Below are 138,777 nucleotides of genomic sequence, written 5' to 3' on the forward strand. Positions count from 1 at the left end.
TTAATGTACCCACATAAATATTGAACAACTTTTTTTGTTTTATTTTATAATATTGTGCAATAAAATATGAGCATGTTGTTATACCTAATTTAAGTCATAAAATTCATTATATTCACACTTAAACACATAAAAACTATTATTTTCATAGTTTGGTATTAAATTTATTGGATAAAATACCATTCTATTGGTTTAATTTGTATACTAAAATTGTAACAACAATGTTACAACCCTTCATGAATGACTAACACTGTAAGTCAATAAAATGAGACCTGTCTCAGATTTAACAGTAAATTAACTGTAAATCCTACTCATATAAACTAACCTATAAAGTCACCTAAGTCTGAGTAAACTTTAAATACTGACCTTATTTAAGTTCTCAATTAATTATGTTGAATCCTGTGTAGGTAAGTAGTTAATATTCGGATCATAGATCAACCTCAAAGATAAGGTCATATTTTACTGTTCTCAACTAATTTAACACGATATAGATAGATAGCTAGGATGTACGCATAATATTAATTACTATTATTAAAAACACTATACAAACATAAAAGCACCTAGTGGACAGTGGAATGGTAGTAGGTAGCGGTAGCCCAATATAAACCAATGTCTTTATTAACATTATTAAGAATGCTAAATGAGATAGCCGAATTTCAGTGTCACCAGTCAACCTGGCTTAAAATTATCTACAAAATAAATGTATAATATTTGTACTTATGAAAATTGACTTCGGTATTCATTTTTACCCATTCACCAGTAATTTATCATTATAATAAGTTAATGATAAAACTCATTTTTAAATAATATTATCATAGTTACTATACAGGAACAGGATACCTACTCCCTGAAATGTTCAGGAAGAATTAATTTCTTAGAAGATCTATTTTTTACCTTCTAAAATTTACATTTGAACATTTTGAAATTAAAATTAAAATTAATATTTTTATGTTCATATGAAATTTAAAATCCTGATTCACCAAATTTTTATTTAAAAAATAAAATATAATTACCCATCCAAAAATAAAAATTAAGTGTGTAAAGTAATCAGGATTATGAAATGGAAGGGATGGGAGTTTTAACACCAAAAACTCCCCTGGCTACACCTATTCAATACCTATATAGGTTATCTATATGCCGATGATTGATTAGTTGATAGTTACTATAATTTAATAGTACCTATTAAACATAATAAGTATTTACTATTTATAACATACATTTGTTACTTAACAAATAAACTCGGGGTGTCACCAATAGGCAACTTCTCCCTCCTGTAAATCAATTCCCATCACATTTACTTATTGTATAACTTGTAAATACAGATTGTAAATATTATTTTTTGTTTAATAAAAATAAATAAATAAAATCAGCACAGAATGGCGACACCTCATATTTTTAACAAGTAAACCATATTATAATATAGGTACATATAACGAGTGGTAAGATATCGCTTTACAGCTCATCAAAGTCGGCTGATTTTAATAGGTACCTACTAAAGTAAAACATTTTCTTTTGTAGTTAGATGGGTAGGTAGGCATACATTCGTTCTATCAGACGGCACTGAAGCCACAGACAGGGTAACAAAATAACAAATAGGGTATTAGGGTACAATAGGCACGTACGCGATGAGAGTATAGGTACCTACTTAAAAATACGATTGGGTTAATCTGTCGACTTTTGTGGTAAAATGTGATTTATTTATTAATGGAGACAAAAATAAAAACAAACCATAGGTAAACGATTTACATAAGGTAAGCGGCATGTTTGTGATCATTTTTTATTCCACATATTATATTATAGTATATTTTGGTAAAGGGTTGAAATGTATGTCGAAAGAAGGGCAATGAAAGAGGAGATAAATATTTTCAGCAGTCGTAAATCTTTTTTAATTACTAGCCACCCTTCCTTAAATAATTTCCGTCGTCGTCTAGCCAAAATTACGCTTTCCGTTTGCTGTGTGTTTTTAATTGCAGCATTTTCCCTCCTTAACGAGTCAATTTCATAATAGCCAACGTGCCATTAAGCCTCTTAATTAGTTTCTTTTTTGAGTTCATTATTCATTTTTTTTTTTTTTTTTAGAAAATCCAAGGAAATATTTAGTAAAAATGTATTATAATATATAAAGATTAAAGAAAACTTACTTTTTTTAATATATAAGCACTTAGTCTTTAGAACTTGATCGATGGTATATCTATTGTAAATTGTTGTATTGCTGTGGTAAAGAAAAATCAAACCCAATCAAAATATTATTGAACAAAATTGAATTGAATTTAGATTCAGAGAGAAGCGACTGTCATACTAGGTAGGTACCTATTTATTTTACAGTGATGTATTTAATTATTTTTGTGTCTTCAACTTAAGATAACTGATTACTGTAATTGTAGAAAATGATCCGATCTTCAATGGGTACCTACCTATAAATTATAATATTAGGGCGTAGACCTCAAACTTACGTAACTCCTTATAAGTTATAAATATAGCAATTAATAATCATCAAAAACATATTCTTTAATTTCAAATGTTGACAAAATTCATTAAAATCAGTTAAATTTTCTAACTATTTCGCTGTTTAAATTTTTTTATTTTAATAGCTACCTTATATGGTTGGAAATGTATAATATTCCTCTTAAGTTGTATAAAAAAAAAATTGTTAACGTTAATTTAACATTTTTTATATTGCATTTGAAAATTCAAATTTAGATGATAGGTATTTAAAAATTAAAAGTACCTGCCTATGATAAAGATTTATCCTCAAACAATTTTTATTATTTTGATATTATTTATTCAAAAAGATAGAAACTCGGAACACACCGGTAACACCCTAACCTCACGTACCAGTTAGACTGACTTTAAGCTTATAGACATTATAATTTCTACGTTTTTCCATCTATCATTTATGATGATGACATTTTTTAATTTTTATTTGTAAGTAAAATATTTTGAAAACCTATAAAATATTAAGTAATTTAAAAACATTTCCTAGCGTTGTAAAAATATCATAACTACATAATAGGTATTATGCACATTTTTTTTTACATTTCTACATTACCTACTCATTTACAAAATTTGGTAGGTACCTACGTCATAATTACACATGAGCAAAATCTTAAGTAATATTATACAAGAAATACAAGAAATAAATTTGAACAAGGCTAAGAATTTTTTTTTAAATGATATACCTATGGGTATACCCAGGTGTTTAATCATTAAAGCAAGTCCTTACATAACAATGTTAAATGACAAAAAAAAAACAAGTGTAATTCACATTCCTTCCAGACTTTTTTTAAAATAGGTACCTAGGTACTTAAAGATTGAACTATAAAACATTAAGAATTCATATGTCGAATTGTCGACTGTGAAATTAATCAGTAGGATTTTTTGGGGACCTAGCGCCCAAGTTTCAACATATTCTACCTATGCTGTACAACACCCTCTACACCCGTTAAGACTAAGAATTTTATAAATTTAATAATATATATGTACAGAGTGCATCACAAAGTTCTGACATATGGCATGTATGTTAGAAATTCATGATACACCTATAAACCTATCTCACTATTTAGCTGATAGCCTAACTAAATCAACATCCACCGCCTACTTACCAGCTAATTTTGCATCAGAGTTCAAAAGAATTGTTCCCAATATCCATCTAAAAAAAACCTGGTTCAATAGCTTAAATCTATCTAGATATTCCAACATTCAGTTCAAGCAACTGCAAGTGAGCCATTCATTACAACAAGATCATGCCTACAAACTTGGACTAAACAACTCACCTCTCTGTACATTACAATATTAAATATCACTAAAAGTATAACTTCCAACATAATAATATACCTTCTGATGGTCTTTTGACTCTTAAATTACTAATTTTGCTATTCCCTTAGTAGGTACCTTCAATATCTATCTCGACCACTTCTCCATTCTAAATATACCTAATACTGAAAATGTCATAAAAAAAAAAAAATAATCACCTTCATATTACAAGCAGGTTTTGTCATTTACTTTTTGTGTTAATAATTTGACGAGCTGTAATAAAACTTTAATAAAAAAACCTCACTAATGTCATTTAATATCATATTAGTTATTTGGATAAGCTAAATAAACAGTTATTTTTTTCAGTTAACTTGCTCAGAACTGCTTGATTATAAATTATAATAAGAATACATTTTAATTAAAAATAAGAACTTGATAATGTTGAACCAAAGAGCCATTGCTAAAACCAACAATATTTGTTGTAATTTTTATTATTGAATCAAGCAGTGTATCCATATATAAATCAAACAGACCAACGGGAGGCTCCACCCCCTCCCTCACAAAAATTACCTGTACAATATACAACATAATATATTTAGAATTCTTATCTAAGCCCTTTTCCTACTTATATATTAATTTCACTACTATGATTCAACTGCAAAATACAAATGCCTAACACACTTATAATTATTAGGTAGTAGGTAATAATAAAATTAAAAAATTACAAACACTTAAAAAAAATTGATATATTATTTGCTTATAGTTGTAATTTATGATCATTTTTTACAAATTCTTTTGATGCTGAACTTATTTGGTATTGTGAGCGCTAATTGTACAAGTTTAAATAAATTTGGATAAACAACACAATTTACGACTTGTTTAAGACCATCAATATTGATTTCATTTTCCTCATTTAATCTTAATAGACTTTTTTTTGCTACCATCCTTCACATTTTATAGTATCAACATCAATGTTCAATAACTCCTAGAAATTATATAATAGTTTTAAAATATTTAATTTAATATAATATGAAAATACATTTTATTTTTTATAGTTTTTTTTATTTAAATGTTCAATAAAGCATGTATATCATTAAAATTAAGTTTAAGGAAATTGTCTACTCCAATTGCTATATTAAGGCTTTCTGATGAAAATATTTTTTCTAAGTTGGTAACTAGAGTGTCAATTATTTGAAAGTAAATTGTTCACCAAGGATCTTCCATGCCATTTACTGTTTGTTCAGTTTGCACATTTTCAGCGCTAGTGCATGGTAGTTAATAGATAAAAATCATTAAAATAACTGGATTCTTTTCTTTTTCTTTTACATCCTTAAAATTAATAAAAAAAATTATTATTATTAGTAAATAAAATTTTGCTATATAGTAAAAAAATCTTTTTGAAATCAAGTAGCATTCGACTATAACTACCTATTGAGTATAGTTGTATGTCATACAATTCGGCAAACAATTTTACACTAGACCACACATTAGAAAAATCAATGTTTATCTCTTAATATTTTTATGACACCGATAATAACAGAAACAGCTTTTCCTAGTGTAGAAGACTTTTGCTATAACTGAGTACTTATTTGTAATGTCTTCCAACACAAAAGTATGAAATATAAATGACCCTTGTACCCTAATAGTAATAAAAATAATAACAATTAAATTAACACAATGAATATTAAAAACTACTTTGGCATACACCATTTTACACATGTCTAGTACAACCAATTTTACTCTGTGTGTCATGCAATGGGTATAGATTGCAAACGGATGATTTAGTTTCACTTTTTGTAGCACCCCACTAAACTGTCCAGACGTGACATTGGCACCATCATACAGCTGTGCTACAATAGGTATATCTAACAATGAAATTGTGTCCAAATAGTTGAATATAAATGAGCATGAAGAACTTGCATCTTGCTTTTGTAATACATCAATAAAAGTTAAAAACCGTTCCACTACTTCAAAATTATTTGTATATCTTATACATAATGATAATTGTTGAGCTTTAAAAGACCTGTAAAACATGTTTTTGAAATATTTGATTTGTATTTATATTTTTCATATTACCTTGCTTCATCAACCATAATACTATGAAAGCCACACTCTTTGATTTCATCACAGACAAGTTTATTAATATGCTTAGCACAAAAGTTTATAATAGTATTCTGTACAGACCAACTAGTATAATTTGTCTTTGAATTAAAATGGCAAGCAAAATTGTCATTGAATTTGTTCATCAATACACAAGCTTCTTTGAAATTTTCTTAATGTAAAATAAATAAATAAGAAAGTATTTTGTATAAATGTAAGGTCTTAGGACTTACCTCTGTTTAAACTTAGTTCATCTTTTCTATGCCCCCTAAAAGATAAACTTTGTTTACCTAAATAAAATGCAATTTTAATTAATTGTTTGATATAAATTTTACAATCCAAAACTTTTGGTTTGTGTGCAGAATTAAGATGATTTTGAATCGAGCCAGTTTCTAGAGTCATTTTGAATGATGACCATTTTGACATAGCACTCAAGTGGTGTTCACTTATATTATGTAATTCAAGCTTAGAATGTCTGGAATTTGAATCTTTACTGCCACTCAACTAGTAACAAAGTCAATATTCTGATTAGATATATCAAATTCAGTAGACAAAAAACGTTTTAACAATTCATTCTATATATTGGTAAAAACAAATAAGACTTGCTTTTTTTCAGTATGTTTTTAGACCCAATAGTTGTAAATGTTTCTTTATAATGCCCAGATAAATTTGAGAATAGAGGACAAGCATAGCAGAATACAGCATCTTTCTCCAAACTATATTCAAGTCAATCATGATTTTAGTAATAAGCACTTGAAAAGGCACGTTTTTGCAATCCAAATTAAGTTTTTAGATAAGTCTAAGGTGCATGCAATAATCCATAGTAATATATATTTGGCATTATATTATATTTAAATACAAAATCAAACTAAGCTAAGCTAATAAACACTTGTCTGTGTAAATTTTGTTCACTTATATTAATTTGAACTGAATTACATGTATACTAAATAATTAAAACCATAATTTCTGCTCATAACTAATTATAATTTTAAATTATTATAAAAAAATGTTATAGGCATTAATTAAAAATTACATACCTTAATTATTGGTCTCATCAGTCCAGAATTTAAATCCCCAAGACATAAAGTAATTTTATTAAGATGGTTACGGTCAGGTAATTTAGCAAAAAGAGATTGTGATAAATTTATTTTGATTGTATTAACATCAGTAACCTTGTACTACTGACATCAGAAAAATCGTTGTTGACATTATTTGTATTATTTTCACTCTTATTCTTTCTGAAGTTAAAGATATTGAATACTTTTTTTCCCATCTAAAATCAATAAGAAGCTAAGTAGTAGTTAAATACCACGTATGATCTAGTAGACTATTAAATACTTCCTTAATTTAAAATCCAAACAAAAGCTTTGCACATTGAATCACGCCGACGCCAGAACAAAAGAAAATTACTGCAATGAGAAATCAGAAATGACAAGATAGAATAAATCAAATTTTTTTCAACTAATACCTCACATAAAACAAATTAAAAGAAAAACAAAACACCAGATAACTTGCATTTTGAACTTTGAAGCAAAAACACAAGATGAAATGAGACTTGTGAATTGTGATACGGTTAATATTAATAATATTAATAATATTGTAAATTGTTTCAATTTCAACGTTTACCCGCCGAATACCCGCGTGTCATAGAGTAATACTCTATGCCGCGTGTACGGTCATTTCAACATAATGAACATAGGAACAAGGAACGTGCTCAAGTGTTGCCGTGTTGGCAACTTCAATCACGATTCATGACCACAACCACGTTTATCCATACAGACTCTTAACACCTAAAAGAAAATAATACCTATAATATAGGTGTATAATATAGGCCTATGTAAATATATAATATAAATTAATCACGTTAAAGATATTGTATAATCCATAATCCTTGCATTAATGATTAGATGATTGTGAAAATTCTGATTTAAATTTTTAAGTTATGTTCAAAATTTTACAGAAAAAAAAACAAATTTTGTACTTGAAAATCACTTTTTGATTTTTTTATACGTTTTGTCTGAAATTTTTTTTTTGGGGTGGAGAGGCTAAGCCTCCCCCCCCCTATTTGCGCCTATACAGTAGTGCCAAATGAAATTATAACCGAGAGTTCAAATAGCTTGATTGATCCACCCACCAGTTCACACAACTGAGAAATGAGTTTAACTAATTATGTATAAATAATTTAATGGCATTCCTGTGTTAAATACAATTATAGGGGAAAGACTAGAAAATATAATCTATCATTTTACCAACCACCCTATTTTGATTTTTGAAGGTAGTTCAATTGAACTATCTGAAGTATATGTGTTCAGTGTCACTGATTGAATCCCTGATCAATTGGTTAGGTAATACTATAAGTCTATCACTCATTTTGATCATGCTAAAATTACTTAAATAGTTAAATCAATAATTAGGCACCAAAATATTAAATACAATTTAAAACAATCATACATCTTGTTATAATAATATATAGTTTGTTTATTGCTATATTTTCTGTTTAGTTCCTTTACACAATGTGATAATCTTAAACATATTTTTTACTAGTATAATGATACAAAATATGTCAGACTGTTTAACATAAATACATATTTAAATATTAAATATAACTCATTTAAGTCACTCTTAAGTTATAATTAAATTGATTATTTCCATTTTATAAGTACTTTAACACAATCAAATCAGCTCATTTTTTAAGACGAAAATTGAAAAATCTACAACTTAATGATACAAAATACTAAATTGTACAATGAATTATTGAACAAGTAAATAAAAATTTTTATCACACAGTTATTTTGTACGAAATTCTTAATCAAATATAATTTAATAATTATTACACTTTTTTGAATCATAGTAAAAAGTAAAATATTGATATTATTACGGCCAATACATTTAAAATATTATTTTTTGTCTGAAAATTTATCCATGCTAAATGTAAAATATAATAAATTAACAAATAACAAAATTGACACAACAAACGTAGAATATTAAATCATTTTCAACAAATTAAAAATGGAACTACTACATGAAAAAAAAATTATAATACTATTAATATTACTAGTCAATATTGTACTATAAATTGACTTATTTTACATGAATTATATTTGTTTTGTTTTTATACAAGATGTAACTTGCAGTTTATTAAATATTGTAGGTAATTACAATTAAAAAAATAACTATTATGGATGCAACATTTTATAAAAAAAATAATGGATACCTAAAAATACAAAAAATAGTTCTTGCCACTTGCACTTGTTTGCAGAAGAAGTTATTTGTACAATTTATCTGTAGTACAACCATAAATCTGATCATTGGTCAAATGTCGAGTTTTTGTAATAAACTCATCAACTTCTTGGTTGTATACCTCTTGAAATGTTTGTCCATCAAGTACAGTGAATAATGATATGCATTTATGTAATACCTTTTGAGCTTTACATCGAATTTGGCTTGCTTTATTAACATGTTCAACAGCTTCCTCATTGCTTAAGGACCAGTTATTCACATCCCCTACATACTTTGTTACTTTTGTAATTTTATCAACGACACATCTATGTTTTAATAACATAAGAGCATTAAATTGTAATTCACTTATCTGTTCTAATGACTTCAATGCCATTTCATAACTTAATTTGCTATAGTTAATTGATAATGCAGAGCATAATTTATTAACATAATCAAGTAAATTTACTTCTGTTAGTAGCAAATTAACTTGATCTGCTTTGTTTGATTCCATTTTTTTCCACTCAACATCTTCATTTGATAAAGAACCCATGACATTTTTAATTAAATTATTTGGTGGATTTCTCTCATGGCGGCTTTTTTTCACTGGACATACTTTTTTTGATACACTGTCAAGCGTACATGGTATTGACACGGGTATTGATACTACATTATTTTTCAAATTCTTCATTCCTTTTGTGCTTGAATCTGAAATCATATAAATAAGAAACATATCAGTTGTTTATAGTGAAAAAGTGCATAAAACATTTAAATGACATTAAAACGCAGTTGTCAGTCGGTGCATTCTTAATTGTACTGTTTTTTTTTACTGTTTATCAGTATGAAATAATGTTGTAATGCTGTCATAAATAGTAAATCAATATTACAGGATGCAGCAAAAGAAACAGAGTAGTTTTGAAAGGTTATTCCTTTGATAAGCCTATAGGGATTAAACTCTTTCAGTATTAAAGAGACCCACTTTAATTTCAGTAAAATGGTCAGTAAACAAAATGTTTGGTACTGAGCTAAAAATAATCCAAAACTACTTCACGAGAGACCTCTCACTCCCCAAAAGTAAGAGTGAAGAGTGTGATTTCCAAATCTGGAGTGATTTTGGGCCTAATTTTTTGGAGGAAAATGGACAAACCAACTTTCAACACTCAGTTATGCTTCCATTTTGAAATTTTTTTTTTCTTAAATATAATTGGCTCATACTTAGAAGAACTCTAAGATAGAATTCAGGAGGAAATAGCCACTATACTTGCTGATATGTGGCCATCTGTGGTCTAAAACTTCAGAAATTGCTTCATTAATTTTCTGATGTCATAAAGCATAAAACACCATGATGTACCGAGTAAAATATAATAGCCTCATTTCTGTAACCTGCACAGTTTTTTTAATAGCCTTTCAAAACTGCACTGTCTATTTCCTGCAAACTATAAATACAAATATTTAATAATAATTAATAGATTTATATGTTAACATGGTTTTTCAAATAATTATGAGACATTTTTTCTCTAACATTCAGCATAATATAGAATAGATATATAATAGAGCAATACATTCCCCTTGCATTAAAATGTAATTTTTAACTCTTAAAATCATAGATTGTTTTTGCATAAATATTATCAAACTGTTTTGCACTTAATAAAAAAAACCTTTAGAAGTTATGATGTATGATTTATAATTCTAATAATAACAGAAACTTTTGAGAAGAAGAAAATCCATTTTTTTCACACAGGAAAATTAATTTCTGTAAAGGTACCTAGATATTATATTTCATCTTACATGTGAGTTAACATAAACAAAAAAAAAAAACCAATATCTTACCTCTAGCTTTGACATTTTGTTTTAAAGAATCATCAGTATCATTATTGTCAAAATTATGAGTTTTTATAATTTTTGAATCTGCTTTCTTTAACTTGTTATTTTTTGGAAATTTGGTGACAAATTCATGGTCAGACATTCTGTTTGGCTTGATTTTACGACCAAAGCGTGATGTACGACCTAAATCTGATTGAACACTATCATTCATTTTTTTTGGTTCCGCAGTTTCACAGCAATTTAATGAAATGTCATTGGATTCAATTACAGATTTAGTAGTATTAAGGGGTTCAGAAATGTGTTCATTGACAGCAACATTTTTATCAGCAGTCTCAAAATTCTGTAAATTATAATATTATTAACATTTATTATTAACTATTAAGTTACTAATTCGACATTAAAACAACTTAAACATACGTATACTACAATAATACAATATTCTATAATATAAAACAAATAATAATTAAGTGTAATATGAGTTATAATATATTAGTGTTATGACTTATGACCTATAGTTTTTCAATACAAATTATAATGATATAATAATTCATAGTCAAGTTTTAAATTCAGAAAATTACATAGGTAACCCCAAACCAATGACTTTAAGAATAACTTAAATAGTTTTAATATGGTAAGATTAGTATTCTAGTTTAAAAAAATGGTATTTGAAGTAGATAAATCAATAAATCAATTATGTATAAACAATACGTTTCATTAACAAAAGTTACTTTGTTGTTAATTGAGATAGTATGATGGATAAATATGTTATGTTGTTAAATAACCAAATTGCTATAGAAAGGTAAATAATATAAAACAAATGAGAAATTTGGATTTTAAGTCAATACTACACGAATATCAGAACCTGTATAAATACTTTTTTCATTTATTTTTTATGATAAAATTGTATATTATTAATTTAATGCCAGGCACCTATTCTGGCACCTACATTCATGAATAATCAAAAACAGTTTTTATATTTGACTATTTTAGTATTTTATTTTCAATATTTATTTTATTATTTGTAGGTATAATATTAACAGTTTATATTTATGAACAATGAAAAAAAGTTGAGTGTAATATATTAAAATTATATTTGTTGAAAAAGTGAAAACTGTGGGTATCTGAGTTACATAAATGTTTTAAAACTATGTAGGTATGAAAAAAACAATTGCTTTTAAGCAAATAAAGTTATAATATGTATTACTTATAGAATATCTATGTTACCCCAGTTAAGACGTAAATTAAGTACTTAATGTTAATGATTAGGTAAAAACAATATTTTCTATTAAATTAGACAGTATACGTCAATATCAACTAGGAAATAACGATAATGTGCATTATTTTCAGTCAATGATGCATTTAGAAACTTTTGTTAGGTAATGGGGATAATCCATGGCTTATTTATACACAATTGATACAAATATTAATTCAATTATACTTTGTTTGTTAAATTAGAAACAGTCTTCTCGTAAAAAATCAATTTATCTATAATTGGTACTAACAATAACACACTTTCTGACTCAAATATTTCGATGGCCGTACGTTAAGTATCTATTAAGTAAAATATAGCTATCGACTACACTTGCCATCTATTAGTAGGTACCTAGGTATACAATTTAAATCACAATAATTTATTTGTTACATATAATAATTATTCATAATTATTTTATTAATAATATTAATTAAATTATAATGTTTGTAAATGCGCACACCTACTAGCACATTGCACAACATGAATCTAGTATCTACCCAATTTATGTATGTATATTATGTGATTTATCTCATATTATTAAAATTTTTATCCAATTTAAATATTTTGTTAAACAAATTTATCAACTTAGTGACTAGGCATTGATAATATCGAATACAAACGATATGAATTTATGAACCTATCCTAAACTATTAGGATAATTTACATTATTGGGGAGATTGTAAACTCCGCCATTTTTATTTTATTATTATTATTCTTTATTATTGATGTATTACCTAATCAATTATTAAGTACCTACCTAAAGTATTAACTTTAATCCTTCTAGGCCCTAGGGGCAGACATGTAATGACTCTTGATCAAACCCCCCAACCAGTGTCCATCTGCAAATATACATCATAAGATACAAATAACATGTAGAAATCTAAGGTTTTATTAAATATTCTATTTTTTTTTGAAAAATTCTTTTCAAATGATCACCGAAATTGTAGTTGTCTTAAGAAATGAGTTGTACTAAATATTTTGTTCCCACCAATTTCTAAATTTTTTATGTATCAGCGGTACAATTAGATAACTAGTTATTAAAATTTTTTTAATTTTTTTAAAAGTACTTATTCATTACAACTTTTGTGTCAAAATGTACACAAAAAATCATCATTTAAATGGTTTTCATGATTAGGGGTATCTATTACCTAATATCAAAAAGTCAATTCTATAATCAATGCTTATATCTATTTTGTTTTATTAAAAATATATTAATGCTTGAGATCGTACCTAAAACTAAATGGTTTTATATTTTTGTTACCTATGTACAAAAATAACCGAGTTGAATCAAATGAGTTTTGTAGTCCCTAGTTGCCTGATTATTTTAAGGAATCTGTTAAGGAATTTTAATATGAATAAATTAGTAGATAATGATTTTTTTGATAATTTAATGATCAATATGATTAGGGCTCGGGACTTCTAGGAATTTGCATGTTTTTAAATAATCATTAAAAACATAGCTAAGTAAAATAGAAATTTGTTTCATAGCATTACAAGTTTATATATAAAATTTATAGTTGCATATTTTGCATATTTGACCATTTTTCATTTTATTAGTGCATATTTGATAATATTATTTATACGAGGAGTAAGTTTTTAGTTTTATAAGAAAAATTGTATTTTAAATAGATAAATAGATTTCCTGGACCGGATATAAATATTTCAAATTAATGTTTGTGTTTTTCTTGCCTATCATTATAACTGTATTATTATTTATCGGTATACCACACTCGTGATTCCTGATAGGAAATAAGCTGATAATGATACCAAAAAAACATTTTATAGACTGGTTATGACTAGTTGTAGATAGAGGCCAGATGGTCCCTTGAATAGTAATAGTTGACAGTTGGTGTTGTGCGTTCTTCGTATTTTGGTTTCGTGAAGTGTTTATTCTTTTGAGTGAGCCCATGATAAAATAATTAAAAAATGCCTAGCTTAACAATTTTGTAAAAGAATATAATTTTTTTTAAATGCATATTTATTGATTCTTTAGGGCATAAATCCATGGATATTTTAAGGTTTTTAATGGCATGAAGTCCCTAGCCCTAATTATGATCAACAAAGGTATCATTAATAAGAATGGTACCTAGTACCAATGTTATCAGAATGTCAGCTGAAGCACCCTCAGTTCCGTAAATTGAACTTTTTTAATTCTAAATTACTTAAATATCATTTATCAGACATAACTAAACATAATAATTGTAAACTGTACTACTACAGAATAGGTTAAAATTATTTTTACCCTGAAGTTGTTCAAAATTACTACCTAAAGAGCATTATCAAAGTAGAATCCACTGTAAAAATCCTAGATCCCCACTGTAGATTATACTTAACAAAATTAAATTAAATTTTTTTTGAAAAATTGTATAGAAGAACCGATAAAAAAACAGAGTTTCTAAACACGGATACTTTTAATAAATAATTAACACTAGATAGGTATAACAGAAGAATAACAAGCATAAAGTAGTGAAGTACCTGTCATGTTTAATAAGATGAGGTCCAGAGTTAGAAGTCTAAAAGTATTTCTAAAAAGTTTTTAAGTAAATATTCAATGGAATACGATGGGATATTATAGGTGGACAAAATCTAAATGTTTAAGTAGGTATATTATTAATGCCTAAATTGTGATTGACATAGGGTCTATAATCGGAAGCACAAATAAAGATTTCTGGCCCACACAGACTGTAGTTTATGCACATTTTTGTAACCATTGGTTTTCAACATTTTACTTAAGAGCTGCCATTATGTTAAATTATATCACCATTTATTACAGAAATAAAGGTAGCCTTACAATATAAACAAATTAAAATTAAATAACACCTATAAGTATTATAAATAATTTAACATTCCAAAAATGTGTACACTTATGATTTAGATACCATCACCAAAAAAATGTTGCTTGGTTTATGACGGGCATATTTTGTGCCCCCAACTATAAACCTTATGTCTAATGGAAGTACCTACAATTATTCATGCAACAATAATATACCTACCCCTTTACCTACCTACATTAACATTTATATACCATGCATAATATGCCATTGAATATTTACTAAAATACTTTTTAAAAGTTAACTCTACAATTCTGCAATTTTTTTAGTATATCAATGAATGTAAGGTCACTAACCTGCTTTCTATTCAATCTTCTTTCTAAATCAGCAACTTTCAACGGTTCCAACAATACTATAGGTTGAACATTTATAAGGTTGAAACTTTTTGATTTTTTTAGCTTCTTCGGGACTTCTATAAGTGTGTTATCAGATTGTTTTCTTTTTGAAAATGCAGAATTAGATATCTTTTTTTTTGATAGAACTACTTTTAAACCTTTGGATAAACTTGACTCATTAATCAACTTTTTTTTTTCGTTTTCTTCACTTTGATTTTCAGTTTCACCCAAATTATTGGATTCATCATCTAAGGATAATTCTTCATTTATGTTTGTTGTAGAAATTGGTGGCATATATACTTCAACATTGTTGTCAGGGAAAAAATCATTTTTGACATCATTTTCTATTTGAACGAGAGCTTCAACTAGTTGTTTAAATTTCTTTTGTTTTCTTCGGGGCTTACCTAGTTTATACTTGTTTTCTTCATACAGACAGAGTACTTCTGGTTTACATTCTCCATACTTACCAGTTCCATAAAAATATACAGTATAAATTGGTTCCGATTCAGTGTTAGTTTTAATACCAATTATTAAAGCAGGCCAAGCAGGATATCCTCGTCGTTTTACAAAGACCTTGTCTTTGACAGAAAATAACTTTCTCGAAGCCATTGGATAAACCTAGGCAAAAGGTATAAAAATAAATTAATTGGTTGATTTAGTTCTATTTAAGTTATTGATTAAGCTTTAACAATATTCCTAGGTAGATATTCAACATTTAGATTGGACAACTTTGAATGTCAACTTAATTGAAAAAAATTAGTTAGCATACCTAAATGGCTATATAGATACTAGGTACTTAATATATTATAGAGGTACTCTGTTAAATAAAATAAGTATTATCATGGGCAAAATTGTTCATAAATATGTATATATAATATACAATAAAACACTCTCCGACGCTGAAATTGTATCAGTCATTCAGAAGTGTTTGTTATTCAAACGGTTCAGCTTGTAGAAAATGTGTAATTGGTCCCCAAGAAAATTTAAACTATTTGTAGGTGACTATTAGGGGAGGTTCACTGTATATTATATTAAAATTTCATTATATCCTCCCATAAACCGCGTTACACCTATAATTATATTGATTCGTACCATGTATCTGTCCATTGTAATATTGTACTGATAGGTAAGAACCAACTTACTTAGTGCTTTGGGCGCATGTGATCGGTTGCGAACAAATTCAGAATCAACGTTTTAAATAATTGAAGGGCGACGGACGGATAAAAAAAAATTATCGGTAAGAGCTTACTCGGCCAACAAATTCTTGCACACGAGTCACGACAACGATTTACGAGTATCTACTATCTATATAGCTCCTCGGGAAAAACGAATATTGGCGGATGTGAAAAATCGATCGATTACGAAATACGAAAACCGGTTGACGAGAATACATTAAACAAGATCGAAAGCAAAAACAAATTGTAAAAAATTAGTACAATTACTAAGTTAAGAATAACAGGTAAATGAAGAAAAACGACGTCAAACAGATGATAATAATAATAACAACAACAATGTTGACAGGACACAATGAGACGTCGCGACGCGTCGGGTGGACTTTGACCAACGCGTCCCCGAACGGTCTCCACCGAACGGTCTAATTTTATCCGTAAACCTAAAATAGTAATTCATAATTTCATAATGTATTATCACTCAAAACAGTACAACCACCGTGGGCTGCGGTGATACCCCAGTGTTGCCAAGTCATAAATAACCATTGGGAAAAGGAAGTGGAAGGATCATCAGCAACAAAGGGGATATCACCATTACCACAAGTGATTAGTACGAATACGATAATACACGATACACGTCCGCGTATGTCTTAGAATATTCTTAGATCATAATATACAATCATTACAATCTAATGTATATGATCTAAGGCGTATGTTAACTGTTAACACGAATATCATTAGCTTCGATTACGATTGCATCGATTACGACTACCACGAAATCCAAATAATATATTTTTCGATAGTCAGTAACTACGAAGTAGATACTATTATATTTAAACATTATTGCTTCAAAGTTCAAACGATATGGCGTAAATTATTGGAGGGGTCGGCTTGGACGTTAATAGGGGAGGAGGCTTAGGAGGGTTTACCCCACTTTTTATTAAAATCAATCATTTAATTTATGAGATAAAAAATGCACTATTATCATATTTACTCCAAGGGCTCAATGAATCCATCGGTACCTACCGGCTACCTCTAACTCTTACCTCAATCGATCAAATGGTTAAAAAATTACACGATTTAATAAGAATACGAGTACTTTCAAGAATTGAATTATATTATATAAAGAAGAAGATAATAAGATATGTTATACTATATTAAATTTTTTTATCAAAAAAAAAATAATGCTTCAACAGAGTATAGGTTATTGGCCAAGGGCTCGGAACTTAATGCACTTAAAAAGTACTAAATATGCATGCTCTTATGCGCTTAAAAAAGTACAAATATGCTCAAAAAATATGCACTTATATTTTATGTTCTTACACAAAATTTTAATTTGCAGAAATATTTTATAAAATTATAAATACGAAAAAAGTAAAGTAATAAAAATAATTTTGATTTTTAATTTTTAATCATAATTTAAACAACAAGAAAATTACATAAAAATGCCTCCAAAATGTTCCTTGAATAAAATAAATACCTACGTATAAGCACAGAATATAACCAAAATATAATAGTTTAATAATATATAATATATATATAATATTTATAATATAATTTAAGTCGGAACTGAGTACTGACAATATCTCGGCAGTAGGTCTATTATGCCATCAGCCCATTAACAATAATCATAGATTACGCTTTCCACGTACCCATCCGCCGCTACAGCCCGCTCCCTGATTGAATGTGTTTCATCAACTGTACAAGCTGCCAAATCACGATAAAATATGGATTGTGTTTTGTCATTGTCACGTACATATTATACTTCGCTTTTACAAAATATGTTCTTACCCAAAACATTCAAAACTATAGACTCGGTCGAATATTGTCAAGTCACCGTTATGGATCAATTCTAGTTTAGCAACATATCTATTTTTTTTATTTTTTTATTTTTTATAATGTTCGTTTTTGCATGCTTTATAAGAATGTAAAAAAAAGGTCAGACAAACTTCGTTTTGAAGTTATACGTGAAAAACTTCAAAAAGTACTGTTTTTCCGTAACACGTACCTATTCTTTTTAAAATACGCAGGATTGAATATTTTCAATTTTTTTTTTCAAATTGTGAAGTTTTCAACTCTCAATACATTGGTAAAATCAAAACTGTCCTATCCTACTTATTTTTGAAGTTTTTGCACTTATATGAATAATATACCAGGCTCAATTCAATCCTTTATAATCGCCAATAATGTGTCTTAGTCAAGTTTTTCTATGTCCACAAGAAAACAACGACCCGTATCTCTTTCAACACCGCCCAAACACCTATAGGTCTTCAACACGATGTCCCCTATGATATTTTCTCCTTCCAAATTTAGACTCATCTATTTCAACAATTGTCCTTTGACCACCTAAATACAAAGTATATTTAAGAGTAATGCACTTATAATTGTTTCCAAAATTATTTTTCTTGCTCAGTGATTGCGCGTGTATCGGCACTCCGCTCCTCAAATCGAAAATATCCCTCGACTTACTATGCAAAACCACCTCAAGTAGGTAACGGGGACAAAAGAAATGTGGTTATGTGAAAATTTAAAATAAAATTTTTTTTGTCTTGCGCAGTAATTACGTGTGTATCGTGGATCGTGGTACTCGTCGTTATACGCTCCGAGGCGTAACCTTTTTCAACGATAACTTCAAAACGAAGTTTATCCGGCCTTTTTTTTACATTCTTATAAAGCACACAAAAACACACATTATAAAAAAAAAATCAAAAAATCGATAGGTTGCTGAACTAGAATTATTATGCCACCGTTATTTGTGTAATTCGAATAATTCGATGTCACTATCGAATCTGGGTGGTAAAAAAAAGAACTCCCTCTATCTGAGTAGGTAACTTCGGGCGGTGACACGGTGGGCACAAAGTTACAAGATATGCCTGATCGCAAGGTAATTATAATTACCTTGCCTGCTCGTATGGTTCGAAATTAATAACAAATCGTAATTATTTTTAACTTATCTTGGATAACTGATATCGCTCGCTATATTCATGTAGACATTCCGCCATTCATTATCATTTGAAGCAAAGTCGTAGTGAGTATTTCACACTTCAATAAAATAAATCATGATATCATTCGTTAAGTTAGACATCATGGTACCGGTTTAAATGTATTTTGTTTATCTGTCCATGTAAGTTAAACTTTTACTCGAGCTTCGTTCTATTGCTGCAGCATTCAATGGCATAGCTTTCATTCATTAGCTTGGATTTCAACTCTCTTATTAACTGTGGTGGTATGGAGCACTGGGCAAAGTGTCTCGAAGCACTTTTACTGCAGGAAACCGTGATAACAGACCCCCCAAAAAAATAAAAATCACAAATCATTGTAAAACTAATACATCAGTCACTCCGCTCAGAATATAAAACAAATATTTAAAATGTCAATAAATACTAAACAGTATAAAAAGAGACACAATATTTTGAAATGTATATCATGTCTAATATAGAATTTTTAACTCTAATATAAATATTTGGTTGAATATTCAAGTCTCTAAAGTCTTTACAGATTCATTTTTGAATTACAACAAAAACGAAATCATTCTCATTTGTTTCTTCTTATTCTAAGAAAAATAGCGCCTATTTTCACCCTTCACTTCCCACATTAAATTATTTGAATCACAATAATATCATACAATTTAATTCAAGTAATATTATAGGCTGAACGACCGTCTTCGCTCAAAATCGTGTTGCGTACACAGTAACTCTCGTCTCTCTAGATACCTAACCAGCAGAGCGATCACTTACCCACTTCATTTTTAAAATTGTATTGTGTACCTATAGAAAATTCTAAATTATAATTTTAAGTTTTCAAATAATAGGTTAGATATAGGTAGTGCATCAGCAAAATCTGTCAAATCCCTATAATTTATATTTGTTTGGATTACTTATTAGGTACAACATAGTTACCATTATAATATGGAAAAATCGTTTAAATTCATAAATAAATCTTTAATATATGTCTGGGAAAAAATTAAACCCACGTATTATCAATAAATTAAAAATACGGTTTAAAATAATATGTTCAGCCAGTTGTAGATATATTTGCTTATTGTATTGCTATAAATACAGATTGTAAATAAACCTTCTTTCGTAATAATAAAAAAATAAGGTATAGCTGATTTGTGACAATCATAATGATTCATACATATACAAACACGTCAAATAAAATAGTTTATTCAAAAAAAAATCTTTTTAGTAAACAAAGTTGAACTATCAATAAAATATAAAAAGTCACTTGTCTGCGAAATTGAGATAGTCTCGTATCATAATAGTAAGGAGTAAGTACAATTTTGTACATTTGCTTCTGAATCAGAAATGAACATCTACAATGCAACACTCATTCTGTTAATTGTTATCCATATAGTTAATGGTTCGTATGACTTATAAGATATTGTATTATTTATTTATTGTTTAGAAGGATAATTTTAAAGATCAAATAACCACAAATATAATATTATATATTTATATCATAAATATTAATGTATGTATATTGCATGTACAGTGTGTTCATCAATTTAAGGAACACTGAATTTCCGGCTTGATTATATTATAATAAATCGATTTTATTTTACAAACTAGAGGTATATAAATGCACATTTTCAGGTAAATTAAAAATTGTTAACTCCCTCGAAAGCGCATGCGCATTACACTTTGCATTTTTTTAAACTGCGAACAGCATTTTAGATATCACATTCGGAAAGACTGGATTTTAAGTCATTTTGACCTATTAACTATGGGCCATGGCTCTAAAACCAAAATTGATTGAATAGGAGTCTTTAAAATTTTAATAAATAATACATTTTTACGATTCATTAAAATACTCAAAATCGTTTATAATTATATATTATTGGTTATATTCTGAATATTTTTACGTATTATAAACAAGATTAACATAGGATGGGTATACAATTATTTGGAAAATTAGTTTGGAACTTATGGACCCATTGAATGGCCAGCAAGCATCTCCAGATATTACTCCACTTGATTTTTTTTATGGAGACTTTTGAAAACAATAATTTAAGCAGATCTACCAGTTAATCTAAAATAAAATAAAATCATGGTTGCTTGTTATAACCTTGCTGAAAATCAAATAGTGTCAGCAACTGATAGAGGATGTCTACAACGTTTTCAATATTATGCATCGACAACCACGGAGCAAACTTTGAATAATTTATCTAATTCATTGTGTAATCATAAAACAACTGTTGTCTATTCTAATCGATTTTTAATAAATAATTGTATTTCAATACCAAGTTAATCTTGTTTATAATACGTAAGAATATTCAAAAAGTAACCAATAATACACAATTTAATTATTTAAAAATAAATAAATAAAATAAATAAATTATAAATGGTTTTATACATTTAAAAAATCATAAAAATGTATTATTTATTGAAATTTAAACAGCTCTTATTCAGTCAATTTTGGTTTTAAAGCCATGGTTAACTAGTCAAAATGACTTTAAAAAATTTAGTCTATTCGATACTAAAATATCGTACGCCGTTTAAGAAAATGCAAATTGTATTGAGCATGCGCTTACTGTGAGAGTTAACAATTTGAAATTTATTTGAAAATGCGTATTTATACACCACTAGTTTATAAAAAAAATTAATTTTGCCAACATAATCCGACTGAGGAATTCAGTGTTCCCTAAATTGGGGAGCACACTGTACCTACATATATAATGTATATTTAATATTATAATGTATATATAATGTATTATTCAAGGAAACAATTTTTAAATTTTAGTTCATATAGAAGCATTTAATCAAGAAAAAAAGATACTATGAAAAATCTCATTATTTCAGGTCAAGAAGATTTTAAACCACCACAGTCTATAGATGAAACCAGCTTGAAGTTTCTCTATTCCAATTCGTATGTAATATTATTAGTATTATTATTCTTATTAAGTCTATATATAGAGGGCAAACAAATAAACAAGTAAATTTTCATTTTTAGAAATCTGTATTATAATTTTCTATAGCATAAATAACAAATATAGTATGTATACCACAAAGAAAATGATTTTAATTTTTAGACAATGTTTTTTAATTTTTTTAAATAGAGATCTTGGAAATGATAGACGAATTCCAATAGGATGTGGTAATGAAACAAGTATACTTGAGCACTGGATACAAGATTTACCTTTAAAAGTTATAACTCATGGATGGCTTTCATCAGACTACAACTACACTGGAGTATTTACCATTAATACCGGTATAATAAAATAAGTAACAATTCTTGCAACTTCCTGAGTAAAATACCTATACAAGAATTTTCTTGATCTTAATGATTAATAATAATATTATATTCAACGTCAAATTATTAGCATATGTCGACATCGGTGGGTTCAATGTGATATCAGCAGATTGGAGTAGTATTGCAGATAATCCAAAGTATCCAGTTCCTGCATCCTTAACCAATGCCGTTGGTTCTGCATTAGCTGCATTTTTGGATCGTTTGGTTGATGCCACAGGAATAAAACCATCGGACATACATTTAATAGGCCACAGTCTTGGTGCTCACGTTGTAGGATCATGTGGTTCTAATTTGAAATCGGGAAAAATCGGTAGGATTACCGGTAAGAACTTATCAGGACGTATAATAAATTACACTGTACATGATTATTTTAAATCATAACTGTTTAAAAAAAAACCCTCAAAAATTAAATTACAGGCTTGCAATTCCGTAACAAAAATACTGTCTTTAACTAAACCTATGAAAAATATCGGTTAACCAAGTATTAATTTTTAAAGTAAATATAATTTTCATGTTTTTGGGTACCTATTTATTAATGTAATTTGATTTTTTCCATTTAATGTTAAATTTATGTTCTGTCTTATGTTTAACTTTAGGCATTTAAAATCATTTTTAATGTAAATTATATTTTGATTTATGAGACAATTAGCCACACCATGTAATGACACTGAAATTCGAAGACTTTGTTGGCTTATGGGCCATTTGATATAATATTCTTATAGTGTGAAGCTACCAAATTGTTAGAAAGTGTTAGTTAAGTTATTTACAACTTCGACAAGATAAAGCATAAAGTAATAAATAATTATTTATTAATTTATTACTCCGACTAAATTTTGAATATTAATACACTTTAATGCACTTAGTAAAATAAATACATAACCAATATTTAGTTGACAATAAATATTTTCTGAAGCATGATTTTATAGTGATAAAAAACAAGAACTATTCTTGACCCTCGAGGCCTTAAAGTTCGAATTGCTATTAAATTGTTCTAAATAATATGATATAATTATACAGTCAGATGACATTTTTGGTATTTTTTTGAAAGTTTTGTAAACTAATTCGAGTGAAATACCTTGATATGATTTTAAAATGTCGTACGTGATGGCTGGTGTCCTCTAACTACGTATAATATGCGGATCCAATATATTACGATGAGTATTTCATGAAAAATGGTACACAAAGTACATCTTATGTTAACATTGTAAACTTGTAGTATAGGATTCAAAATTGTCCTACACATTTTTTTGTAAACGATTTGATGTCATTGACTCATAACAGTCGTTATACGTACCCACTTACAATAATAGGTGAATAATAATAATTAAAAATATATACACCTATTTATATTATAATAGGTGACATTTAATAATAAGTTGTGTTATAATAATAATTAAATATAATGTCATTTCACATGTCATTTACCTTCTAGATGAAATTGTTACAATTAAAAAAATTAATAAAATAAAAAAACAAATGTCGGATAGTATATTACCTATCATAGAGCAATATTACTCTATGATACCTACACACCAAACTAGTAGGTAGGTACACTACACTACACTACATTAATGGACATAAACATGAAAATTGGTTAAACTTCAAAAGTAAATTAATAAATAGATACCTATACTCTGTTCAGCGAGAGAAGGCACAGCGGCCAGACTAAAATCGGTTCTTCTGCGCATCCCCGCCTGACGCATTGCCACAGGGTAACCAGGTTCGGTATCATAGAGCTCTAGTGTCTCAGAAAAAATATTTACTATTACTATTATTGATGCAGGTTTGACAACTTTGTATTGTTCATACTTATATACGAGTACTTATGTGTTTATAAGATTTAGGAAAATTAAAATTACATTTTTATTTCATGATAATGTACGTGAGAGGTACTTACAACATAAAAACTTAACCTTAAGTATATATTGTATTGATGTGTTCCATAGGTTTAGATCCAGCAGCACCCGGATACGAGACCGTATCCCTTAATTTACCACACTTGAGCAAAAAAGATGCTCAGTTTGTGGACATTATCCACACTTCAGGAGGGACTGTTGGCTTCTTAAAAAGTATCGGCCACGCTGACTTTTTTCCCAACACTGGATTAGCGCCTCAACCAGGATGCTATTCACTATTCAAATTACTAGATTTCAGTAAGTCTGAGTAAATCTGAAAAGATGATTTGAGTTACAATGTATAATTGCTGATATTGGAGGTAGACTCGGTACTTATTATGTCGTAATCCTTGAACCAATCAATATGTATCATTGTGTTATAAAATTTTATTACAGCACTTGTTTTGAGTTTGGAGAATTTGGGTTGTAGCTCAACCACATAATAAAAGTACTAAATCAACAAACATTTTATACATGTCATCTGTAGTTTATTTTATATAGTCTTATAAAGTTATAACTGATAATCCTTATATCCTAACAGAAACCAACAATTTTTTTTTTTTTTTTATTTTAGAACTTTTAGCTTAAAACTATTACAGTTCAACGATTACAACATTAAATAAAATATGAGTTATATAGATAATAACAAAGTATGTGGATAGTAATAACATAATACGAATAAAATAAAGTTAATATACCAATTAATAGATATTGGGAGTAAGTAGATAACATAATAGTTTAAGATTATACGTATAACATGACAACAATATAAAATCATAGGAGGTTATTAGTTTGCAAAACAGACAGTGTTATGTAATAAAATTATACAGTGTGATTAAATAATAAAGGTAATAGAGAGATAAGTATTAGATATATTTAAAATGAAAAATTTAGCTAAGGAGAGAGCTGTTTATGAACAACCTCGGTAAGGAGGGAAATTAGTGGGCTAATTAAGGAATTAAAATTAGATATAAATTGCGAAAGAATAGTAGCGAAGGCTTCAATGGAGGAATTATCGATTTTGACTGCTTCAGCAAAAGATTTTGTATGAGGCTGCCGAGCGTGATCTTCACAAACCACATCTGGCGATTTATAAGTTGACGTATTTGTGACAATATTTCGATTGAGTACCGGAAGACGGATAGATTTAGATAATTGAGATTTGCTGCGGTTATCATTTAGTTTTTTAAAAACTGGACATCCTCTATAGGAGGCTGTGTGTGATCCCAAACAAAGTGCACACTTGGCCGGTTCTGAAGGTGGTTTGGTACATTCTGAGGTGTAATGATTATCTCCACATTTGACGCATCGTGGGGATTGGTGACAGAAATTACTAGTATGATAAAAAGCCTGGCAATCATGACATTGTGGAGGGGAGCGTTTTTTCTTGGGCAACTCTACTTTGATTCTAGTGTGCAGGAGCAAATCTAATTTGAGGATATCGCAATTTTTTTCAGCAACTTTTAAATCGATTCTAAATAGAGGCAAAGGGCATTTTGTGATATGATGTTTAACATTATAAACCCGAATGACTTCGTGACCCATATCAATTAAACTAGCTTGTATATCTTCAACAGTGGTGGATGGGTGGAGGTGCCTTATATATACGACGTAAGGTTTCATGGGTTTAGGCAGATAAGTGTGGTACTTTATCATCTCATTAGCCACAAGATAAGATTGAACTGAATTATAGTTTACGGCACCGTCAGTGCGGATAATTAAATACTTTGGAGTATTTTTAAATATAATACCTGAAGGATTGACAAGGTCAAAAAGAGATTTTTTGAGCGTGTTGAAATCGTAGCCACTGCTTAGATAAAAGGGAGGTGCATAAGGAAAATCTTTTTTACTTGAAGATGGTTCCACATAACTAGGTGGCGTGCTGCACTGTTCTTTAGAAGGTAATGTATTATAATACATTAGTATTATCTATCTATATTGGTATTTGCCAAATGGTGATAGGTAAACAACAAATTAACCAAAACTATCGGAATTAACAATAGGTAGGTAACTTTATAATAACAATACAATTATTTGACCTAATCAAAACATAATATAGTACTATACATTATAATATGAATAAATTAACCCTATAGAACACTAACTATCCCACTGATTAATTACAACCATCGATTTATAATATCATAATATTGAATTTATTACAGTGCATTGTAGCCATTCAAGATCGTATGAACTTTATGTAGACTCAGTGTACAATCCTTTAGTCGCAGTAAACTGTCCCTCGTGGGATGATTATGAATCTAACAAGTGTGAAAATAACACTCTTGAGTTTATGGGACATGACACATCACCCAGGTGAGATTATACTTCAAATATTTGATATAAGCTTCTATTGGATGATCGATGATAAGTATTTAAATTTGTTATTGTTAACCACTTACGTTGCGATTTTTTATTCATAAAATTGTTAAGTAATACAAGTAGCTCTTAACAAAAAGTAAACTATTTTACACATTTTATAAAAACAGCTTGATTATTAACAGCATGTGGGGTACCAGATGCATAACCAAAGGCAACGTAAAAGACATTGTTAACAGTATTCATTTACATTTTATAATACACTTGTGACCATAACATTCAAATAGCACATTTGGGTAACAAATATTGGAAGAAGTTGAGAAAAATATTGTTTTAATTTATATCGGTGCACATTTAACTATATAATTAGTAGCCAAATAAATATGAACTTTACAAACATTTAATTTAATGTGATAAATAATTAACAATTTTTCCTATGCTTGTGTATTTATTATTTATTAATCTGCGTACCATCATCCATAATACCTGATACCTATCGTTTTTTATTTCTAGTGCTAGAGGTGTTTTTTTCTTGAAGACCGGAAGTACAACACCTTATAATAAGTACTAATGTGTAATATATTTAGTTGTATTCATGAGAAACTAATATTTGTAATATAAATGTTTTCATCCCTACACCAAGTATAAGCGTAATGTATAGATATATTATGTAATTTATGTAAACGTTTTTAATTTTAAATTTAAATAAATGTATATTAATTTAAAGTCCAATATTCTAGTGTTTTAGCTAGCTATAAAAAATGAATTAACATGTTTGTTATCATAATGTGTATTTTCGTATAGATAATTTGTATAGGTAGATACTTAAATTCATCGATTGTTGAAATCCATCAAATTTTAAATTTCATAAATCAGTATTGTAACACAGATATAAGTACGAAGTACCTGCAATATAAGGTATATACACTCAAAAATAAATTCATTAACACTAACTGGTTGATTATTTATTGTACACAACACACCTAGTAAAATATCTGGTACCTGCAGATTTTAATAATAACGATTAGGTATGTTATTGTTATTATAATATAAAAAAAAAAAATCCAAATCCTGAAGGTCGTGGAGGGTTTTCTTTTTTCCTGATTATTAGTCTTACTTAGCTTACAATATATAAATACATACAGTTCAGAAAATAGAAAATTCAGAAAATTCAGTGAAACACAATTATTTTACGTATAACATATACCTAATGACTAATAAGTAATGCTAGGTAGACATTTAAAATTATAACTGGAAAATGTACCGTTAGGTAACACCGTTTCACAGATGGCACGCTATTGATATTTAAATACATATTAGTTTAGATATTTTTAAAGAATCAGTAACGAATTATGTAACGAATTCAATTTAAAAACGCGAGTCTAAAAAAGTGAATTTACTCATCGAGCTAAATCAATACATAATCCATATTACTGAATGTATTTTATCCCACGCAATTTAAAATTTAAGTATTGATAAGTATTATTCGTGCAACTGTTTCAATATTATTTGTTTCGAATACGATATAAATATCTAATTTTTCAATAACACAAAAAAAAAGGAAAAGTAGAAAAATACTGGTATGGTTGTATAGTATGACATGTAAAAAAGAGAAACCCATTTGAATCAATATTGGCTTTATTGCAAACGCAGCTGACTTAAATAAATTCATCGTTTTGTTATTACGCTTCATGTCTTCATGTGTAACATTATTTGTCATTTTTAAAACCATGCAGTTATGATAACACTATATTATGATGGGTATATTAATACTATGCTTGCTAGTGTTACGGTAGTGTCATTGGCAATCGCAGTTAATACATAATAATAATGATCTATACGTAGGTACCTAGCTGTACCGAATGGCGAATAGGCGTATATGACTCAACTAATTACACTAGTTTCGTAGTTATGATTTTGTTCGGGAGAAAGGATATACAATTTTTGTAATAAACATAAAAAGGAGGAGCGCTTTGCCCGGTGATTAAGTTAGAGAACATCCCGCTTTTAGGGCTTTAATTTTTTTAAACGTAATTGTGTACACAATTCAATTTTACATACAAATGTAATTAACATTCATTGTTCAATTTATAAAACAAAATTCAATTTCCTATGTATGTTTGCTAGTTTGTTTATTATTTTCCCAATGTTAATTTGTATGTATTTATGGGCAGCTAATATAGTTAATTCGTTCAATCTATCCTGTTTTATGACAAAAATATGGTTATTAATTAATTATTATTAAAATGCTTGACAAGTTTTTAATCGCAATGAACAAAACATTAGAGTTTCTTATTCTTACTTCAGACATGGTATTTCTTAAATACATCTTTACTATTTTTAGAGAATAAAACATCCATTCAGGTGTGGCGGAGACCCTTGCGATATACATACAATTTTAAAAATTTTAAATTTAATAATAGGAAATATAGGTGTATCACACTCAATAAGAGCTTCAACAGCTGATTTTGGAACTTTATTAGTTCTGCTTAGTTTGCTCCCTCACAACTTTGGCTCGACCAATGAAATATCAAAGTTTTCTACATCTGGGTAGTAAAATTCAACAAATCTTTTAAAAGGAAATGCTCCATCTTCAGCTATAATTGTATTGTAAGAAAATTAATAGTAAAACCCTAGAAAGAGAAAACAATTTTAATATACACTTATAAATAATAATATTTGTTAATATTACTACATAAGTATATTAGACTACCTACGTCATAATATACATAATATAACATTGAACTATTTTACTAGCTTTAAAAATTTCCGAGTGCGACAAAAATTTAATTTCCATTTCATTCATGAAATAATCAGCATAATATGTTATAAAAACAGTTATTTTATAGTAGCTGGTTTCCTGGTTTAATTTTTTATCATACCATGAATTCGCTCGATTTGTTTGTTTTTTATTTTAATTTTAACTGTCAAGGTCAACAGAACACATAAGGCCAACTGTTCAACTACTGATGACGTATCAGTCACTAATGTGTTCTGAAGTCAAGCATCAGCTAGTGTCACTAGCTCCCGGATGGATGACCACCCTGATTTTTATCGACAAAACCTCGCCACATGACATATACACGTGTTCGTAGTGTTCTTACCAACCATGCCCTTCCTCACAGTTATAAACCTACTAAAATAACCTAGGGCAATGATCTCAGATGTTAAATCTTTAACTCAAAGATAAATATGGTCACAGAATTTTATTTTTTGCTATAGGCCTATATGGCTCCACGACGATTCGTTATTTTGATATGATCCATCAACGGTTTATTTGATGACTGCGTATGCGTTTGCCTTACTGAATGAGTGGCTATAGACTTGGGAGTTGTAACACGCCTCTCAAGTCTATAAAATCTTTTTATGACTAGATACGACGAATTAAAATATGTTGATTGTTAAAATGTCGCTAAAAATCAACACTAAGACACAAAGTCTCCTACAAATAGGTACCAAAATAACTTAAATATCATAATGTTGTATTACCACTATATATTGGAATCGCTTTTGGTATAGGTTATCTAATATTCTGGCGCTTACCTACATTTTTTGATTGCAATGTATAATAAAATATTAAAATGTATGTTTTGAATGGTGCAATGAGTAGGATCGATAATTTTTGACACACCGTTAAATCGTTGTTCACAATTTATTATCATGAGCAAAAAAAAAAATAGCGGGTAAGTGCATGTCATTCTGCTGTACATTACGTGTCTAAGATGTCTCTGTAATGGATGGTATTAAATTTGAATTCAATGATACCAAATCATTGTATACGAAAAACGATTCTGAGAGGAGACGGTATGTCAGTTCAGGATATTTTATATTGTTATTACCTATTATTAATATGGTAGCCGGTAAGTTGAATTAATATTATTCTTAAAGTATCAGTGATGCTGGAAAAAATTGAATATACCTATGTAAAATTGGGCTGTTTTGGAACCGAATTACAACAAAATGATAACCGTTATTCTTTATATTAACATGCAAATTTGTCCAAATTTGAAAATGTCTATAAAAAATAACTGCTACAAATAAAACTGCTTAAGTGGAACCTTGTTTTAAATTTTCAATTCTTAGCTATAAAAATTGAAAATTTTATACATTTTTAACCACAAAATCATTTTCAATTTGATAAATATTGTCAAAATTTGAACTTTAAGTGAATATAAAAAAAAAATCGTGCTTATATATTTTTAATATTTTTCAACTGCTATGACAACAAGTTATCAAGGGTCCAGCATTAAATTGTCATGCTTTTTGACCCAACCAATACAATTTTATTGACATTCAAAGAAAAAAAAATGAAAAAAAGGAAAATTGAAATGTCCATCAACAGCCTAAAACGAGCCAGAATATTTTTAAAATTTTAAAAATGATATGAATTGATGAAATAAACATTTTGTGTAAATTTCAAGTGTCTACAGTAATTTGTTTTTGAATTACAACAAAAAAAGAAAATCGCTACGAGAGAAATCGAGTGAATGTCCAATGTTGTAAAAATTTCAACTTCAAACGCTCATAAAAATTCATTTTGACTTTCTGGTAGAATTTTTTTTTGATAAAAGTATACAAATTTATAATGAATCTTGTATTAAATTTTTAAATCATAGATAACATAAAATGAAAATTTTATATGAGTTTCTAACTCAAAATAATTTGCTAATTTTCGTGATTTTTACGAAATCTAAATTCAAACACTTATAAAAAATTATTGTGGATATACGCTCAACTCTTTTCTTAATTTACACCAACAAAAACTTATGAAGAATCTTGAATTACATTTTGAAGTTATTTGACCGAGCAAAAAAATTTTATCGGCATTAGTTTAAAAACAAAACAAATAATAAACGAAAATTTCATATGCCTATAAATATTTCAACAAAATATTTTGAACATTTTATGGTGTATAGAAAGTGCTTACACAAATATCCAGTGAAAATTTCATGTATTTAAGGTCATTTTTGTTAGAGTTATGCTAAAAACCAAAATCGCTTTTCCGAAAAATAGTCTTGCGTAAAAATTCCAGTTTTTCCTTAATTTTTTCTTTTTCTTTCCTATTGCTTTTGAGAACTATTGGGAATATTATGACCTCCCGAATGCACCAACTTGATTCACTTTCCTACCAGAAAATCTGCTATTGAAGAAAATCGAAGCACTTTTACTGCAAGAAACCGCGATGACAGACACAACAAAAATAAAAAATAAAAAAAATAAATATAAGAACACACATCATTGTAAAATCAATACATTAATCGCTCTGCTCAGAATCTAAAATCTATTTTTAAAGTTCACTACGAATGACGACGATGTGCGTATTACGTATTTTATAATATACATTTGCAGTTTAAAGTACATAATCATGTATAAAACACATTTAATAAAATATAATCACGAAAGTCTGCAATGATTTAAACAAACACATACCACATGCTCAAAACATTGATCATTTAACTAGACTATATATAATATATATGTATAGGTTTCAAAATCGATCGATATACGTATTTCAAGAATCGGACGTTGTTAAATTTGTTTTGTTGGTCTGTTATGGCAACAGCCGTAGCGTACAGGTTGATTGCAATAACTAATGAGTCGATTCGGACGTACGTAAATATAGGTAAACACACGATCATTGCAGAGTAGATTGCCCTAGGTCCTCAAAAAAAAAAAACGAATAATAACATAATCACAAGATATGCAAACGTTTGTGAGTAAATCTAATTTAAATAATTAATAATATATAAACAAGCGCACTTGTCAGCTACAACGGGACCTTAACTCCCAAAATAGATATATATATATACAATATATATAATATATACATTATTTAAGTATAAATGTATAGTCACAGTATTCGGTGTCGAACATTTTCGTTTTGGTAATATGAACGTAATAACCGCTGCAACAGTCCTGTTTTTGGTGTTCCAGTTGATCCATTACGGTCTGTATATAACTATAATAACACACTCTTACTCGATTTCACTTCAAACACATAATATTATGTTGGTAAACAGTTGTGATAACCGTAATAATATATTACTGTAGATCATGAATTAATAATATATTCTTAATTCGTGTTGTCGATCACGATCTAAACGAAATTATAATATGATAATGCATACAATTATTATAGATAAATGAGACTCGTTTAACTCATGTTTATTGTTTATAGATCAAATAAATTGCTTGTGGTTCTTTTTCATCAATAGAAAATTCCTTATAATATTATATTATATTTGTCTTATTAGTGTAAAAAATAAAAAATAAAAATATTTTATGACATATTATAATATTATTCTCACATTCTAGCTCAGTTTCTAATATTCAGACGAAAAGATGACGATACTCCAAATGATCTCATTTACAGTTCCCGAAGAGATATCAAACAAAAATTATTTGTCAATGGACATGATTTGGATTTCCTCTATTGGAACTAGTACGTATGCACGAACTTCGGAGTAGTTGTGTTTTGTTTAAACACGTGATTATCATGTCAACAAAACAATCTGTACAATATATAACAATAATATCAAAATTAAAAAAATTAAAAAAGTCTACTACCTATAGTATAATATAGATAGGTCATTTACGTGCGAAACGACAAATATTACAACACGTAATCTATTCATATTTTATAATTCTGTTGTTTTGACTTTTTCTATTAAAAGTATAGCTACTAGACTTGCATACATAGTGCTTATAATTTTCATTGAATAGCATACAATAAGTAATAACCATAGAATATATTAAAATTGATTAACACACGTTTTAATTTTCATCATTTTGTTGGTTGTTATATACTACTATACGCGGTATAACACTCGAAAAACATTTGACTATTTTTGATCTAGTTGACATTTGTTGAATATGAAAATATAAGACATATGGTTAGTATTATAATATAATAATATCAGTTCTATTGTTATCGGTGCATTATACACATATTATAAATATATATACTTATAAATATGTATAGATAGGACTTGATCATTTTAACAAGTGAGATGCTAATCATAATAAATTAAATAAATCATAAACATTATATTACCCAGATGCTACCCTCGCGCACTATAAAAATATATTGTCGAGTATTTCAACTAGTTTGTCTGAAAAGCTCGAATTAAAAATTAGGTGTGATCATAATATTTGTTAAGACCAATCAACTTATGATACAATAATATAATATTTGGACAAAGTATATGAAATAAATAATATATCATTAATTCAATATTAAGATATTGATTTTTGTATAAAAGTCATCTATTTTAAAATTTTAAAATATTGATTTTTAAATGTAAAAATAATATTATCATCGTTTTATTTTTAAGTTTACACTTGACAATATTTTGAAAATAGACATTTATTTATCAAAATAGTATTCTTGGAAATGATAAGCCAATAGAAATTGAATTTGGTAATGAATCAAGTGTACTCGACTATTGGATTGATGATTTACCTTTAAAAGTCATTACTCACGGATGGCTTGCGTCAGACGACAATTGCACTGGAGTGTTTGTCATTAAAACCGGTACGTTGTATGTTAGCCGCTGATTGTTGTAATCGTGCCTGTAAGCACGATTTAGCATAATATCTTAAGGTCAACGATATAAATGATAAACCATATTTAAATATTTAATTAATTATGAATTGAATTGTTACCAAAAGTAAATAAAATATAATGTAGGTATAAAGCTAATAATCCTTGTCACCAAAGCTAAGGATCAATAAAAAAAAAAAAAAATATGAATTGCTCAGGTGACGGGTGTACGATCAAATAAACTAATACAAAATTATGTTGTCCATACAGCACTGCAGACTACATAAAAATGTTTGTGTAATCTGTGTTATAAGTAGGTACCTACTACCTACCTATAAAGTATAATATCCCAAATTCCCAAACCATGCGATGATGTTAGCCTCTGACAAATGACAATATGTTTACATAATATTTTCTAGCTTATGTCGATGTTGGAGGGTACAACGTGGTCACGGTGGATTGGAGCAAGATCGCAGAAGATATCATCTATCACAAGCCGGCTATTCTGACCGCACCCGTGGGTAAAGTGATCGCCGAATTTTTGGATCGTATGGTCGCATACACAGGGACACAAGCGTCTGACATACATTTATTAGGCCACAGTCTCGGTGCCCACGTCATGGGGTCGTGTGGTTCTAATTTTAAGTCGGGAAAAATCGGCAGGATCACCGGTGAGCAGTTTGGGTGAATTTAAGTTCCTAGCAAGTAAACAAAATACATACGTTGGTTTCTACATGGTGAAAAAAGCGACATGTGTAAGATCCTACTGTAGAAAAATATATTATTATAAGTTATCAAACTGATGATACTGTCTTAAAAAAAATCATAATAGGTATATATCATACATTTTATAATTTGGCCTACTTCACACTATTGTAATTATTAGTATATTCCAATAATCACAGATACAAGATCAGTGTAATTGTTTAAGATACGTGTACGATTGGTGTAGGAATTAACATATTATCTCATTTTTATATTCGTGTTGGGATTTACACATCTCATATCATGCAGGAATTAACGTGTGTAATTATTTACCTACAACAGGAACTTACGATTCCCCGGCAGACTAGATTATATACTAAATGTTAAATAATGATCAAGTAATTTATTATTGTAACCAAATGTTTGATTCCAAAACAACACTCAAAGTACATATTGACCAACGCTTAATTATTAACCGGACTAAAAAAAAAAAACATGACATTCGTGAGTCATGACAGTCGCGGTCGCTTTGATTAAAAATGAATATTTTGTGATCAGCTTGCCAATATAAATTAAATAGAAGGGTATAGTCACAAATATACATTAAACAATTTTCAAATGCATCATTTAACGTTTGACTATACGTAGGGTACTGTATATATATAATATATATATATACTATATAGTGAATATTACTTCTACACAACTATGGTTAAAATACAATTAAAAATAAAATAATGTTAAATAAGATTCTATAGTTGGAAAACGAGACATTCTTTTGAGCGCCTGATGATGTCAATGATGGTTATTAATTTGTTTTGGTAACATTTTTTTTATTTGTGAAATATCTATTGCGCCTATGAGCTGTTATACATTAAGTCGGGAGTGTTCATTGTTTATGCTTGTCTTATACATTTTTACCATAGTACTCAATCTTTTTTTTGCATAGGTTCCTTAATCATACCTTACGTATGTGTGTAACCAATGAATTAAGTTCATATTTACAGTTCACGCGAGAGCATAATATATAACACAGTATTTTATACCTCCGTGATTTAATAGGTTTGGATCCAGCCTCCCCGGGGTTTGAGAATATTCCTATCCAGAAAGAACGCTTGAGCAAAGACGATGCCGAGTTTGTGGACGTGATACACACTGCTGGAGGGACTCTTGGTTTTATGGATAGTATGGGCCACGTCGATTTCTATCCCAACGGTGGAGTAGCGCCACAACCAGGATATGATCTCTTGTTGTTCAAGATGGTAGATGCCAGTGAGTACCTACCTGTGCACTTTGTCGTTTAAAAAACAAGTTTAAATAATGATATTGTTTAGCAAAAATTAATAAATCGTTTTTGAAGCAAATGTTATCCACTTGTTCAGAAATATTTATTGGAGATAAAGTATTTATTATGAAACATTTATAAATATAAATTATTATTTTCTACATTTTTTTTGTAATAATGAATAAATTAGTTTCATATTTGATATTTGCAAATAAATGTATATCAAATATGAGAATTTATTCCAATATAAAATTTAATATTTTAATCTAACGCTAATTTGGTGAAAATTATGTACCTACGTATCTATAATCTATACACAGAATGTAAACACATTGTACCTCTCAAAGTCACGAAAATGTGCACGTATTAAAACTAATGTACCTGCCAATGTATCACGGCAATTTTAAATAACTCTATTAAATAATTAACCGTACTCAACCGTACATATCAATAACTTATACCATTATTGAATTGATTACAGTACTTGGCAGTCATTCGAGAGCCTATGATCTCTATGCCGACTCAGTGTATAATAGAGAATCTTTAGTCGCTACACGATGTAATGCGTGGTCGGCCTTTATGTCGAACAAGTGTGTAAACAACTCTAAAACACTGATGGGACACGACGCAACATACAGGTGAATATATTATATCCAAAAAGAGCTGGGCGGCTGGAATCAATATCCATAATGGTCAATAATTATTGCAAACGATTTAACTTTAATAGTTAATCCAATGTTCCTAAATCACATTTTTAGAGAAAAATGTAAACATTTGAAATCCATACCTACGTAGGGTAGGTATTTATCAAACTAATTACATAGTATGTCTGAGACCTTCATTGATTACATAATTAATATTTATTGTACTCAGTACTTGGATTAATAATCAATGATACTATTTTTCGTACAGAAATTTCAATTATTTTAGTATTTTGATCACGACTTTTATCGGACGATAATAATTACATAGGTGACATAAACCTACACATATTGTTTTATAAGCAAGAATGCATTTACCTACCTATTAGGTACATTGATTAATAATTCTGATTCTGAATAGTTTGGATTAAATAATAAAATCTCATGAGAATCGATTGTACAAATCGAAACAGTAACTAATAGACAGTTATTTGACGTGATTAGTTATTAAATCACTTTTTTATATTTTAATTTACACTTTGTGATTAGGTATCTGCGTCAATAAATCTAATCAATAATTAATGTTGCTATTTTCTAGTGATCTGGCTCTGGGTGATTTCTACTTGAAGACCAACCTATCGAGTCCTTTTGGTTTTTTTTAAGCTTATTTATACGACTATGTAATATTACAAATAGAATAATGAATACGTTCAAACTAAAAAACATGTCATATTATAATAATCAATTGTAGAGGTACAATACATGCTATGAATACAATTTTTTTTCGTTGTTTGTACATAGTCTTATTCACCAAAAGCAAATAAACAATATTTATCAATATTTGTTAATGTATTAAATTATGTATTGAAATCTTCAACACAAAACAATTGATTTTATAGTTGAAGTTGTAATCCTTAGGTATTATAGTATGTGCTACAGCTAAGCATGCTCCACTTGGTCAATAATTACTGTCAATAAGGGTTGAATAGGACCTCATCGTTTACGTATATTCATTATTCAAATATTGTTATCCACTTATTGCCCATAACCAACAAAAATTATATAATGTACAACAAATTTCTATTATCAAAAATAAAATCACTTATTACTGCTTTAGAAAACTTTTTTCTACGGTATTCAAGTGACCCTAAAACGCTAGCCATTATTAAGGGGTACTTAATTTGGTAATATTTATGTACTATAAGAATTACCTATATGTGATAAAACTGTACTACTTACGGCTACTTAATACTTATTAGACATTACTTTTACTATAATGTATACCACTATACCTATGCACTATGTAGTTAGGTTACACTGCAGAAATGTACGAGATGAATTCGTTTTTAAAATTTTAGAACGGTATGTTCGAGACATTAGTAAGAGATGCCGAAACCCAACTTACTATTTTTAAGAGGCTCTTATAACTTTGGTGAATGTGTGATTTTTATTCAGCAGTGATTTTAATCCCCCCCCCCCCTTTGTAAACAATTTCTTTCGATTTTTATGATCTTTCCTAATTACTATCTATTCCTACGTTTAAGAGTCTTAAAATACACATTTTTTTAATTCTAGGTTACATATTACTGAACATTAGGTATTTGATGATTAAGTACAACTAGTAGGTAATACGACAATATATATATTAATTATTATGACTTTTATTAAAAAATGATTGAAAAGGTCAACTATAAGGTTTCTCATAGGGTTTTCTCATAAAAATTTTAAAAAAAGTTTAAAGTAAGTATACATAAATATTTTATGATCATTTAGATTACATACTAAAAAATATCCCTGTATTATATGGATATTTACAGTCTCTACTGCGAATGGTTTTTCATCGTTTACAATAATTTATCATTGAACTTATATGTCATCTACTCAATGATATACGCCAAACACCTGCAACTATTATACAGCATAGCAACTTTTTTGATTCTCTTAAAAATGTTAGTGTTAATAAATTACTAATATTTATTTATACTACCTATAGCGTAATGGAACGCAAATAAACGAATAATGATTTATTCTTATTTCTTGGAACAGAATTTTCATTTATGCCCGGCTGTACTAAAAAAAACTGATTAATTTAATGATCCATTAAAATTTAATAAATTAATCGATTTATTGTGCACAAACTACTTACTAATCATATTTAATAATAAACTGTTTTATTAAATGCATTAATTTATGAAATGTTCAGTGGATGTTCGTCGTACTTGATATTATTACAGTAAAACTGTATTGGCTATATAGTTTGTCATTATTAAAATAATAATTTAATTGTAATACAATGATATGGTTAGTTAAAACTAGTTTATAGACAACAACATAATTATCTAATGATTTCTGACTAAAATAAATTGAAATGTTTACATTTTTTCCGAAATGAACATAGCTACCTAGATAGTAACCGCATATCGACGCGACAATTGGTTGGTTATCTAAATGTTTATACTGAACTTAGTGAACTTTAAATGTGCATTGTCAGCCGACCGTATTAATTTTATTCGGGCGTCAAAAAAATGTAATCATGGCTTTTCTTCACATTACACTTTGATTTCACGATATCGCAGCACAGACGTAGTGATGCCTAAAATCATCGTTTATTATTAAGGTCATCAAATGTATTAAAATCGCTCGGATGACTCATATATACAGGATGATTCTCTAAGCAGTAATCACGCTCGGCCACATTTTTGAAACATTCAATGACATTTTTTGAAAATTATACTATGTTACATTAATATATCAGTATTTATAATCTATTTAAATGATCCAAGCATAATAAATACCAGATCAGATATTAGGTGGACTTATTTTATATACCTAATTATAAAACAATTTTTAAGGACTACTATCCCATAGTACTTTAAACATTTGAACGCCTGAAAAATTATTCGTTTGAATTTTGAATAAGGTAAATTAAAATTTTGAAAAAAATTATGGACTAAATAATTTACAGTGAAAAAACGGGTTATTATTTTAAAAACAAAAGTTTGTATCACCACAGGTAGAAAAAAAAATCTCAACAATTGGTATATGTGGTATTTGAAAATTCCAAGTTTGAACAAATTCATTATTAAACGAAACAATGGGGGTGGACATGGTTGATGAATCAGTGAATCACCGTATAGATTAAACGCGCCTTTAAAAATTTAAACGATAATCACAGTAAGTATCGCACCGCTGTTTAATAAAAAATAATTACAATATGACTGTACCTATACGTACGCACATTGATTGCTGATTGTTGTAGCTGAAACGATTTGGATAATGAACGCACTACAACTGCTATCTCGAACTAAACAATTTATAATAATTTATATATTATTACTGCTGTAATTACGATGATTATGTTATAATTTTCTGTCGATAAACTGATATAATACAATTTTTAGACAGTTGGCGACCGCAGCGGGACCTTCGGGTGTTTCTACTTTTCGCAGTGCGTTATTATATCAATAGGTAAGACAATATCTACCTACTTTTTACCTAGGTAATTTTACTTAAGTTTTTCGGTGAAACGTCGAGTATGGTATTGGCTTAATATTATTATTATTATTTTTATTATAATTATTATCGATTACAACAATAATTATTATTACGATAAACGGACGCCGCTTACCGGAAAAAGAAAATTAGCCGAATATTTCGTTACTCCCAAATGTTATGCCACACGTCGGCGGTGTTCTATATAATATCATATTATCGAGTTAGTGTCGAGTTCAGCAAACGGCTCGGAATGATAATTAGTATTGTAGTAATTGTCATGTTATTATCAATCATTATCGTACTGCGCATCGCGGTAATGTGTGAAATATTATACTATTACGTTTCGTTCGTTACTAGCGTACACCGCAGACGTCACGCAAATGTGTCGTACCGTGTAAAATCCAAACGAGCTGTGCCCACACCGATCCCGCGGTAATGCGTTGCAATAATAAAAATTATAATAATAATGGAATAATAATAATAATAATAATAATAATATATCGTTCAAATGTGTTTCCGTCAATTATATCGCGTTCCATCGGGTTAAGTGACGACACCTATACCTATATAGGTAATTGTTGTCGTTGTGCAGTACGCCGAAGGGCGGCGGCGTAAGCGAACCGATTGTTATTAATAATAATAATAATAATAATACATTTTTTCGTAAAAATTTAACGCCGGAAACAATAGTAATAATATGTTCGAAATGACTATGACGAAACCGATCGAGTACAGCAGTCCGGGCCAGAGCCGTCGATTTTTGCAAACACATATTTCATAGATGGTGTGTACGGTATAAATTATCGTATCCGATTTTCGATCGCACTTGTTGATATCGCCTCGTCAAACGCGCCGAAGGATGCTGCTCAACTTCACGACGACAATTCTCGTGCTCGTGGTCCAACAGAACAACGGTAAATCGGTGTAAAAAAGGGTAGCAGAGAAAAAATTTACTTTCGTCATAATATTATTATATGCACAGACGACGATGGTCTCGTGATAATTGTATCGGAATGTCGTAATCACTACTCATAAAATTGTCGTCATATCGATTAGCTTTGGCCGCTTTGTATAATAGATAGGTGGTGATATCATTTTAGTTTTGATAGGGGGGGGGGGGGCAAAAGTTTTGACTATCCCACATATTGTAACTGAATAGAAAAACTGGTCGCATCGCTCGAAATTCCGTCTGACATAACTTTTTATAGTAGTCAAAAGAATATCATAGTTTGTAAGCAAAACAAACGTAGACGTCGGCCACTCACACTATGAGGGTTTGTCGGTTTGAACAACGGAGAGGCGATACGTACACATACCGCGTTTATGTGTCGATAGTGTGTCATATAGTCTCACGTATTCACCACCTGTTTACGTTTATAGGTAGGTATCTACCCTGTGAGTAGTTTCAAATCCCATTAAACTTCGGGTAGAGTGTACATCAGTATAACAACCCCTTATTAGTCCACTATGTTATATTATTATAGTCTAGTTTTTGATTTCAAAGTCTATTCACCCATAATATTGTATACACCCACCTCGCCGAGCTCTCTCCAATATCCACCAGCTAATATGCTCCACCACATTCTTAACGTCAAAAATCACGCAATTAATCAAACAACTGATCGATTATAAAAAAAAATATAAATAATAATAATAATATATTTCATAAACTCCCTCAATATAGTGTGCCAACATAGTGTTAAGATCAATATGTAACTTGTATAGGCTAATCGCTAATGACCTTAGATGTTGAAGCCTTATAACCCCCCCCCCCCCCCCAAAAAAGAAATTTAATATAAAAAAAATAATCATAAATACATTTTTTTTATGTAGGTATATTATGTAATTTACTAAATCCCCATTAATAAACGATACCTACATTTTTTCGTTTCTAGAAAAGTAGTGATTTTGACTTGTTCTCTTTTACCCACTCACCATTCATTATATATAAATTATTAATAATTATACCATTAAGTGACATTACAAAATCTTAAGAGCTGGCCCTCAACCTTGACGGAATCGAATATGTTAAGGATTTCACCATTTTACTGTGCGCAGTAATCGCGTCTAATACACGTATTCTTATTAATACTATAATATTTGGCATGATATTTTCTGAGTATTCTATGTGTGTTTGTCCTCTCTAGCATGTTTCGTGAGGAGTACTTTGCGTTTCGTACAAAAAGCGGTCGTCAGATGGGATGGGTTTGATGCAAAATACATACAAACGTTGTCTGTCAACGATAAAAACGTGGACATCAGATACTGGAATTCGTATGTAACACCATGATCTAATAATATTAATAATAATAATATTAGTAATAGTACAAGCCAGTGGTTCTTAAGCTTTCTAAGTACGTGGACCCTAAATATAAGAATTTTTCAAACCACAGATACCCTTCCAAATTTTCTTTCGATTATTTTTTTAAATAAAATTTTGTACGATAAATCTCATTCATAACACCAATCGTCCGTAGTCGGAACCACCGATAGCGTCACGGATTTATGGCATGAGTGGACCCCCGTGGTGAGATGGCTGCTGTCCATAGCTTAAGAACCACTGACATTGAGCAGTAAAATATATTCAGCCGGTTCAATATTGAACAGGAAAAAAATCACGAGGCGGGCAGATAAAACATATATCTATTATGTATACATACAATGTAGACAACATTAACTTGATTATTGTTATGTGCCAGCTATGCGTTTTTAAGTGGAACGTAATATTCTTTCGAAGTGTAAAATTGTGTGAGGTAAAATATTCTTCAGTGCTCCTGAACGTAAATTTTAAGCATATTATATTGTCGTTGTTAAGTAGTTAAGTACTCGCTAAAACGCTTTTTTATGATTTGTAATGACTTATAAGGGAGAAGTAGAAACGACAGCATAAACAATAAACCCATTTTATATACACACGGTCAAAATAAAAACAAAAAAAACAATAAATACAGTGATGCTAATTCAAGAGTTAAGTGGGCCATTGCATCGTGGGTGTGTGAGACTATTGTTCCGATACTATTAATTTTGAAAACAATAAATTAACATATAGCCATTCAGCCATATAGGTACCTTATGGCTAATACATAACTGCACAATCTATTTTGAGCTAAGGTTACTCAGACAAATGCTTCATGGTTTACATTCCATAGATGGATTATAAATATTTTAATATAATTGACCAACTTCAGCAACATTGAGATTCAAAAATAATAATCATGTTATCAATTTCGTTGACTACCAATGTCAAATCAATTATTTTTATTATTTTTAATTATGCTAAAATGCAATTATTGATTCACGCACGAACACGGTGATAGAGTGACGTAAAATTATAATTAGATTGTATAGGTATTAAGTATTACTAACCAAGATAAGCTTACTATATCAAAACTCATCAGTGCGATTTCAACAATCATTGAAGATCAACATTTAAGTTTAATATCGCGAATTGGAGGTTCGAATCTCCAGCTGGATAGGGTTTTCTTGGTCCATTATTCTAGACACATAAAATCTGAAAATGCACGTAGGTACACACCAACATTAAAATATATAGTTTGCCTGGTGTATTCGTTAATAATTATTTGGGTAATTAACTAATTTAAAATAAAATAAAAATAGAACATGAGATAATTTTTGATTTAGTTTGCTGATAATGTATGTATAGGTATTAATAAATATTATAATATTAAATCAAATCTGCAGATAATTAATATACCTAGGTAGTTTTTGAAGTACGTGCCTGCTTTTAATACAATACTACCTACTAATTACTATACAGTACAATTATACTACAAAAATATAATTCTTATATATGATAAGAGTGTTTGTATCGACATTGAAGTTAAGATTAATTGAGGCTTTCGATTTTAGGAAAATTGGTAACGATAAGTCGATAAAAATAAAATTCAATCACGAATACGAACTATCAAAACATTGGATTCCGGATTTGCCTTTAAAAGTGATCATACACGGATGGCTCGACTCCATCATACACGAGGATGGCGTGTCTTGTATCAAAACAGGTAAAATGTATAGCTGAAAAAAAGTGTATACGGTCGGGACCGCTGTGAGTTAAGCAGTTTTTTACACTGTTCCTTCAACTTCGAATGTCGAACTTCAAAATCTGTATATTTTATACCAGTTTTTTAAATTCAAATAATGTAAAGTAACGAAACAAATAAAATAAGTCTGTATTTATAATGTCTGTCTACTTAATGTTTAGATCACGATTCAATATTTATTGCATGTCTCATTATTTTAGAACTTGTTATCAGTGAACACTGAGCACTAAAAAAACCTATATTGCGCTAAAAACCCAAAATTAACATGATCTTAGCGGGTTATACCCATATAAAGGTATTTATTCAAGTCGATTTCGGAAATATTATTGTGACGCTCAGTTGTTCAAAGCATACTGTCATGCTCTCAGCGTTACACACATTTTTGGAGTAAAGAAGTTTCAATTCAAAAAATAAAATGTTTACCAATCGATTTGTTACGGACACACTTCATTATAAACTGACATTAATTTTTCTCTTGTTCATCTATAATACTATTAAGTAGAAATATAGTTGGCCAGGTGGATGACGCAGGATGAATATAATATGTATAAGTATATTTTGATATATTTTCAAGCAGCTTACGTAAAGGTCGGCGGATACAACGTGATAACCGTGGACTGGGGTGGCATAGCATCATTCCGGAATTACTTGTTGCCGGTATTGATGACGTCAAAAATAGGGGCCAGACTGTCCAGGGTGTTGAAAAATATCGTGGACCTCGGCGTCATCAAACCAGCGGACATACACCTGATAGGGCACAGCCTTGGTGCCCACATTGCTGGAGTGTGTGGGTCCCTTATGAAGTCGGGCAAGATAGGAAGGATAACGGGTGAGCAATGTGCAAGAATCGATGTTAGGACTGTGCAATGGTTGGTCTTCGAATGATGATTTAGAAAATAACATCTCACCTTAGGTCTTGATCCTGCGGGGCCGGGCTTTGAGTTTGCAAAGCTGCAGAAAAAAGGACTGAAAAAATCGGACGCTCTGTTCGTGGACGTTATCCACACGGCGGGTGGATCCACGGGCATTTATCACTCGGTGGGGCACGCAGACTTCTTCCCGAACGGCGGCAGTGTGCCTCAACCTGGCTGCTACGACGGTATGAAGCTCGAAAGGATATTCGGACTCGGTAAGTATAAAAGTCTATAAAATATGTAAGTTTGGGCTATATATGGTAACAACGTGTTTGGGATAAAGCTTACCGCGGTAATTACCGGAAGACGATTTAAAATTGTATTGGCTTAGTCTCCGGTCGACTCCCAAATAGTCATATTCAGTTAGGTACAGCGTTAAAAAATAAAACAGGAAATTAAGAACGTAAAATTCGTGACAAATACCATGAGGATATAATAATATCAAATAACAATGAAATTATACCACGTCCCTTCTTCACCCGCGAATAATGATCGTCTTTCTAACTCAGTCGGCTGCAGCCACTCGAGGGCGTATATACTGTACGAAGATTCGGTGTACCACCCCGATTCGATGATGGGGCATAAGTGCAAGTCCTGGAAAGATTATGTGGAGTACAACTGTGACAGTGACGTTTCAACGCCAATGGGACACAGCGCTTCGCCCAAGTTAGTGGAAAGCATGAGATGTTTAATAAAATATATATTTTTTAAATAACTTATGATCTATATGTTTATATAAGTATATACATTTATATTGGTTTGTCTGAAGGGGGGGGGGGGTGTGGGTGTCCTCCTCCCGAAAAAAATTTCGCCCGATTCTTACAAATATATTTTAATAAAATACTTATTACTTATGAACATAATAACAATGATTACTTTTATAATTTGCAATCGTGATTTGCTTTCTTAAAATTCTGAATATTTTATTTTTTGTGTAAACATTCTAAGACGAATACCAATCTTAACAATATTTGCTGATTTTAAGGGTTCGTTGTATCTGTCTCCAGTTTTTTGGTTTAACATTAAAATATTATATTATTATATAATGCGTATATAAAACGTAAAACGATGGAAAGATAGATTTATGTTAACCCAGACGATGTCAGACTATGCAGATATAGTATAGTATACATAATGTAGGTTACGCCTAGTCGCCTAGATTATAAAGTAATTGTTCAAAAACCCATCCTCTTAGATTTCAAAACTGCTAATAAATATAAATATATATATATAACTAAATATAACAAATATAACTAATATAATTAAATATCACTTTAAAAAGTTGGTTACCCAATCCGTAAAAAATTTTAACGGGAATCTCGAAATTCGTAATCAAAATCTTATAGTTATCCTAAATGTATTGTTTTTATACAACTGACGTAATACTCTAAGATAAATTACATAATAATATTTATTAATTTGAAGATTACATGCAGTTAAAAATATCGTGAAAGTCACCCTGATGTGTAATAATATAGGCTTTGAATTGGTCACTGATTTGGTTGTGTTGGATTTGAATTTTATTATAAACCATTCGTACAAAAACAATTCTGAGCAGAAACTGTTCGTCAATTTTTATTTCTAAAGATATTTTTCAGTGTATAATATATTATGTATTGTGATACCTACTATAAATATTTATATTTAAAAATAATTTGGAAGAATTTTTATCATAAACATTGAATATATTATATTCTTATAATATTTATATTATTATATTTTAAGCATATGGTTGTTATATTTACTTAAGTCAATACCACTGACACACTCTATTTAAACTGTAACTATATAAAAAGCTTAAAATAAGTTTTAATAGTATCTTGAACAAAATAAAAATAGACAAAAAACACATCATTGTAGAACAAATACATTCTACTCTCCGCTCAGAATCCTGTAATATTTTAGACATTTGATAGGTATATAGGTTATCAAATAATAAACACAGCATGAATGACATTTCTATTATTTTTAGGATGAGAGGTGATTTTTATCTGATAACCAAAAGTAGTGCTCCTTTCGATGAACCGGATGAAATGAAGGAAGACCTCTGAAGTTGTATCCTCTTCACATTACTGAAGAGGTTAAGTAACCGTGTACTGGCAGTGAAGACTCCATTTGTTGACATTTCAAGTTAAGATTAACAACCATATCTTAGCAATATTAATTTGTTATTAGCACCAAAAATAAACTATTAATATTTTTATGTCAAGTTTCAAGGGAACTAATATTTTAATCTTGTGATGGTAAACCGATTTGACTTATTCTTAATTGTGTTATTATTTATTATTTTTAATGTAATTTATTATGTTTATTGTTTAAATTAAATTATTTAAATTTCTGTTATTTTTGTTAAAAACATTTTGTGGATGTACACAAGTTGTTAACTTGTTAATAAATGCGAGTGTAACGAAACTTCGTTTGGTTTTTAATACATTCAGGAGACTTAGCACAATCGCATTTTATGTTCTGTAGCAGTACGTGACCAGAAAACTTGGGACACTACGCATTATAAAATAATTGGTGACGTGATCAATAAATTTATGAATGGATTATTTTCTTTCTCATAGATTACTATTTGCTGTTGTCCTTTGAGGAGATTCCTGGCACCTTTAACTATTATAGTACTTGAATATAGTGTTGCACTTAAATGTTTCGATTATGAAATTGTACAATCAAATCCGTTGTTCACTTCGATTGAGGTACTCTTAAAAGATTTCAAACGCTTCGTTATAATTTAATACTGCAGAATAATAATATAATATATGTATGCAGAAAAAACTTAACAATAACACGTCATAACAAATTATAAATTGTATATTGTAAAATATGACAAATAGTTTGGCGGGACAAAAAAGTGTTTAATACATAGCTCGCTCTGAACACTTTTAATAATAATATTAAAATAATTTAAAACACAGGTTTTTAGGAACACGATTACAATACTATGAATGTTAATCTACGGCGGAGCATCAACAGTTTGCAAACATCACAAGGGCAAACCAATTAGCTCATTTTATTTTTCATTTTTATTTCATTATGGTACTTACAATATATTCTGTAAAGAACAATGAGTAAAAATTGAAAAGTGTAAAATATATACAAATTAAATTTTTGATGGCAGAAGCCACCCATTGGTAATCACACCTATTTAACAGTTATTTAGTATTTTAACGCATTAGCTTTGTACAAACAATATTATTTTAGCTATTGAGAAGAATATCATGACACTAGTTGCTTTATAGGGTATTTTCCAGAATGGAAAGGGTTGATTGTTTTTTATTAAAAGATTGGGGTGGTAGGATAGATTATAGATTTTTTCGATATTTTAATTTTCATGAAAGATATGGATGCGTGAAATATCAAAAATTAAAAATGCTCATTTCTCGCTTGAAAATTAAAATATCGAAAAAATTGACAACGCTTAAGCACAGATGATGTTCTTACCTAAAAGTTTGATAGTAGGTCAATTTATAATAATATCAGAACTAACAGATTGTCAGCATAAGATGGCGATAACAAATGCATGGGTAGCGCCCTCTTAAGAGGGTTTTGTAAATTAATAATTTGATTTTCAAATTACGTTATATACATACATAATAATTTATGATCAAATAATTTATATTTTTGTGACATAATACAATAATTGCATTAAACATACTTCACACATAAATAACTATAACATATAATACCTAAATGGCTAAATATGATACATATCAGAAAAAAAACCACTTTGGTGATACATGTGAGGTCTCGTCAATCTTATTGCGGGTATGATGGTTTCGAGTGAGATCTAACGTTTGTTCAGCCTGTACCATATGACAGTTGTTGTTAGCACATAAGTGCATAAGAAAAAAGAGCATATGTAGACAAATTCAGGATAAATGTTAACTCGGGCGAATTCCATTTCGGTGAGAAACTTCACTGGATTCTTGTAATGGCAGTACATTTCGTCGGAGCACGGTAAAACGCCTCTGCCGAGCCCGTACAGTGAGTACAAAATACTCTGGAACGACGCCCTAATGAAACTGAAATGGTGAAGCCAGACATACATGGAGGGTATGTCTGGGAACCTTATAGCGAATCCGAAAACGGAAAGTAGCACCACAAACACTGGTCCAATGAACACAGACATCTGAAACAAAAATTCAGTATAAATATAGATAACCTACATAAAACTGATTTTTATTGCCGGCGTTTCATGTTTGATTGAACCCCGAATATACCAAATATATAGTTTTTATTTAAGCACCTGAACAATGTACCAAAATGTAATGTCTATTTTTATGCTTAAACTATGCATAAATACAAATTTTGATTTTTAGAATTTTTAAATACACTTGGTACCATATTTTAGAATACTTGAGATTTATTTTACTATGAATAATTCTGTGCAAATCGTGCAATACAAATTTCGGTTTTTCAAATAGGAACTGGAAGGGGGGTTTCATTTTTAATTATTTAGCTGATATTTTTTTGAAAATTTTAATGTACCTAAATACAATTTTGACGGAATAGTTTTTGAGTTATAAAATTTTGTATACTTAGGATTATATATTAATAAATCTATGGCAATATGTTTAATAGATATGTAAGCTTAGACGATTTTAAATATACATACGATTATATATGGTTTATATTTTTGTAAAACCATTTTTAGTACAGTTAAATATTTATATAAACATTCTAATTATTAACATTATAACTCTGCAAAAACTATTCATTAAAATTTAGATTTAGATACATCAACATTTTCATGAAAATCATTCGCTAAATAATTTGCAGTAAAAAAGGAGATATCATCAATTATACATCCATTTTTCTCATTTGAAAAATAGACGTTTGTATTGACACAAGACACTTTTTTAGTAGTACAAAAAAAATATTAAAAATTTTAAAATATGGTCTTCAGGTACAAACCTTCAGTGGCATAGTTGCTCCGCACAGGAATCCTGCGCTCTGTGACGTCAAGGAAGTGGCCACCAAGAAAACGGAGAAGTAACCGAATCGCATGAGTTCCAAAGGTTGGTCGGTAATCGCGTAAGCTGGAACGATGTAGACGAAACAACACAACATCTATGAAGAAAAAATAAAAACAAAATAATAATCCGAGGTAACTGACAAGCGTCTGAGCTTAGAGGGGGGTTTCTCCAACATTTGCGACCAATTTTGACAACCTCTAGAGGGGGGGAAGGGTTATATCGTGTTCGGTGATCTCACCTGCAGCGGGATTTCAACCAGCAATACGGATATGATGTACGGGAAAAGTGTGTACCAACCGTTGAAGTGTTCCCTCTTCAAGACCATATACTCTAATGGGACTGGAAATCGCATCCAATGATGTCAAACAAAAGGTAAAGTTAATAAGTATATAGATATATATGAGTATATAATATATTATATAAGTTTGCAGGCCGAAGAAATGTACCTAATATATAATACACGATACAATAATAATTGTATCGTATAACATTATTATATGCTCACAAGAAACGATGACGGCCATCAGACCGGTGTAGACCAAGAATAAATTGGAACCGTACACGAATTTCATGTTGGTGAGTACTCGAGCAGCGTCGTTGCCCACTCCACGGTACATGTAACTGACTATGAGGGCTACGACGAAGTGGACGGCAATTCGCAACAGCAAATTAGTCTGAAAAGTTTTTCAACCATGGTTATCGCATTGTGACCGCAGCGGTCGAGAGTAATCGTTTTATTATTTGTAGTTTAAACCAGCAGTCGCCAACCTTTTGGACCTTGCGGACCGCTAAAACTATATTCTAAATTCTATGGACCAAGTATAGCTTTTTACATAAATACCGTTCCACTACTGATCAATTTCACACCAAATCAATATAAAAAAATACATACGTAAAATAATAAAAAAAAGGTTTTATTTTTATTTATTTCGTGCAATTTTCGCTCCAATGTAGTCACTACAAGTCGTAGAGCTTTATTAATTTCTAGCTGATTTCTAGCTATTTTTCTGCGGACCACCTAAATTTTCTAGCAGACCACCGGTTGGCGACCGATGGTCTAAACCACGACATCGTAGATTTACTCAAAGTTTCAGATTTTGAGGTAGGCGACGAATGCCATTCGACTGGCCTTACGATGGGCTTTTTTTCTCTCGTAAGTACTCTTCACCGATTTTGAGTAAGCCTGATATTTAGTTTTAATAAACTAAAAAACTATTAAATACTGCATAGCTCGTGTAAACAATGGCCGATTGGCAGTTGAATCATAACGGCGGCCTTGACGGAGAAGTAAGTGTACCATTATACTCCTACGAGTGGGCCCAACAAATAAAGGTTTTGTAGAAAATTATACCACAAGGTTTGTTGACATGACACGTAGAGGCTATTTCATACCCCACTAATTTATGTTATTGTATGCATATTGTACCTAATATGCTCTACCTACTAATTGTTGTTCGGAATTAGTGGAAATGAAAATTCAATCGACCCCCGTCTATACGAGGCGCAGCGTTTGATCTATTTGCCAACAACAAACATAAAAAGCGAATAAATTGATGTCGCTCTGCTGAAGTATCCAGAGAGTTCATTTTCGATGTGTTGATTTTGAATTTAATGTTATAAAATCATTGTGTGCGAAAAACGATTCTGAGCAAAGACTATCTGTCAGCCTATAATATTACTAAACTAACTAACTTAATGATAGACACAAATAAAAAAACACACATCTTTATAAAATCAATACATTAATAGCTTTGCCCAGAATGTCAAATTAAGAAAACACTGTACGTTCGAGTTTAATAGGTTAAATTATACATATCATTGTGAAATTAATTAAATTTTGTTACAAAATTAAAATATATTTTATCCAATCAATAAAATATTAAATTATCTTTTAGCTATAATGGTTAATAAAATTGTTTTTAATTTTTATACGCACTATGAAATTTGTCGGTGAATGAGCAATAAAAAGTAAAAACAGTTTACAACCGTTAAACTATAACTTAACATAAATATATACAATATACATATTGTAACTATAGTATAAATTGAACTAACCATTAATATTATTATTTATTAACATTATCAACAATAGAACTCAATAACTGTTTTATAACAGTATACTCGTACACAATATTATATAGTTATAACTTATAATATAATGACTAATGAGCGTACGAAAAACAAATAATAATGCATATGTAGGTACCTAATTAATAAATAGCCAAATAGAGACAGTATGTAGATATTTTCTTAAACAGTAGCTAAACACTTTGTTATTGTAGCAATAAAGTGAAACATTTGACATAGGTACCTACTGACAAACGTCCTTATCAACCTATATCTCTGAAAATGTCTATAAATGATTTTAATCAAGCTCCGTGACTCATGGTAACTCGTCTCAGAGTTGTCAAGTATATATAATATGACAAACCAAACTCTATCAGAGTCACATAGAACTTTTGTCGAATATGCGACGGTACGACTAAATGTACCTATACATTTCATGAATGACAATAATAATAGTGCACCATTTAAATATCGTCGCCTATGTTGCTAACGGATAACAATTGGACACTCGCTGTCTTTATAAACACAATTTTTTTGCCTAGACTATGTAATAATGGTCTATGAATTGTGAGTCAATATTGTTTTATTAACACCCGATAATATATCCATTTAATAAGATTAATGTCTAATTGCATTACATATTTAAACGACAATATTTACCATTTTATTATACCACCAACGTTATTATTCTATTATTGTTTACTCACTTTGTTACGTTTGTGCATGGTTACGTTCCGCAGGTATAAATGATAGATCTGTACATAAAATGGAGGCTTATATAAAAGCTCTGTTTTATAAGGCCGTTCTTCATTTTTATTGTTGTCTTCCTGGCACGAGCCTACAAAACAAATTAGATTTGCATTGTAATTTATTAATATCATCGTGCCTATATTTTAGTGACATTATTATATTAATTGTGCTACAACATATTATAATAAGAAGAAAACGCACCAATTTCTAATTCTATTGCTTCGTGGTCTTCTCCAGAAATCGTATGACACTTATTGAGACCATATTTTGTGTTGTTGATTTTTGTTGTATCGAACAATTCGACGAGTACGTCATTACCATATTCACCTATGGCCACTTCGATCACTAAAAAAAAAAATATATATTAGATGATTTTTTTATGTAGTTACCTATACTATAAATTTTAAAATTATGATAAGAACATTTTTACGTGTTTTTGTATCACAAAATGTTATGAATTAAAATGGTCTGTTGACCAATACATAGTATTTAAACTTTGAAACTAATTAGTACCTAATATATGTTTAACGACTGTTAGGTATTATTGACATTTATTTTTCTCATAAGATTGGCAGTTGTTTTTCAACTTTTCCTCAGTATGTTCCAATTTTTAGTTAATTTAAGTAAACAAATAATAAATCATTAAATCATGATATTTTACTTACAAAAATCAGCTGGATTATGGTACGGTGGACATATGATGGCCCGTTCGGCAAAATAAGGAATAACAAAGTTGGGTGGTCCTTGGTAGATGCACTGGCCCGAGCTCAAAGCATAAACTTGGTCAAACTTTTCGAACAGTAAAGCACTAGGCTGGTGCAGTGTGCATACCATGGTACGGCTTTGGTTGTGGGCTAGGTCAGCCATCAGTGACACAAATTGGCTGCAAGATTGGCTGTCCAAACCACTATGGTAAAATATTTAGATTTAATACATTATCCTATCATACTGGTAATTAGTAAAAGGTCCCAAAAGGTGATGATATAGACACAAAAAAACGCACATAAATGGTAAAATCAATACATTCATCGCTCTGGTCAGAATCTAAAAAGTATGAACATTATTTTTGTTCATACGATATTTCAATTTCCGAAAGAGTCGTAATCATTTTAAAATTACAATATCTTAAAACTTATAACCTGAAAAATTAAAATAACCAACGAACAAACACAGATAATTTTCTCATCTATAATAGTTTGATAAAAGTTTAATTCACTATAACAATATGAAGCTAACTATTCATAAGATTGGTTCTTTTGATAACATTTTGCTATATTGTGTGTTTGTAAGACGAATACCAAACATGTAAGCGTGGTCCTACACTCCTACATGTTATATTTTATAGAAATACATTTTAGTGTAAATAAAAATTAAATTTACCTGAGTAACGTATTTTGATCACGTATGTGACTCGGGAGAAAATATTATATAGCTTAATAACTATTTAGTTTTCAAACAATTTCGATGAACTTAAAAAATTTTGAAAAATATAATAACTGTGTTTTGTAACTGTGTATTCCTATCCAAATACAGCAATCAAAATTCAAAAGAGCCTCTTGTCTTGTAGTTTGCTAAATACAATTGAACTAATCTCTATCACTTCGAAAGTAATATTTACAGTGATATTTAGGTACCCCAAGCAGGTGTCTTACAATTTAGTAAATAGTATTTATACTATTGTTTGGTACTCACGAGGTGGGCTCGTCTAGAAATAATATCGACGGGTTAGTTATGAGTTCTAAAGCGATAGACAGTCTCTTTTTCTGGCCTCCGGAGAGACTTTTGGTAACGGTGTCTCCGTGGACGGACAGACCCAAAGCGTCCAGCAGGTCCTCCACTTGGTTGGCCTTTGATATCGCAGACACGGTTGTAGGTAACTTGAGGTGGGCGGCCACCGTCATAGATTCCCTGACGGTCAACATGTCGCGCACGTAATCGTCCTGCTGTATGTAGCAGCTGATGTTCGCCATTTGTTTTTTATCTCGTAACGAGTCGTTCAAATACACTTGACCTGAACTTCCACTTATCCTGCAACGTACATTTAAATCTGGTCAGTGAAATACTAACGTATTCATTGCAGTGTTTCGAAAAAATGGCCCCCAAATATCGATGAGAAAAAGACTTATTCGTTAAAAAAAATGATGCTTACATTACCTGAACCAAACTGGATGATATGTCAAGTACGAAAGCGCTCGCTATACTAATCGTTATAATTAATTCTGAACGACATTTTTATTTATTTAGTTATTTATATCGTACGATAATCGGCATATTACCTGAAATCAGTTTGAGTGCAGACACTGTCCAATCTTTTTATATTCCTACATGATCATAACAATATTGAATACTACACCTACAATAAAATTTTGGATAGGTGAGATATACCCACTAAAATTCAAAGAAGTTTTATTTAAAAATAACTGTTCCAATTTCCAGATATTAAATATATTTAGTACAAATTTGTCAAATTAATTAATAGTTAATTATATTATGAATACCTAGTAATTACCTAGATAATTAATTTGATGATGCTTTGCAACAATAACGTAGGATCATCGGGCTGATTGTATTGAGTTATTGGTATTTATTTAATAATAATAATAGCAGTCAGTTTGTTTTTACATTTTAAAATATCTTAAATTCAAAATTAATATGATAAATATATTAAAAAATGTCTAAAATACATTGTACTAAAAAAGTTGAAAGACTATAGTATATCCCGATCTGGTGTGTGTGTGTGTGTGTGTGTGTGTGTGTGTGTGTGTGTGTGTGTGTGTGTAAGATATAAGATATCCTAGGTATAATTAAATACTAGTTTTTCTATTAATAAAAATTGTTAGTCTTTAAAAAAAAATAAAAAATGAATGTTTCAAGGTATCTCATTATATATCTAGTATCTTACAATAAAAATGGTTTTTTTCAATGCTGGAGTCACGATACTCATGAACTAAAAATGTATACCTATCACGATTTGATATACAAAATACTCAATACTATCCCATTATAAGATAAGATATCTCTATACAAGATACAAAATACAATAATTTTATCGATGAATCTAAGTATAAACTGGACCTGAATTCGTTCATTTTTTAACAACCGAACTTGAACTAAGTTGATGGTTGAGTAGTATCCTTGAATCTCGATATAAGTAACTTAAATATGTATTTCTATTCTCTATGTATAAATTACACAAAATGAACCCGTCCTTCCTAAACACTGCAGCTAAAATAGTATGAAATCTGTAGAAGAATTTAAAAGTGAGTGTTGTAATGCGATCGCCTTAGGAAATATATTTAACTTATTGAATTCATCACCAGGTTTGATTAATCATAATTATCAATTACATCAACCGTATAACTATATAAGTACAATATAGTCTGCAGACTGCAAGGGGCTGGTTTTTATGAATATGTAGTTTCAATGTATTCTCAACAGTCATCGGTAATATTACACATCGAGACACATGACTACGTTTATAAAAACTTTATTGTTTAATGTACTCACGAGTATCCGGCGAGGACGTTGAGTAATGTGCTCTTGCCACAGCCCGACGGTCCCATGATGGCCGTTAGTTGTCCAGACCGGAAACTGCCACCGATGCCGTGCAAAATCTCCTTTTTCACTGAAGAAACAATTACCAATGGTTAGACACTTGGGTAATTACGACCATTACGGGGCTTAGATAAGTAATCTTAAAATCAATATCGTTGTTCAAACCATTGGTAGGTACAATATTGTTTAATGATAAAAATAATTATATATTATTATTTATTAATTTATTATTATTACAATCATTATTATGCACACAACACTGCGACTGTCTGCGAGCGGCCATCAACGTGTATACTGTACATATATACCTATAGGAAGCATGATACTCATCGCTCCCACTACGATATGATCACATGATGCACATTGCACATTGCATAATATAACAGTATTATCAGAGAATTACAAAACAATAAGATACATTTTTTTTAACAAGTCGATGTATTACATTTAAAATAAGGCAAATTCGCTACAAATACAACTATATTATATTAGTGTTCCATGACGATATCGATACTATCTGGGACAATTATGTCATTGTTAAAAATGTACTACTTGTATGTGATATACAATATATTATATTATATTATTTATTAGGTAATATTTCGAAAAATAACGCATGTACTGTGTACGCCAAAATGTAAAAATCTAAATAGGTAACCATTTCCGCCATCGTCGTCTCCACTAATGTCAAAATGTTGATTCCTCTTCCCGAGAAGTATTTAAGTAAAGGTACCTACAGCATAATATGATTAAATATTATATAGGCTCCCAGCTCAAGCCTAATCATACTGAACAGTAAAAGCACCCGAACCACTAAATTCTCATATTAATTCTAGTTTCCATTCAACTCGCCAACTTATTTTATAACTTAATACTTATAGTGTTATAGATTTTAAAATTCTAGGACAAAAATTAATCGTACAATATTAAAAACATTAATAAATAAATATAAAATAGAATTTTATTAAGAAATATTTATAAAAAAAAAGTTAAGATATATAGGATACACTTGAGTTTTGAGTATATAAGAAAAATATAATAATGTATAGCAAAGTGAGTGCCAAATTATTTTTGAACAGAAAATTAACTCAAGTTATCAGTCAGCAATTTAAAATTATATATTTCATATTCTATATAAACATATTTTGTTTACAAACAGGATGCAGCTTACAATATCTCTGTAATAATAAGTATTGATTAATGTTCATTATGAAAATATATATTTACTTCCATTTATAGTTAAAGTTAACTATATAGTATTATAGTGTTACCACTTTATCCGATTAACTATTATATGAATAGGTAATATGTTTAAAAACAATTATTTAAGTTACAATAGGTTCATGTGTATTTTATTTTAAATTAAATATTCAAAAATAAGAAAAAATATTATTGATTGGAGCTATAAAATGTTAAGTTAGTTTGGTCAAAGTGCAAAATTAGTTAATAACAAAATATTGTTTACATTTTTGAATAAATAGAAACGTAAAATACACCTACACGAGTGTTATAACAATTAAATTCTTCTCTTAAATAAGTGTAAAAGTATAAAACAAATAATCACAATAACATTAATTGTATAATATATTATAGATAATAAACTTTTACTATGTTACAGTAAAGTACCTAACGCGGAAACTTGTGGAATTAGAGAGGACAACGAATCAGAGTGGTCCAGAAAGTACGTTTGACGCCTCAAAAGTATACAATATATCTATTGTGTTGTCTAATAAATATTATTTTTATGATAAACTGGTCGTCTATCTGGTTGCAACATTTTGTGCACCTATTATATTGAAACAATTACAGATAAGAAAATAATGGACTATTTATCGTATAAAACACATGTTTGCCTTGTTTCTTTCTTGTGTGAACGGCGTCAATTGAAGTATCTACTTATTTCATTGTCATAAATTGTTACTCTTATATTTTCTATTTTAATTTAAAAAAATTAATACTGTAATGGAAATTGATACTAAATTGTTCGAATTTTAAAACTGGTTTTTTTTTTAATTGTTTGTATTTCATTGTAGTGGATATAAAAAAATTATTGTTGATTTCGTGATTTAAAAAAGTTATAAATCGAAATTGCCCTATTTTGCTTTTCAACCATATTTTGTGGGTTTAAGTAGAAGTCCTCAGCTTTATAATCTTGTATAACTTTTCTGCCTTTAGACACCTCTGAGTGGATGGACGTTTTATTACAGTAATAGACAATTAATTACCTATTACATTATGAAATAGCTACTATAAAAATTCAAATGATTTAAAACCTATTCATTGACTTAATTATCGATTTAAAAATAACATATTATATTAATTAGGTATTATAAGAGTTTAATAAACAATAAACCTTAAATTCTTAATATTTTGAGATTTGGATGAATATTCCTGCTTCAGTTACCGTAGCACTTCTACTTCAAATAAAAATATTTATAAATGCGAAAAAACTATAACATCACTGACATATTATTTTAATTAGCCGAATAAAAATATTTTTTATTCAACGGGTTTATTGGTACCAATAAATAATCAAAGTGAGAGAACGGGCTAAGTTGGATCTTGGTTGTACTTTTTAAAATATCATATTGATTATTATAGTTTATAAACATTAGGCGTTAAGACTTATCAATATAATATTGGTTTTAAGTACTATACAACAATAACCTCACCTTCAATTATTTACAAAATGACAACAAGTTATCACTATTTTTAGGGTTATACAGAATCCATAAAATAATTTAACTTTTTTAGAATCTGAGCCGAGCGATGAAAGCATTGATTTTAACATGATCTTTTTTTAAGTATACTCAATAAGTATCTAGTAGAAAATTTGTTTTGATTTTCAACTTAAATATCTATTCTGGTATGAAAGTGAATATACTAATCGTTATTTTTAAGAGGTTAAAATTAAAAAAGTGGGTAAGTGGGCAACTCTCTGCTGTACATAAGGTGTCTAGAGGCTATATGTAGGAGTCACTGTAATGCAGGATGTAAATCATTGTATACAAACAACGATTCTGAGCGAGGACGGCATTTAATATTACTAAGTAAATTGTGTGATATTGTGATTAAAAAAATTGATTTTGCTATCAGGCATTATAGTACTACAGTAGTTTAAAAACATTTTTGCCAAAAATATAGCACTTGAAAATGTCTTTGTGCGTATACTGTATGCAATATAACAATGTACTCTGAAAGTCTCAAGTAGCTACGAAATTACAATAAATTAGAAATACCTAAAAATCTAAAAATCATGTATAAACACAATATTTATTTATAGACATTTTATACTCTAATTTGCAATAAATTAGATATCCATACAAAGAATAATATAAGATTTTCGATATTTCGTTGAAATTAAAAAAATATTTACAATGGGAATAAAACATTTTTACTTAGATATATTATAATAATAATATTTTGGAAAGTTGTACACACAATAACATTTTATAAAATATTTAATAACATATAAACTAATGTTGTGGTTTTACTTATACTACACATTTTTCAATTACTGGAAATTACTGACAATTTGATTTTAACTTACAACTTTATAAAAAAAAGGTCTCAAATTGAAATAATAATTAATAATTAATTCATTAGTTTATAATGAAATGAGGGTAAATAAAACAAAAATAATCAAACAAATAAATTCTTTTTTATCACGAACTTGAACCAAAAATCCTATCACTTCGATGCAAGTCCTTACAGAGATATTGTTTATTTTCATAAAGCTGGAGATCATTAAAAACTACGATTGAAGTTGAAATTTCATTTCACACAGTTTTTATTTTATTTTAATTTCCAGTAAATAAACTTATGAATAATAAATTATGGCTATGAGAAATCTTGTATCAAATTTTCAAAACTCAGTTTATGTAATTAAATATTTTACACATTTTATAAGAAAAAAAAATTTTCTAAAATATTCCTGGTTTTGATGAATTTTATGAAAATTTTAACTTTAAATGCTTCTAAAAAAAATTGTTACAATATGTAGCTTTGATATATTTTATTTTCTGTAAAAAAAACTTAAAAATAATCTCACATTAAAATGTCAAGGTTTGTACCTAGCAATCTAAAATCGTATTCTTCATTAACCAAAAAACCTAAAATTAGTAGAAAATTAAAAATTACAACACATGTAAAGTAATAAAAAATTAAAACTATATCATATCTAGTAAAAGCTAATGTAAATATTTTGGTGAACATTTCAAGTCTCACGCAATGTATTACATTTTGCCTCTGTATTCTGTTTAATTATAACTACCTATGTTTTAAATCAATTGTTAACCTTTGTGATTTTCAAAAATATTATTTTATTTTTATTATTTTAATATGACCTCATGTTTGACATTGAGCATTGCCAATTTATTTTTAAATTTTATTTGAACCACATGCATATATTCGTCCTTAAAAAAAATACAAACTATTTTTGTCATTTACAAAATATCATTGTTTGATTCACAGCAATACTGCATGTGCGGATGTATTAAGTACACGATATCAAAATTATATTGTGAAAATGATTTTAAAAATAAATTTGTTTTATAATACCGGTGGCTACTTCCTGTGAAAATAAAATATTTATACCTTTTTTCAACCTTTTGTAGGTATTCACGGTGTAGGTGAGACTTTCGAACGACAAGTGGACTTCGGGCCTTTTCGGGAACGATTGCAACGCTCGCCCGGTGGTCTGGAGCTGCATGTCTTCGTTGTTGTTCTCGGTCCGGTGGCACTTGTTGTCGTCGTCCATCTCTGGTCGGGAGAAAGAGGAACGACACTCTGAGACAGGAAAATTTTAGGGGAAAATCGAGATCTACAAGTATCGTTACAGCATCACACCAGCACACCGGCGCCACATGGTCTGGAGCAGATGAACTCGCGAATGACGACGACGATATTATTTTTATTTCAGAAACACGACGACTCAGGGCGCACCACCGGTGCCAATAAACTATGTGTGCCTCGCATACATCACGAGTCGGCCCGGGGGAGTCCGAGTATATTATTATATAATATTTAAATGGGTCCTTTGCGGGCTAGCAGGCAGGCGGGCAGGCAGGTGCACTCACAATTATTTTAATTATATATAAACGCGAAACGAGGACGGAACGACGACTACAACGAAAAAAAAAAAATCGATTTCCGCCAAAAACCTCGAACACGCGTGTTGTATATTATTATTATTATTATTATTATTATTATTATTATTATGACGTTTGTATAATGTTTTCGGTCGGTGTGCGCAAGTTTTCCTCGACAACGGGCAAGTTACCCGCGGGGAATATGTTATAACGAACTTTTCTGTCGAAAAAAAAAAACGAAAACGAAAACGCCAACGCGGTGATCGACCGTCCGCCGTCGTCACTCAACTGTACATTATTATTATGTTGTGTTCGGTGTCGATTGTGTATTGTACTATTAACTATTATTATACTGTACAGCAATGTTATCGCACATTTATATCGATACATTATTATTATTTTATTGTTACACTGTGCGTACTACTATTTTATAATAGCCGCACACCACGCTCCACGTTGTGAAGCCTACCTACGACGACGACGCCTAAATTAATAATAATATTATAATGATTATAATTATGCATGTAATCAATATGTCAATATAATACATAAATATAGTGTCCAAGCAGTTAAATTAATAATGATGATAATAATTGACGATTTATTATGTTTAACGATCCCTGCACCGAGTTTTCATCGACTTTCAGACGATTAAATTAGCAACTGACCAACCGTTGTTATATCGTTGTCACATTAATTTTCTAAACAAATATCGAAAATTTTTGGGGCCAAAAGAAGTAGCAAGTAGGTACCTATATCATTATTTAGGGGAGGGGAGAGTGACTATAGCTGGTGTACCACGTGATCTTCTCTTGCATTTTAGGTTTCTAAGCAAAAGTTTAGAATGCTTGTGTCTGTCCGTAATTAATTACCAGTAAATAGTTATGATGGCTGTGGGTGAGCTGCGGCCCACCGTGTTATTTCCGACGTTTAAGACCGGTGAATTCCGGTCCAACAACTCTTTATCTGTAGGTGAGTTTCGGCCCAAGTAATGGTCGATTAAATGATTAGGTAGGTACTATTTTAATCGTAAATGATTAAATTTACACATTTATCGCAGTCTTATAACAAATAAGGTTATTCCATAATTACAGGATATTTCGGACTTTTCATACTTTTATTCTACATATTTTACATTGTCATTCCATCAAATTGTAAGTGCTTTTTAAAATTATTTCTTTGAAATATGTTATACATGCTGCCTAGATAGACGGGTGCTTGTGAGTGATAAGAGAAAATGATAAGAACAGTAATACGGCGGTTACCTTGTGACCTTACTTGAGGTGGTGTTGCATAGCAATTAGCATTTTTTTGTCCGAGTGTAGTGCACGTTATAGTGCTACACCACATCTTATACACACTACCACCAGGGGCGTCATGTGGGGAGGAGCAGGGTGTGCAACGGTCTCACCAACTTAAAAAATGTTAAAATAAAATATATTTAAAAGTGAAATGACTTTAGCTGATTGCTTAAATTGCTTATAAACTTTTAATTCTTTGAATTGCTATTTAAAAGTTGCATTTGTCATTATGAGTTTCAATTAGAATTATAAAAAGAAGGAAAGAATATTTACATATGTCTGCATAGGTTACCTACATTTATATGTATAAATATATATTTGTCTTAATGGCCTGGTGAAATGTCAAAATTGGCCTGTCTAAAGTTTGCACACCCAGCAAATAAACTGAAATGACGCCCCTGACTACCACGAATCTAAAATATAGATTTTCGAACTTAAAAACTGTATCAATATATGAAATTCAGTTATTCCAAAAACGACGTAAGTCACCGGTCTTACGAAAATAACTTTTGGGCAAATTTCATAATTATAAAGGTGATTACTTTGTAAATTAAGAATAATATGTAGCTAATTCTGTCCTGTAACAAAAAAAGAAAAACCTACACTATATTATACATCCAAAAATTTGTAAAAATAATTGTTTTTTTAAAAAATACAACAGGCTGCTATTAAAATCAACAGTGCAGGAAATACAATCAAATGAATCTCAAAAAGTAAGTGGAAAGCCCCAAAAGTCATTTGCACTTATTCACATTAGTTAGATTATTAAAAAATGATTTTCATGTGGTCTCTCAAATAACTTATTAAAAATGTAAGCAAAAAAATCAAGTTAAATTAATGAACCAAAAAAAAAAGGGCGACCTGGGTACCCGCAAGCGAACGCACTTTAAAATGCAAAATAAAAATTTTAAAAAATATATATAGAGTAGAGTTGGAAACTGATGCATTATAGGTACTTTCTTCGGATTCCTAAATTGAAAAAAATTCTCACAATCAATAATTACTAATTAGGTTATTAACTTATGGTTAATCAATTATCCCTGATAAAATATGGTCAAAGATTAAAACATGTATAGAACAGAAGCACCTAGAACTAAATTAATCAAAAGAAAAAAAATTGGAAGGGAAACATGCTCGCTCACTGGCAAATCCATTTCAAAAAAAAAACAAAATTTAAAAAATTACATTAGGGACACACCCTAGCTAGAGACTACGGTAGTTTGCATTTTGCCGATTTTTATAAACCTATAACACGATTTACTATGGTTAATTTATCAATAAATGCTTAATGAGATGCGTCCCATCAAAAGCTAGTCAATGTTTAAAAAAAATGTGAATAAAAAAATCAACTAGAGTTATATTTTTAAAATAAAATGGGAAGGGATACACAGACGCCGGCAGTCAAATGCAATTTAAGAATCTAGAAAAAAACAATTTTAAGAATATAATATTATAGATGCACACATTGAAGACTGCAGTCTACAATCTCTAAATTCTTAAACCGAAAATGCTATTCAAAATAATTAGTTCATTAAACAATGATTATTCAGGGGGCTCCAGCTGATTATCAAAGTTTAAGAAATGTATACCTATAATAAAACCAACTAGAGTTAAATTAAAGAAAAAAATGGAGAGGGGAGACACCGACAGGCAAATGAATTTTAAGAATCAAAGAACCCATTTTTTTCAAAATTATTAATTAATTAAAATTTATTTTTAAAAGTTTTTGGTATTTTCATAGAAATTCATTAAAATGTATTATTACTTATAACACAAGGGTTAGGGCTCAGCTTTAGAACCATAATAATACATATATATTTTACTGATTTATTCATTACAAATATGGTATAGAGATTGGAGAAACTTTTGGGTTTTTGCTGAATTTGATCCATAGCACAGATTAAATTAACTATATGATAACGTTATTTTATGATAAGCCAACCAAATGCCTTACTCGGGGAAGCGCTCGTCTTAAAATGCCAGAGCTAAAGTTATTTATATTTACTAAATGCAACTTTATATTAATTTTTCAAATCGGAGTATTTTATCTTTCAACAAAATGCGGGAATAGGCACCTGTATTGCGCATAACGACGATAATCTCCATGGCCCAGTGCCCACTTTCTAAAGGTACTTAATCATAATTTACAATAATCATGATGTTCGATGTGTGGTGTCTGTGTCGTGTATGAGAAGTGCGTGTTATACGCGTAATAGTATAATATAGTTGACGGTTGTGTACTCGTGTATGTACCTATACATAATTATTAATTATTGTCATTTATTTATTAATTATTTCACTGAGTTTTAGTTGTTTTAAAGAAAAAATGAAAATTCCAAGAACAATTATTATTGTTCGTCAAAAAAATCGTGTAAATATTAATACTGTGACGCAGGCAATGAACTCTACTAATTCATTCATCGTAACGACTAATTGAATATATTACTATTTACTATATTCTACGAATTAGTACAATCGATCTTAGCGAAAAATAGAACATATTATACCGTATGAATAATATACTTACCTCACACAATTCATAAATTGAAATCCTATAAAATTGTAAGCAAGGAACTGTTGACCAGGTCACGAATTAGTTAAATATCAATTAGATAATCGTATACAGAAGGACATCTGTAGCACACCTGACCCGTCAAAATGAAAGGAGTCTACATTATTTATAAGGAAGTCCAGAGGACAGCCTGCAGCGAGTGAAATGAACCATAACCATTCATACCTGATCACTGATATCAACATGATAACACTTCATAATATTGCCTAAATTAATAGAAATAAACTATAACTTTGTTCACTGTTGAAAATTGCTTATCAACCATTTATTAAAAATCACTTGTATCTGGCAGCCATCAATCCTCATACAACAACTGATTGTCCTGAAAAATATTTCAGTAACTGCTAAGCAATTATATTCGTTGAATATTTTATTAATCAATTGAAGAACGTTTTACTGATCATAATAAAATTATATCATCGTTATATTTATTATTCCCAAATAAATGTATAAACAAGTCAATAGAGATAAGTAGACAAGTGATTTGGATTTGTACTCATTTTTTCTTAGATTTCGGTTGACTATTAATAAAGTTAATTCTTTGGAAAAGTAAGTGGTAGGGTAAATCCATATCAGAACAACCAATTGAGGTTCGTGAACATATTCTAACTGAATTTTACAGCTTTTTCCAAACATTGGGTGTGTATACTTAAAACTAATGAACAAGTAGGAAAAATAGATAATAAAATGGTAACAACGATTATTGGTGTTCGATTTGCCGTATTATTATACAGTTAATTTCAATAATACAAAATATATATAAATTCACAACCACACCAAGGTATACAAATATTACTATAATGTAATATGGCCCTTCTGGCCCAACAGCTATCTAATAATACTACTAATAATAAAATATATAAATAAAACTCACAATTTGGAAAATGAAGAATGGCCAGCCGCTACCAATGCCCGAATAATAATAATGGCACAAATTTAATAATATAATAAAAGGATGGTATTTAGCGCCTTCGACAATAATGATACACTAAAAAACAAAGCGGTGATTCGCGCCCACGATATCATAACAGTTAATATTATACAATTTAGTGGCGATTTGCGCCACGGCAACAACAATTAATATAATATAAAAACTGGTGATTTGAGCCACGGCAATTGAAACTTTCTTCAATTTTTATATTGAATCACGGTGGTTCGCAGACGTAATAATCATTTTTCTGTGCGTTCACTGCTTGTCGCGAACTACCGGATTCCGGCGCGGCGGCGTGAGATAGGCGCTTTATAATAATCTACATATATATTATATTATATTATATATTATATTATATAATAATTCACAAATAACATAATTAAATAGAAAAATAAAAACAATTCAAAAATATGGTAATTATGCTTGTGACTGAGTGAGTGTGTGCCGGTCAGCGGGATATACAATATACTAATAATTAATAGTAATATTGTTATGCCAGCACGACGGTGACATCGACGCGAACATGGCCTAAATGAAGAAAGAATCCCAAAAATGCTGCAATTTGCGCTTGTAGAAATTCATCTAACTGAGCACACCTGTATAGTGTATATGTCACCGTGTTATATTTATCAACTTAAAACGATCAACAGGACCATCTCCTTTAATCTATAATACTTGTATAAAGTATATATATAGTTGACAATTCGTCCACATCCTTGTTTACACTTGAAGTTTCGGGCCAATGCAACAGGTGAATTGTACTCACATATTACTGGGTCGATGATAATACAATGGATCTAAAGCCGTACATAGAAATTATACGCTCCGGAGCACTTCTTATGAACTTCTTATAACATTTTTGGTAGCTAGAAAGGGGGGGGGGATGTCCAGTGTTAAAATTAAAAATAAGAAATACCTATATAAAATGTTTTAATCTTTTTACTAAAAATGCAAAAAAATACCAACGGCACTTAGTAGTGTTCCCAAGCGGCCACACATCCCAGTACTAACTACGCCCGACGTTACTGAACTTCAATGATCGGACGACAACTGGTGCATTCAACGTGGTAAGGTTCTTATGAAGTATTTCTTTGAATAAAATAAAACAGACGTTCTATTTTAATTCTACAACAACACCATAATAAACTGTTATAGCTGCGGCCCTGTAGTTAAAGAAATCGGCCTTTAGGCTGTCGTTATCAGCTGTTGTCTAAGGAATTGTTCGTGTACTAATAGATTTGAGAGAATATCCTAAAAATTTTAATTTGGAGAAATCTTCACCAAATCATAATACATAAGAAAAAAAACATTTCACATAATTTTAAAGTTATAAATTTATAATGATGTTGGCTTATTACGTAAAAAAAAGTTCTTACAAATTTACTGCCCTGCAAGTTCCTCCAGGGAAGACAAAACCCACTCTTCCCTGCCTAAATACTAGCCTGAATGAATCGAGTGCTCATTGCCTGCAATTACACACATCATAATATCACGGTCATCGGGGATCGGTGCATAATAAGATTTTATACGATGTTGGATATACATAATATTCTGTGACCTATAGTTGGTGGAGAGGTGGATATTGAAGTTGTTCAAACTTCAGATCAGATCAGGGTGTCAGATATATAATATTCCATGTGGTCCAATAATATTAAAATAATGTATTGTACAAAATGAATGAGTAATATATATTATTATAATTATTAATTATATATTATGAATGTATTATTGTATTTGGTTTGATTATATGCACATTTTTCGATATTTTATCAATCGGGTCATGTACCTAAGTAGATTTAAATTTCTTAAAATTTTATATTAGATAGGAGTGAGTATCTCATTTTTATAGATTTTTGTTGAATAGACATAACACATAAAGTTGAATTTTGACAAAAATAAATGCTACTTAACTAAAAATTAGTCTTAAAAATAAATTGTTTTAGAATTATTAATTATTTTACTTACTAGATAGAGATAAACGACTTTACTAGAGAAGTATTTTTTGCAAATACTTTCGCCATTACCGGCCAACAGCTTGTATTGGTCTTATACCGACTCCAGACTGGTACCCACGATTTGTTAATTTAAAATTGTTTTTTATATGAATATAATCAAAGTTGAATATTCATTTAACTATTCACTTCGGTTAGGTTAGAGTTTTGTGTAGAGTGTACTTGCACACCCACGTATTAATCATAAATTGATTCAATAGCCCGAAAATAATTTAGAAAAATAGTACCTATAGGTAGCCAAGAAACATAATATTATAACAAAATATAAATAATATAGGCTATAGTAGATACGAGTGAGGATTTAACGCTGGGCATAAAGAGTTCTTCTGTCGCCTATGAAGTATTCACTTCAAAAAATTAAGGTTTCCGTATTGGGCCTTGGTTTTCCAGATTACAACTTAACCTTTTTTTAAGAACAATACAAACAAAGTTTAATTACTGCAGATTCAGTGCAGAGTACATAATACTATGATTGTTGGGCGTAGCATATACACCGCTAAAATCTAGCAGGTATACCATAATATTTCCATTCAACTAGTGGAAGGAACTACTACGAGATGTTACTATAATACGGCCATTAAATCGTTAAATTTTAACGATTCTAAAGTGATCATTTAAATTGCCTACACAATACCCCGTAAATATTGCAACTGTTCTTAGATACATCATAATAATAATTATGCTCATTTGCCACGAGAGGCGTTATAAATATGAAATACAACTAAAAGAAACAAAGGTAATTAATTATTTTTAGTAAATAAACAATTAAATATGATAGTATATGGAGAAAAAATGTATGAATTATTTCTAAATAAAATAAAAAAATATATCACTAAAAATTAATAAATCGACAGTACTCGACTAAATTCGGGGCCTATGATATTATTTGTCTTGTCGGTATAGGGTATTGAATTTGAAATTTCTTTATACACATCTTATAATGGAGTTAATGTTTTTGATTTTTATAAAAATATTATAGAATTAAGTATTTGTACATGTCTACTTATTAATAATAATAAGTAATAACTAATAATACTAGTGACACTTCGATAATTTTATAATTATAATATTATAATTTGAAATCAAACTATATTAAGTAACAATTAATATTAAATAATAAGTATAAAACATATAACGGTTTTTATTTGAGTTTTAAAATGTGTTGGGATATAATGAGTTATGCTTTAGTTTGTGGCCTATGACTGAGTTAAGGCTTATAACTATGAGCTAGATTACGTTGTAGAAACGTTTCAACTGTTTCACATAGTTTATAATACTATAAACGGTCCTTTCTACGTTGTATTTTAATTTTTTTAAATGTTCATTCCCCTTAACTAGACAATATTTTTAAATTTAATTTTAGATTTCTTTGTATTTTCATTACAAGAATGAATTAATATTTTCATTAAATTAAATTGCATGAAATCCTATTATCCCATTATCCCAATGTATTGGATAACCGAGACTCTACAACAGCACAACTGTTAAAGAATTTAAGGATGTATTTTCAGTGTATTGTACCCGGTTATAAAAAATACAAAAATAAACAGCATACAGTCTCCGCGTCGCCCTCGTGCAATTAGCGTGGCGTTAGTTTCTTTATACAAATAACAACTTGAAAATAAAATCGCAGCCCGTCAATCATATTGTACACGTAGCCCGGACGTTTCGAAAACATTCAAAACCGAAGGTTTTCTGTCGTCAAGTATCGTTTTTGCGAAATAATCATATTATAAGACGCGCACCTACTAAATTATACACGTGACCCACTACAAACCTCTTTACGTCTGGGCGCGGTCTCTAAGGCGAGAACTCGGCATGTGTTGCGATATCATTATAATAATAATATACTAAAATCGTCATGACAGCTGGCATTGTCATACAACCGAGGGAGCATTAGTTCTAACTTAAATATTGTTTATCTCTTTATTTAGAGTATAGCGAGTGATTTTTGTTTTTTTTTTTTAGGTACCTATGATAAAAGTTAAGTTAACCATCGACAAAATTACCAAAATATATTCACGCCATGACGAGTAGTTGTGCGTGTACCTAATATAAATTATGAAGTGTAAGCGTATGTGTAAACGTGGTATACAAGTTTTAAAACTTGATACAAAATACATATAATTGTGTTATGCTTATGACTTATGGCGATTTAGCATTGTGTCAAGTCTTTGAAATCGATTATCTCAACAAATACTGAAGTCGAATCGTCTACCTACATCTACAGGTAGATGTAACTTCGGTGGTTTTTTTTGTAAAAAGTAATGCATATAATTATAGCAATATTAATATCGAGTCGATCTGCTGGTTACATATTACTCGACGGACGGAATATCGATATAACGAGTACAGGCATTAACAAACGCTTTGATATAAAACGTAATAATATTGTGTATTACAAAAATAGACGGAGAGTAAAAAAATATTATAATTATATAAGCATATCAAACGGTATTGAAAGACTTAACGTATTTGTGACAAACAAAAAAACAAATGCCATAAGTACGTTCCTAAATAAAACATTTTTATAAGAAAACAAAATAAAACAATTTTCTAGGAACTTATAATTACGAGATGAGTGTTATTCCATATATCAAGTATATAGAGCAACGTCATTGTAACGAACATACCACGGGTAAACAATATAAACCTCACGTATTATCAGTTATCACAATAATTTATCTTTGTATTGTACATTACAATAATAATTATTATATCAATAGTAGCATCTCATGTAATATTACTATATATACATCTGTAGTTTATAAAATATGTATTATTACATATAAAAACATAAATAATATATTAATCATTATCGTACACTATATACACATTACACATACAAAATAAAACGTTTTGCTAGGCAATTAAAAATAATATACACATAGGTATAATAATTATCGGGGGCTTTAGGCTCATCAATCATATCGTTGGTTTTGGGTCAGATCTACCGCTTGTTCAGCCTGTACCATATGACCGTTGTCGTCAGTACGTAAGTGCACAGGAAAAAGAAGCATATGTAGAAAAATTCAGGATAGATGTTCACCTGGGCGAATTCCATTTCTGTGAGAAACTTTATCGGGTTCTTGTAGTGACAGTACATCTCGTCGGAGCACGGCAAGACACCTCTGCCGAAGCCGTACAGAGTGTACACGAGACTCTGGAACGACCCTCGTACAAAACTGAAATAGTGAAGCCACACATAAATGGCGGGTATGTCTGTAAATCGTATTGCGAAACCGAATACGGACAAGAGCACCACAAACACCGGTCCGATGAATACAGACACCTGAAACAAAAATTCATTAGTCATAACTCATCAGTCATTATCGACCATTTAAGCATTGCATTAATTGTACAGGTACATTTCTCGTACACGATTATATTTTTTTAATGGCCGCGTATTTATTGGCAATAATTTTGGATAAATATTACATTAGGTACCATATGCGAAATAATCGAAAAACATGAAATTAAGAAAAAATAGAAACATTTGAAAAAAAATTACACTTGAGACACTATTATTATCTTGTGATATGAATCCTATATCAATACGATCCATAGACCTTATACTAGTATAACTAAGGCTGTAGCCAGGGGGGGATTAGGGTTCAATCCAACCACCCTGAATTTTTTTTTAAATAAGATTTAATTATTTTTTAAATAAAGATTAATTTAATTTAAATTATATTTTTATAATTTGATATTTTATTATATAATATAACATATTTATACTCTAACCCCCCCTCCCCTTAATATTTGTCTGGCTACGGCCTTGAGTATAACTAGTATAAGGTCTATGATATGATCACGAGTTACTGATAAGAGTCTATTATGTATATAGTATACAATTAAGTGTTAAAAATAAATTAATAGGTACTTATATAATGTGAAACAATATTGTAGTAAAGCATTTTGATAATATTTGATTTACCTACATCAAGAAACACAGATATATAGAATAAATATTATCTCATAAACATAAGTGATAACGAACATTGGCCTCGATTAAAATGGGGGGCGGTAGCTTCAACCGATAACACAGTGCTGTATCGCAGTTAGCAATCTAGTTTATTCTATATATCTGTGCCAAGAAAAGACTATTTTTATTATAATAGTAGATAATACTATGTGATAAAAATAAATTGATTTAAATAATAATAATATTTTCTAATCTTACTTAATTTCATTAACTGTTCAAACAAGTCTAAGTGAATAGTATTTCGACTGGAGAGTGGCGAACGACCAGTATTTATTAATAGATAGTCAATAGAATTATGATATATAGAAGATATATCACAATAACTTACTTTGACTGGCATAGTAGCACCACACAAGAATCCGGTACTTTGTGATGTCAGGGAAGTTACTACCAGAAATATAGTGAAGTAACTAAATCGCATCAATTCCAGTGGTTGGCTGGTCATAATATACGACGGCACGATGTAAACGAGGCAACACAGCATCTACGATAAGACAAACATAATTAATATTATAATCATTAGGTATACAACACGCGTTTATAAGCATTTATTTTCGAAAAGGCAACCACTTCCTGGGTAAAAAATTATACATTGTGTTCCACTTAATTTGAAAACTGGTTAATAAAACAATTTTTAATTGGGCTCAATGCTCAAAAAATAAAAATCCAAACTAAGTTGTAAGCTAGTGTGGTAAATAAGTTACGTGATGTTAAGTGAAATCTACCACCGCAATATTGAAAGTTTTTTTTCTTTATTGTGATAAATTGTTTTAATAGTATAAATAAAGTATAAAAATAAGCGAAAATTAATGGTAACTAACAAAACATGATTTATGGATTCGATCGATTGATACAATCCATTAAGCATAACTCGCTGTACTTTATATCTTGTGACCTCACCTGAAACGGTATTTCAACCAGTAGTATGGATACCATGTACGGAAAAAGTGTGAACCAACTGTTAAAGTGTTCTCGCTTCAAGACCTTATACTCTAATGGAACTGGACAGACAAAAACATAGGTGTTTATAAATATTAAATTCGTTCATACAAAAATATTACAGATATTATACACAGTATTAAAATAACATTATATACTCACAAGACACGATAACGGCCATCTGTCCGGTGTAAACCAAAAACAAATTGGTACCATACACAAATACCATGTTGCTGATCACCACCGATGCATCGTTGCCCACACCACGGTATAGGTATCCAAAAATAAGGGCAATGACTAAATGTGCGAGAACCCGCAACATAAGATTTGACTGAAATTTTTCAAACCATCTACGTTAATACAACTACTAATTACTACAGAGTCAATGAAACTTTTTATGATAACTCCAAAAATGTATTTTTCGCGTACGTGAAGTTGGCGCCGCACTGATAGTAGACTTATACCAAACAAAAGTATATACTTGGTGCTTTTTAGACGTTGTTAGAAAGTTGTTAAACCTGTTAAACTTAACTACCGAGTTATGCATTTGTGTTTCCAATTTCACCAGACTAAAGATCGAAGTTAGGGAATACCATTTCATAGAACTCCAAAACACTTGCTACTTGTTAGGCGTAGTTAGGAATGTTTGGAACTACCGGTCTATAACTTGGAGTCTAGCACCAAATATGATTGTTGGGCGTGTTTGTAGATTCAATAAGTGCTCTATCAGTACCTATAAATTATAATTTGGTACCAACTTCCCGCAGGTATTTTTTTTTCAAGTAACTTCGATCAGCATTTTATTTATATTTTATAATTATGCTGCACAATTTAATGAATATTGTACATATTTTTCTAACCACAAACAATTGTGCAGTTCCATTGATTAGTCCAATTAATTGAATACGTATTTTACTCACTTTGTTTCGTTTGTACATGATAACATTTCGTAAATACAAATGATAAGCTTGTAAATAATATGGAGGTTTGTTTAAAATCTTGGTTTTGAATGATTGTTTCTTGGCAATATTATTATTTTTCAAGCATGTGCCTGCAAAACAAACATATTTCCACATGAATTATCATCACGTTAATTATACGAATATAATTATCGTGCATTACAATAAATTTAAAGTAAACGTACCATTTTCTAGTTGTAATTCTTGGTCCCCGGAAATCAAATGACATTTATTGTGTTCCTTAATGTATGTGATTTTTGTTGTATCAGCCAGTTTGACCAGTACATCAGTACCATACTCGCCTATTGCCACTTCGATCACTAATATTAATAACAAAAAATATATATATTATAATAAAAAATATAAATATATTTAAAATATAAAAATCAATTAATCAGATGATAAAAAAAAATCTTAACACTAAGTTTTTATCGCATAATAAATAAAATGCAATATTATTAAGTAAATATGAAAAGATTAACATTAACGTTTCATGTACATGTAGCTAGGTATTTAAACTCTAGACACGAGTGATAACTAATTGAACTTATATATTCTCAAATAGTTCAATTTATAAATTACAGTTATCTTATACAATGTTATGAATTTAATTCGATTCGAATTATAAACATGGATGTATAAAAAATAACAAGATTAATAGATTAAAGTATACTTTTACATATACTTTTCAAAGAACATTTATCTTTACATTGTAAACTGAAAAAGTTGATAAACATTTTCAAGTCAAATATTTAATTTTTAATTAGTTTAAATTACTTAAGTAGATTAATCAAACATTTTATTGAATTGAATTGGTTTAATAAACATGCATTTTTCAAAAAGACCCATGCAAATAAACCTAATTTAACCTATACTTAGGTAATCTTGAACTTACAGAAGTCTGCAGGATTGTGGTATGGTGGACATACGATGGCCCGTTCGGCAAAATAAGGAATAACGAAGTTGGGAGGTCCTTGGTAGATGCACTGGCCTGAACTCAATGCATAGACTTGGTCAAACTTTTCGAACAATAAAGCACTGGGCTGGTGCAGTGTGCACACCATGGTACGGCTTTGGTTGTGGGCTAGGTCAGCCATCAGCGACACGAACTGGCTGCAAGATTGGCTGTCTAAACCACTATGAAAATAAATTCTAAATTAGTTCATGTCTCGTCATAATATAATTAAATAATATAAACATCATTAATAATATTTGTATCATATATTATACCTATACTTCTACATTCTATATAATATACACTATATAGTATACACTCTAAATTTAAGGCATCAAATCATTTATATTTGTATGAGACAAATAGACAAATGTTGGTTTATATGTGAGTACGCATTCGCTGTTTAACTTGGGGCTTTATTGACCAAAACTATTTACTCCACTTTGGACCAATCACAAGTCAAATATATTAATATATCGGTTTTCATCAAGGTGTTGTTGGTAACACAATTGAAAACATATCTGCCGATGTATTGTTGAAGTGTAGCCAAGTGAAAAGTCCCGATGTCATAAGATAAAAACGCATTAAGTACTGTATTATTCGAGTGATCATCCGCTGACGTTCTGGATGACGTCATAATGAATGAATCAGAGTAATTACAAAGAAAATAATGATAATAATATACGATGAAAGGATTGTTCCGTGTTGAACAACAAAACTGGTCCAACGGTTTTGTACCGTAATAAATAATAATAAATAAACAAAAAGTATACGCAAGGTTACGTAATAGGTTTTAAACGATAATTCTATAAAAACCTGTACGTATTCTTGGAGTTTTATTCTTCTTACAGAAATATTCATTCGGGTTTTATACTTCTTTTGTGTTTGTTTTACCGTAATCATTCATCAAACACTGAAGAGAACGCCTTTACTGGCTCAACGAATGAAACGTTTGGAAAATTGACCTTCAAAAAAGTCATGTCATAACTAACTCGTGAAAAGTGTTTTTAAAGAAATCGTGGTCGACCATAAAAAAGTGTTGTATTAGATGTATATACAAGATTTATTTTATATGATACTTGTGACCAAAAAAAGTAAATCAAAATGAAATAATTGTTTGTGTCTACCTGAATAAATGAACGACAACTGGTAACAATTTTTTTTCAATAAATTAATTTACAAACGTTATGCACGATGGGAAACATATATATAATACCTAAGTATATTAGTCGACAATAGTACACAATAGTTCAATGCTCATAATTTTATAGAAAAAAAATACACAAATTACACAGTTCTCCCACATATTATTTATAGCTGTTTTTTATTTTTGATTACGAATATACAAAGTGTAACCAAATAGCTGACAAATATTATTAACTGACTATGTAATAACGGTTTGTTTAAAATTTAAACTTTAAATCAATAATAAAAAAAAATGTAGTTTAAATATTAGGATTTAAAATCAAATATTGACTCTTAGGGTTCACCTGTATCAGTAAAATATTTAATGTAACTGTAACAAGTAAAATAACAAGTATAATAACTATATTATTACAAGTTTATTGTAAGTTTCTATAATCTCCGTTCCATAATTTATTTTTTATTGATAATACCTACTTAAAAAAATCATACACCTAATGTATTACATGACATGGGAAATGGAATATTATTAACTAAAATTACCTAATAATAATAATAATACATCATGCTCATTATAAGATGTAAGTTACTCACGTGGTGGGCTCGTCTAGGAATAATATCGACGGGTTGGTTATAAGTTCTAAAGCGATAGACAGTCTCTTTTTCTGGCCTCCGGAGAGACGTTTGGTAACGGTGTCTCCATGCATGGACAAACCCAACGCGTCCAGCAGGTCCTCCACTTGGTTGGCCTTTGATATCGCAGACACGGTTGTAGGTAACTTGAGGTGGGCCGCCACCGTCATCGATTCCCTGACGGTCAACAGGTCGCGCACGTAATCATCCTGCTGTATGTAGCAGCTGATGTTCGCCATTTGTTTTTCATCTCGCAACGAGTCGTTCAAATATACTTGGCCCGAACTTCCACTTATCCTGCAATGTACATTTAAATCACATCAGCCAAATGCTATATTATATTATGACGTATTGGTGGCGATCGGGAAACATATTATGAGGCCGAAAGATCGAATGTTCGTGTGAAAAATCGGGCAGCTACAAAGAAATACAGTAACTAGAGCGAGGTTTCAAGAGGCTTTTTAAGTTTGACGATGCACCTCTAGTCACGGATGCGAATTTGACATTCATATGAGGCATACATAAATACATAATACAGATAGGTAGTCCTACTAGTGAAACCTGCACTGTCAGAGATTTAGTCGGGTTTTTTTCGAGTGACGGAGCAAATTTAAAGCTAAAAATAAAGCAAATATATATGTTATAAATATTTTTGTTCATTTAGGTTTAAAAATTGTATCTCTTTTGCAACAAATAATAATACATATAACAGATTCAAACACAGTAATTTCTATAAAAGAAAATTAAAAACTTATTTAACATTTTATTGAATACATTTAATAGAATAAAATGTTTTTATTTCCAATATGAGACGGGTAAGGATAAAAACTTAATATTGTCTCCAAAAATAATCCGAAGTAGAATATAATTTAAATAATAAAATTACAAATTGTACTAAAATATTACAAGTTATAAAATAACAATACTCGTATAGCATAAAAGTATTTTTGGGGAACATCTATATTATTTGAATAGAAAATGCCCATAATAATAAAATTGCCTATGATGTAACCTCTCGTTCAATCTAAATCTGCATTAAATTATGATTTATATTTAATATATATTGTAGATATGTATAACAATACATGTTATGTAATTATTATCATATTGTATCATTGTACAATTCACAAATAAAATATTGCGGAAATATTAAGTTGTTCCTCTTTGTAACAGGCAATTTGAGTGCAAATGTTGTCCGAATTACTTTAAAAATGCACGGAGCGTTGCCTACGAGACGTGCGATTTTAATTGGTAACGGGGTCGCATGCGGAAACTACACGTGGTTCCAATTATTGATATTATCATACATGTAAAGTATGCACATATTTATGTAAATAAAAAATAAAATATACGTTAAATTGTGTTTTTTTTTATAGATTAAATATGACTTCCTCAGTATCCAATAAAAATAATAAGCAAATCGAGTATAACGTACTCAAAGAAAAAATAAAATAAAAAAACTTTTCAAAAATACATTTTTTGCATTTAATATAGGTACATAATTTGTAACTATGTAAGAAATCCAAGTCAAAGTCATTTATTAGTATAGGATATATTAGTTAGATATATAATTAGCGAAGCTGGTTATTCAATATACTCTTAAGCTTCATCAATTTTTATGACATCATGGACTTCATATGTCTTGAATATTTTACCATCTTTACAGGTGACTACTACTAAAATATTGAGGAAACTATTTTCAAACATTTCTAAAAATAACTTGTAACTTGCATAAGTACTTATACTTGGCTTGTATAAATAAGTAAAATAACTTAGTCCAAGATACACAAGTATAACCTTATAATTTATTTATTATGAGGTTACTAACTATAATGTGTTGATTTATACACATAAAATATTACACGTGGCTCATTCTTCACGTACCTGAGTGTTTACCGGCATGGTTATCGGATCTTGAACAAAGAACAATATAATGGCTATTGTTTGTCAGGAGTTTAATTCAAAATCATATTAACCCACCAAAATACAATCATCTGATAAGTATATTCTTATAAAATAACTGCATTTTTCTTACAATATTATGTAAAGGTATGCAATAAACTATCTTGGTTCGTGTTTACATTTAAAACTAATCAATACATGATTAATTAAATTTAAGTAAACTGTGCACAAATTTGTTTGTACAGGTGATACTTTTCTAATGTATTGTATGGGATTTAAAACTATTCAATTATTACATTTTTATTTGTATTTGTTTTTACAATAACAATAATCATCTGACGATTATTATCGTCATAATTGTAATTAAAGTATAAAAGTCAGTGCGAAATTGTTATATCCCTTTATTTGATTTACACAATCTATACATATTGCGTATAATATGTGTACGTGATATTTATTGAAAACAGTTCAACACTAAAAAAACACTTAACTTGGAGAAGCTGAAATCACTAAGGGTTTAAATGCAAACAATGATGTAGGACTAAAGCCACTACACCAGTTTTTTCAACTTCTTAAGGGCAAGAATTGATTGAAATAAGTTTTTCTAGAGTCTCTGGGTGGTCCATTAATTATAGTTACCTATGATAATGAGTGTACTGAGTGCAGGGTATTTTATAGCTGTTTTTGCAAATGCTTTCAATTGTAAGTCTGCGTTTAAGAAATTATTTAGGATATAAATAAGTAGTGCATTTTTAACATTTAAAATTAACATTTTTTGGGGGGTCATTTAAGTCAGATTATGTTAGCAAAGCCCAAATTTTGCATGTACAGACAGGGTTGAGAAAGAGTTTTTAAAAATGACGTTTTTTTAAGGAATATTAGTTTATATTTTAAGTGGATAAATTGTTTAAAAGCATAAGTTGAAATCGTATTTTTATTTAATGACAAAGTAAAACACTTTTAAAAATGTATTAAAATTACAGAAGATACATTTATATCTATCTTATTGTATATTATATAGGTCTAAACATTAGTAATAGTTTTAGTAACTTTCCACAATCATATTGTTGAAATGCCGTATATATCCAGGTATCGATAACATATATTTGTATCGCCTTAAGGTTAACAAAGTTAACCGACAACCAAAATACTTAGTTGTCTTGTTCAACAAAAATGACATTTCCTACTTAGTTTTTTTACTCCAAGAAAACAATAGCCCGTGAGCTAGCATTTATTAATAGTAGATTTTAATGTATTCATTATTCTTAATTACACACAGAGGTACACGACACTTATTAAAATATTATTGTTTTAATGCACTCACGAGTATCCGGCGAGAACGTTGAGTAATGTGCTCTTGCCGCAACCTGACGGCCCCATGATGGCTGTTAGTTGTCCAGACCGGAAACTGCCGTTGATGCCGTGCAAAATCTCTTTTTTTACTAAAAGCGAAAAACAAATATTTACCGACCATGACACTTTAATTATACCTATTTTGGTACCTAGCTTATGTATATCATTATTATTATTTAAATACCCATAGATCAGTTGTACAATAGGTTAATGATACATGATAATAATATGTTTGTATGTATACGTAACACGCGTGCAGTGTTAGTCAAGCTTTTACGGTGTACCTACATTTCACTCGACACTGTCGATTACATAAATACAATAATATAATATTTGGAGAAATTAAATATTAAGATTTATGAAGATATGAAATCAGATAACTGTTGACTTAACAAGCCACATTTATATGATTCGACATGCACATAAAATAATATATAATTATGTATAACATAGGTAGTATAATCTTATAATACTACCTAGAGTCGAAACATATAGGGTAATGACAAATAAATAAGTGTAGGTATTATAATAACATACAACATATAATAATTTCTAATGTATTTGTAAAGTTGTTTAAAAAAAAATCTCATTGAAGTTGAGTTCTGTTTAGAATAATGCGCCCTTTTTTAATTTTTTGGAAGTTCTATTATTTTAAATTTCAAATATAGTATAACCGTTCTACATAATTCAATCAGTTTTTATTTCATACATTTATTTTCGAATAAATTGTAAAACATATTATTTTATTAACAGTAGATATAGTAAGCAATAAACCAATATCTACCTAACTGGATAAAAAATTGGAATTCAACAACATTCGTTTGACACTTGTGATTTGTGCAACACACCGAGTATACAATTTTTTTACTTTATACTATGTTATACATAGTAATAAGTTATTATTATTATTATTATTATTACTAATAACTATATACGTTGTGCTTCATCCGGTTGTTAAAAAACTGTCAGACAAAAAAAATCCGAGCTTGATCAGGTACCGCTGGTACAACTAAAAATCATTCTGATGTCACCCATCGTCTCGATCCGTTATCTACATGAGCCTAAAGCTTAATTAAAAAAAAAAAATCCCCTAAAAAATCAATCAACACCACAATGTTTTTTTTCTCGAGGAGTCAAAGGTCGTTTTTGATTTGTGGAACAGCAATGTCACTGAATACGAAACGACTATCAATAGTTGGATTGACGATCCGCTGGGACGGAAACGAATTTCAAGGAGGAAATCGCTCATTATATCATTTGATATTATGTATGGTTGTATCACTGTCGCGTCAGATAGATACGGTTTTACTAAAAATTGTATTCTACTCGCAGGTTCACCTTTATTTATAATGCACAATATTCAAGGCTACAACCACAGGCGACGATACAAACAAATCTCTGGATATTATGTACATTTTTTTTGCTCTGATAGGTATAATAAGCTTAATTTTTTTTACACGGTTACTGAAATGTTTTTGTCACGATATAATTTTATCATTATATTAATCAATAATATTAAATATGTATTACAAGTGATTGAAAAAATGATAAAAAGTAAGACACTATACACAAATAGAGGTATGTTATATTTTTTATCTTATATTTGAAGTATTTCCGTACAGTTTTACAAATTGTACTCTTAATCAATATATCGACATACAGCATATAAACAACATGATCTATATATTGTTTGGTTTTCTTCAATCGACAACAATATTATACCTATGGTATTATTATAAATTAAATATAAAACATAAATAATTCGATCAATTATCGCAGATCGTACCTACATGAAAATAATTTGGGTCATTCGACGGCCGTGACACTCAACTTGCCCAGTTGCCCGCATTATATTATACTGTACGTTCGACTCCTCTTTGTGCGTATATTATTATATTGTTCAGATCGAAGGCCGTCGATGGCGGTAACGCTTATCCTGAAACTATTCTACTACCGGCAAGTGAAATTCGTAAATAAATATTATACAATGATATAAATTACAATCACAATATCCTAGTTGAATAGTAAAACTACCTTGGGGTAATAATATAATTGTTTATGGTTAATTGTTAACAGGATTCAGCGTGTCTTCTTCACCAGAAACTATACGACTTAACAAACGAAAGGAAAAAATCTAAAGCTACCTGTATGGGCTTGTTTTTTTAAATTTTACAATCGCCATCGCACGTCACCAAATATGACAAGCAGCAGGCTGAGAATTTATAATAATACTACTGTTTGCTGTATTCGATAATATTATGATATTGTTAAGGTTTGTTTTTTTTATTGCTTCAATGAAACAATGTTTATCGAGTTTCACATTATAACTTTTTTCGTTACTAAATAAAGTAGACGCGCATTAGGTACTGCACAGATATTTTTTACAGAGCGTATTAAATTTGAATGTATTTCAACATAATATAGGTACATCGGTTACATACTGTTTAGGAATGATTTCAAAGTCGTTTAATAAGTTGTATCCATAGTAAATAAACGAAAATGTATTCAACGCTACAAACAATTAAGTGTATTTATGTTTCAAAATGGCTTTGGGAAAATAGAGTCAGAATATAAAATTTATGAAAATTTGTATGTACGATGACATTTTTTATATAATATATTAGATTAGGTACGTTATGTTTATATTATAATATATATTATACTAATAAGGAAAAGCCACAAGTTAGTCATATGGAGTTATATTATTATATTCCATAAAGTCTCGTCACGACTACTAAAATGAGAGAATTGATTTAAAATTGCATGTTTATTAAATTCTCACTTGTAAACATTATTTTTATTGTAAATAATACAATTTAAGTTTAAACCAATTATGGTATCACACATATTTAGTAATGTAGTATTGGTTTATAATGACCGAGAAACAAGTCCCACAATATGATCACAACATGTCAACATAGCGACATTGAAAACAATCTAATATTCTAAAACACTGTATACCAGTTAGGTACCTATAATATCGCTCCCACCCATGCGTGACGTATAGAATTTTGTAAAAATGTTACTATATTTTATTATATTAGTAAAATATTGTAAGTTTTATTTGAAAAGGGAAGCTATTGAGGAGACGATCCATTATAATTTAAAGATCCAGAACCAAATAAATCATTTTAAATATTCAATCACATAATATAAGTACCAGTTCCTACTCACATCTACTTTATGAAAATAATTTCAATTATAAAATAGTAAAACACATTTTTTTGTAATAATTTAAAAGGTAGATGTTTAGTATTTAAAATCATTTTTATTTAGTTAGTCTTTGTCTACTTTCGTTTTTTGAGTAATAGTAAAAATCTTATCATTCACTTAACACAGTTTTTGGTTGACTATACAAAGATGAAAGTATCATCATTCTCGATTTGAAAGTAACTGTAATCGCATTAAATACATATTGTACACACTAAAGTTAATTTTAACCAATAATTATGCACCATAAGTCCATTATACAAAAACATAATAGAGACACGGAGTCTTTTGGTACAAAAAAAACTGAATATTTGCCGAATAAAAAAAATTATACAACGAATAGCATCACTAAGTACTAATGTAGCTAAGAGGTACTCTCAAAGTATAAAAGTGAATTGGTTAGGTTAGATAATAAATACATTTTATACAATATTGTAAAATATATTATGATAATAAAATCATTGATGAACAATATATTTATAGGAATAACCCGAATAAATTATGTAATTGCATTTAAATAAATATATATTTATTGAGAATTTTCAATATAAAATCCTTACAATGTAAGTCATGGAAATTAATAAAAATGTGTTTTATTGCAATAATTTCGCAATGCAATACCTAAAACATACTTATAGGCTATAGTGCTATACTATCGTGAAAATATTCATAGAACTTATTCTCTGTAACATAATTGGGAAATATATTACATTTTCTTCTAATTCTAACCTTCACTATTAATTTCGTAAAATGTTATCATTTTGATAAATGGCAGATTGAGTATAGGTGTTGATTAATGATTATAACATCTTAATAATATATTTTGGTTTATTTAAGAACCAATGATAGAAACATTAACAAAGATAAGAGTTTGTTGAACTGAACTAAAATATCGAATTAACAACTCAAAAAATGCGGGAATTATTTAAAAAGTAGAAAGGTTATTATTTTATCAATATTATAATTTATAATAATTTTAAATGTTGTATATCAGTTTATTCTTTGAACCGGTTTATTTAGTTTGTTATTAAAGTGTTCAAATTTTTAAATTTAATTAATTAAGCTAAATATTGTTAGATATATTGTTTCGTCTTATTTCTTTCAATAAAATATGTAAAGCCTAGTTACTCTGTGTAAAAAATCCAATGACATCAATGCTAGGTATTATAATAGAAATGTCTGATGGATTTCGAAATATTGATGTTTTCCAGTAATCCAGTGATACATTTAAAATTTAGAAGTAAAACATTTACTTCTTATAAAATATTTATAAAACCGCTTATTATTATTACTATTTTGTATAAAGCCTAGAATTTTCTGAAATCATAGGTCATAAAAAAGAAAAATATATTTCATTCTATTCTAGTGTAATAGACCACAATTTTCATTGTTATTTATTTACATGATAATATCTACATGGAAATAAAATTGTTTGCTTGAATTATAAATGTCATTAAGATATTAAAAAATTGAAATAAAACAATAAGGTAGGAAAACGTGAGACCATAATATTAATACTTTAATAGTAACTAATAAGATAGGTACACGATATAATAGTATACTTGCAAGTTCAATCTAGGTAATTCAGTAGCTTAAAAACATTTAGATTCGAGTATGTTTTGCAAACGTTATTCGAGATAATTTTAGAACTGCTTTTGGCATAAAGCCCCAAAGATTCGAATTAGTTGGCTTAATATCACATTATCTACTACTTACGAACAACAATAGCCAATAAGACGTGATAGAAGGGGTTATATGACAGCCGCCTTGTTTTTATTGAGTATATGTTTATCAACCAACACGTTTAAACAATAACATATTATAGGTATAAGATCAAATATTGTTTTAAAATCAAGGAACACTCGGAAATCTAAAATTTATCTCTTCTTATATTATATGAGTATTATATAAGACAATATTATTACACACTTTCGATTATTATTGTTAGTCGGCCATTGACATTACAGAAAGCAAACCAGTTCAAGGTCGCCTAGACTCCAGTTTGCCACAATAATTCTCTCATAATTAATAATTAATTTCAATTTGTGTAGAAACATTACTAATTACTTGGTTATGACTTTTAATTACTTTTAAATGCATATCTATTTTAAAATCGGATAGTATAAACTATTTGCGACAAATATTATGTATTCCATGTTATTATGCATATAGGTTCGTAGATACATTATATATCGATATATTTCTTATGAATGCGTATTTAGTTTTCTATAAGAACCATTTTTTCCCAAAATATTAATTATTGTTTGTATCAATATAATATATATATATATTTATATATTTAGCAGTAATAATGTTTACAGAGAAAATGTTTACATATTTTGTGATTACACTGCTTCGTCCATCACTAAGAATAAAGTTCCTTATTTTGATAGACGAGATGAGTCTTTAAGAAAAAAAAATGTAAATAATATTAGGAATAAGAATAAGGCGATATAATAAAGATACTGATAAATAAAATAAAATTAATTTACAACATCAATTATAATCATCTAAAAAAGTGAACCTAAAATAGGGAGTAATGTATTCTCCAAACCTAGGAATAATACCCTAGTTCAATATACAAATAAACACCAGTATTGAAATCTTAGTATTTCCTATTGCTGTAAAATCGTGTACCTATCATTTAAAAACTGAAGTTGGTCGGACTTGGTGCCAAATTAATTTGATTTATACTTAAATATAAAACTGTATGTATTATAATTTTAATCAAATAGGTTGATCAAAATTAACATTTATGTCAATTTTTAATTTCTAGTTGTCTATAAAATAAAATAATTAGTAAAAATAAATAAGTGTTCCCAAAATCCACTCAATTTATTACAGCCTAAAACCTTTTTAAGTTTTATTTTTATTTTTATTTTAGAGTTTATTGTTTTTCTACAAATTTATCTTGGCTTAAAACGTTTTCCATCAATATCTTAATTATTACATAAGGTTTATTGTAAAGGTTATAATAATTTCAAGGTCAAACGCACTAATTGAAAGGTGTTATGCCCCCCATTGGGCCATAGATCGCATTCGTTCTATAGGTTCGGCAATAAAATCGTATTTTAGTATTTTCCGAAGACCGTATCTATCCGAATCGGTAAGATTATAATTTTATATTAAAAAAGTTTCTTACAGAACGATATTAACGATACGACGAACGGGAACGGATTGTTGGATCGCAGTCGTGACGCCTCGACTATGCGGCACGTGGCACGGCGGGATCGAAAGAAAAAATCACAAACAAAAACCAGAAGTGACAATGATGACTATGGCTACGAAAATTATTACCATGGCGTGGTTTATGGTATTAAATATTTTGTGCATTGTCGCGTTCCGTATAGACGTCACACACGCATCTGCGTCGAGACGCGCCGACAATATCAAAATATCGTACGTGTCGTCGGCGCCGGCGTAGGCGGTGGTTCGTCGAGTTATTATTTTAAATCACACGAATATGATTTATATACTCACAATGATAAAAATTAATATCACAACTATAATATTATTATCAAGGACGATTAATCGCCAGAACAGGAAGGAGAGTATACCACATCCTCTTATAACTCAGACATAAGCTATCGGTGTTTACGTATGGGCGGATTGCGAGAGGTGTATGTATAATGTATATATATATTATTGAAATTGTTTTTCACTGTTCATTGAAAACTGTCATGCGTCACGTATACATCCGTTGTTTTATGCATATTATACCTAATATCATATCAATATACGATTATTCTAGAGTGTGGCCAACCACAGATGCTGGTACGTTATCATGGCTACCCTAATTTTTGTTTTGGTACATAAGTCAACAATCACGTTTATTAAAAACTATTGACTATTGTTGAACAAAAGAATATCAACTATTATTATGGCAAAAGTATATCGCGCAATGCAATAGTCATAAAATAAAGACGCCTTATCCACCCAGAAAACCTATTTCAATTTTACCAACGATTCAACCACTCGCCATTTGAAAAAACAATTATATATAGCCACGAACGTATAGTCATTATAATATTCTGTATACGACCATTAAAATTTACTTGTGTAATTTTAATGATACCACGATTTTTAAAAATTTAGTTTACTTCTTCGCTTTTTAGCTAAATCAAGATTATAATCTTTTACAATAATTATTAAGAAAAAAAATATACAAACATGGTTGTATATTATATGAATATAAGTAAAAAAAACTACATTTATTGGGAATAGAAAAATGTCTGTACTATCGGGTCTTTGGTGGAACGTTAAGCATGGTCGAATACTTCGAATTTAAAATGTTAAATAAATAGAAAAAATAATTTCATTTAATTTTAATTTTTTTAATTTTACCTTTTACTTTTTCTTTACCGTCTTAGAATGCCGGATGTGGTACAAGTGAAAAATATATTGTATTTGTAAATGACATAGATGAACCAGTGAACAAAAATCAAAAAATGATGCTCATGGAAATGATACCCATTACGGCAGTTGATCCATTTGTGTTATATAATAAGCACGGCGGTTACGTGTGCATATATATTGGTGCGGAGAGATGACGAAACACATCATCACTCGATTGACGTCCTAACAATGAGACATTAGAAGACTATGACTTATACAATTCTTTATAGTATGTACGTACTACGTGGGTACTAAACATTTCCTGACAAAATCCAAACTGACTTTAAATAATCGTTAACTGATATTTGTTTTGATCTCGAACATTGACGTAATAAAAATTTCAAACGATCCACTCCGCCATTCGATTTCTATACGTACGAAACATTAAGTACGTTATACCCTAAAGACCGCAGTTACCTAAAGCATTTGTATGACATCTGAAATAGATATTTTACTCCCGTTAAACATAATATGAATATTTTAATTTGAAAAAAACATAAGCCAAGTCCTAACCTTGAATCTTGATGACTATACATTAAAAAATAGTAAGTAAAATACTCATAATATATTTAAAAATTATTTACATTTAGAAAAACACGAACAATTATCTAAACATCATAATTTATTATTAACGTAATATAGTATATACAGTCACTTGTCATATTCGAATATGATTTGGCAATTAACAAAGAATCAAAAAGTTCAAATAACATTTATCTATAGTTATATGCAATTAGCATGACAAATTTAAAATAAATTGAATAAAATAACGCAACATTTTTTTTTTTAAACCAATGTTCTTATCAGTCGAATAGAGTATAAGTTATAAGTAATAGCTAACACATGTATTTATGAGTGCTAAGCGTACTGACATACACTTTTTAAACCAATTGTTAATAAAAATTTATTGAACGCAGAATCATAATGATTTAAAATAATTTAAATTGACTCACACATACTGTGGTCAAGACTTAGGCATTACATTAGAAGTATTAAGTAATTAAATGTACATATAATAGGACGTAATGTACAATTATGTAGACACCCAGAGGTAATATAAATATTGAGAAATTATTTAATATAATAACTATATTGGTTCAAATTTCTAAAATTTAACTCAATATTGTTTAATTTAAACAACATATTATAAGATTGCAGGATTTATTAACATTTATTATTACATTTGTATTTATCTTATATTCAAAAACAATTTAAAAAAAAAAAATAATATACAATACAAAATGACTGCAATTCATCACAGATGCTTTTAATAGTCTCGTAAATCATTTAAGCCTTTAGACTTTAGGACTTTGGCACATGAATGTTTTATGTTTACCGAGGTTATAACTCATTATATATATATTATGCGTTATATCGATCAGGTTCACTAGAGTTCAACGACACAATTAAGTCTTTAAAATGATAAAATATTGAAATGATTTGAACGAGTAAAACAATTTTGAACTCAAATGATAAATAATAATAATTGGTAAACACACAGCATGTGTAAGTAAATAATATATTATACAGTGTCTTCAAAAATATTATACATACGAGTACCTATAATATGAATCACTGAACAAATACTGTAAATAAATTTGATATATTTTCTTAAAAAATATTACTATTGTACATATTCCACATATTAAAATTAATTTCGGAATCCATAGTCTAAGAAATGTATTATTTACAGGTACTCGGTAAATATTATATAACATTATTCAATCAGATATTTAATAATAGTTTACTACAACTAGAGTTTCAAGTTTAGATTAAAGGAGTAGAGTGTCAGGCAACACTTTTTCCCCACCAAGTTTTATTACTGCACTACAACATACATGTATGTTGAACAGTATATTATAATATAATCTAATGTATAATCTTATAAAGTGTAACTAATTACGCATATTATCGATAATAAAAAAAATCTATGAGGAATACCAATGATTCATGATTCTAACACCATCGTATAACATTACACAAAGATATCTATGTATAATATATATATATATATTATATATTTATATATAGAATACAGTCATCAAGTCTTCATAAAATATCAATACCGACAGCTGATGACAATAAATCCCTCTACACCCACCATTAAGTGTATTTTCAAATTACCGCCACCTTCGTGTAATTTAATTATTAATATGGTCATACTAAATTACTTATCATCCAGTTTTAGATTCTGAGAAAAGCGATGATGTATATTCTATTTTATTTGTATGTCTGTAGTCATCTTTTCGAGCAGTAAGAATATGCTTAGATTTTCAATTTAAATATTTTTTATGGTAGGGAAGTGAATCTAGTTGGTACTTAGAGGAGTAAAAAGTAAAAATTTCCAAAAATGTGGGGGAGAAGAGAATTTTTATTTGAAACTAGTTTTCGACAAGGTCAATTTTGTTATAATACAGAAATGAATAACTGTAGATACTTGAAATTTCACCAAATGTTTATATTGTCATTTTTTTACCCGTAATTCTGACACTTAATAAGTTATTTATAACCATTTGAAAATTTTTTCTTTTTATATAAATGTTGATAAAAAAATGATTGCTCGGGCAACATTCTTGAAAATATAATACAAAGTTCTTCTGCATGTTTATACATGTAAATGTAATTAATTAAATTTTTTTCTTTGTTTTAATTTTCTACGACTTTTTTCATGGCACAGTGCATCGATGTACATTTATTTATATTTATTATACATAATTATGAAGTCAAGAGACTTCATGCCCTAAAAATTCTCTAAATATGCACAATGTTGCATCAGTCACACAATATGCATTAAAAACCTAAACATTCTTACGGTATCTATTAGAAAATTGTTTAATGTATGTTGTTAAAAACGTAACATGTTAAATCTTAACACAAGTTTGGGGAAAACTAGAACCTACAGTGACAACACTAAGAAATAATCATGGATCATAATGGTTGAAGAATACCTATAACATTGATAAGCTAATCACGATCGACCAAAGTATTCCGTGACTTTAAAAGGATTGTACAATATAGGTTGGAGTCTGTGTGTAGATAATTTATATCGGCAGTTTATAGTTAAAAATTTGAAACTACAAATTAATACAAATCGAATATCCTATACATGCCATAACATTTTTTTTAAACCAATTTAAAGAAAAACGAAATACTAATTTAGAAATAGGTATATGTAAATATTCGAATATGCACTTAAAATAAACATAAAATGCGAATATAACAAAAACTAACAAAATATGCACTAAAATAAAATATGTAAAAAAAAGTTAAAAATGCAAAATAATATGAAAAAAAATTAGACTCCTGGTATTTTGAAACAAATGCTTATATTCCTAATCTAAGTTTTGAATGAATTTTAGAAAACATGCAAACTAGTTACTATAAGTGGTACCTAATAGTTAAAAAAAATATAATACGTCATTATAACAAGTAACTAAAAATCAAAATATTCTAAGTAAATGTTAATGGTATACTTAATTATCCAGCGAATGTTTAAAGTCCTTCATACTACACTCTTATTTTTTTTTTAGATTACTGTGTATTACTAAAATAGTAAAAACTAATAACTTTAGTCATTTCATTCAAGAATACATTGTTTGATTATTATTGACTAAATTATAATTGTTTTTATAATTCAGTCATAACATATAATTTTATTTTTAAGTACCTACAACTGGGAGCTGATAAGTGATAACTAATAAAACATTGGAACACGGTTATATACGCTATCATAATTGCATTAAAACTTATGTAAATAAAATATTTAAATATTTAAATAATAATAAAAAATCTAGGACAGGATACAGATTAGTGGCTACAGAATACGGGGTATCTATAACATAGTGCATACTCATGCTCGTTTAGTCGCTTCGATTCACCTCGGTGCAAGATAGTGATGTATTTAACTTAAAATTAAATTTTGAAAGCAAAGCTATTTGAAATAATCGTTGAAATTTTAAAATCCTGCATTCAAACTATAACAAATGCATACTACCTACTGTTAATTTACTGGTATGTATAATATACGTTAAATACGAAGCTTATATATTTCTCAACTCAAACAATACATGGGTACTTATTTCATTAATGAGCTATCAATAAAACTTGACCCCAACAACCTTGGTTACGGAAATATTTAAAATAATGATTATTCACATTATATTATTTATTTTATTATAACTTATGGTTATGACAAAACAAATAAGTAAAATATATTATAATTATAAATTATACTTCATACCTAAGAATAATTCATAATTCATTTTCATGTCTATATTTCAATTAAAGAGAGTACAGTTATTATTAGTTACTTATTTTTAATTTAGCTAATAATTAGTAAGTAATAAGTACCTATTAAGATTCTACAACAAACGTAGATTTTAGTAAATGGATAACTTTTACATACAAATATTCGCGCACACAAATACTACAATATCAAGAGATAAATAAAATATGAATACCTACCTATGATTGATATTGTTTATTATTATATAACATTATATTTTTGTAGGTATAAAGATAAATATAGTAAACCGATCATTTATAATTGTATTTTTTATACTTGATATTTATCTACATTCTACAGCTTACCAATATTTTCAAAATGTTTAAAAGAGAATTTCATATTCAATAAATAGAACCTATCTATCTATGTACAAATGTTAAACTTTAAAACAAAATTTAACAAAGTTAACGTGAATAATTGATTTAAATTAATTTAGTGGTAGGTTTTTAGTTAGAAAATGTATTAAAAACACTTACATTTAAATACATTTTAAAAACAAATTAAATAAGTTTAATTAAGTTTATAATTAATTTTTGAAAACGTATTCCATGATGTATGCATATAGTAAAATAGCAGTAAAAAAAAATCCAACCAACGCAAAAAGACAACAAAATTGCTCTAATATGAAGGTCCTAACTATAACATACCAACATTCAAGGTATCCAAACAAATAGCACAAATAAAACAGAAAAAAATAAATAAAAATAAGAATGCGATAGAATATGAAAAAAACAAAATCAAATACTCAATGATATAAAAATAACAACTGACAAGTGGCCATCAAACAGTTCAAATAGAAAAAAAACGAATTAGTTTAAACAGGCTAAGAATAGACCACACAATGCACGCGATTTCTTAATGACCAAAGAAGCCCCAACAATGTGTTCCTCAACACAAGGAACCCAAATTAAAATGAAACATATTTTAACAGGCTGTCTCAAATATGAAAACGCAAGAAAAAAAAACCATTTACCAGAACACTTCTTAGAAATTCTAGAACCTCAAACAGAAATGACCATAAAAATAAAACTTTTTTAAAAACATTAGAATTATATAAGCTAATTTAGTACCTACCTAATATATTTAAGAAATAAAATTTGTACAAAAAAAAAATATATATAAGCACTCTTTACACTAATAACTTTTGTTATTAAAACGAATAGAAATTATACAGATAAAAAAAAAAGAAAAAAAGAAACTTATACTTGTATTTAATACTTAATATGATGATTTAATCGAATACATGTCATTGAAAGTGTATAAAAATGACTTACAAGACTACAAGAGTTGAAACTGAATTATGTACCTAAACAATACCTATTCATTATAAATTATTCTTAGAGTTTATTTTGAGTGATGAATTCCAAATAGTCCATAACCACAAATAAGAATTTAGAAATATCAAAATTATAGAATAATAATTTAACCTTGGCATTTATAAATTATTATATTGACAGAGAACATCGAATTAAATGTATAAGTATATAAATATTTATTAAGCAACTAGTACGCTTCCTATAATTATTGAAAATTATAATATATAAATTATAAATTAATTATATATTATTATTAATGTTCGAGATTAAATTTAAAAAATATTTTTTGACCCCATAAACATCTTGGAAAATGACATTACGTATACTTTTAAAAGTGTAACTGCTAGATAAATCATTGAATTTTGATGTATAGTCAAATTAAACTATTAAATCAAATACTGTACCTATTTGTAAATATACCTACCTACCAACGTGTTCGTATAGATTAAAAAATTGAAAATATTAAAGTTATCAGATGGGAGGGTATTTATAATTTAAAACTATAACAGTAAATCTCCGAATGCATGTAAAAAATGATATCGAGCGGAGCTCGATTTATATGTCAAATAGTCCATAAAAACGTTTCAAATAATTATTATTATTGTATAAGAGTAGGATTTAAGGTATAATAATATAGTATATATTTTTACTAAAAGGTAAAATGTACAATGTGTGGTAGATCGAATAGATTTTTTCATTATTTTAAATCAAGTTATTTATAATTATGTCGACCAGTCTGGACCATAGGGCACCTGGCCTAGGCCATATTCTATAGGGTCACCTATGAACTTGGCATTTGAATACCATATTACAGTATTATACAATTATTATACAGATCATATATTATTATTATTATGCATTACTGTATTCTATACATTTTGAACATCTTTATTCATACATTTTTTTTACGATTAACTTAAAATGTTATTAACGTTCTATAATAAATTGTTGAACGTTGTAAGCCGACAAGCTTCATTCAGAATCGTTTTTTGAATACGATATAATGTATCTATTATTGATTTCAATTGTATAGTAGGTACTTATCAAATAATAATATTACACTACTGTCTAACACCGGTGTGAGCAAAGCGAGGTAAGTGACCATCACGTAGTTTATGTATCTTGCTTAACTTTGTTATAATTTATTTAATACCTTGTAACAAAGACACAAGGTGCTATTTTTTATCAGCTTCATAACTCATAATTACAAATAATCAGTATTTGCCTTTTTTTAACTGCATTTTACTATTTGTGTTGTTCCTATAAACTTGACCCCGCATTTTACCTTGACAATCATTTTTTTCTTTATTTCTTTTTTTTATAAGAAAACATTTCTTCCTACATAATATAATTCAGTATCTGCATATGTAAATATATTATTGTTTTTTATTTTATTTTATTCCTTACCATAAGCCTGAATACCGATTATTTGTACGCATGTATTTCACCTTATTTACTACTTAATATTAAGTAAAATGTGTCCTATTCACCTCATATAGGTATAATTGTATGCCTAATGAAATTCATAAATCATATTATTTTTTTTTTTAATAGAATGAATTTAAATAAGGATACATTTTAATTTTAAATTATATTTCATTAGTTAGTTTACGTTCTTGGTAATTAATAGTCTTTTTTTCTATATTCTTAGAAAATTGTATTGAATATTCCAAAAAAACTTTCTATAGAATACAAATATAAAATGCATACCTAATTAGATACCTACCTACCACTAATATAGTTCAATTTGACGATAAAATTAGTAGGTAATTAATGTAATACCTATAATAATAAAAAATACACACTATTTTTAAAGATATGGTACAACTAACATTTCTCGAAAGTCTCATTCAAAATATTTCACTTCCTCTCAACATTTATTTTTAAATATAGTTTTCAGTTATATAACGGTCGTTCTATCACACTTTCCACTAGTTGATCTAAAAACAATGATAACAATAATAAGCATAACATCATATTATTAAAATACGATGCTCATTTGTGTGGAAATCAATTTATCATGAAATTTCATCGCAAAATACTATTAAAACCTATTATTTGCACAAACCATCGTTATCATATTTCGTGTAAATAATTGACTAACATAACGCTGAAATAAAACTGATTTGATAAATGATAGGTAGGCAGGTGCCAGGTACTACAACAATTTTGATTTTGCAATAAACATTGAAAGTGTGTCCATACACTTATATTATATACTATGTATATTGACACATTGTGATGCTCATACCACGATGAACCGATGATTTCTTACTCACATATACCATCGTTTTATTATTATTTATAGGTACCTAAACTACAATAGTTTAATTTTGGCATATTGCCTGTTACCATCTAGTTCCGTCAATATAATATATATACCTAATAATATTATATAAGTGATACAGCGGCGCGGAGCCTACACTAACCTTTTTTGAACTTGCTGAACGTGTTTACGGTGTATGTGAGATTTTCGAACGACAAGTCGACTTCAGCCTTTTTCGCGAACAATTGCCCTTTTTTTCCGGTCACGTTGTTGTTGGACGCGTCATCGGTCCTGTATTTTACGTCGGTCGCCATAGCTCCTCCGTATGCGGGACACGCGTATTGAATAATATTATTCCGATGCACTAACCAAACGCGAGCTTATATCGTGCAAGAAAACCGACAATCGGGTGGGGTAAGTGTGTTGTGTGCTTATATTGTGTTATAGTAATATAATATTACGACGACCGAAGTGTATAACGTCACGTTCGGACACGGTAAGGATACATATTATCGAGACTGTGAAATATGTAAACACGAGCACTCGTCCGGGGATTTTTTTGCACTCGAAACGGGTTGAGAACAGAACAAATAAATTATCGATCACGCAAAAACTAATTTGATTTCCGTTCTCGCGATAACTCGTTTTTCGCGTATCTGATCTTCATATACTATCAGTATTATTATAATGTGATTTCGATCGTTTCCGGCGGTCCCGTTCAACGGCCATGCGGAGCCATACAGTATCGGAAAAATGATAATTTTGAGAGGGAAATAAACGTAAAACACAAACGACGGACGACCGGCCGCTGTCACTACTAGTGAACAGTAGTGTGGTGCTGGTGCAGCTAGTATGTTCGGCGTTGAGCTCGGTATATTATTATTATTATTATCATCATTACTCTGTGCCCTCCGCCGCCGCCGCCCACCACTCCCCTTTTTAATACGGGCGCCGATAGCGTGTGTCGCATGCGGTAAATGCCGCCGCACGCCGCGCCGAACTATAGGGCTACGGCCGACGCGCATGCGTACCCTTCCGTAACGGGGTGCGCAGGGACCGTAGAGCGAGCGTCATACAGGCTGATCTTCGTAACGGTCGAATCGTCCGTGATAATAATATTATACAGTGTGCCCGCGATTTCGTTTAAATCGCGGCACTATAGTATATTAGTATCGTCTCATGCGTATAGTTGGGTCAACAGAAGTCAACAATTATAATGAAGTATGGCTAAACCGCAAACATTTTAATAGTAACTTTCTCTCTCCTTCATCCACTGTACACACTGCACTATGATATTATATTTATATTTTATCATCAAAAACGTTTTTTCTTTTACTCTAGTCTCTAGCATCTGTTTTAATTTTTTTCTAGCCACCTGCTTAAACCAAGTCTGTCTTCAGCAGCTGTCCACGAATGTGCTCGATCCTTGTTTAATCGTAAGGTACCTTACGGACGAGTCCAACACTCATATAATGTTGTTGTTAGATTCGATGAATTCTACCGAATTGAATTCAAATTAACAATTAACAGTGTAGAGCATAATATTAAATTACTTATTTACTCGTGCATATTTTGCTTATAGCTATAGATACCCTATAAATTATAAGTTATAATAGATCACTTGTGATTGAAAATGTTTTCCACAAATACAAGTACACGCAAGTACATCGTTGAACTTTAAAAATACTTAATCGTTTAGAATAATTATTATTACAGCTCACAGACAATTTTAATATCATGATTCATGAAAATCCATTGCCAAAGGGCAAAAGAGCATTATGTCAAACAGAGTAATCATGTGTCTAGAGTGAATATTATATCATTAAAATATAACTACCTATATATCTGAATAAGTGATGGCTGATAGTAATATATTATTATAGTACAGTATTATAAATTTTAATTTCTAATTCGCCGAAAGCCATAAATTAGTATTTTATATGTATTCTAATATGTGCCTAATGCCTGTATATTAGATACATTGCAATAATTTAATATAATTTATGTCTAACATTAAATTTAAATACCATGCACCAACACAAAATATATTGTTGACTTTCATCAAATGATTATTATTATTTGATGACTAAACGTGAATGTACATTTTAATTTTAACAATAATGTTATCTCATAAAGTTGTTGAGAGAAAAAAAAAATTCTTCAAAATGTTAACATTAAATTGTTTTGATCAACTTAAAAATAAATCAAACTAAAAACAGCTAGGAATAGGATAATAAACAAAATAATTTAAAGTTTATTATTATTATAATAATAAAATTACACCATCTATACGTAATTACATAGTGCGTGGGAATCGACAATTATTATTTTTAATTATATTTTTTCAATGGTACAAAATAAATATTTCACTTTTATAAATATGTTTCATTGGTTTGTTTTTATTTTAATAAGGTTAAATAACAATTAGTTTTAAATCGTACGTATTTTTGGCCCATTATCTGTGTAAATAACAAATATTCAAAATTATTCTGTCAATACAAATTTTAAATTAATCAAACTGTCAAAAATTTAACAAGTATGATAAGAATTAAGAAGGATAAAAGTTCTCGATTATAATATTTTATAGGAAGGTACAAACACTGAATATTTATTTTTCATTTATTAACTGATTACCGAGTGATCAAGTCAAAAAATCTTTGAGATTGAAGCATTATATTGTCAATATAACCTACGGGCTACGAGTATACTATAAGTGCCTTATTTTATTAGTTGGCACAATATTTAACTATAAAAATATTTTATTTCAATAATTAAATAAAGACTTAAGCGTGCATATTATTATTATTGTTGAGGTACCTACTTTAGACTTTAGTTAATAATCGGCAGTGGCAGGCAGACTTAATACAAGGACGCGTCGATACTCGTTAAACAATCAAATAAAAATGAAATAGTAAATATAATGAACGTCAGTATTAACTGCTGCAACCTTATATTCAACTCTTTAATTTAATATTTTTAAAACTGAAACTGAGACATTAATTGTTTAGCCGGATCACAGCTCCTATAACAGCCTCGGCGTATAAATAATACATACATAAAAATAATAAATTAAGTATTTTAAATTCTATCGATTACAGTAGCACTAGTAGCAGGGGTTGGCCAGGTGTATTAGTGTGCTGAATATTTTACGATGTTATTAATAAATACCCAATAGTTTTAATAAACCTCTACGGCTCTACTATTGAGCCAATAGTAGATAATATATAATTACTATATGTAATAATAATTTACAAATTGAAGGAAACACTCAAACCGAGACAATGAGAAAATTGATTGAAAAAAATACAACTAAAACTATGGCAAAATAAGATTTTGATAATATGAAGCATTCCCACAACTAATAGTTACAAAGAGGCAAGAGGTTTAGTAAACTATATAAGAAATAAGGATAAGATATGATATTTGAAAATAACTGTCAACAATTAGGTACTTACTTCTGAAAAAAATTCAAACGTTTAAGGTTAATAGAAATGATAACCTTGATATTTTTTTACACTAACTAAATTTTGGAACTATTTGGTAATAAATCTTATTTTTTAATGATGATTGACAATTGTATTGAGTTGTTGCTATTAACTTAAATTAAAAATTATGTACCACCACTCAACAGCAATATTTGTCGGCAAATTCATCACCAAGTGTGAATGTGTTGAAACTAATTAATTATTATTAATAATTTGTAATCAGTAACAAATCAATAATGCAACGTTGCATGTAAGTTATGTATTATTGTATTAAAGTATGTTGGATGAAAATATTGCAGGTAAAAATGCTCACCTTCGCGTTATTCAATTAGTACTGCTGATGATAAAGACTGTTCGCAATAATGTTTTTCTGTTTAAAACAGTATACCTATGTATCTGATTACAAAATTGATTACTATAACGTATACTAATATACTATTACTGTATCCCGTGGGGGGGGGGGGGTTAAACAAATCAGAATTTGATATCCTTTACCTTAAACTAGGTTGTTACTATGTATCCCTTAACCGTGAGAACCGCTACAAATAATCGAAAATAGAAAAAATGTTTCTTTAAAACCGTTTTCAGAAATATCATGGTTTGTAGTAGACTGCTGCTTATTTTATGAAGTGGTAGCACGAATAATCTCGTCCTTAGAATCGTTAAAAAAATATATAAGCAAGTGCTAAAAAAATCACATATTTTGTTAAGAATACTTATGAACAAAAAATTGTACATTCTTACAGCATGACCTTCTTGTATATATCATATTATATCCATTATCCATATACTGTGCTTCTTCTATTATTATAGGTGTCTAAAATGCATGATAAATCGCTATGATGATATGCAATTTGTGTATTTCTACAATAGTAAGTACAAACAATTATGAATAACATTATATTCACACTAAAATATTAATATATTAAATGTATTTTCTCAAGTATTCGATTCCGTGTATTGATTTAATAGCCGTGTTATAAGAAATCATTTCTTAGTAATAATAATATCTAGTATTTAAATATTAGTCAAATACTGGTGGTTACTGATTAGTAAAAATATTTACTGGATTCCAACCAAGGTGTTGTTGTGTCATATATCATCACAAATAAGTAATTTTCTACACTCTACATAGACAGGCTCCCCATATCAAATGTTGGGCCTCATTACTACATTTTACCCCGTGGAACCTGTATAATCTATAATTCCCAATGTAACCATACCATAATATGAATTTAATAAAACTAAAAGAAATTCTGATTTGTTAAATTTAATTAAAAATATTATATTTAAGAATGCACATTAGAAAAAAATAATTGCAATCGATGTAACTAAAACAACTAATGGCCGTTGTTGATGTGTTGTATGTTTTGTTTGATCAATAAAAAAAAAAATTATAAAACTAAATTCTACTATAAAATAAAAGTTAGTATATTTTTTGTTTTTTGAATTTCTTACAGGTTTTAAAAAACTTGGTGTTTTTTGCATTTTATCCACTACTTGTGGTTATTCAATAATAATTTGTGGCCAACTGCATTATATTTAGTAAATTTTGCAGGTCATTTGTTAAATCTGATATAATTTTGAATACTTCATTTAATGAAATTCCACTTTTTTATAAAATAATATCTCTTTGTTGAACACACATACCTATATGTTTAAAAAATTTAAAAATATCTTATCTAAATTCAATTTAAATTATTAAAACTGACTCAATAGTTGTTATTTAAAATTGTTTGGCGTTCAAAATGAATGTGTTAGTTCTATACATTTCAGCGGCCCCCGGCCTATAATAGTCGTTTAACACTTATAAATTTGCAATATATTTTTACCTGCATCATGACGATTTCAAACAAATGATTGTTTGCTAATCTCCAAATTATCAGTCAATAAGTTGACGCTTTCTTCCTAACTAAATGAAAATAAAAATAATAATTATTGATACAGTCGTGTGTCATTTATATCTTAAGTGATTGTATCCTTATAAGTTATAATTTATAAATCACTTGCGGCATGCTTGTCCAGGCTTAACATTTTTACCGGTATATACTTAAATACTCGCATTATTATACTTATTAGTTATTAATAACTACCTACTACAGAGTTCAGTTGTATTAATGTTGTATTAATTAGTAGTTAGCTACATAACATTTATAGGTATACATTATATAGGTCTATACTCTATAGTTTATTCCATAATTCTAGATCTTGGTGGTAGGTGTTATTGGTCTGTACAATGAATGTACAAACATATTATCGCATCTGAGTAGTGGTTTCTTTAAATGTAAAACTACAAAATTAACTTAAAGTATATTTTGATACATTTGAAACTCAAATAACCTACATTCAACACTTTTTATCCCCCTTTATCGGGCGTTGTGGGCATCACTATATAAATGACTCAAATAGGTATAGCTACTGTAATATATATTTTACATAGTTTTTGTGATTTTGGAGAATTTACATTTAGACACTAATACATGTAAATTGAAATCTGTTTAATTGATGTCTAGTCTATTATGGAAATTACTGTCAACAACCATTAAACTGACAAAGTCCTAGTGTCTGTCAGTTATAATTACGCATTAAAGCGACATTTCTACAAGGAACGATATCGCCTACTCATAATATAATATAATAGTTAAAACTATTTCAATTGCATAATAGAATAATATTATTGGGTCATAAATATTTTTAAATACCTATATTTATAAAAGTTAAATTAATCATTAAATTAATTTTATTTGTTACCGAAAAGTGATAGGTATTATGAAGTTTTATATTTGTAATTCTGTAAGTTAGTATCTCCCAAATCATTATATCGTAAACATTAATATTCGGTTAAGCAAATAAAATATCGATTTAAGATTGTTAAGAAATATTTTTTTTTCGTGTTTATGATCCTGATTCCTGATCGTTATTTTTAAAATGTTATACCTATTCGGTTAACAGTTTTCACATCTATACTATATTTTGTGGCTTCATAACTTTACAGGCAATGTTTACTAATTACTAACGAGAATATAATTGTGTGTGTTATGTAACATCTAACCCAAAATGTTGCGAATACATTACAGTTTCGAGTGCTAATAGTTATTATTATTTATTACTGCAACCTGCAAGGAGAACAGTGATAAAAATCGTTGACTATTTGTCACATATTAGGATAGGTACATTGAACATTTATCAATAGTAATGAGAATCGTAATAATATAATAATAATGCCTATATAGTTTTCTATTTCCTAACATAGAAAAATTCGTTACCTACCGTTAATTTTTCTGTGGTTAGATAGTTATGACGTTTTGTATATAATATGTATGGCTAGGTGGTGTTAAGATAACAACACACGTTCCCCGCAGAAACCGAACAGATCACACACCGTAACGTCAATAACTATCTGTGCAATAGTTTTGTTATAATAATATTGTGTTAGTAATATGTAGTCAGATCATTATCTTATACTCGCATTGTTATTGTGACATGCGGTTATAGATTATAATATTACTATAAGGTATAGTAAAAATAAAATATGTTTTAATTGTTCTATATTTTTACAATTATACATGCAATGGTAGGCATAGGTACCTAAATAAAAATAATTTATGATACATAATATGATCATTGCAATGTTTAAAGTCGACATTTTTCTACATAATATTGTGCACTCGTTAGTTCGTTACTCTTTTATTAACTTAAATATTCTTATAATTATTGAATAGGTTTAATCAAAGCTCGAAGTTCAAACATTTAATATTTTCTCACGTAGGTATTATTAGGTTCCTTAAAAATATGTATTTTCTATTTACATACATAATAGGTACATTGGTACACACTTCATAGTTTTATAATCTTACGCTGTATGAATCATTTTATTAAAATGTTCTCAAATGAAAAAAATAAATGTATTGAACATTGATAGAACACTTGAATAAATAATCTATCGAAAAATTTGACCAAATAATAAATAGGCAGGTAGAAATCTACTCAAAATAAGTGTATACAAATGTTAAAAAAACATATTATGAACAAAAAACATAAATATAACAATAATTATTATAATTATACTGTACAATATTATACGGTGTAAATATTAAAGCAACTAAATACATTTTTACTATCATTCATAAAATAGTGAAACAGTTTACATTCATTATAAATTATATTTAATTATCATTATATTTAATTGCCACACTTTATTTAAAAATTTTGATTATTTAAAAAATAGTGCAGAATTATTGGAAATACCTGATGTCTATTACTGACTGCCTAAAGTGTTAGGCACTCGCTTTATTCCACTCACTTTGGCACAGGAAATTATAATTTTTATAACTTGACATTTTTTAAAAGCTGCAATGATAATTGATAAATAATAGAATTCCACAAACGACGTTGAAGGAAGTTCAATTAAATGTTAAAACCGCTATTGTTAAATTTGTTTGAAATCTTTGCTTGCTGATATTTCCCAAAAACGTATCAGTCAATTTTTCTCCGAGCTTATCGAGAAATCATTGTGAAAATCATAAGTGACCAAAGGTTTACTTGACATTTAAAAGAGTAATACATGCAATTTAATTTCGAATATTAAGTAAATGTGTACCCTAGAATGTTCTGCAAGTTTCAGTATAATAGGTGATTTAAGATATTTATTTGTGTAGATACATAAATATATATTATCAGTATACAATAGTTTTCGTCTCACATATAATACATTTGATCAATAATACTTAAAGTGCTTTTTATAATAAACAGTGTTACAGTGACGATCGCAGGATATGACCACGGTTTTGTCACCGGTTCAAACTCGTGAGGTACGTCCTGCACTCCTGCCTTTCGCTAAATTATAATATAATATATAGTATAGTAGAAACCATTCCAATTATTCTTCCATCATAACACAGCAATCCATTTTCTAGAGAGATTAATTGATGCGAAATTCACCCGATGGATATAAAACAAAATAATAGTTAAAATATTTTATTATTTTTATTTATCCCTGGCCTATGCCTTCAAATGGCGTAAATTACAAACTTATTCATATCCATCAAACAATCCGGGTCACAAGTATCATTTCACTTTTTTTCGTTTATTGGTAGGTATAATGGCATAGCTATCGTAACCTATTCTAGCAACGTGCTATACGGAATCTAACGTTAATCTATCATTACCATTACGAAATCCAGGATCACTATTATACTTCAGTGCGTCGACTGTATTTCGTCGAGTAAAAAAAATATATTATATATACATGTAACAAGCTACGAGCCCGGAGGGATTTATAGTTGAAATTTAGGACGCACGCATTCCGCAATAAAATGTAATAATGATTTACCTATCTATACCTGTGCATGGTGTTTACGTTACATATTATATGAGAAGTCTGTGCCGTTTTACACCGGACGTTTGACGGCGAAACTGCTGTAGCCCCGGGGACTTATGAAAGGCCATAACCCACAAATATAGCTTTCCAAATATTTTATCCATCATATTTCCACAACATAATTGAACGACGCTACCTACTTATACCTAACGTGCGTGCACTGCAGGTGAGCATGTGTGGCCTACCATAATTGGCTCAGGAGTGCTTAAAATACAATGATATACCTATGTACCCAGGTAGCTTATCTAGTACCTACCTTAACCTATCACGTCTTGTAACCTCAACAATTGATTTAACAGACCTCTTCTTACGAGCAGAAGTAGGTGGTTGAACATCCATGACACCGAATGGACGAATCGTACGATTGTGTTAATTTATTTTTATTCGTAAAAAGTACAGGATGATTGCATTAATTAAAGTGGTACATTACAATAAAAATACTATAATTGGCATAATTTATGTAAATTATTTATTTATTTATTTATTTAGTAATGAAATACCAATAATCACAAGTAATGGACATTTTACAAAATAATTAATTGTAGGTACCTATATCATTGTTACGAAGGAGAGCAAGATTATGGACTATGGTTTTATATTGGCGAGGGGCTCATTAACAGCATATTTGGATTTATATATTATAGAACACAGAACGGAAAGTTATTACGCGAAAAAAGAAAAAGAATATTGAAATTTATGAAAGAAAGATGCAAAAATCATTTTTAGTTTAGTTTTTATTTTTATAGTAATACACGATAATAGAATATACAGTATTATAATGCATAACATTGGCACAAATAAGGGGGAGGACTTGGAGGACTTAGAATTCCCAAAACTATGGCAAGTCCCCCAATAAAGTCCTCACAAGGTACTAAGAAAATATAATATTTGTCTACAATATTTTGAAATTAAACCCAATAAAATTAATTGGAAAAAAAAACGATTTCAAATATTTTTTTGTCGTACTGTATTTCTGATATTCTATATTCAGACGACAAGGATTGTTTTTTCCGTGAAAAAATGTGACGAGAGAATAATATGACCCGACCTTGTAATATTCTACAACAAATATGTGGAGTGGAGTCGATCATGGGTACCAACGTTCAACTGGGGTAAATTTCCCTGAGATCTTTTAGAGATCTGTGCCACTAGATATTACAGTTTGTGTGTTTGTAAGCAACTTATTGCGTTTGCACTTTTCTTAATAAAGAAATAAAACATATATATTGAATGTAAATTACGTAATTTATGCAAATAATGATTTGTGATCATTAGGTGCGCAGTTATTATATTTTATTAAGTTTATTTATTTTAGTCGGTCACTGTTGCTAATTATTATTTTATTTTGAATTTCTAATTTTATATCTGCAACCGCGTATCCGCCTACTGCCTAATCTTGTATATGGTTGAAGAACTCGCGGCGATCGCAACTAAGATCAAAATATATATTGCAATCACTAATGACTATTAAAGAGTAAAGAGCAATGATTAGGTAATAAAGACATTGTTATGAAATTAATAATCTAAGCTCCAGTAATTTAATAGTTTCTACACTCTTGGAAATCTAAAGGAAGGAGGATATAATGCTTTTAAGAAAACTATTGATGACGAAATATTCGAAATCCTTGGACCTGAGCATCTATATGTAATTTTACTTAAAAGTTATTTTTGCTTGTGTATCATAGGCTTAAATTTAATTATTACATAATTACATAAACCCCGCAAGATATTTTTCCATTACACCGCTTATCTAAACTTAAAATATAGGTACTTAGTGTAACTAAATAACCACTTGGCGTTAGCACTTATTCCGAATTTGATTTATATACATATATAGTATATACTAAATATTACTAAGAGTACTTATATATATAAGTACTCTTAGTAATATTTAGATTCAGAACCTGAAATTAAAACTACATAATATTGTAATTAAAAAAAAAATAATAATAATGATGATAACAAATAGTAAAAGTAACACTTTTTTTAGAATCCCGGAAAAAGACCAAGGATAAAAAGAAAAAAAAAGAACAATTTTTAAAAATGTAAAATATATTAATTGATTATGAAAATTAAAAAAAAAACATGCGTTTGTAATTAGTGTGTAAAAAATGTATTTATTTTTAAAAATCTTGTTTTTATTTCATAAAATTATGTGAAAAATATAAAAAATATATCTTTTATTCTTCATCTTTATATAGGCAGTATATTTAAATATATTAAATACAATATAACTTGTGGAATAATAGAGAGTAAAATACATTTTCATTGGGTACTGGAAATTTCCTATGTAGAGATCATAGTGACCTTATATGTGACCTTTCCATATTGTCAAATGATTTATAAAATATTGTATATTGTATGTACCGAAGCATTTATGTGAATTTTTTTGTGATAGTAGTTTGTAATATGTTTTTGATTAATGGGTATGTTTATATTTTTAAATATGTGAATAATAAGTGATAATTTTACACACAACTTACAAATGTTGGTATTTTTTTTAATTTTCATAATCAATTGGTATTATGTTGTAAAATATATTAATTTTTAAAAATTGTTCTTTTTTTCCGTGTTCTTTTTTCCTTGTTTTTTTTTTAATTATTAACATTTTTTTTTTGATATCATTAGTGTGCTAGGTAGCTATTTGTCAAAACCCATCCTGTATAATTATTTGTTTTTACTTTAATTAAATTTATTTATCGAAAGACACAGAAGTATATTATTAGATTATTGAACAATATTAAAATAAATAGAGTTACCTACATATAAAATAAAAACTATTAATATAATTTAGAGTATAGCACATATCTACGAGTATATGTGACTTAAAAATTAAAATAGTAACTATGTAGTAATTCAAAATATTATGTAATAGTATGTTGTACTAAGTATACAATTATATAAAATTCCAATAAAACAATTATTAATAAAAAAAAAAATTGTTACTGTACCTAATTTGCATTCACTAAGTTTACCCTGCCCCTCCATCCATCATTGAAATATTATATTTAAGCTGATGCTTAAATTCATACATTTAAATAGAATTCATTAATATTAGGTATTTATTAGTTAATCATATTTTTAATTTTAAACATAACAATCTATAACTTTTGAAATGTAATACACATAATAAATAATATTTTATCAAAATATATGGATCTATTTAAATTGTAATTGTCCAAATATAACGTATTATTTATCGTATCGTAAATATAACTAAGTTTTATAATAATTTGCCATATATTTGATCACTGTAAAGTATTATATTATACAGATGAATAGATGACGAATACTGCTGCAACCTTGTCTAAATAATGTATAATAGTTTTAATCACTAAAAAAAAGAAGTGTAAAATATAGGTATTCTATTTTATTGAAAAGGTAATACAATGTACAACCTAGCTATTATGGTATGACCAATTAAGTGGTTGTTTGATTAGAGTTTCATTTATTGAAAAAATCTTAAAAATTAATTACACACAATGGTAACTACTTTGCAATTATTATTTACCATCGTAATTATTAAAGATAGCACAATGTTATTAAATAATTTGACCTTTTATCAATCATTTGTATATGAGTTTTATTGTAATTTTTGATCAAGGACAATATTATGCGTATTATATGGGATATATTGCACCTTTCCGGACTTTTCTATAAAATTCAAGAACCATGAAAGTAACTATCGATTTTTAGTGACTACTGACTAGGTATTAAAACAAAATGTTGATTCATTAGAGATTCAAAACATAATTGCTAGTTGCTACATTCAACTTAATTGTTGTAACTACTCACTATAGTCACTAGTTTAAGTAGGTATACTAAGAAGTGGGCACAATACACATAAAGGAAATGACCGACATCACATTTTCTAAATAGTCTATGGAATAAAATTAAAAATACAAGGCGTTAAGGCATATTTATATATATAGGTACATAATTGTATACATATTATAGATACTAAGTAACTCGTGTAGATGTTTATATATATTAAAACTGTTTATTAATTCGAAAGAAAGCTTACAAGCATCATAAAAATAAACATCTTTGTACAAGATGGAATAAGACAATAGTAAACAAACTTTAGTAGGTACCTACGTTGGTACAATGGTACCTATGAAAATATAACAATATTGGTTTTAAGAGTGTGGATTATATTTTATAGTAACCTAACCTACCTGAGCGAGATAACAAATACAACAAAATTAGGTAACATAATATACCTTAGGGATATTATTATGTTAGTCTTCGGGTAAAAATAACCATACGCTCAGGAAAGTTGTGATAACAAAAAAAAATTATGAATTCAATTTATGTCTTTTTCCAGTTAAATTACGTGTACGAATTCATATTATTTTATTATATACATAGTAAATTATTAATAATTGCTACGTACAACGTTACACATTTTTAGTGCGTTGTTCCATTACCTACTTCATTTGTAGGTATATATTTGCATTTTATCAAAAATTATTATTCGTCCGTAACTGTACTTATGCCTATGGAAACACCTCTCCACAGTATAGTTCATGCATATCTAATGCTGTCGTAATATACCCAATTTACATGATGTCGTGGTGACGGGGTCCCATCATTTAATTGTTTTATTATTAATTTGATGATACCATAATATACCTGTATTATTTCAAATGTCATTAACTGCATTAACATGCTAAAAAAAAAGTTGTAGGTAATAATAATTTGAAGGCCCCATGCCTAAAGAAATTAGGTAATACATAATATATAGGTAGATGCTAGATATTGTTGCATTATTATAATCTACCCACAATACGTACACATTGAGTTTAATAAATTTGTTTCTTCTTGCAATAAATAAGTACCTGTGTACTAATTACCTTTGTTTGTGTTCTAGAAATACTATTTTCTTTGCAGCCGACTATTCGGTGCTCCAACCGAATATATAGAATGCTGCGTCCGACTAAATAATTCCACGGCTGACTTTATACGACGCCGAGGCTAACCAAAATATTCAGCTAAACGACTAAACGATGCTGCGGCCTTTTTGATTTAAATTTAAAATTTTTATTTTGAACATTGATATTATAATTTTATGATTTTTATATTGTTGCCCAATATTGATTTAGTTGCAGTACATAATATACCCATTTTGATTTTTGATTAGATTTTGAATATAATTTTTCTTATTTTCGATTTAAAATTCTAAATTCTAACTAATGTTATAACTTATAGAGGTTATACACAACTCGCAATGATTGCTACAACGTGATACAGCACTTACATGATCACAAAACAACACCCATTACCGATATAAAAAACCCTAGACTTCACAGTGTGGGTTTAAAATGCGGCTCTCTTATTGGTCGATTTCAAATTGTCGAGCATTTTATAGATATCATTGTTATAAAGTAATTTATCCTGAAATTTTTTTTAAAATTATTTATTTATTAATTATCAATTATAATGTATAATGCATATTTAATGCAGGTGTATCTGTATTTACTATTTAGTGCTTATTCTTTTTTATTTGTAGAGTTTTTTCCAAATAAATAAGAAAAATTGAACTTATCTTAAAATTCCACCTACATAATCATGACAACAAAACCATTGGCTCCTTTAAATTGTTTTGAATTAATTTAGTATCCAGGAGTATTTATTAAAAATATACAATTTTATAATTATCTAGGTACTTACTCATTAATTTATTTAGCCATTAATATTTATTTTAAACTAATGTCGATAAAAAAATTTTCACTCGGTCAAAAAACTTGTAAATGTAATTAAAAATAACCTCGTAAGTTGTTATTGGTGCAAATTAAAAAAAAAGTTTAGCTTAAATCCGCAATAATTTTTTTAAATTATCTTAAAATCGGAATATCTCATTAAAATATCTTATTTTGTCAAAATTTGTATTTGATATTATTTTGTAGGCATAGCAAATTTTGTACACAAATATGTATAAATAGTAATAAATATAAGGTTTATAATGTATAAAGAATATGTAAAGATTAATAACATACTGTTTTAAATACTTCGAGCAAACCTAATGTGTTGCCGGCGTATAGTATAGGCAAAATAGGTACGTATTAAATTTGGCGTTGTAAAATAAATACGGCGTTTGGATTTTTTGGGTTCGCCGTTCAAATATTGCATGTATATTGTATATATTTCCCTTTGGAAATAACAGCAAATACTTCTACGTCATCCAGTTAGCAAATTGTCCGTGGCAGTAAATATTTAATTTAAGTCTAAAAAGTAAGTTTAAGCTCCAAAATAATATGAAAACAAACTTATGTTTAAACATCGACTCTTCCGATGAACACCATCTATCATATTATCTAGTGTGCATACGTGCAGTACCCCCAACAAACAGCTATCTTCATCCACCTTCATGTCGTAGTTCCGAACTAAAACTTGAAAGCATCGAGATATTTTATGAATATAACCTGAACCTTACGAGATAAATGAGCACATGTTATATTGTTATATCATACACAGCTTAACGACTTGTTTGAGCATAGATGGAATATACTTTTTTTTTCATTGAAATCATTGCAATTGTTAATCGTCTCAAACGAATGGTGACAATTGGCGATTTCCATAAATGCCAGAAGACAGTTATTATAACATTTTAAATCCATATTTCTTATACCTTACTCATCATACAATGATGATATGATGATATAATATAATCATGTTTCTTTCTGGAGCTTCATTGTATTTAGTAAATAATAATATACGGTACTGTGTTTTTGATGAACAATTTAATGTTTTGAACCAGGTACTTATACAGGCTACAACAAAATAGGGGACTATAATCGTAATTTTTCGGTAAAATATTTCATTTTGTTAAAATTTTAATTTGATACATGAGCTTACTTGGCGGTATGTACTATAATTTGTATTTTGTATTGATTATTATGACGTTTCTTTGATGACTACCTATACGGATATTATGACCGTTATTTTTGGTTGTATTGGAAAAATCTTTTATGTATACCTTATGACTGTGGTAAACTTTTATTGAAGATAAATATATAACACTTGATGATGCTAAATAGGTACTACCTATACATTTTTTAAATAAATTGAAAAATAAATACTACACGATTTTTCTACAAAGTACAAACTAATATAACAGATTTTTAAGACAATGTAAATTTATTTTTAAAATTATAAAACAACCTTTTTTTATTTGATTTTTTTTTGGAATTGAAGTTTCGATTTAGTTATGAAAATATTTTAATAAGACACATTGATTGTAATACAATATTATGTTAGGTAATAAATAAAATATATAATCATTAATCGAGTTTTTATATTTTATTCGGTTTCTACAGTATTTATTGTTATTTAGCCTATCACCTAAACCCAATCAGATGATTTTCTCTGTCAAAATTCGAGTATTTAAACCGTTTCTACTCTGCGACGAAGACTGCATTAAACATTATATTATTTCAACCGTTTAAATTTGTATGAATATTGTGTGTAATAAAACCTTAGATCTCATTTTTCTACATATTTGGTGTGTGTACCTGTACCATTTTTGATATCCATAATTATATACACAATCTCGTACACAATTATACATATATATATATATATATAAACTGCTTAAATGTTATTTATTCAAAGAAAATGAATGATGTGGCGGTTAACAAAATTAATCACAGAGATGTCTATATTATTATGCTACTGAATGCAAATACATTGCAATTTAAGTCAAAGAATAAAATTTTTTATTATAATATATACTAATATATCCATGCATTATCCATACATGTAGGTATGTATTAAAATATTAAATATAATATACCTATAATAAATTATTATTTAAAATATGGTTTATTTATTCAATATATATTATAGATAGGTACTCATATACATATATAGCTATACAATTAAGACATATATAAATAAATATATCATTACACATAACATTATCATCATACTACTTTATAAAATAGAACCACCTTTTTTGTATGTACTCGCATTACTCAAAAAGCACCCAACGGATTTTAGTACAGTTTCACTAATCAGTAGGTCTAGATTCAAGGAAAAGGTTTTAATATACAATTTATTCGTATAACTTGGTTAATAAAATTAAAAAATTATTTGTGCCATACATCCGTATAAACTAAAAAAGCATAAAATTATCGCCCCGTGCACGGATTTCTCTTGCGTAGTGGCAATTTTATAAGATTTCAAAGACAGTGTCTTGAGTTTGAATCACGGTATCAGACTCTTAATTTTTGCATTGTTTTTCCGCTTTTTGCTTAGCTATAAGTTTTCACACAACGATTATTATATCGGTTATATGGCGTAATCTTAGTTTTGTTTGTAGAAATAACTGATAATAACTGAGTTATTTCAGTATACAGATAACACATTAATTATCGTTGTCGATGTGCATGGTGTGGGGGAACTGCTGTGCATATGTTTTTTGATATCTAATTTGCTGGACCTAATTGAAAATGTTTACACAGATTTATCTAATATTTCGACTAAAACGTCAAGTTGGTTTCAAGAAAGGGCAATATTGTCACCAACCAACGATCAAGTCAATAAAATAAATTACATGATACTGTTAAAATTTAATGCACCAACAAAAGTGTATTATTCCGTTGACACTGTTTTGGATACAGCTAGAGGAGGTGATACATTATCCAACTGAATTTTTTAATTCTCTATCTCCTTCAGGGACTCCACCACACAAATTAATTCTAAAGGTAGGTTCTCCTATAGTTTTATACTTAGTAACTTAAGTCCACCAAAACAGCTCCAATTTTAAGTGAAATTAAGCTTTGCAATGACTAATAATAAGGCACAATGTCAAATATTAAACGTTTCAGGTTTAGACTTAACCGTCCAGTGTTTTTCCCATGGTCAATTGTACGTAGCTTTGTCACGTGTCACGTGCAAACAAAATCTATTTGTGCTGGCCCCAGAAGCGAGACACTTAGAGTGGTGTATCTAGAAATGTATAGACAAATTGATATAATTGACAAAAAAAAAATCATACATCAGAACGAAACAAATATATTACACACTTATACATAAAATTATACTAAAAAAATTAATCAAATTAAATATCTGACATAATTCATATCAAACTTTTCACATATTCCTAAACATATATTATAAATGTACTGAAATCTAGCAATAGCAAGGCATTACCGGGTCAACTAGTAGTATTATATACAATTGAATGTTACTTATTAAATGTAGAGTATAAAGTTGAAATTACCATCACCGCTAGCATAGACAATCCACTTCTCAGCTGGCAACCGTTGTTAACCATCACCGTCATCGCCTGTCAAAGTCCGTGCAATAATATCGCCATCTTCAACATCACGGTTTTGTTATTATTTTCTTTTTTATTCCTAATTTACTCAGTATTTTTTATTCATGATAATCTAACCACTCATTGGGCCCCAATTATTTAGCTTTCGTGTTATACCGAATAGTTAGCTGTTAAAACACGACACATGAAAAACTTGAGTTTTATTTATTTTGTACCTTTTACCATTAAACAGTCCAGTATATATACTCAGATACCGAACACATGGTGATTAATTAAATTTTAAGACTCCGCACCTAGACAAAAATTAACTCAACACATTTTAATAGTAAACAACTAAAAAATTATTACCCTTCCTAATATTAATCCCGCTTTCAGAGCTATGCCATATATTGAACAACATAATTTTTTTTTTATGTTGTAAGTTGGTAATGAGTTTTTTTATTTTTGATCCAGGGTAACCATCCTTTCGGAAGGTGTGGTAACTCATTATCTATATCTATTCTATACTACTACATAAAATTAAGTCGCTTTTTTTTGTTCGGGATAAACTCCGAAACTATAGTTATAGTAAACTATAAGTATACTTATTCAATCGTCGTGCAATTTTTTTTAAATTAAAGAGGACATCACAGAAGAGGTTTAAGGCAAAAATTTAGTCCGATAATGTTAATAAATAATTAGTTATTATTAATTAAAATAAATGTGTAAATTGTATACCTATAACTTGTTTAGTAAGAAATAGTCGCTGGCTGAAAATAAATAACAATCAAACTCGACAACCAGGTATAGATTTCCGTATTTATTTTAACATCGCCGTACACTGATATTATTTTCGTTGTGTGGACTGTATAATAGTTTTATAAAAAGGCGAATTTCAAGCAACGAATGATAAAATAAATATTAAAAGTTTCTGTAATTCAGTACTGATTCTACCTAGGTTTGACGCTCAATCACAAATGTACTAGGTATTCAGTTGATACAGTTTTAGAAAAAGAGGATGCAGTCCATTTCCCAACTGAATTTCTTAACTCTTTAACGCCTACAAATCAAAAAATTGAGAAGTTTATTACTCGAGTGCATAATATTAACAGGCTGTGATAATGGAAAACTGTTTTAAAACCAAAAATACCAATTATACCCTCAGATTTAAACGTATTTAATTTCCCGTTATTAGCATTTGCAATGACTATAAATAAAGCACAGGGACAAACACTTTACGTTGCTGGAATTGACCTAAGCATTCAATGTTTTTCTTACGGTCGACTATACGTCACCCTGCCACTTGTGAATTCTAAATTTAATTTGTATATTATTGCCCCCGACACAGAAAAAGTTGATAACGTTGTTTACAAAGAAATTTTTTAAACCTTTGAATTATCAAAATACTGACGTAATTCATATCTTTTGTTCCATCCATAGTTATACCAACAAAATGTACAGACACAATTTACGTACAATATACATATACATTTACCACTACATACAAAATAATATTTTTTAAACATTATGAAGAATCCGCGGTGGCGACGCTAAATTTATATGGCTACATTACCACGAAGACTTGACTAAAAGTGATCTAAAATAAAAATAATTATTTAACATCCAGAAAATAAATAGCAATTTAATATCTGAGAAATCTTGCAATAGCGAAGCATTGCCGGGTCAGCCAGTATGATTATAATTATCAATTCATATACTTGAATAAAATTTTCAAAATATTTTGACTCATTTTAGCTGTTATTACGAATATTTTAAAATTCAATTTCTAAAAAATGTTTTTCTATAAACGTCAATAAAATGTTATTTGTTTTGTCAAAAAGCTTCAAAATGTATTACAAGGCTCATTATATATTGTTACAATATCAGTTGAAAATTATTAAAAAAACGTGGGCACGTTTTTGTATTATAAGCATTTAAAGTTTAAATATTGACAAAATTCACCAAATTGAAAATGTACAAATTATTTTGTAGTCAAATGTGTATGTAGTTTTAAACTTTTATAGCTAATAAGGATCAAAAATTGAAAACAAATTGTGCACATGGTTCAACCATTGCTCAATGATTTGTCGTTCTTTTCATTTTAATGACATAATATTATGTCTGTTTTTCTTTATCCCTAAGTATTAAGTTGGAAGGGTGTTTTATAATGGGTAGACATAGTAAGATGTTTTGAATGATTAAATATATATTATGTCATTTTGATCTATAAGTTATAATTTTCCCTTTATCTCAGTATTTCTGCAGGAAAATACACCATATTTTTTTTTTTTAATCAAATCATAAATATGAAAAATTAGTTAATGATGAAGATATAAAAGAAAAAATGCCATGAAAGGTCAGTTGTCCTTTTCTTTATGCTAGATGTTAATATTTAACATATTATAAAGACAAAACCATATCATAAATATATATAAATAATAAAATATTATATGCACAATTGAAAAATGCTTATACTAAGGTTAAGTAAACTTTTTGGTTTCATGTAGACAACAAATGTTATTTACCCACTATTTTAAAAATGATTTACCCAGTTGCATTAGATACACATTTTATTGCGTATTTTAGGATAAACTTATAAAATAATGCCGATGTTCAACAATTATTAATATCATTCTTACTGTATATTTCTAAACGATATCATTGTTATTAATTTTTTGTTGGTACCTAATAATATGGTTAAACATATTAATGTATTATCTTTATGTCTTATGTTCTATGTATTTGGAAATATAGATGCACAGTTCACAAAAAAAGAAGGTGAGAATATTATATCTTTTTATTACATTTTATGACGAATCACATACTATTAGAATGTAGAATGTTTGAAGAATCTAATTTATAATACACATAGTTACAATTTAAATGTATGCAGCATATAAAACTAGTGTTATATAGCAATATGCTTAAAGCTTACGTTGTCAACTTTTAACTTACTGCGAGTTATGACCAATAGGCATGAGTAGACAATAATATCTATTAAAATTCTTTAATTTCTTTATTTACTTTATTACTAGATTATTATTCTAGTCATAAAATATACTATTCTTAGGTAGAGCAATATTATATTAATTATTAAAAGTATGCCAAATTCTTATCTTACAAACATAGATATCTATTATGAAAAATATTTTATGGTCTTAATATTAATTAATTCATGAACATAAAGGAAAAAATATACTTCTAGCATATAGAGACCTACATGGATATTTTAACTAAGGTTGGAAGTATTATTTTAGTTCATAACCAAAATAAATAATATAAAACTGTTATGTTGAGACACATTATGTCAGCATTAGTGACGTTCTCTTAGATGTCAACTACTTTGCCCTTATGGTTAGAAAAATAGCTAACACATGTCTTACTAACTGTTAAATAATTTAGAGTTTAATCGTGCAGTGGAATGCTATAGTAAGTAATTTGTATTCAATTGACAGTATAGACATTTATTATATAAATAAATTTAGTTTCCCTCAACGTGATCATTTATCTACAATTTAATGATAATCTTTCTCATAGTTAGTTAGTTGTTTTGACTGTTTTGAGTGTAGGCTATTATGAAAAATAAATTGCTGAAAACCTTAGTTCTTAGTACAATTATATGTGTTAGTTGATCATATAATTTAGGGTGGCCAGATTTAATTTAGATGAATGTTCCATTCTCGAAGGGTAAGAATTTCTCTTTGCCTCCAGACCTGAGACCATATTATATGCTTTTGCTAAGTCGAGCACTACGAGGATTGTATGTTGTTTTAATTTGGCTGCGTTACATGAATATTGGATACGGCATTAAGAGTTGATTGGTTTTCCCGGAATCCACATTCTTCTTTACACAATTTTTTGGAGACTTCTAAGTACCATATGAGTCTTGAGAAGATTATTTTTTCGAGTACTTTGCATAGTGTGCTTATGATAGTGATGGGAGGATAGTTTTCTATGTGGAATCTGTTCTTATCTGGTTTGGATATTGTGGTGATAATTGATGTTTGTTGCGAAATCCGGTTTAATATAACACGGTTATAACTCAACTTAATGTCTTAATGTGCTGGATTGCATTTTATTATTATTTAAATAAGTATATAAGAACTGAATCGTGGACTGTAATTTTATTTGTGATTCTAAATATAATGTAATGGATATGGTACAAGGGAGTGAACTTACTGCTATATTAGTCCTAACAAGTACAAATACTATTACAAACATATAAATAATTTAATATTGACAACAATAATTATTGTGACCATACGGATACGTTTGACCTAGTGCAGCGACGATCACAACGTAGTTGATAAAGTGAACATTCGTTTGGTAGGGCATACGGGCAACAGCAACTGCTACCAGGAAAATGTTGACTACCAATGTAGATGACCGGGGCTCGGATGAACTTAAATAACGACACTTTCCGTACCGTGGTGTATCGCACGTTTTTACTGCCTAATTCCAAAAGTCCTCAACATGAGATGGGTGAAAATTAAATTAATACTTAACGTACGCAATGGCGACTAAAAGAGAATTATACAACAACAAAAAAGACGTAATGAAAAACGTGGTTTGCAGCACGTTTATCACGCCCGCACACTTGTTTTCGAGAGAAGTGCGTATCAGTCACCACAGCGCTCTCTAGTTACTGACCCATGTCCGAACAATTGCTTTGTAATCGTTATTCCCATATTATGTTGTAGATTAGAAGAAGTTTTTGTTGGGCGAAAGAGGAAAGATGATGAAGAAAAATGTAAGGGATGTCGTCGGGGCCTGGGCTTTTTCTTTTACACTTCAGAAGTGCCTGCTTAAATTCATTTATATTGATAGAAGAGTTGTATGAGGCTTCGCTGTTCTGTAGTATGTGGTGTATGGCTGATGAGTTCCCAACTTCATTTTTGTGTTTTAGGAAGGATTTCGTATGGTTTTAGTTACTGTTGTTTGTTTGAAATAGGTCGGCGAAGGTTTGGGAAATGTCCTGGTAAGTTTTGATATATTCATCTTAGTATTGCATAATGTTGAAATCGAGTTGAATTTATTTCCTTCGAATGTTTTGGTCTATATATTATAATTCGTTAGCATTTTTTTTAGTCCAGCCTTGATTTTGTATGTGGTGATCAACCACCCCATTGAAGAGATTCCAGTTCGTTATTTAGTAATATCAATGAAGGATTTTCTAAAAAATATTTTATCGTTTTTCCACGACTGTCAGTCTGTTATGATCCCCATATGGTGTGTCTGCTGTTGAAGTCTCCCAGAGGACATATTAATGTAAATTATAATAGGTCAATTATTCACACTTATATAGTTATATTTAAGCTGCCAACATCCGCATCTTTAACAGCTGACTGTACTCGTACATTTGTCTTATTCTGAGTTAGTAATTTAGCAAACATATGTGGGTACAGAGACCTTCATATACAGGATGCGGCAGTCAAACCCGACGATTTTAACAAGAACTAGTGGGCAGGACTAAAGTGGTAGAGATTTCGGGAATGTTCTTCTCGCTTTTAAATACCCGGAATTTAGTAATGATAGTTTCGTAGGCGCTCAAAGTCCATTTCGCCAACAATTTTGAATTTAGTTTATCTCCTCACGATCCTGTGCCTTCTCGTGGTAACATCGACCTGTGGGTAAAAAACTTTAAAACCACAGCTAGTATGACGCAAAAGAGGGGAGGTAGTAAAAAAACTAGACGGACTCAAGAAAATGTAGAGCGGGTGACACAAGCAGTAAGGTGAAGTTCTCGAAAGTCAGCCTGGCGTTACAGTAAAGAACTTGCCTTAAGTGATCGGACTTTGAGGAGACTATTGAAAAACGTAAGAGAACTTTGAAAAAATGAAGTTTTTAAATAATATATAACATACAATTCCACTTGTGTAGTTTTTATTTGTTTGGCGAAAAATTAATAAAAAAATGATTTCTATTTTTATTTATTCATTTAAATCGTCGGATTTGTCTGCCGCACCCTGTACATGCTATTGTTCCTTGAGCACTTATTTTTGAATAAAATGAATATGAGTTTTCATAATTCGAATACACTGGATTTATTATAAAAATTTGTTTTTGGGTGAATTTTCTTCGACTTATTTGGTTATCGTTGTTCGGGTCTTAAAAACATCACATCACGAACTATTTACTCAATAATATTCTGCACGGCAGATTTGGTCTCTCGGCGTTCTGGGTAAAGCTATCCCACCCGAGGAGCCCAGGCCAAAGATTTGTATTTTTTATTTTAATATTTGTAAGAAATAAATATGCCTTATTTTTGCTTATTATAATATTAATAAAATATTAAAGTCCATACTTACTATTTTACCAAATAATCAATCTAGGCCAACATGTAGTATTAATATTTTAACAAAACAATAATTTTTTTTTTACACATTTGAGATGATGATAATATGCACTATTACAATTTTATGAGTATACCTACATCGATATACAATTTTTTTTTAATATCTTACGTATACACATTTACAACGTAAATTCGATGAATATCTTATTATTTTCTAAAAAATGTTCATTCATTGCTGTTTGTGTTAACAGTGATACCGTGTTACTATGTACGACCAGGATAAGTATAATGTATTTTTCAAAAAAAATAGCAGCCAATTTATTGTTTATATTGTAATGATATGCTTTCCGCTTATGATAAATTATTGCCATCACGTTTAACTACGGTATAGACCTTCAGAGACCAAGTTTCAATAGCCTCATACTCAATTAAATTAATACAGCACATTTTTATGATTAACTTTCAAAAAAGAGGATTTTTGAATGCAGTGCAAATTTATGCAAATTATTAGAAAATTCAGAAAACTTCCTGATATCACTAAAAGTAATTTCAAACCTTAAAAAAATAAACACCACTCATATTTGTTTCAAAAAGTTTTGACGCGAAAGTTTGATGAGTGCTTTTATAGCACTGCCCGAGTAAATAATGGCAACCATTTATAAAAATGAAAAAATACTTACTCCTACTATACCTAATTATTACTCTTATCAGTATAAAAATCTGTAAGCTGGAACCAATAGTTACCGTTTATAAACGAACATTTCTATCATAAATATAAAAATCTCTATTTAAAAAACTCACCGGGTTTCTAAAGGGGCCAATCGTTTATTTTAACCATCTGGGGGGACTAACTGCTGAAACACCCAAAAATTTCATCATCATCGGTCCAGTCGTTTAGCAAGAGTTTATAGAAGTACATATGTGCAGAAAAAATATATTTATTGGTAAATATTCGCTGTCATTACTTATTTATGATTTAAACATTTATAGAGCAAATGTTTAATAACAACCTCATAGTAGGATTAGAAGGTAAGTTCATTTTCTTAAATAACATAAACGCACTCATTTTTTTTTTAGTTACTTTTTTATAAAACTCATTATTTTAGTGATTAGAAACAGTATTATCTGGTGATGTATGGCTCAGAGCTTTTGATTACATATTACAGAAGGCCAAAAAACAATTACTGTCTAGTTGGTACCTAGTGCAGGCTTTGTAAGAGTTTCCACATACTATTGATGCACAAATGATAAATTTGTCGTTCTCTATTTATGGTGCAGATTCACTTTGTCCACGTGCCTAATATTAGCTATTATCCACATCTGTTGAATTTATTCCCATATCAAAAGAGCTCATGAACATGGAAGTATACTAAAAAATATTAATTAAACAAATCTTTTTATAGACTATCAACATAGCGAACTTGATACTTATGATACCGTAGTGGCTAATTTCTGTAAGTATACATTGCTAGTTATTTATAGTGTAATATTTAAATAGGGCTCTGGACTTCTAGCATTTTCATATTGATTTACAGCGTGTTAAAATATAGCAGTGTAAGCTACAAATCCGTTCCATACTAAGATGAGGTATGCAGCTTTAAATGTTTTTGGTGCATATTTTTGTATATTTTAGGGTTTTGCAATTTTTCTGCAATTTGTATAAGTATTATGATGGTTTTTGCATATAATTTGTAATCTGAAAATCATTGTCAACATTTTTTTGTAAATACTGCGAAATACAAATTAGTTGTGAAAAAAGATTCAGTTTTTAACATAGCATTTGAAAACAGAAAAAACATACCAAAAATATTAAACGGTGGCTGGAAAAAAACAGAATAGACACAACAACTTCTTATGAATGCAAGTAAAAAATCATCTCTTAACAAAGATTTATGATCATAGCCTACATCGAGTGGCAGAAGAAGTAAGATGTCGGTTTAAATCAGTCGATAAGGTCATATCTAGCGTAAAAAAGACCTTCAGAAAAGCTCCGAGTCACGTTGAACTTTTCAAATCAAAAGCCCCTGAAATAAATCTATCTAAAGAGCCTGTAAACACCCAACGGGGTACCTGGATTCACGCAGCAATTTATTACTGCAATAATTTTAACACAATTCGTTCTATTTAAAAATACTTGACAGTGACGATGCAGTCAGCATGAAACAAGCGAACAAATATAACAATGTAACCGGGTTAGGCGTAGATCTTATTTTCATCAAATCATATTTTTTGTCTCTTACTACATCTTTAAAAACACATGGTTTTTTATTACCTGACTATATTGAAATAATTAACGATGTAGAAAAATCATTTGAAAATCGGTAAAATTGGATTAAAAATACAGTTAAAATTAAAACTAGTTTTAAAAAAAAAATACTGGTCCATAACTTTTGAAAAAATGTCTTGCATTTTTTTTGGCAAAAATACATTGAAGATTTGAATACGGTGTCCAGATTATATTTCTAATAGTCATGTTCCATACTTCAAGTTCGCCACTATCACATCGGTCGATGTAGAACATTCATTCTCAACGTACAAAACATTTCTTACCAATAATAGCTGATCGTTCAAATTTGAAAATATTCTCAAAAACATAACAATATAATGCAATTTTCAAGGTATAAATTATAATTTATAATTTAATTATAATTTTTTTTTTGTTAGTAGTTTTCACTTTTTTATATTCAACTCTAATTATATATAAATCTGTGATCATTAATAAAATATTATGGCTGTACACACACACACACACACACATATATACATATAGTGTATTTGTGGCAATGTAGAATGTTTTAAGAATTGATAACTATCCAAAGAATAGATACGAAATAGAGTGTTGAGTATTGTTGTTTATAGCTGATAACCTTATTTGCCAAACTTCCTTAAATTCTTACTAATCGGGTATTGCATAGTTATATTATTACATTTAATATTAGAAAAAATACATATAATATTTTAAAAATAAAATGTACAAAATTTCGGACATTGTTCTTGAGGGAAGTGGAAATCCATTGTTGGATTTTTTTTACATGTAAAGGTGGGGGTTATTAAATCAGTAGATCACCACACTATTACGTAAGTATACACTATATACTATCACGTATTCACGTATATTGTACAAATGTACAATCTTAGTAACACTGCAAATTTTAAAGTAATTAACAACTTATTGTTAACTTAATTGTAAATATCATGATTACTTAAACGTAAGATAATGTCATTTGGAGTCGATAGTAATTCTTTAGTCACTATACTAAAGAAAGTGATTTTTGACTATTGTTTTAGAAATACCAAATTAAAAAAGAAAATAGTTAATAATTAATTTTTCATCAGTTATAACTTTATAAGGCAACAGAAAATTGAGTGAAAGTGTTATTGTTATGTCATCCTTGGTTATTTTAAATGTTCCCAGAAGGGAAAAATATTTTATAAGTAACGATTTTAACGTGATGTAAATGAATTTGACTTTTATTATAGAGAGTTATTGTTAGAGAGGATAATAGAAGTAGTCAACAAGAAGTTTCCAGGAGTAATAGAAAGTATAGAAGATCATGAAGTTAAGGCTCCTTGCTCCCAGCCATATATTAAGGATCTAATTATTTTCAACTCATTCCCCACCTCTTTTCGTCGTCTCTCTATGACACGAGCTTGTGTTCATTCTACATATCACTATTGAACAAATTACAAAATATTAAATTTTTCATTTCTGCGGACAAAAATGACTTCACATAAATATGTATAATCCATCTGTCGACTGAATATTTTTCAAATAATTTCTTTTTGAATTCATAAAAATAACATTCTACAGAACACGTTGAATTTAGATTTCATTTAATTTTAAGAAACGCTGTATAATATTTTGCAAGAAAAACCTTCATTTTTTTAAAGACCTATAATGAAGTTTGAGATTGAAATATTGAAAAACTAGGTTTGATACGGGCTGTAAAATATTTTCCTCTTTCAAATAAAAAATAATAATCAATGTAAAAACATGTGAATTAATATGGATATTCGACAAAATCATAATAATAATAAAATATGAGGGGACGAGGTGACCAAGTGGTCTGACGCGTCCGCTGCGACGCAGCCGATCGCTGTTCGATCCTCGGGAACCGGGCGGCATTTTTCTCCGGACAAGTCGCGGTGACCGGAGAACAAGTGCTGCTATCCCCCACCCCCGGGGCATGGCAGAAACCTACAAGTGCCCCATTCGAAATTCTGCCAAATCAAACACACACGTGTTCCCCCCTACCGTCCCAAAAACCTACAATACAAACCTATACAACACAAAAACCCAATGGCCTATGTCGCCGAGGGCTCTCTCCTTGAAAAAATAAAATAAAATAAAATAAAATAAATTAAAATATGAATATGTGTCAGTTAAAAAAAAAATTAAATCCTTCCAGAAAAGTAGACTAACATCCGTTGTCGAAAAAGAGACGATGTGTTCATATAACGCAATTAATTTAAATTTTAAAAGCCGTTGTCGCTAAGTCAAGGGTGGGTCACCTTTCATTATTTTCACCAACAAGTCCTTACCACACATACACCTTTTTTTTTCCCCCCAGTTTTCAACCGACGACGCCGCGGGAACTGCTTTCGTATTGCTTCCGCGGCGCCGCCAACCACACATACACCTACATATGTAGAAACTGACTGTTACCTAATTTCAAACAACGTATGGTCGTACTGATTAATTTGTCTAAAATATACAAACAAATATTTATGTGAAATATAATTTACCTTTTTATAGTGAATGCATCTTTTGAAGATATTTCAAGGTCGGATGTTTTAATGGGAACTCTCCGTAAGTATACATTATAAGTTATTTACGTTGTTATATTAAAATAGTAAGTTATAAACATATCAATAGACATTAATCAAGTATTAAAATAATATGTATTAATGATAATATTCGATCCATTGCTGAAAATTGAGGGTGATACTTCATGGCATCAGGCTAACTTAATAATTTAATTACAATCACATATTTATCGTTTACATTACTTATACAATATAAAAGTACGTGTAATTGATCCTTTTGAAATATAAAAACAGTATCAAACTGAGACATATCAATAATATATATTTCCTTTTAATAGCTAAGGGTTATAAAAATAAACAAGATGACATAAGTAAGTATATTTTATAATGTTTTAGGTGTTGATATATGATTAAATATATTATAATAGGTAGTAAAAATATAAAAAAATGCATTAATCATCTAACCTAAAATGTATTAATGATAATATGAGAGAGATTTAGATAGATAGTATGGATAGTAGCTTTCATATACCTACTTATATTACAATTGATTATTTGAAAGAGACCTTATACATAAGTATATTATGTACATTATTTTAATTCTGCATTGGGGAAGAGTAAAATAAATCACCTTGAAGAATATGATAAATTGTATTGTTGTAGCATTTCTTATTAATACAACGTTGAGACATACTAGTATGCTAAATTATTACTACATTTTTTTTTCATATAAAGAAAATTGGCTTCAGCATCTTAGGTTATTAGCCTAACATTAATTTTTACATGGTATAATTTATTTTTTTATACAGCTAAGACTCCACATTATATACAGGAGTCTTTGATCTTATTGTTTATAAGTAAGTATACACAGTATTAGTTAGTCATAGTGAAATATTAAAATGTTGTTTAATGTTTACTGTGCCTTTAGAGTCATATGTGATTAAATATATAACAATAGGTAAATCAAATTAGGTATATGTGGCCTAATAAATATATCCGGGTAAAAAACAAAGTACCTATTCGCCCATGAGTTGTAGAAGGATAATGAATGTACTCGTTTGTAATATTTATTTGCAAAAAATCGCTTTAACAAGATTTAACAAGTAATTGGTTTAATACATTTAGATTTTACGTTAGGATAGGTTTGTAAAATGTATATGTATGCTATTTATACTACTATATTTCTATAAAATACAATGTCTAGTTTCAAATGTTTTAATAAACATTTTACCATTGATTATAAGTTCTAGTAAGTTTTAGTTACTACTGTTACTAGGTAGTATTTATAATCAATGATTTTAGTATAAGAAATAAAACAATATAAATATTGGTTATAAGTTATCGAGATTGGGATAGTTATAACATATAACTATCCCAACCTTGATTTCTTGTTTATACAATATACACTTATTGATTATTCAATTACATTAAACTTCTTCAAACCTAGAACAAAAAGTTATGTATCTAATAAATATGTAACAGGTTAAATCACAATTATTGTAAGAAGTTTCACAGTTTGTTGTTATCCATATTGCATCTGCAACAAGCTAATTCTGTAATATTAAATTTAAAATGAACCAAACAATACAATTTTTGTTAAATAATGCTATTTATAATAAAAGCTTTAAGCAAATCTTAACCTATAACTTTATGGTCATAAAAATATTCTAATAATAACTATCTACGTATTTAATAAACATTTGACGTCGAAAACTGAGTATATGAACACATATTCAATTTGCATATTCTTTACCGATGATAATGAATAATGATATAATGAGAAATAAATTCCATTTAGTTTATCACCATCGCTTGCCTCTATATGGCTGATTTTTTATCATTGACGGTTATTGCATCAAAGGAAATATCACTGTCATTGTTTCGTAGTTGATTTAATTTGTTTGTATTATCTTAATCGTTGAATATGGAGGTTTAGTTCAAAACGTGGAAGTACCCTAGAGTACACGCTTCACGGTCAAAAAGACCGGGCTTTTTGAATTTTGTTCATTGTTTCAAAAATACGAAATATTAACCTAACCCAATCTAGGTACCTTCTAATTAGATGATAAACTAACATTAGATACAATTCTTAACTGTATACGATTTGTTGCCTGTACTATAGAAGGGTTCAAAGTCCATTACCTATTAAAACACGGTCTAAAAGACCGTGTGCGTGTTATACTGTGACATTGACACACAATTTAATTTTAACTTATGTTAACTTTCTTATCGCCGATAAGACGTTATTCCTTATCGATAAAACGTAAATGAATATTTTAGTTTCATTGTGACTGGCAAGATTGTTTTTAGTTGACATTGGTTCGCCATACCGTGTGTAACTACGAGTATAATACAGATAAAACATTTATAAATGTAAGTATCAGTACATTTTATTTTTAGCAGGTATTTCTTTGTTTTAGTCACACTATATTTTCAATATATTTGTTTTACATTATATTATTTTTTCATTAGAATGGACGACGATCAAATTCGTTTACTTATTGAAAATATTGATGATGAAAATACCGAGTTTGACGAAATCTTAGGCAGTGACGAAGAAGGAGTTGATGAGGTAGAATATATAAGTCATTATAGTGATTCTGAACAATCTTTAGACGGTGATTATGAAGATAATGGCACCTATTTATTTTCTAATTGGTCGAACGGACCGCAATTTATAGGGAAAGATGGTAAAACTTTTTGGAAATATTGTCCTCCACCAAAAAATAATAGAATAAGACGACATAATATAGTTAGACATATACCTGGAGTAAAAGGGCTTGCTAAAAATGCAAATAGTGTTGAAGAATCGTGAAATTTATTTTTTCCAGATTCTATTTTGGAACAAATTGTTACATACACAAATATTTATCTTGACCGTATAAGACCAAAGTTTGATCGTTCACGTGATGCAAGACCGACTAGTCTAACAGAAATAAAAGCGCTAATCGGTTTATTATATTTAGCAGGTGTTCATCAGTCTTCTCATGTGAATATAAAGGACTTATGGGCTATGGACGGTACAGGTATTGAATATTTTAGATTATCGATGGGTATGAATCGCTTTTATTTATTACTTCGAGCAATTCGTTTTGATGATATAACAACACGTGCAATGAGACAATCTGTAGACAATCTAGCACCAATACGATCATTTTTTGAAGACTTTGTTAGAAGATGTCAAGACTATTATGAATTGAATAATTATGTTACAATTGATGAAATGTTAGAGTCTTTCCGAGGTCGTTGTCGTTTTAGACAATATATTCCTAATAAACCCGCAAAGTATGGCCTCAAAATAATTGCATTAGTAGATTCAAATACATATTATTCATATAATTTGGAAATATATGCAGGGAAGCAGCCAAACGGGCCCTATCACGTAAATAACAGTGCTTGTAGTGTCGTGGAAAGATTGATTAGGCCAATTTCTGGTTCAGGTCGAAATATTACGTGCGATAATTGGTTCAGCAGTATTCCTCTAGCAGAAGACCTTCTCAATAACCATAATTTGACCATGGTTGGAACATTACGTAAGAATAAGAGAGAAATACCACCAATTTTTGTTCAAAAACTCAAAGAGCGGGCGAATGAAAGTAGTATTTTTGGTTTCAAAAAAAACATGACTTTAGTGTCATATAAACCTAAAGCTAATAAAATTGTTTTAGTTATATCAACTATGCATAACGATGATAGCATTGATACTGACTGTGCTAGATCAAAGCCTGAAATGATCAAATTTTATAACTCGACCAAAAGGGGAGTCGACACTGTTGACCAAATGAAAGGAAAGTATTCCGTCTCAAGAAACAGCCGGCGTTGGCCATTGACAATATTTTTTTCTGTTCTAAATATTGCGGGCATAAATAGCCAAATTATTTATGCTAGTAACACTAATGCAAAAATTGTTCGCAGAGAATATTTAAAATGTCTTTCAAAAGCATTAATTTATAAATATATATTGGAAAGAGTACAGATAAAAAACATTCCAATGAATATAAAAGTTCGAATACGTGAAATCACAAATGCTAAAGAGGAACCAGTACAAAAGACGTCAAATGCTCCTGGAAGATGTGCATTTTGTAATTGGAAAAAAAATCGAAAAACATCGAATTTGTGTAACGACTGCCAATCATATATATGTAAAGAACATACAGCGCCTTCGATTTGCCAAAACTGTTCACAACGAACGATGGAAGATGATTTTTTTTTAGAATAAAATATTTTATATTATTAATAATCTAATATGTAATAAAATTTAAATAAAAGTTAAATTTTTTTATATTATGTATCAATTAAATCATTTGACAATGTTTATTTATTTAAAATAAAATCAATAAAATAATTATTATTTCAATTTATCGAGTTTTAATTGAAATATTTCAATACACGGTCAAAAACACCGTGTGCGTGGAATCTCGTGAATATTTTTAATGCGTGTAACCTAGGGTTTTAACGGCCGTCAAAGTAAAATTAATGGTAGATGAATTTGCAATGGTAGAAGGTTAGAGCAGAACTAGAACTGCTTTCACCGACATCGTTATCGGCTACTACTGAGGTACTAGAATTTGGATTTAGTCCTATGCTTGTGGTTTCGAAATTAATTACTGTGGTTTATTTTTGCCAACATATTCATCGTGATGGTATGTAAATTATTTTTTTTGAGAAGTTGGTCATGATGTGGTTTTAGTTGGAGCTTTGGCTTTGAAGAGAACTTACTTTTAAGGCTTTATCATCATTTTACATATGATCTTGGGTCAATTAGAAATCATAGTAACGGATCTAAAGGAGAAGTTACGATGTTCCTATCAGAAGTTTGACAAGTTCTAGATACTCAAGTGTTGAACGATAGTACGTTAAAAAGAAAACAATCGTTTTAACTGATTCTTATCACCTCTGACTCATGTTTATATGAAACCTTAGGCTCTTAGTTGTTACTCAGTTACTCAGTTATAATATATAACTAAATTTTCGTTATAAATTGACTATTCATTCACAGAATCATAGTTGATCGAGAAATTTAGAAGCCATTGTGATTTTTACACTTAATAATTCCAGTGAAATATTTTGGTTAGATATTTATGATTCGTTGGTGAAAATTATGGGTCGTACTCCATTGCATCAGTCTAACTGAAGAACTCAAATATTATTCCGTATTTTTATGTTCTATTTCTGTAGACACAATTATTTTTAGTCAATTCGAATGAATTTAAAAATATGTATGAAACTGAGATAAATGAATAATTTAATTTATATTTTTATAGATAGCACTTTTAAAAAAACCAATGATTTTGATACCAGAATCAATGATTTAAGTAAGTATGCATAACTAGTTAGGTTTATATTTATAAGTTATTTGTGTGCGGCTGCGAGTACCATGTAGTCAATGTAATGCATCGTTATGTCCCTACATGTCCATTAGTGCATACATTCAATATATATTATTATGAGCCAATGCCCTAATGTATAATATTTTATATTTTACGTTCTCTAGAGGCGAAAGTGGAAAATGAAGAACTTATTATTAGTGAGTTTTTTGAGAATGATCTACAATCATGCACAATTAAATGTTTCTATTATAAAATTCATGTATACTTATGACTAGTGCAAGGATTTTGGTGATTTTTGCATTTCTTTCTTTAAGTTCTTTACAGTTCTAATGAAAATTTAAATTTGTGAAACATTTAAAAATGTTGAACGGTGACGACGGACTTATCTAACTGATAATCAGTGATCGACAAAATTGTTTCATTTGACAAATTAATATGTCTGAGAAATACTATATATCTTAAAATAATATTATGACATAAAGGAAATTGATATAATAATTAATAATAAATAGTATAAGTAACTAAAACTATCGATAATTTAAGTATGCAATGGGTGGCGATTCGAGTTAAAAAAAGATAAATACCTAAATATTAAAGGCAATTCGATTGTCTCCATATAAATATCGGCTACATACAATAATATTATCGCAGATATACCCGTTTTTGATAAATTTATTGTCACCTATTGGTGAATCAGGAAAATTGAAACTTTAATAATAAAATAATACTATAAATATTGTAAAACTCGTATATTTGTTGGCAAATTGAGTTATCGGCGAAGTGGGATTCAGCAAGGTGTTTATGAATCGAACAATTAATAATGTTAATTAAACTCAGAAGTCAACTCGAATTTGAATATATCTGTATAATTTACATCTTAAAACAAATTTTTACCACTTTTATGAGGTATAAAATATGAATATTTTACAGCTAATGGCCTCAGTTGCCAAGCTTAAAAATAATAATAATAAAAAAAAATACTAATAAATAATAATTAATAATTAATAATAATATTTATTTTGAAATAAAATATTTTTCGCTTATCTAAGTACCTTTTTAAGTTTATTTTTTATAGTTTTTAGGTAGTTTATGCATTTTTATAGTGCATTTTTCTGTATTTTTGAGGTCATTCAAATCCTAGCTATATTTATGACTGTGCACAATGTAAATATGAAATGCACTATTTACAAAGCACCTAACAATAAGCACTTACTACAATCTAATTCAAATAATTTCAGATCCATTGCGTGGGTTCATAAAAGGATATGGAAATGAAAACGGTAGGTACTTATTTAACTTGTTAAAGAACAATATAATATAAATCTCACGAGTTATTAAGAATTAATTATTTTATCATAATATATGCTCCAAATCTAAGACTATGTATCGGTACCATAATTTTTTTCATCTATAAATACATTTTTTTTCAAACACAATTATACTAATTTTTTTTTTTTTTTTCAGCGGGATTGTTTTATTCATCAACACGCTTATTTTGTAATAAATACAGGATATTCAAAAATTTTGCCAATGGTATGAAATATTTTGATAATCTTACAAATTCACAGATTACAAGATTTTACTGTGTTTTTTCTTATTAGGTAAATAGGGTTTGAAGTCTCAAATAATTCATGTGAGTACAGAGTAAATATCATATATATTTCATTCATCGTGTAGTGAAATATTTTATACAAATGTGAAACATTTAAGATATCAATGCATTGAGTTAGGATTGACGGCATTAAAATTGGAGACCTGTATTGCTATAATATTAGATATTACATTTGAGGTATCGGTATGAAACGGTATACCGTAATACGGGTGTATACAACAAAACTGAAACATACCGGAACACCTTCTTACCAGAAACCCGTAGTACGATTCATAAATCAAGATTCACATTATCACGGATCAGTGGTGAAGCCTCCTTATCGCCACGTCAAGCAATATATTTGATTTATTTTATTATGAATATTCCTTTTAGCCGAAAAATCGGTACAAAAAAAAACCGTCAAATCATAGTTCAACAGTACTACGGTTTTCCGTATACGTTTGTAAAATAGTAAGCCGGGATTAAGGTATGTTGAGACGCTGGGACCAAATTTTTAAATGAGGCCCCTGTACTCATTAATCCTATATAATTATATAATTTGTTGTTTTTCTTTTCTTTTTCTTTTTGAAGAACCACTTTAAAAATGTAATTTATTTTTTTTAAATATGAAAATAGAATGAAAAATCCAAAAAATAACTTATTAAACGATTAAATATTATTCATTTAACAAGATTCAAAATGAAACCTAACCATAACAGAAGACGACAAATTTGTGTAACTTGTTGTGTTGTTGTGTACTGATGTACAAAAACAGCTTCTTGCGGTTCGATTGATGCGCGATAGCCGACGGTAAGAGATTATTGAAAATGTGTGTAGCAATATGCGGGTAGGTATTATACACATTATACACATTAGTAGTAAAAAGTAAAAGCTGTATATTATTATTAAGAATTATTAAGAGAGGTTAATTTGACATATGTAATTGAAAATAATGTCGGCAGCTGATTTACCATCGATTTATGTTTAGGTGATTTATGGAATATTAAGCATATATCGAAAAAAATTAATAGAGAAATCTGAGGCCCCTAAATAAGATCCAACTACCGAGGCCCGGCGGCCGTGGCCCCTTTTGCCCCCCCCCCTTAATCCGGACTGGTGTAACCTAACCCCTACGGAATACCGTTTCAGCTTTATGTGAGCAAACTCCGGTGTACCGATGAAGATGGTGTACAGAAAAAACCGTCGAAATATTAGGGATAAATACTGATAATACTACATATTACAGTCTTGTTTTTGACTATTTATGGCAAAACTTTTTTTCCCTAGAATCAGAAAATATTCAAAGAAGAAGCATAAATAATACTATGGATGAACTAAATATAAGCTAATATAAATATATAACTAATAATTATTACAATAAGTCTGTTTGTATCATTATAGATGGTCGATATTTTATTTTCTTAATGTAAATTTAAAAGATTGTTTTTTTATTCATGGTTTATCTTTATCTATTATAAAATAATTGTGTATTAGTGTGTAGTGTATACAAATTTAATATTTATTAAAATAAAATATCATGATTCAATATTCATTTGTGTACAGACGTTTATAGAATAATGAATTTGCTCAACATGAGTAAACATTTGGAAAAAATTCACAGTATTTCAAGAATCGAAAGAAAAAAAACATAATACTTTTATTACATGAAAGAAAAACATTAACAAATCACAAATGGATGTAAAAATAAATTTATCACATTTTCTTAAAATATTGAAATATTTAAAAATTTAACATTTCACGAAATTTTTAAAAACTATAGATGGAACAGTTTGACGTTAAAAGCTAAACATATAATATGAATAATATAAACTGCCTAATATTTAAAGTTATAAAAGTTTATAAAAGTTTAGCTTTTGTCAAATTTGATTACTATTGTGAACTATCTTTCCTCCGAATATAATTAATAGTGAATAGCTAGAACAACTAATAACACAATTAACAGAATTAAATAAGTTGACACTTTTGTATTATTGACTAAGTACATAACTACAATATATTTCTCGGTCTCGCCTCTGGACAACCTGCGCGAGAACCTAGCTTAAAACCACCTTCCACTAAACCTGCCCACTGAATAGTGAACATTAGTTTAACCTCAACGTTTATTTTAACACTAACTCTGTGGAAGGAAACGGGTTTTTACTTTCCTTTTTCACAAATTTTTACTTTCTTTTTTTACACCTTCTTAATTTATTTCTTCACATCTTTGACATTTATTTTTTCACACCTTTTTACTTTATTTTTTCACACCTTTTTAATTATTTTTTTCACACCTTTTTAATTAATTTTTTCACACCTTTTGAATTTATTTTCACACCTGTTTCTTTCTTTTTTCACACCTTTTACTTTCTTTTTGCATACTTTCTTACTTTCTTTATTTTTACCTATAAATTTCTTTTATCCTCTTTTTTTAATCTTTTTTTTTACTGAAACAAGAGAGCCGGACCGACCTTATGGTTGAACTGAAACTTGTTATTAGCTGGACTGACCTGAGAGCCGGAATTTTTAAAATTTACTGAATAATTTCTTACCTATTGAGATTCACTGTTTATGATGGTACAGTTAGTAATCCAAAATAAATCATCAGATAAACATTTTTTTTACTATCTAGATTTGTAAAATATGATAAGGTAGTATATCAAGTATCAACAGATAGAAACTAGTCTGAGTATAAATTACACACAAATTTAGAAGTGTTGCTTAAATTATATTATTTATTATTGTATAAACAATAGTGATCAAAACGAGTTGTAAAATTATCATGATAAAAAAAAATTTTAAAAAATTCACTGTAGTTGGATTGCTTACCTGATTAGCTGCAGAACATTGTCTGCGATCCGACGAAGTCGTATACTCGTATTGTTTACCTAGGTGACTATCTTGAATGTTAAACTTGAGGTGAAGGACTTGCTGGACATTCTATCACAGATTTCAAATTTAAATTTTTTACATATGAAAAATTTCCGGACATGTGACGTGGAACATCTTTCTTCAATTACTGATTTTCGTTGGTGAAGTGAGATTTCTAGACACTGAAACTGGAATTTCAAACATTCCCACGCTCGAAACGAGACCTCCAAGACTCATCAGAAATCCATATCAAATCCCAAATTATTGCTTTTTAACAACCCATGACGTCAACAGGAGTGACTTACTTCTATAAGTCATTTCAACGACATTCTCGTCTGCACCGCCGAGTCTCAAAAGCAACCGAGTTTCATGACAGCGAGTTTCATTGGCAGCTATTTCTATATGACTGTGGTCTTTTTATATTTCCTTTATCGGGTTATCTCTATACTTACTCTGCCAAAACCTATATGATACTGTATTAAATATTCATATTCTGACCTTAACCCAATAACCAATTGTGAATTGTTAATATTGTTACAGACGTCGGTGGCGTTATTAAGCTTTTTGTTTTGTACTTTTGTTGTTAGTAGTTAAATTTTTATAAAACCGTTAATTTATGAACTATACCACCAGTCATTATAAGTGAACGTAAGGCCGGATGCGAGTTTAAATCTGTATTTATTGTTGGTGTTAATACACATTTTAATAATAACCACAATTAGTACAGAAATAAAAATAGCATGCATTTCTATTTTATACAGAGAAACAGCAAAGGTTTTTGTATTTGATTTTTCAAAATATTAAGAGAGCTTAACACAGAAAACAGACAGGGTTTTTTTCGGGTTAAGTCTTTCGTGGCAACCCTAACTGATTCACATAGTTCGATCAAAATAAATATTTATATGTAAAACCAAAAACGATATCGGAAAAATAAATACAAATATCCGAAACCAAAATCAAAAATGGAAAAAAATGATATCTATAAAATTATAGGACAAAATGTTTTCTGTTTCAAGTCCTGAATGTGGTATGCAAATTATTTATTTTTGTATGAAAACCACACGATGTTTAGCAAAAGAATAGTTTCCATCTTTCAATGAATTGCAACTTTTGAACATTTTGCAAACAGCTATATATTTGTCTAATATAAAATATATTATTTTAAAATAATCATAATTCGTCCGTTATATCAAATTGAAAATATTAATATAATCAAAAACTTGTTGTTTATAAATTTTGGAAAGTGCGTACTGGAAAATTTTTAAGAACAGCACTATATTATGTTATACGCGCAATTACAATTTTTAATTAATTTTTTTTGGCAAAAACTTATTCAACCTATTGTATTTGGCCAAGTAAAACAACGATATACATCTGTTTAAAATACTTAGAACCACTGCGGTATATTTAATTTACATGCTAAATATTTACCAAGGTGATACAAACAAAAAAATAGTACCATTAATGTCTCCGGCGAACAAAATGTCAACATGTGGCATGACCTAATTATGAGAAACCTTGTTTTTAATTTTCAATACTTATAACTACAAAAATTACAAATTTGTAACAATAAAAAAGCTGGAAAATTTTTTATATTTCGATGAATTTCGTCAAAATTTGAACCTTATATGATTATAAAATGGTATATTAAGGCCATATACCAACAATTATTAATGCATTTTTATTTCTATGTCTGTTGGATAATGTGATACGGACTTACGGTCTTGAGTGCTCAATTATTTTGTTGTTTTTTTCATCTTAATGATGTATGCCTGTAATTCTTTATCTCTAAGTATTCAGTTGGAAGGGTGTTATATGACGTTGACAATGGAATTAGTAAAATTGATGAGAACTTTTTCTATTACACACAGGTTATAATGTTGTGTTATAATAATGTGTAGTTTTATAGAGGGTAGACTATTAGTATAATTTTCTGTATAAATATTATGTCATTTTTATCTATAAGTAATAATTTGCTCTTTATCTCAATATTTCTGCAAGAAAATACACCACATTCTTTTTAAAATCAAATCATAAATATAAAATATTAGTTAATGATGAAGATATAAAAGAAAAGATGGGATGACATTTCAGTTGTCTTTTTCTTTATGCTAGATGTTAATATTCAACATATTATAAATACAAAACAATTTCATAAATATATAAAAAAAATAAAATATTAACCGATGTTCAACAATTTGAATTACCGGATACACATTTTATTGTGTATTTTAGGATAAACTTATAAAATAATGCCGATGTTCAACAATTTTTAATATCATTCTTACTGTATATTTCTAAACGATATCATTGTTATTAATTTTTTGTTGGTACCTAACAATATGGTTAAACATATTAATGTATTATCTTTATGTCTTATGTTCTATGTATTTGGAAATATAGATGCACAGTTCACAAAAAAAGAAGGTGAGAATATTATATCTTTTTATTACATTTTAAGACAAATGACAAATCACATAATATTAAAATGTTTGGAGAATCTTATTTATAATACACATAATTACAGTTTAAATGCATACAACGTATAGAATTAGTGTTATTTTAATGAAATAGTAATCAGTACATATTATTAAATATAATGAAATTTCTTATACAGACATATTATAAATACAAAACAATTTCATAAATATATAAAAATAATAAAATATTAAATGCACAATTAAAAAAAAATTATTATAAGGTTAAGTAAACCTTTTGGTTTCACATAGACAACAAATGTTATTTACCCACTACTATTTTCCCAAATGTCTTACCCAGATGCACTAGATACACATTTCGTTTCGTATTTTAGTATAAACTTATAAAATAATACCGATGTTCAACAATTTTTAATATCATTCTTACTGTATATTTCCAAACGAAACCATTATTAATTTTTTGTTGGTACCTAACAATATGGTTAAACATATTAATTTGTTATGTTTTTGTCTTATGTTCTATGTATTTGGAAATATAGATGCACAGTTTACAAAAAAAGAAGGTGAGAATATTATATCTTTTTATTACATTTTATGACTAATCACATACTATTAGAATGTTTGAAGTATCTTATTTATAATACACATAGTTACAATTTTAATGTATGCAGCATATAGAACTATTGTTATATAGCAATAAGCTTAAGGCTTACGTTGTCCACTTTTAACTTACTGCGAGTTATGACCAATAGGCATGAGTAGACAATAATATCTATTCAATTTCTTTATTTACTTTATTACCAGATTATTATTTTAGTCATAATACATATATACTATTCTTGAGTAGAGCAATATTATATTAATTATTAAAAGTATGAAAAAGTCTTATCTTACAAACGTAGATATCTATAATGAAAAATATTTTATGTTCTTAATATTAATTAATTCATGAACATAAAGGTAAAAATATACTCCTTGTATACAGAGGCCTATATGGATATTTTGGTTGCGTACGAGTTGATTCCCGGGTACCTGTTTACCTGCACCGACACTGTTGAGTTGATTCCCGGGTAATTAGAGGGTACGAGTTGATTCCCTATTGTTGTATATCAATTATCAATAGATTGCAAGAGTAAAGAGTTTACGACAGTATAAAGAGTTTGACCGTCACACACA

At 29.0% G+C, this 138,777-nt stretch overlaps 8 protein-coding genes across 15 annotated transcripts; 4 read left to right on the forward strand and 4 right to left on the reverse strand.

The window, feature by feature from the left end:
- Positions 1-4,556: 4,556 nt before the first annotated feature.
- Positions 4,557-7,511, reverse strand: LOC111030682 (zinc finger MYM-type protein 1-like). Of its 5 annotated transcripts, none has more exons than XM_022310315.1 (7): positions 7,319-7,510; positions 6,888-7,259; positions 6,457-6,566; positions 6,084-6,354; positions 5,827-6,022; positions 5,179-5,773; positions 4,557-5,079 (listed from the first exon to the last, which is right to left on the reverse strand). In XM_022310315.1, the coding sequence occupies exons 4-6, from the start codon at positions 6,274-6,276 to the stop codon at positions 5,254-5,256; spliced, it is 909 nt and encodes a 302-aa protein (XP_022166007.1). In that variant the 5' UTR covers positions 6,277-6,354; positions 6,457-6,566; positions 6,888-7,259; positions 7,319-7,510; the 3' UTR covers positions 4,557-5,079; positions 5,179-5,253. The 5 variants fall into 5 exon arrangements, with proteins under 5 accessions (XP_022166007.1, XP_022166009.1, XP_022166008.1 ...); XM_022310317.1 differs by having other exon boundaries at positions 5,179-5,389; positions 5,456-5,773; positions 6,888-7,510; XM_022310316.1 differs by having other exon boundaries at positions 4,557-4,735; positions 4,961-5,079; positions 6,888-7,510.
- Positions 7,512-8,996: 1,485 nt separating this feature from the next.
- On the reverse strand, positions 8,997-16,862 carry LOC111030676 (hepatoma-derived growth factor-related protein 2-like). Its single transcript, XM_022310308.1, has 4 exons — positions 16,451-16,862; positions 15,270-15,926; positions 10,897-11,230; positions 8,997-9,774 (listed from the first exon to the last, which is right to left on the reverse strand). Exons 2-4 carry the CDS (start codon positions 15,915-15,917, stop codon positions 9,116-9,118), a joined length of 1,641 nt encoding a protein of 546 aa, XP_022166000.1. The 5' UTR covers positions 15,918-15,926; positions 16,451-16,862; the 3' UTR covers positions 8,997-9,115.
- Positions 16,863-20,732: 3,870 nt separating this feature from the next.
- On the forward strand, positions 20,733-27,896 carry LOC111030678 (pancreatic triacylglycerol lipase-like). Its single transcript, XM_022310310.1, has 7 exons — positions 20,733-20,839; positions 22,279-22,345; positions 22,536-22,687; positions 22,800-23,051; positions 24,676-24,882; positions 26,790-26,940; positions 27,457-27,896. The coding sequence occupies exons 1-7, from the start codon at positions 20,785-20,787 to the stop codon at positions 27,512-27,514; spliced, it is 942 nt and encodes a 313-aa protein (XP_022166002.1). The 5' UTR covers positions 20,733-20,784; the 3' UTR covers positions 27,515-27,896.
- A 4,936-nt stretch (positions 27,897-32,832) lies between these two features.
- Positions 32,833-37,957, forward strand: LOC111030677 (lipase member H-B-like). The gene is made up of 7 exons (XM_022310309.1): positions 32,833-32,890; positions 33,259-33,385; positions 34,326-34,477; positions 34,906-35,157; positions 36,254-36,463; positions 36,958-37,114; positions 37,716-37,957. The coding sequence occupies exons 1-7, from the start codon at positions 32,833-32,835 to the stop codon at positions 37,777-37,779; spliced, it is 1,020 nt and encodes a 339-aa protein (XP_022166001.1). The 3' UTR covers positions 37,780-37,957.
- Positions 37,958-41,088: 3,131 nt separating this feature from the next.
- On the forward strand, positions 41,089-48,110 carry LOC111030665 (hepatic triacylglycerol lipase-like). Of its 3 annotated transcripts, none has more exons than XM_022310291.1 (7): positions 41,089-41,526; positions 42,760-42,886; positions 44,483-44,634; positions 45,251-45,502; positions 45,587-45,802; positions 46,097-46,253; positions 47,560-47,692. In XM_022310291.1, the coding sequence occupies exons 1-7, from the start codon at positions 41,472-41,474 to the stop codon at positions 47,636-47,638; spliced, it is 1,038 nt and encodes a 345-aa protein (XP_022165983.1). In that variant the 5' UTR covers positions 41,089-41,471; the 3' UTR covers positions 47,639-47,692. The 3 variants fall into 3 exon arrangements, with proteins under 3 accessions (XP_022165983.1, XP_022165984.1, XP_022165982.1); XM_022310290.1 differs by lacking the exon at positions 41,089-41,526 and adding an exon at positions 41,789-41,992; XM_022310292.1 differs by lacking the exons at positions 41,089-41,526; positions 46,097-46,253 and adding an exon at positions 41,770-41,992 and having other exon boundaries at positions 47,560-48,110.
- Positions 48,111-48,420: 310 nt separating this feature from the next.
- LOC111030672 (ATP-binding cassette sub-family G member 1-like) lies at positions 48,421-62,319 on the reverse strand. The gene is made up of 10 exons (XM_022310303.1): positions 61,535-62,319; positions 56,891-57,008; positions 55,076-55,411; positions 54,049-54,290; positions 53,585-53,728; positions 53,341-53,471; positions 51,072-51,240; positions 50,805-50,905; positions 50,505-50,660; positions 48,421-49,719 (listed from the first exon to the last, which is right to left on the reverse strand). Exons 1-10 carry the CDS (start codon positions 61,695-61,697, stop codon positions 49,378-49,380), a joined length of 1,902 nt encoding a protein of 633 aa, XP_022165995.1. The 5' UTR covers positions 61,698-62,319; the 3' UTR covers positions 48,421-49,377.
- Positions 62,320-71,650: 9,331 nt separating this feature from the next.
- LOC111030652 (ATP-binding cassette sub-family G member 1) lies at positions 71,651-96,499 on the reverse strand. 2 transcript variants are annotated; one of them, XM_022310264.1, is made up of 10 exons: positions 96,349-96,499; positions 80,685-80,802; positions 77,420-77,755; positions 75,623-75,864; positions 74,913-75,047; positions 74,689-74,819; positions 73,931-74,099; positions 73,730-73,830; positions 73,158-73,313; positions 71,651-72,136 (listed from the first exon to the last, which is right to left on the reverse strand). In XM_022310264.1, exons 1-10 carry the CDS (start codon positions 96,497-96,499, stop codon positions 71,795-71,797), a joined length of 1,881 nt encoding a protein of 626 aa, XP_022165956.1. In that variant the 3' UTR covers positions 71,651-71,794. The 2 variants fall into 2 exon arrangements, with proteins under 2 accessions (XP_022165956.1, XP_022165957.1); XM_022310265.1 differs by lacking the exon at positions 96,349-96,499 and adding an exon at positions 82,504-82,917 and having other exon boundaries at positions 71,795-72,136.
- A 31,348-nt stretch (positions 96,500-127,847) lies between these two features.
- LOC111030653 lies at positions 127,848-129,166 on the forward strand (the record flags this gene model as incomplete). The annotated part of the gene is made up of 4 exons (XM_022310267.1): positions 127,848-128,064; positions 128,206-128,616; positions 128,731-128,970; positions 129,043-129,166. Coding segments are annotated over exons 1-4 (992 nt in total), but the record flags the coding sequence as incomplete, so codon positions are not given.
- Between the last annotated feature and the right edge of the window lie 9,611 nt (positions 129,167-138,777).

This window comes from Myzus persicae, unplaced genomic scaffold, assembly GCF_001856785.1.
Source record: "Myzus persicae strain clone G006 unplaced genomic scaffold, MPER_G0061.0, whole genome shotgun sequence".
NCBI classification, from domain to species: domain Eukaryota; kingdom Metazoa; phylum Arthropoda; class Insecta; order Hemiptera; family Aphididae; genus Myzus; species Myzus persicae.

Coding starts and splice junctions, on each gene's coding strand:
- LOC111030682 (XM_022310315.1), bottom strand. CDS start 6,276: ATGTCAAAATGGTCATCATTCAAAATGACTCTAGAAACTGGCTCGATT. Junction 6,023..6,083: donor TGAACTAAGTTTAAACAGAG/GTAAGTCCTAAG, acceptor TTTTACATTAAG/AAAATTTCAAAGAAGCTTGT. Junction 5,774..5,826: donor ATTATGGTTGATGAAGCAAG/GTAATATGAAAA, acceptor CATGTTTTACAG/GTCTTTTAAAGCTCAACAAT.
- LOC111030676 (XM_022310308.1), bottom strand. CDS start 15,917: ATGGCTTCGAGAAAGTTATTTTCTGTCAAAGACAAGGTCTTTGTAAAA. Junction 11,231..15,269: donor GAAGATTGAATAGAAAGCAG/GTTAGTGACCTT, acceptor TATAATTTACAG/AATTTTGAGACTGCTGATAA. Junction 9,775..10,896: donor ACAAAATGTCAAAGCTAGAG/GTAAGATATTGG, acceptor ATATGATTTCAG/ATTCAAGCACAAAAGGAATG.
- LOC111030678 (XM_022310310.1), top strand. CDS start 20,785: ATGAACATCTACAATGCAACACTCATTCTGTTAATTGTTATCCATATA. Junction 20,840..22,278: donor TGTTATCCATATAGTTAATG/GTTCGTATGACT, acceptor TCATTATTTCAG/GTCAAGAAGATTTTAAACCA. Junction 22,688..22,799: donor AGTATTTACCATTAATACCG/GTATAATAAAAT, acceptor TCAAATTATTAG/CATATGTCGACATCGGTGGG.
- LOC111030677 (XM_022310309.1), top strand. CDS start 32,833: ATGAACGTAATAACCGCTGCAACAGTCCTGTTTTTGGTGTTCCAGTTG. Junction 33,386..34,325: donor GATTTCCTCTATTGGAACTA/GTACGTATGCAC, acceptor TTATCAAAATAG/TATTCTTGGAAATGATAAGC. Junction 36,464..36,957: donor GTTCAAGATGGTAGATGCCA/GTGAGTACCTAC, acceptor AATTGATTACAG/TACTTGGCAGTCATTCGAGA.
- LOC111030665 (XM_022310290.1), top strand. CDS start 41,881: ATGAGGGTTTGTCGGTTTGAACAACGGAGAGGCGATACGTACACATAC. Junction 41,993..42,759: donor CCACCTGTTTACGTTTATAG/GTAGGTATCTAC, acceptor TGTCCTCTCTAG/CATGTTTCGTGAGGAGTACT. Junction 46,254..47,559: donor GGACACAGCGCTTCGCCCAA/GTTAGTGGAAAG, acceptor TATTATTTTTAG/GATGAGAGGTGATTTTTATC.
- LOC111030672 (XM_022310303.1), bottom strand. CDS start 61,697: ATGGACGACGACAACAAGTGCCACCGGACCGAGAACAACAACGAAGAC. Junction 54,291..55,075: donor TTTCTAGACGAGCCCACCTC/GTGAGTACCAAA, acceptor ATTTTACCATAG/TGGTTTGGACAGCCAATCTT. Junction 53,729..54,048: donor CCATAATCCAGCTGATTTTT/GTAAGTAAAATA, acceptor TTTTTTTTTTAG/TGATCGAAGTGGCCATAGGT.
- LOC111030652 (XM_022310264.1), bottom strand. CDS start 96,499: ATGGCGACCGACGTAAAATACAGGACCGATGACGCGTCCAACAACAAC. Junction 75,865..77,419: donor TTCCTAGACGAGCCCACCAC/GTGAGTAACTTA, acceptor TTATTTTCATAG/TGGTTTAGACAGCCAATCTT. Junction 75,048..75,622: donor CCACAATCCTGCAGACTTCT/GTAAGTTCAAGA, acceptor TATTAATATTAG/TGATCGAAGTGGCAATAGGC.